The 144,179-nt window shown below is 44.3% G+C and overlaps 4 protein-coding genes across 4 annotated transcripts in view; 1 reads left to right on the top strand and 3 right to left on the bottom strand.

Annotated features, from left to right (window-relative positions):
* The window catches only part of LOC137630232 (BTB/POZ domain-containing protein 9), a 155,385-nt gene extending 132,499 nt beyond the window's left edge, over window positions 1-22,886 (bottom strand). Inside the window, exons 1-2 of the mRNA XM_068361690.1 lie at window positions 22,787-22,886; window positions 6,578-6,760 (exon numbers count right to left, since the gene is read on the bottom strand). Coding sequence (XP_068217791.1) covers window positions 6,578-6,753 — 176 coding nt within the window. The 5' untranslated portion in view covers window positions 6,754-6,760; window positions 22,787-22,886. The remainder of the gene's footprint in view (window positions 1-6,577; window positions 6,761-22,786) is intronic.
* Window positions 22,887-39,166: 16,280 nt separating this feature from the next.
* LOC137630706 (proclotting enzyme-like) lies at window positions 39,167-41,032 on the bottom strand. The gene has a single exon (XM_068362341.1). The coding sequence runs from the start codon at window positions 40,940-40,942 to the stop codon at window positions 39,362-39,364; it is 1,581 nt and encodes a 526-aa protein (XP_068218442.1). The 5' UTR covers window positions 40,943-41,032; the 3' UTR covers window positions 39,167-39,361.
* Window positions 41,033-82,271: 41,239 nt separating this feature from the next.
* On the top strand, window positions 82,272-83,423 carry LOC137630366 (uncharacterized). The gene has a single exon (XM_068361797.1). The coding sequence runs from the start codon at window positions 82,272-82,274 to the stop codon at window positions 83,421-83,423; it is 1,152 nt and encodes a 383-aa protein (XP_068217898.1).
* Window positions 83,424-92,005: 8,582 nt separating this feature from the next.
* On the bottom strand, window positions 92,006-141,524 carry SCCRO3 (defective in cullin neddylation 1 domain containing SCCRO3). The gene is made up of 3 exons (XM_068362340.1): window positions 141,327-141,524; window positions 126,740-126,881; window positions 92,006-94,004 (listed from the first exon to the last, which is right to left on the bottom strand). The coding sequence occupies exons 2-3, from the start codon at window positions 126,837-126,839 to the stop codon at window positions 93,184-93,186; spliced, it is 921 nt and encodes a 306-aa protein (XP_068218441.1). The 5' UTR covers window positions 126,840-126,881; window positions 141,327-141,524; the 3' UTR covers window positions 92,006-93,183.
* Between the last annotated feature and the right edge of the window lie 2,655 nt (window positions 141,525-144,179).

Here is a 144,179-nt window from a genome sequence, read left to right as displayed (position 1 = left end):
ATGAAACGTGCCGATAGCAGAATCGAGTGGACTTCGGTCCATCTCAGTATCTCTACTGTAAAATGGGATAGCTGCTTCGAAAAGGTACCTCCTTGCTTGTTGATGTAAGCCACTAATGTGGTGTTGTCGCTCATCACCACCACAGAGTGACCCGCCAGGTATTGTTGGAACTGTTGAAGGGCCAAGAAAACGGCCTTCATCTCCAGAAGATTTATATGGAGGTACTTTTCTGATTCTGACCACAGGCCTGAGGTCCTGTGGTGTAAAACGTGGGCCCCCCACCCTTTCTTTGAAGCGTCCAAAAATAGCATCAAATCCGGGGGGAGGACGAGAAGATCCACTCTTCTTCGTAAGTTCTCGTCTGTCACCCACCACTGGAGGTCCGTCCATTCCGCAGGTGCCATAGGGATCATGACGTCCGGGGAATCGTAACCTCGATTCCACCGGGAGTTGAGTCGCCACTGCAGGGATCTTACCCTGAGGCGACCGTTGGGAACTAGACGAGCCAAAGATGAGAGGTGACCGAGGAGACGTAACCACGATTGGGCTGGAAGCTCTTCTCGTCTGAGGAAAGGGCTTGCGACCTTCCTCAGCCTTGCTATCCTGTCGTCTGATGGGAAAGCTTTGTGGAGATTGGTGGTTATAATCATGCCTAGGTATACCAGTCTTTGAGTGGGAAGCAGAGAGGACTTCTCGAGATTTACCATGATCCCCAGAAGTTTGTCTCGGTGTTGAAGAAGGGATGACTCCGAGTCTACTAGGATCAGCCAATCATCCAGATAACGGAGGAGACGGATGCCGATCCTGTGTGCCCACGAAGATATTACGGTGAACACTGGTGAAAACCTGTGGTGCTGTGGAGAGACCGAAACACAGCACCTTGAACTGGTACTCCTTGTTGTCTAGGCTGAATCTTAAGTACTTCCTCGAAGACGGATGGACTGGGATCTGGAAGTACACGTCCTTCAGATCCAGTGTACACATGAAGTCTTGCGGTCTCACTGAGAGTCTGACCGTGTCTACGGTCTCCATGCTGAACGGAGTTTGTTTGACAAACTTGTTCAGGGCCGAGAGGTCGATGACTGGTCTTCAGCCTACAGACGCCTTCTTTACAAGAAAGAGTCGACTGAAGAAGCCTGGGAACCCGTCGAGGACCTCTTGGAGAGCGCCCTTCTTCAACATGGTCTGGACTTCTGCTCGAAGGGCCTGCCCCCTTGCTGATCCCATGGCAAGGGAGCTCAATGACACTGGATTAGTCGTCAGGGGAGGTAGAAATGTTGTGAATGGGATGCGATATCCCTGACTGATTACGAAAATCGTCCAGGAATCGGCCCCGAGTTGCTGCCACCTGTCTGCGCAACTTTGTAGGCATCCCCCTACTGGTGGACATGCAGGGGGACTGCTAGGGACCTTCTGATGGAACCTCTCAGCCACCGCATCCCGACGTTTCAGGATAGTGTTCGCCCACAAGTTCGAGACTTGGTGGGCCAGAAACTCGATTGTGCGAGTGCCTGAGAGTAGGAAGGTCTCCAAAGCTTTCCTGGTACGTTCTTTGGAGAAATCCTCCGAACGTATCAGGATACCTAAATTCCCTAACCAGATGTCAAGCCACGAAGTGGCCTGCATAGCACACTTCGCAACCTTCTCCTGATTAAGAATCACAGTCGCCGAGAATGAGACCTGCCGGTTGGAGTCTCTCTCAAGAGGGACTCCCCTGGTAAGCTCTTCCTAAGAATGGTGAAGGGGAAGAGCTAAACAAAGCTCCTCTAAGATCTCGAAGTATCTCCTCTGCTGAACGCGAAGAAGTGGGAGAAGCTTGTTGTCGGCACTGGATCGGCTGGAGGAGGCTAGCTCAGAGAGCTGGACCGCGATCTTGTCCCTGGTACTCTTAACCCCCTGAGACCAGGGCAGAGCTGCACTGGCCTTAGAGGGTCTTTGAGTCCCAAATACTCAGTCCAAGACCGTGTCTTTGCCCTCTCGAGGGGGAATCTCTGGGTCAGCAAACCCATTGAGAGTCCTCATAAGGGTCAGAACTTGCCAAAACGCATGTTCTGACTCCTGTAGCTCTCCTCCGGATGGACTCGCAGTGAAGTCTCCTGTCCCCAAAGGCTCTTATTGGGGAGAATCGCGGACATTCTCCGAGTGACTGGCTAAGTCTTGTCAAGGATTTCAGTACTGTTTTAGAGTCCTTTGACTCCCTCCTGGGAGGGATGCAGGACTCCAACAACGACGGAGGTAGGCTCTTCTCCGCCCCTACCCGAGAACTTTCCAGCGTGATGTGGGGGTTTCCCCCATTGGTGCGATGGGGGAACGTCTCACCTCACGTGACTCCCCCGAGGACGGGAAGTCCTCGTCCGACAGGGAGGGAGAAAAAGTCTGGGGGGGAGGGGGCCTGCCTCGAAGGCTTACTAGGAGACAGCTTAGTCCTCGGAGAAGTCACCGCATCCGAAACTCCTCTTTTTCTCTTCAGGGGGGTAGACGCAGCCAAGGATTTGTGGCCCAATTCAGAGAAAACCGGCTTGAAGGCCTGCGTAACCGCTCTGACTAGTGCCCCAAACTAAGGCTGCTGGCTGACAGCTGCACTGTCAGACACTCCCTCTGGAGGGATAGGGATCGACCGATCACTGGGAGGAATTTCCATAGGGGGGTTCGCCTGAAAAGAAAATGAAAAAGAAATGTCACTGGACCTTTCTGGAACCTTTCCCCCCACCGGCGGGCACGCTGTTCTGCGCTTGAGGGGGGGGGATGTGGCGATGGCAACCTTGCCGTGCGTTGTCCTGCAGCCTCACGCACAGGAGGGTATTCACGATCGCACGGGGGAGCAAGCTGGCGCTCGCGCGATGGGGAATACCAGGGGTCGCGTGCAGGGGACTGCTGATGCGCGCGCGGATGAGCGATGGCACGTAGAAGCGTGCGCAGGAGACACAGGAGTGCGCGCAAAAGGCTGATTGTGCGCTCGCGCGCGAGGGTGAATGTTCGCGCGCGCAGGATCAGGATTGCACGCCCCAGAAAATGTCGTAGAGCGCGCAGGATCAGGATGAAGGGCTCGAGGGCGTGCGGGCGAGAAGTCGCGCACCCCAGGAAATGTCGTAGGGCGCACGCGCGCAGGAGAGATATCCCTTGCGCGCGGGCGCGCAGTCGGAACCTGTGTTCGTTAGCACGTCTCTTGTGGGCGCACGTCAGGCTGGCGGTGTGTAGCTGCTGTAGGGGATGGGCGTGGGCGCGCATCCTCGTGGGCGCGCGCAGGTGAATGCGCGCTGGCGAGCGCTGACGAGTAGAAGTCTTAGACTTCCCTACCACACCCAATCCAAAAATCATGGGCGCACAGGAGATCGTTGGCGCGTTGGAGAGCGCTGGTGCGCAGGAGAGCGCTGGCAAGTTGGCGAGTGTTGACGCGTAGGAAAGCGTTGGCACGCAGTAGGTTGAAGGTGCGCAGTAGCGCACTGGTGAGCAGGTGAGCGTTGGCTCGCAGGTGAGCACTGGCGCGCTATCTCAGGAACAGCAGTCAGTGAGCACCTGTGCGCTATCTCAGGAACAGCAGTCAGTGAGCACCTGTGCGCTATCTCCGCAACCTCAGCAGGTGAGCGCCTGTGCGCTATCTCAGTGAGGTTAGGTGATCGTTGGCGCGCATGCTTAGCATGGTGCGTAAGGGACGTGTGCGTGTGATGGCACGTACGCCCTTGTTGCCCCGAAGGGACCGGTACCTGACAACGAAAGACAGGTTTAGTTGGCGCATAAAGCGCATCAGCTGCCAGGAACGGCGACAGCAGGTCAGCAGGTCTGTCGGGTGGAAGGTCGACGTGTCCTTTGAAAGGACGACCTTCCACCGAAGGGGATCGCGAACGATCCGCAGAGAGGTCCAGGGTCGTAGCCGGAACAGTCAGTGATCGATGACGAGGCTCCTCTGCGGCGGACTGCAACGACGATGATGAACCGAAGAGGCGCCTCCTCACCGTCTTATAAGGTTAAGGAAGGCCTCTCCGGTGAAGAGGAAGGCGTGCCTTGCGACGTATACGCCCTCTAGGGGCCGTTGGATCAGCAAGCTGACCTTCAGCAGTCCTCCGAAGAGGAGTCTCTGTGAGTGAACTCCCCCGAGGGGGAGAATCACCGTCAGGAGAGACTGTTGGACTTAGTTTCTCCCTCGTAGGTTGAGCAGGAACGGGAGAAACTAAGCCTTCAGCTACTGCGGGATGAGAAGAGGCAGAGGTAATAGGAGATACCGCATTGGATACCTCTGACACCACAACGTCGACAATAGACAGAGGATCAACCTCTGCCAAAGTCGGTGATTATTTGACAGCGGCACCCAATCGGATGATGTCAATAAGTGCTTCCCTGGAGGGCGAACCCTCGAGCCCCAAGGAAGACCAAAGCTGGAATAAATTTGTTACATTTAAACTTAAATTTAAATCCTCCCCCGGGGGAAGAGGTGGAGCTGCCTCGCAAGGGAAGGCAACTCCATCTCTCAAAGCCTGAGATCGGGAAACAGAACCACGGTCTACTCTACCACTCGACGGTCTCTCGAAAGAGACCGATCGAGTGGGAGATTCGGAGGAGGTTTGGGCAACGGAAGAAGAGTACTTGGGATTTTCTCCTTTCAAAGAAAACTTCGAAAGAGAAATATCCCGCCTGGACTTCTTCTTACGTCGCCGAGAAAACCTCTCCCACTGGGAGGTAGACCACTCCCTACGCTCACCGCACTTATTACCACTATCACACGGTTGGCCTCTACAGTAAGGGCAAAGGGTGTGAGGGTCCCTCTTGACCGCCGACATGAATGTTCCACAAGGGCGGTCGGGTAATCCAGAACAGGTGCGCATATTCGCAGAGACAAACTTCACACTCAAAACTGTAGGAGAAAGCAAAAAGACATTAATGGCTGTCAGAGAGGCAAGGGTGAGAGCAGACACGTCTGACTACCACCCGAGCCGAGAGCAAAGTGAGCTCAAGCACAGGTGTGTGAGGGGGGGTAGCAAGCTACCCTCCCCTACTCCCCGCTAACTAGCGGTGGGGTAGTAAACTCTTGTTAAAATTCCAATGGCTCGTCATTTCAGCTACGCCGAAAGTAATAACACCTATTAAATAGCGTGGTTTGTATGTCAGTTACAGAACAACTGCAACACTTGTTGGAGAAGCAGTATGCTATGGGTCCAAGGGCTCCAACAGGTTAAAATAGCCCAGTGAGGAAAGGAAATAAAGAGATAAATAAAAAATATGCAAAATAATGAACATAATAATTAAAATAAAATATTTCAAGAACCGTAACAACACTAAAACAGATATTTCATGTGTAAACTATAAAAAGACTTATGTCAGCCTGTTCAACATAAGAATATTTACCGCAAGTTTCAACTTTTGAAGTTCTACCAATTTAACCACCCTATAAGGAAGATCATTCCACAATTTTGTCACGGGTGGAATAAAACTTCTAGAATATTGTGTAGTATTGAGCCTTATGATGGAGAGGGCCTGACTATTAGAATTAACTGCATATCTAGTATTACGAAGAGGATGGAACTATCCAGGAAGATCTGTATGTAAAGGATAGTCAGAATTATGAAAAATATTATGCAACATACATGACTAACTAATTGAACGACGGTGCCAGAGATTAATATCTAGATCAGGAATAAGAAATTTAATAGACTGCAAGTTCCTGTCCAACAAATTAAGATGAGAATGAGCACCTGAAGACCACGTAGAGCTAGTAGCAAGGCTGTCCCTGAAAAGTCCTGAAGGATATTCAAAGCCTTCGAAATCAGACTCGTTGGAGGGAACACAAATCGATGACTAACTGTTCCAGTCCAGATTCAAGGCATCTCTTGCCATCGCCCGAGAATCCACATATGGAGTTACGTGTAGTAGAAGCTAGTGGTTGCCTTTCATTACAAACAGGTCTACATGGAGATCCAGAACCAACTCCAGGATCTTTTGGAAAGAGCTCTGATCTAAGGTCCATTCTGTGTCTAGAGCTGGCAGTCTGGATAAAACTTATGCTACTACACATATCTGCAAAGCCTGAAATCCCCTTAACATGGGTGGAAGAGTCGAGATACTCTGAGCAATGCGCCAACCTCCAATGAATCACCTTGCCTTAATATATCATGTTTTTCTAGGGTTTCAAAACAGTTCAGTGTTGTAAAGATGTTACAGGCTCCATAGCTGTTCAATGATTCTCAGAAATCAAATGTTCCTACACTGCCAGATATGTTAGGTATATTATTCTAAGTGTGAAATTAATATACTATACCAATTATTCAACGGTGAATGCGTACTTTGAAAAAGAATGTGAAATAAGCCAGATACTAAGGATGTAATGACACAAGTATGCACAGGAAATAAAGGACTGCAATTATGGAGCTACTGATAAGACATATGTTATTGTTAATTGCAAATCAAAGTAAAATCTGATCAGGATAAAAATTTTGTTCTTCCTATTGACCATTTATGCAAGCCTCTTATGATTATCAAAATACAGTAATACAGTCCTAGAGAGACAATGGCTTATAATTTCCTAAAGCCATCTCCTTGGATGCATCAACAATGAAATTGAAAAGACACACATGAAATCACTTACCTAGCCTTTAATATAAGTTTATGTGCAGCGATGTGAATTTCTTCACGACCAACAACAAATATAATGTCAGCAGAGTCTTTGTCTTCCAACAGATGTTGTAGGTCCTCTAACAGACGTGACACCCCAACCAACGATTTGTCAGAGAAGTGAATTCCTCCTCCAACCCTCGTACCCATACTGAGACTGAAAGATAAATTTTTTTTATCTTATATTGCTACCGAATTGAATAAAAGCAAACATTATAGAACAAGAATTACTCCCTGCCTATTGTAAACTAAAATATCATAAGTTAATGATCCTTAGTTTTATCAATGATACAAAACTCTTTATCATCAACAGAATATCCTGTCTTTTGTGAAGCAATAAATGAAACATCAGCCTGAAATAACATTGATGTACGGTACCTGCAAAGCCTACTACAAACTATTCAAAATCCTAAATGTAATTCTCTAAACTAGTCCTTCAAATATGTCAACATGTATACAAAATGTAACCCAGGGACTCTTCCTTTAGAGGATTTTTGTTCCTCAAGAAATACATTTCCTTCATCTAAATACATACAGTACTGTATTATTTTTTGAAGAATTTGCTACCTTCCCCTGTAAAAATTTATTTTTCTAATCTTTCTTAATATAAATAAAGTTATCAGAAATATAAAACTAACTCGCTTTATCTCTCCTGTCTAAAGGAAATCAAAGCTTCTCAAAAATAAATATAAGCCCCTTACTTTAGTTTTTGTTTCTCAGTAATTTAACATTCTAGTCCTAAAACTTTCTCAATACTTTCTGTTGTATGGAGCTCCTAAATTCTTGGCTACTTTTGACCAGCAATGCATTTGATCTGGATCATATTCTTTCAAAATTTCATGACTTCACTCAAGCACTAAGCCATTTTTTTTTTTACATATTTTTATTCCGACATTTGCTTTTTTCTGTAAAACATCTCAACTTTTAAAAGTGATTCATATTTTTCATAACTATACAAACATTTGTTCTTTAATATGGATATGATTTCAGCATATCTAGAAATAGCTGTTAAAACATTTAATAAGGAGAACTTTGTTAATTTAATGCAACCACAAACAGCAGTGTTGTCGCTTGCCAACACTACAGAATGTAAAATCAAACTCCGTTGGGAAGCTTGCAGAAGGTTTATATGCAGGTGTGTTTTTTCAGTGAACCATATCACCAAAATGGACTGGTTCCTCAGGAGCGAGTCCCATCCCTTCTTGGATATGTAAGTGAACAATATTTCTGGAGGAGATGATGCTTTCATTGGTCAGCTACCAGGCTAGATAATTCCATGGTACAAGATCAAGCAGTGAGAACATACTGTCCTCGCGCTCGAGTCTATTCACCAGGGTCCCAACCCTCACTATGGTCACTGTTGGATTTATGGGTAGAAGAGAAGGGTTAGTTATTCATTGGCTTGAGATCATGAGTAGCAGGACCTAGCTCAATCGACGTGTAGAGATTCTGTTGATCAGAGATCCGAGAAGACCTATCCAAAGCCCCTCCTCAGCAAGCTCCAACCATGGGGGGCTTGGGCACTAATCATATGTAAATATGATCATTCTCTAAGGCTTTGTCATTGTTCCTTGCATCTGCAATTCTTAAGAAACCTTTACACTCAAGGGCAGACTTCAAATCTTAAGGGGCAATGAAGTGCCAATCAATGACAGCATCCCTCCCTCAACAGAAGCCATGCTGGCCTCCTAGAGGTCAATGTTTTCACAAAAATAGAGCAAGGACCTTCAAAAACCTACACTCCGTCCAGAGATTCTCCATTTTTGATGGCCAGAATTAGGAACCTTTGGCTTATGATATCCCAGGACTTTTCCCTCCACAAGAGGATGGATTTCAAAATACTATACTGAATACCGTAGTTGAATCCTCCTCCTCCTTCGAGTATTCATGTGCCCGACCGAGCATGAAACCAGAGCGATACCCTGATGAAGAGGAGGATATGGCAGCTTGAAGTTTGGACTCGCCTTTGGAGGCCGAAGTGCTCCTAGATCTTGTGCCCTCAGAGGCTAAAGAAGCACTAGGTACTTAACCTCTATCCAATATATAATTGGAAAAATTTCCTTGTCAGTGCAGAGCTAATGTTCAAGAACACTTACTATCTGTCCACGAGATGAGGAAAGGAGCGGTCGAGAAAAAGTAGCAAGTACATGTGCCAATGGACACTTACTACCCAAGACTTGACCCTGTGCTCTGTTTTTCAAAAGCATGATAGGCATCTCCCTAATCGTGGAAGCAGGAGAGGGCGAATGCTGACATCATCATCATCTGCCTTCCATCTTTGGGCCTCCCCTTTTCCTGACCTGACCAGGTTGGGTGACTTGAAATAACTATACATGAACAGAATCCAGAGAAGACTAAGCAGGTTTAAAGGGTGCTCATGAATGGCAGAGACAAGGGAAAGTAACAATGCCCTAGAGACTGACCAGTTATACATATGATTAGTGCCCAAGCTCCTCCCTGCCCAAGTTAGGACCAGGGAGGGCCCGCAATGGCTACTGATGACCAAGCAGGTAGACCTATAGGCTCCCCCAAAACAACCCCCGAAGTTGCAAACACAACAAGAAACTGTCAAGCTTGAACAGGTCTCAAACCCGAGTCCAGCTGAATGCCAGCCAAGGACATTTCCAATAGGCCACCACAACTCTAATCCTGACCAGACTTGGAAAAGTTGTAGACAGACTTCTTAACCCTGATAGTGTCAGCGTAGTCGCAGACACCTTTGAAGAGCCAGAGCCCTTGAAAGACTGTGCGATGGATCAGGGAGTCCTGCAAAGCAGTAGGAGAGATGTGGCTACCCTAAACAACAGGATCATAGTGTCAGTGATACATCTGTACCGATTTGTTTCGAGAGTTGAGAAACCAAAACTAACTTCTTCAAAACCCAGTTAGTATGACAAAATTTTAAGATACTGTAATTTGTATTTTTCCTAACTATACAAACCCGAGTCCTTTCTTATAGGAAATGGATACCAGCAAAGATTGGAATAAGGCAGTTAAGTCTTTAAATGAGGTAACAATTGTACCCCCTGTGGCTTACTATAACCTAAATTGGATTGCAACTAGGACTTACATTGGAGGCTGGAAAGTTTAAGTAAAGGTCTCATGTTTGTATAGTTAGGAAAAATACAAATTATCTTAAAAATTTGTCATTTGTTCCAACAAATACAAACCATCCTCCTTTACTATAGGAGACTCATCCGTAGGTGGGAGGAAGTCCCCGTTCCAACTAGCTGGAAACATTACCTGGGAACTCAAGACTCGGGCATTTGTGATGCTACAAGAGTCAGGGTTCTTTACACCAAGTGAACCTGAAGAAAAAGCGTGGGAATCACGGCCTGTGCCTCGTAGGGTTGTTTTTGTGCTGAAAATCTTTGCTTTGTAGTTTGGCAAAGAAAATTATGCATCTGCTAAATTGCGTTGCATGCCTAGTAAATTACACTCCCCTCATAAGGAGTGTGAGGTAAAGACTCCTCCGTACTTGAGCACATAATAGCCGCAAGCTGAACGGGGAATACCTGCACGGAAATAAAGTTCAACTAGCACAGTTTCAAAGCTGTAACCCAAAAGAGGTTAAGATCGAAAGTAAGAGAAGGGGCCAATCAGACTATCCTTTTGTCTCAGACACATACATCACCCTTGCATTAATCCAATGCTAATGAACCTTTCAAAGGAGCCTGGGTAGCTATTCCATTTGCTGTGCAGCTACAACAGGACCCTAAGTAGAAAGCTATGGATTGCATTCCGCAAGAATAGGACAGTTAATGATGACTGACTTTTTTTCTGCCCGTAAAACCTGCCACACAGAGATTCTAGAAGTGTGGAAAGGGCCTATTCAGCTAAGTTAGAATGTTCTTGATCTGAATCCTTACGAGAAATCAATCGTAGCTCTGAACGCTAAGTAGTGAATCAGTCCAATTATTACTTCTTGCCAGTTCGAGGTCAGACCGCAGAGAACTAGGATATGTGTGGTGATAGATCCTGGTTTCTGACACTCGAGATCTGGTGTGCAGGAGGACGAGATTTGTCTTCATCTCCAAATTGGGTATTTAAGCAATGAAGCTGTTGGTAGGACTCTTCCGCTACTACCAGCGCCAAACAGGATGCAACTCCGAGGTTGAGGCTCTTGCATGTTGATAACCAAAAAAAGTTTCTTCTAACAGGAACGGCGAGTCCCAGAAGTATCCTTGGCAATAGTTTCTCTTCTCCAAGAAAAATGCTCTGACTTTGGTATGGCTAGGTTGGAAGCACAATTGCTGATGTCACCTTACGTATTGAAGTCTAGGTTCCCCGGGGCAGTGATAGCCTCCCCTCACCGGCCGTGGTCAGGAACTCCTCGCATGTGGTCCTTGTCTGATGAAAACCTTTACATGGCTGGCTCTGAACTTTGCCTCTCCTTGCCAAAAAGGACATAAGCTGAATAGACACCCGTGAGATGTCTCTCTACTAATGTCTGAGACTGCAGGAGCATCCCTGGTCTAAGCTTGGGGCAAAACTAAGAGGTGTCAGACCTCCACTTTGCAGCATGTGGGAATAGTCACATTTGCCACGAGAAGCCTAAGAATCTTCCTCTAAAATAAAGTGGATTTTACTGATCCATGTAACCTGACTGTAAGGCAATGTGATCATGAAAGGGTGCCAGCCACTCGGACTACATGTTAAGAGCCAAAGAGGGAGTGGGCATCTTGAGTGTCTTGCTGAGATCTAAGTGACTCTAGCCTTGTCGAGTCTTCACCTCAGAGGCACCATGGAGACAAAAGAAAAAGATGTGGGGATTTAAAAGCTGATGGATGGAGTTCCTGAACGTCGAACTGACTCCAACATAGGTGTAATTGAAAAGTAGCTGATGACCGTTGAGACAACACTTCTGGATTGAGGAATAATACAGAGCTTTACCAATCACTAGAAGACCTACAGTGTCAACACGAACCTCCAGATGGTCGGGGCGCCATAGTTGAGCGTGTGATAAGGAGGCAAGAGCAGCTTTGTGCTCAGACAATCGGCAACAAATTTTTGCTCCTAAGGTTACACCAGCAGAGTTGGCCATTGAGCCCTGTTCACTGTCTCTTATAGACACTGGTTTTATCTGGCCTTCTTCCCGACCTGCAGGGAATTTCATAGAACTTCTAGACCTGCAACGACTTAGAGGACCTACTGACTAGGCGGCGCCCTTCAGGAGGTCCTCCTCTGGAGTGTTACTCCTTGTAGCATGCTCTCAAGGATTCTCATCAACTTTGTCCTGATTCTTCCTCTTCCGAGGAGGATCCCTGACACCTCTGGCATCCTTCATCCTAAGCTTCAGGAAACTTCTAGATCTGCTCAGTGTGTGCTCACAAGGTTGTCTGTCATGTATACAGCACAAAAATGAAGTATGCCTCGATTGTAAAGGTAAAGAATACCAGGGGCTCGAGGGCGAGGACTGTCCAGAAGGCTGCCTGCGACAAATCAAAGAAGAATGTCAGGACTGCGCAGGAGACGAATATCTGGATCACGATGATGAGGAGCTCCTGAAGAGTGAAGAATGGCTAAATCCTGAAGGGGAGCGTCTACCCCAACTACTACAGGGGATTTTTGTAAGCAACCCTTCAGGCACAGCGAGGACATCTTTAGGGATGTTCGGAAGCACTTGCGCAAGGAGCGAAGCAAGGTAGCAGGGCGTTTGACTGACGATCCCCGAGATGGAGAAGACAAGGCAGGCTCATGAGAGGAAGGCGAGAAAAAGCATCAACAAGAAGGCACCCAGAGTCTGAAGAATCATCAGAGGGTGCAGGTTTGGCAGCAGTAGGTCTTTAAGTCCTGAAAACAAAGGTCTGGCTGAAGAGACAGCCGGAGAAGGCCTGCGAGAAGAAGTGATCTCCCTCCAGAGGGAGAGATCACGCCTGTGACAGTGACAAGGCCTTGCGCGAAGGGCAGGATCTGAAGAAGAACTGCAGGGTTCCCTTGATGATGACCTTAATGGAAGACGAGCGGCAACTGAAGGCAACCTGTTGCGGGGGAGAGACTTCGAAGGGGCAAGCCTTACAGAGAGATCTACAGAGGCGTTAGCTGCAGCAAGGGAAGCCCATGAGGAGGAGGAACCCCTGACATATCTGCTTATGGGTGACATTTCACTTCCAGGAACTGGTTTGGTCTATCCTCCAACGGGAGCCATCAGTACCCAGGGAAGGCCACAGCAAGTGAAGGGTGTCAGCTCTCTGAAAGGGATGCACCGCCGATTTGCTACAGGAAATACGGGTCTCCCAGCCCCTGGGCCTGACCAAGTGTTAAATGGCCATTAGGGAAGAGTCCCAGGAGAAGAACAAGCTGGTTGAGATTTCTTAGACTTCGAGGAAGACTCCAAAGGCAAAGATTTCTTTTTGGACTTCTTCTTCCTCCTGCCAAACACAACCTGTAAAGATTAATCTCAAAACTGCTCATATATGTGCCACAAGCCTTAGTCGGCACACCTGGACATGTCCGCATGATGATATACATGCTCACAAGCAAGCTGCAATAAAATAAAAATACTTAATGTTAATATCAAAAATTTTAAGTAATTTTTATTTTTCCTAACATACTTACCGAGAACTACTTTCTTAGAAGTTACCTGTAATCTCCTCTCTACCGACCAGAGTTTTGTGTAGTATACCCTATACCCGTTTTCTATGGAGGGCTAACCCGGGAGTGAGAGAACGTGCCCCGAGGGTAGCCTTTGAGCTAGGTCGAGGTCCGCTTGGGTCCCGTGAGTCGGTAAGTTCCTCGGATGTTGCAAAAAGTCCCTGCAAGGGCAGAAAGGCACTCGGGGAAGGTAGGGAGGGCCATTACCCGAAAGTAGTTCTCGGTAAGTATGTTAGGAAAAATAAAAATTACTTAAAATTTTTTATTTGTTCCAACACAAATACTTACCTCGAACTACTTTCTTAGGAGACTTACACTTTAGGAGGTGGGAGTGACTTCCTGACCTTCAGACCCAGCAAGCGGACGGCAAGAAGCCTAGATATGAACTAGGTTCTAAAAAAAAAAAAAAAAAAAAAAACTGGGAAAACGGACGGTAGGGTAAACTACACAAAGAGCTCACGTTAGTGTCTAAGTACTCACCCTTTGAAAAATTCTTCTGATGCTGAGTCCAGTAACAAAGTTGCAGAGACGTGTTCTTCAATGGTTACATAAGTGTGGTTATCTCCGATAAGGATAGGAAACGGGGATTAGGGTGAAAAGGAACGAACCTGTGTCTCCTGGTTTTGCTATCCACGATTGTGCCTGGGGCTTCACCGTTAAATCACTTGGAGCGCGGAGATGACTGTCCCAATGGAGAACCCGTCTAAGGACCTTCTTGAGTAATCCTTGAGGTAATGGGCAGTAAAGGTCGACTGGTTCGACCAGGTGCCCGCTCGAAGGATCTGGCCCACTGCCATGTTCTTCTCAAAGGCTAAGGAAGTGCTCAGACCTCTGATGTCATGGGGCTTGGGAGTACCTGGCAAGGCTAGTCCCTCCTCCTTGTAGGCCCTGGCAATAACTTGTCTCAACCAAAAGGATATGGTATTCATCGATACCTGCTTCTTTGTAACACCTGTGGAGACGAAAAGGCTCTTGATGCCTGGCCGGAGATGTGCAGTCCTCTCAAGGTATTTTCTAATGGCACGGACAGGGCATAACCTCAAATCCTCAGGATTCCCAGTCCTAGGAATAGCTGGCAAAGAGAACCCCTCGAATTTAGGATCCCAGACTGCTGGGTTCTGGGTTTTCGCCACGAACGAAGGGACGAACTTGAAAGAGATCTCTTTCCACCACTTCGAATGAGAGACGTCATAAGACAGCCCATGGATCTCACCTACCCTTTTCGCAGAGGCCAAGGCCAACAAAAAGACTGTCTTGTGAGTGAGATCCCTGTCTACAATATCCTTCATTGGTTCGAACGGGGGGCTACTTAACATCTTCACGACCCTAGCTAAGTCCCACTGAGGCACCCTAACAGTTTGAGGGGGGCAGGACTGTTCAAAACTCCTGACAAGCATAGAGATGTGTCTAGAGGAGCCCAGGTCGATGCCCTTCAGAAGGAAGACTTGACCCAAGGCTGCAAGGCTGCTCGTACTCCTTTTATAGCTGGGATTGACATCCCTATCTCGTCCCTGAGATATACTAGAAAGTCTGCGATATCTGGGACCGAGGCTTTGAGGGGTTTTATGGGCTTCGAAGCGCACCACTTCGTGAAAGAGGCCCACTTCGCTTGGTAGACCGCTGCCGACGACCTTCTCAGGTATCGCGACATCCTTTTAGCCATTCCTGACGAATATCCTTCCTTCTTCAGGAGGCGCTCGATAGTCTCCAGGCGTGAAGGCGTAGAGACTGTGGGTTGTCGTGGAACCTGAGAAAGTGTGGCTGTTGTAGAAGATCTGACCTGTCGGGGAGTGGCCACGGAGGATGGCTCGTCAGGTCTTTTAGGTCTGCGAACCACTCTCTCTCCGGCCACCAGGGCGCTACCAAAGTCATCCTTAAGTTCCAGGCAGCCCTTACTCTGTTGAGCACTTGCCTGATCAACATGAAGGGGGGAAAAGCGTACACGTCTAGGTTGTCCCACTTGTGCTGAAAGGCATCCTCCAAGGCTGCCTTTGGGTCTGGGACAGGAGAACAATACACGGGGAGTTGTGCGTTCAGCTTGGTTGCAAAGAGGTCCATCACCGGGGAACCCCACCGTTGAATGATGAGCCTGGCTACTTCTGGGAGGAGGGACCATTCTGTTCCTACTATCTGACCCATCCTGCTGAGACCGTCGGCTAGGACGTTCTTTTTCCCGGGGATGAACCTTGCCAATAACACTATCTGGTTCGCTTCCGCCCAATCTAGGATCTCTAGGGCGAGATCGCACAACTCCCTTGATTTTAAGCCTTCCTGCTTCTTTATGTACGCTACCACTGTGGCGTTGTCGCACATCAACGCCACAGTGTTTCCTCTTAGTAGATCGATGAAGTGCAGGCAAGCTTTCTGGACTGCCTTCAACTCTAGGACATTGATGTGTAGGCCTTTCTCCCCGTCCATCCAGGTTCCTCTCGCCGTCCCGTTGAGGAGATGAGCTCCCCATCCCTGGTTGGAGGCATCTGTGAATAGGAGCAACTCGGGAGGTTCGGTCGCGAAGGGCATCCCCTTGAGCGAGTTCGACCGGCAATGCCACCATTCCAGGGAGGGTATTGTGTTTGGCAGGACTGGAATTAATTTCTGGGGCGAGTCCAGTTGGTTCCAGAAGTTCTTCAGGTTCCATTGGACGGCCCTGAGTCCGAGTCTCCCCTGGGGAACCAGTTTCTCCAACGACACCAGATGACCTATTAGCCTTTGCCAGTCCTTCGCCCTCCTGGGTTGCCCCGACAGGAAAGGAAGAAGGATCTTCATAAGATTGCTTACCCGCTCCTCTGACGGAAAAGCTTTCACTAGTAGGGAATCCAGTGTCATCCCCAAATAGGTCATTCTGGTGGAGGGAGATAGGTTCGATTTTTCTGGGTTGATCATGATACCCAGACCCTTGCAAAACTGGAGAAGTTTTATACCCTGCTCCCTAAAGACGTCCTCCGAGGAGGAAAGAAGCAACCAATCGTCCAGGTACCGGATGAGGCGAATGCCCCGCTCGTGAGCCCACACCGAGACTGTCGTGAAGACTCTCGTGAATACCTGGGGAGCAGTCGACAACCCGAAGCAGAGGGTCTTGAATTGCAGGATCTGGGTACCCCATTTCACCCGGAGAAACTTCCGACTTGAGGGATGGACCGGGATTTGGAAGTATGCATCCTTGAGGTCTATGGTCATCATGTAGTCTTTCTCCCTCAAAGACAGCAAGACCGACTTCGGAGTGTCCATTTTGAAATCTGTCTTTCGCACAAACTTGTTGAGAGCTGACAGGTCTATCACCGGTCTCCACCCCCCCCCCCCCCCCCCCCGTCGCCTTTTATACCAGGAACAGGCGGCTGTAGAAACCTGGCCCTGGGTGAAGGATCTCCTCCATGGCGCCCTTTTCCAACATCGTGGACACCTCTTCTTGAAGAGCCGCCCTCTTCAACGGGTCCTTGGGTGCCAGCCACTCCGACAGGCTGGCCGGAATTAAAGGCGGGGGTTCCGTCAAGAACGGTAGCCTGTACCCCTCCTTCAGTACGGATAGTGTCCAGGGCTCTGCTCCGTGAGCCTTCCATGCTTGCCAATGTAGTCTGAGGCATCCCCTAACCTGAGGCTTGGGCAGGAGTAGGGGGCCTCCCACTCTACCTCCTCCTGGAGGAGCGGCCTGAACGTCCTCTCCTGGAGGCAGAATACCCTGTTCTAAACGAGGCCGACGCTGCTGGAGCTCCTCTACGGGGGGGGCTGAGGCGCTGAAGCCCACGAGGAAGAAGGGGCTTCTCTCCTTGTCAGGTTGGGCGGGGCCTGAGAAGTAGAGGGACCGTCTGAGGCTGACCTCTTGTAGGGGGGCCTCCTTACCGGTTGAGGCCTGGGAGCGTTCACTTCTTTTCTTTTAGCCACCTTTTCCATGATCTCCTCTAGCTCTTTCAAGGGGAACAAGGAGTCACCCCACACAGGAAGGCTTCTCATGGCCCTCGCCTCCCTGTCTGGGACCTTCCGGGAAAGCTTCGCCAGAATAGTGTCCCTTTTGCGAAGAACCCAATTCGCTGACAGGGCAAGGGACTGATACGTGAGGAACTTCAGGGTCTTGCCCCCGGAGATGATAAGCTCCCTCAGGAGGCTTTGCTGTTCCGGGTCCGTCAAGTCATATGTGGCTTGAACACCTACCAGTGTGGAAGCCCACCAGTCCAACCAAGAGGAGACGTGAACTAAGTCTTTCGACATCTCCTCCATCATCGCAGCCTCCGACTGCGAAAAACAAATCGGGGCTGAAGAGGCTCTGTCCTCCGTGGCACCCTGTCCCAGAATGTCGAGGGCAGGCTCCACCTTGCAGGCTCCCGGTCGTTGTCCCTCTGGCACATAAACCCTACTCTGTGTCTTGAGCCCTTGGAGCAACTTCGAAGAGCTCTGCGTTTTGGGAGCTTCGGCATTGCCTGCCACAACTCTATCGACATGAGCCCGTCCCAGGAAGAGATCTTGGGCCACAGGTAGGGCCAGGGAGGTTTTCTGTTGGACGGGTGCCTGCATCAAGCGGGTCAGGCTGGACTTCCAGTAGTCCTCATCGGTTGTAACCGGTTCTTCAATTCTATGATGCCTTCGAATCAGGCCTATAACCTTCCGATAGGCCGAGTCCTCGGTCGGGGAACCTTCTTTACCGTCAGCAGAACCTTCGGCCTGATCCCGAGGAGCCGGGTCACCGGGCACTCCCATCGGGCGCTTCGGTTCTGGAACAACAGGCACTCCCCTGCGGTGGTACCGGTCTTCCCCGGCGGAAACCTCTGCACCAGATTCGGGGGTCAGAACTGGCATCGCCGTGCCGGCGAGGACTACCGTTCGTGTATTCTCTCTGGGGGACGAGGACGCGGATCCCGTGGGCTGACCCGACGGAGGGAACCGTTCCTTAAAGTCCGAGGGCCGAACCAGCTGTGCTGATTCGGCCAGGCTGCCCGTAAGGAAGCACGGTTCCCCCCGCTGGGCGGGGTGAACCGGAAGCTTCGCGGCCTTACGCCTGCCTGAAGCGGCCTTCTCGCATTTCTCCCTGCGAGGGTCATATCTTCGTCTGGAGGATGGCCTTCGTGGCGAGAAATCCCTGGATTGCCGGTCCGGGGAACGCTGCAATTCAGACTTACGGGGAACGAAGACCCAATCACCATCGGGGGACCTACTCCTCCTGTATTTCCTCCGTGGAGAGCGGGACCGTCTCCTGCTGAACCTCGAACGGGATTTTGAGCGAGAATGCCTGCTCCTGGACCGCTCCCTCCGGCGCCGATGTCTCCTCCTGGTTTCTTCTTCTGAAGAGAAAGAAGCCCCACCATCCGAAGAGCCCGACGAAACTGTACCACCCGCACGACGGGCAGAAGCGGGGGCTACGGAGGGCTTCGCGACTTGCTGCGTACCAGAGGTAGAGGGTTGTAGGAAGGTTTCTGGAACCGCCGTCAGAGGAGCTGGAAAAGAGGGTTGACGCCCTACACTAAGGAACCAGGTATCCAGGCCCTCTTCCATCCGCATTGGGGACCTACCTGGCGTTTTAGGGAGCTTCCACCCGAAGGACTCACTTACCGTGGAGTCTAACTTACCCTGGGCGTCGCCAGCTGCCGAAGAACCTGAAACACAGGCCCACGAAGCAGGCGAAGAAACAGGAACAACATTACTACACCACAAGGGGTCGTCGGAGGAAATGTGCCCCCCAAGCACAAGGGCCGAGTCTCCAGAACCCCCCGACACAGCACTACCAGGCCCCCCACTAGCCTGAGAAGTCCCAGCAACCCCCACTTCACACACATTAGACTCCTGGGGAAGAACCCTCGGCTCTTTCCCCGCAACGGACTTACCTCGTCCCCTACTCTGGGTAGGGGAAGTCGAGACAGAAGCCCCGTCGGACCGTCCACTGGGCGACGGTAGCGGCGAAGAGATGCTAGATTTCCTGGGCGAACGTTTCGACGACTTCTTCTTAGTGCCGTAACGCACCCACTGTATCTCACTCCAACTAACACACTCAATGCACGTATCAGATGGCGAGCACATCCTGCCCCTACAGGAAGAGCAAAGGGAGTGAGGGTCTACTTCGGGCTTGGAGAGGAACGCTCCACACGACTTTCCGGCTCTAGTCCCAGGACAACGGCGGATCTGCTCCATAGCACACAACCACAAGGCACAGGAACGAAGGGAATCAAAGGGGTACACTTGGGAAGCACAAGGAAGGATAGTGAACACGCAAGAACACAAGGGATAAGCACAAAGATACCACGCGGTAACCACGCGGGACACACGAGGCGGACACAAAGGGTCGAGAGAGACGAGAGCGACGTGAGAGTATGGTATCACGTCGCGACCAGAGAACTTACTGACTCACGGGACCCAAGCGGACCTCGACCTAGCTCAAAGGCTACCCTCGGGGCACGTTCTCTCACTCCCGGGTTAGCCCTCCATAGAAAACGGGTATAGGGTATACTACACAAAACTCTGGTCGGTAGAGAAGAGATTACAGGTAACTCTTAAGAAAGTAGTTCGAGGTAAGTATTTGTGTTGGAACAAATCAAAGTTAAAACAAAGAACCAGCCAAATAATTGCAGACAGATAGAGAACAAGTTCATTCTCAAACGGCTGTAATCCAAATGAGGTTACAGTGAGCTACATGGGTGGGTCAATTGCTGGCTCCATACTGGCAGGTATATATGATCAGTCTCTAAGGCTCTGTCACTGTTCCTTGCATCTGCCATTCTTGAGAAACCTTTACACTCAAGGGCAGACTTCAAATCTTCTCGGTTGTTACACCTTGTTTAAAGTTTCAACTGCCCTATTCCAGCCTTTGCTGTTATCTATCTCCTATGAGTAGAGGATGATTTTTGTATTTATGTTGGAACAAGTGATGTTTTGATGCGTGAGGAAGAGGAAAGTCCTGGAGATGATGGTTAGAATGGTAGAGATGATGTACAAAGAAAAAAGAAGAGTAATAACAGCTGTTTGGGAAAGAGATACCCTTGAAGATAGTGGTGGATTACACCAGGGATCAGCCTTAAGCATATTTTTACTTGTGGTGGTCATGGAGGTGTTAAGTGAAGAGTTCAGAAAGGAAGACTTTTAGGAGTTGCTATATGTTATGCAGATGATTTGGTGATTACAGGCAGGGGGGGGGGGGTTTAAACTGAAAAACAGGTGGCTTTGTTCCAGGCCAGAAATGGCTAACACACAAGATACTAATTTGGAAAAATATATGAGCCATGTATTTAGCTATAAATCAAAGTAACATATATCTTTGACAATTGGTCCATTCCTCCACAATGGCTCCACCTATGTACTGTATGACCAACCACACCCAAAGACGTGGCATCTGAGTACGGTTAATACCTCCACTACCTGAAAACTTCACAGCCAAAATAACAAAAACTGAGAACAAAGGATGTTAAGGACTTTTTTAGTTTCTTGATATAAATAGTAATCTATGGTATCACTCCTTGAATCCTGATACTGTACTGTGCTTCAATGCAAAACACATTCAGCTAAAATTTACCGTTCTTTCATTAATCCTCAGTGCTATTTTGACGTCAACAAACATTTTCAAAATATAAAGTTGTTTGTTTCACATGTAAACTCATAAAACACGGCTCATATAAACTACTAGGCATCGTCTACTTTTTAAAATAGGAATAACTAGTTTGGCAAGGATATAAAACCATGATTTCTAAGAATCTTTAAAATTTTGCCAACCTAAAGCAAATTTGAAAATGCATTCAACCTAGGTAATAATTTTGGTCCTCGATTCTTGTTAAATATTGAAGATACTGGTCTACAATAGGCTTTGGATATATGAACTAAGTCCAAATCCAAGTTATCTGATACCAATATCTGTTCAACAGTAAAGTAACCTGTCTAGCATATTTCAAATTCTCAGTAAGTTATGCTTGGCTTTGCAATTGACACTTAGCTTAAATCCAGTCAGGAAGTCTACATTAGCCCAATCAATTTGAAGTAAATATCAGTGTAGCTTAGATTACTCTACTCAATACTGCCGCTAGAGAGTTATTGGGTCCTTTGACTGGCCCAACAGTACTACATTAGATCCTTCTCCCTGGTTATAGCTCATTTTCCTTCTGCCAACACATACACAGAATAGTCTGGCTTATTCTTTGCATATTGTCCTGCCCTCATACACCTGACAATACTGAGATTACCAAACAATTCTTCTTCACCCAAGGGGTTAACTACTACAATGAAATTGTTCAGTGGCTATTTTCCTCTTGGTAAGGGTAGAACAGACTCTTTAGCTATGGTAAGCAGCTCTTCTAGGAGAAGAACACTCCCAATTCAAACCATTGTTCCCCCCTCTTGGGTAGTGCCATAGCCTCTGTACCATGGTCTTTCACTATCTTGGGATAGAGTTCTCTTGCTTGAGGGTACACTCGGGCACACTATTCTATCTTATTTCTCTTCCTCTTGTTTTTTATAAAGTTTTTATAGTTTATATATTTAAGATTTATTTTAATGTTGTTACTGTTCTTAAGATATATTTTAATTGTTAATTACTTCTCTTGTTGTTTCCTCATTTCCTTTCCTCACTGGGCTATTTTCCCTGTTGGAGCTTTCAGGTTTATTGCATCCTGTTTTTCACACTAGGGTTGTGGCTTGGCAAATAATAATAATAATAATAATAAAAAATTACTAATAAAGAGACATAGGTCTTAGATTGCTTGTGTCTAATCTACCGAGGGCTAGAATAGGCTAATAGTAGAGGTTAACTAGCATTCCATATCATGTTATCAAATGAAACTAGTCTAGGGTAATTATTCATTTATTAAAAATCGAGGTGTTTTCGTCACACCAACTTTGAAACCAACCTGTAATGTTGGGGTAGTTGCTGCCAGAGCTAATACAATGTTGGGAAGAATCAAACAAACTTTCACATTTATGAATAAAACTACTTTCTTAAGGATATACCCTAGTTTGGTTGGGTCACACTTGGAATATACAGTCCAATCTTGGTCCCTACAATTTAGGAAGGATATCAAATTACTGGAAAGAGTACAAAGAAGAGCCTTCGGAATTGTGTCAGAGCAGAGAGGTTTAATGTAGGAGCAGCAACTTATTGAATTAGGTTTGACAACACTTAAAGAGAGAAGGAAATGAAGTGACCTAATTGAGGTATACAAAATTATGTATGGTCTGGACGATTTGGATCGTTCTAAATTCTTACGCTTAGAAAGTGAGAGGAGGGTTACAATTTTAGAGGTCATCACTTGATGATACATAAGCAATGTCCACTTCATACTATGAGGGAGAACTTTTGACATGCGTGTTGTAGATGACTGGAACGATTTACCCCCTTCAAGTGATAAGTAGCCAGTCTATAAGTACCTTTCAGAATTTACCGAATTCTCTTGATGTATATCTAAACCAGAGGCACCCATAAGCATAGGCTCCCTTGTTGATTATGATTTGTCTAGGTAACATTCTTTTCGTACGGCAGACGACGAACACCACCATCCCGTTGAAGTTACCAGGGAGGATGAGCTCTTCTACACTAGAAAATGAACTTGTCTTTTGCCTAACTTAACTTATACCTTCTACTTTTCTTAAAGTGCTAAGAATCATACAAAACAACTTGTTCACTTACGTTACCAAAGTCCAAAATGTGATTAGAAATAATTATGACAGTTTTCTCCAAAGACGATTACAATCTTCAACTACCTGTTGCACCTGACGGTCAAACTCGGATGTAAACAAACAACGACGGACTACGGAAGAGAGCTTTCCACCGATCATTAATATGCCTAGATTCGCCCACAAACTCAAAATTTCAAATGAATTATCAAGAGCTGTAGATGGAAATCACACTGTTTCGTGCTAAGTCAATTGTAAATCCTATCAAAATAATCTATGGTGGGTTTCTAAAAGGATATCTATAGTAAAATAAAAAAAAAATATCTCTTGTAATTTATTACGCTCTCCATAGAATTTCCGCATAGGGTTCCCTGTACCATTATTATTATGTTACGATTAATATCACTCGTGTATTATGTGGTTACAAAAATTCCCTAACTTTACATTTATACTTGAATACGAAGCTATGATCCTCTTACTACTTTGTTGTTGAACCACCTCCGGTAACTTTCCACTAGGAAGAGCTAATAACTACCGCTAGAAAGTTATGGGATCGTTTGACTGGCCAGACAGTACTACATTGGATCCTTTTCTCTGGTTACGGTTCTTTCCCTTTGCCTACACATACACCGAATAGTCTGGCATATTCTTTTCAGATTCTCCTCTCTCCTTATACACCTGACAACACTGAGATTACCAAACAATTCTTCTACGCCCAACGGGTTATCTACTGCACTGTAATTGTTCAGTGGCTATTTTCCTCTTGGTAAGGGTAGAAGAGACTCTTTAGCTATGGTAAGCAGTTCTTCTAGGAGAAGGACACTCCCAAATCAAACCATTGTTCTCTAGTCTTGGGTAGTGCCATAGCCTCTGTACCATGGTCTTCCACTGTCTTGGGTTAGAGTTCTCTTGCTTGTGGTTACACTCGGGCACAATATTCTATCTAATTTCTCTTCCTCTTTTTGTTTTGATAAAGTATTTATAGTTTATATCGGAAATATTTATTTTAATATTACTGTTCTTAAAATATTCTATTTTTCCTTGTTTCCTTTCCTCACTGGGCTATTTTCCCTGTTGGGGCCCTTGGGCTTATGCACCCTGCTTTTCCAACTAGGTTTGTAGCTTAATAATAATAATAATAATAATAATAATAATAATAATAATAATAATAATAATAATAATAATAATAATATACGCGTGAGGCATGGTCATTTACAATAGCAAATATTTGTTGATCACTATCACTCCATCGAATACGCTTATGAAGATTTACATTACTTCCTTTCATTTTTCCTATCTAAAGCATGACGTTTTGTTTTCTTTAAGGTTCTTTAGCTAATGCAAGTCACTTGCAGCTGTCATTTTAATCATTCCTGCTGTTTGTCATTAGCTTTAAATCTTGAGAACAAACCATATTTTGTCTTGCCTATTTTATCGCTTGGTATTTCCATGGATTTGCCTTACCTTATAGTTTGGTAAATGAGATTTAATATCAATAAGCTTTGATAAACAATCGGGGAAGGTCGTTGTATAAAGGCTATGAATTGTGTGGTTATATATAGCCTACATTCATATATATATATATATATATATATATATATATATATATATATATATATATATATATATATATATATATATATATATATATATATAGTGCAAACAAGTACAATGTCGTACTTCCTTGTTATCTTGATAAGGTTCCACAATGATGTAATACGTGTATATATATTCATGACTAGAAGGGAGAGAAGGCGATGGATTAACAAGCTTAGGAAATTTGCTGGTATAGACTGGTATAAGACCACAAACAGACATGGGCGGTACGAAAGACATGTCTGAGGCCTTTATCCTGCAGTGAACTAGTTGCGGCTGGTGATGACGATAGATATATATATATATATATATATATATATATATATATATATATATATATATATATATATATATATATATATATATATATATATGTATATATATATGTGTGTGTGTGTGTGTGTGTGTGTATGCAGACGTGTAGGCTAAAATATATTCTTTGTAAAGGTAAAATATTACCATTTGCAGGTTGCATATATAGGAGCGCGCAGTCTTTTTGCAATGCTTGAAGAGTAGCAAATAATAATAATAATAATAATAATAATAATAATAATATACGCAACTTTAGTATGAATCAATTAGTTTTGTCGGTATTCTGGTAAAAAATTAAATGTTCCCTCTCTCGTATTTGGTATGCAAAGCACCAAATACATTTCTTTGACTCGCTTACCTTTACTGTAAGGTTCCTAAAGAAAGTTATTTGACCTCATTATTAAATGTATACTGTATGTTTAATTTTTCTGGAGTCAAACCATCTGAAATGTAAATCTAAGTGGATTAGAAATGGTGAATACAAATGTATATACTGTAGATAAACACGTTAATGATATATATATATATATATATATATATATATATATATATATATATATATATATATATATATATATATATATATATATATATATATTAATTCCATAATATTATTGATATATGTATTTCTAATTTAATATGAAATAATCTACTTAGATCTTTTTCTGGCCAAATGAAACCCGGTTCGTTTGTCAGTTTCAAAGAGTGTTGTAGTTGTACATTATTAGCTACTTTTGTTGAACCAACTAGGGTTATTTTTGTGACCTAGAATACCATAGAGTTGTCTTCAATACCACATCTATCACATATGTTGAATAGACTAGCGCTGGGGCCGGAAGGCCATTCAGCGAAGGCTCTTGCAGTTGAGGTGCTGACGATATCCTTACTTTTTGAGATGCCAGCCATCGTATTTTGTAATATCGTACACGCGCAGCTGTATCATGTGGATGCAAGTGCCAGAGTTCATAAATCTGATGATATTTTGATAAGCGCTAATCTTCATGCACTTTAGGAAAACACATTTCAAATGAGTCAAAGACCATGATTACGAAAGGTTATATCTAGCCAAAGATAAATGTTCTAAATTACAGGATGTGACGTAGTTAGAAAATTAAGCAAAATTATTCCACGATAATGATTTTCCTATTTCTTTTAATGCATGTAATAACGTGACTTTGTACATGACCAAAAATTCAAATTAAGATTGGAATGAATGTTGAAGGTCGCAGATGACTGAACTTGAACTGATTTTCTTTCTAGGAATAGGTGATGTTTACGAAACTATATTGCTTGTGGTAATGCGTAATGCGATTCGTCTGAGTAATTTCTAACGAATAAAATATGTAAACCCATTTAAAAAGAAATCCAAATTACAAATCAAATTCTGTATCTGGAAAAGCATCTGCAACGATGTAATCTTCTTCTGTTATGTCGTTTCTTTAAAACCATAAGAAAATCCTCAAATACATCCATGATCACGAGGGAGAAGTGGAGCTACTCCTGATAGGACTGGATGCACTGGTATTTTAAGTCTATCGAAAGCATGAAGTCCCCCTTTCTAATGCTTTCATTATTATTATTATTATTATTATTATTATTATTATTATTATTATTATTATTATTATTATTATCATTATTATTTGCAAAGCTACTAAGCTAGTTGGAGAAGCAGGATGAGATAAGCCCAAGGGCTCCAACAGGGAAAACTAGCCCAGTGAGAAAAGAAATGAATGAAACTTATATGAGAAGTAAGGAATAAAAAAATAAAAGAAAAATAAATAACTTAAGAGTAGTCACAACGTTAAATCGATATGCCATAATAAACTACGAAGGCAGGATCATGTCAGCATGTCCAACAGAGAAGCATTCGCTGCAAGTTTGAACATCTGAGGTTTATGATTACTGCTTCATTGCAACATTCCTTTCCATACCCTATCATTGTAACTCTGAGTTCTGAATCATTCATAAAATTTATCTTTCTGTAGTTGCACAGTTCTACGGGCTGCTTTGAACTTGAAATTGAAAACCTTTAGTGTTCGAAAAAGCACATTCCCAGGACATTTTGCATACGATGAATGTAGACAGACTGAAGCATGTTGGCATTGAACGTCCTAGAATTCACCAGAAAGGTGAATAGCCTACTAGAATATAAGAATTCTAAATACCCGTGGTAAATATTTTCAGGGTCAATTAATATGTAAAGCCCATATTTTCTATGCAATTCTTCGCTCAAGGGTTAGCTACTGTACAGTAATTGTTCAGTGGCTACTCTCCTCTTGGTAAGGATAGAAGAGACTTCAGCAATGGTAAACAACTCTTCTAGGAGGACACTCCAAAATCAAACCATTGTTCTCTAGTCTTCGGTGGTGCCATAGCCTCTGTACCATGCCCACTGTCTTTGAGTTAGATTTCTCTTACTTGAGGGTACACTCGGGCACACTATTCCATCTTATTTATCTTCCACTTGTTTTTTCTTTTGAAGTTTTTATAGTTTAAATATGAAAGATTTAATTTAATGTTGTTACTGTTCTTAAAATATTTCATTCTAATTGTTCATTACTTTTCCTGTAGGTTATTCATTTCTTTGTTTCTTTTCCTCACTGTGGTATTTTTCTCAGTTGAAGCCCTTAGGCTCAGAGCATCCTGCTTTTCCAATTAGGGCTGTAGCTTAGCTTCTAATACCGGTATAATATATATATATATATATATATATATATATATATATATATATATATATATATATATATATATATATATATATAAATATATATATATATATATATATATATATATATATATATATATATATATATATATATATATATATATATATATATATATATATATATATACACACGAGACTGTTATCGCAAATGATATAGATTTATACATAGGTCTACATAAAACTACATATACCCATACAATAATATTTATGCACTTTGCTTGTATGTTTGTTAGTCGTTTACCAATTAATTCTTCAGAATTTACATGATTTACTTATCTCCTTTTATCTATGGTCATTCTTAATTTAGATATTGAAATGTTTTTAATTACCTACGTTCCTTTAATGCATTTCCCTTGTATTAAAATTTTATATAAATTGATTTAGACCATCTTTTTTCAAAGATTGATTTAATTTCAATTCTTATTTCATTAATCGATTTTTGTTCCGTCAGCCCTGATCACGCCTACAGTAGTTCTCCCATCTTAGTTGCGTTTTTTCGTGGTCTCATTATATCTACTTATTTTGAGTTGTATTATAGTCATTATATTATGAATTCTTTCTCGCTTACGAGTAATCTTTGGGTAAGACCCGTGTTGGCATAAGAACGGCTTAATCTTAATCGACTAACCAACTATAGCTGATATACTGTATATGCCAGCTAACCGATTTTCAATAATAGATCTATAACAACTACGTAGTTCCTAATGCAATGGTTAGGAGAGAGAGAGAGAGAGAGAGAGAGAGAGAGAGAGAGAGAGAGAGAGAGAGAGAGAGAGAGAGACTTTATCTAAACATTTCCGGGAACTTCTTCAAACTCGTGCAAATGGCCACATCTCTTAGAATATTTGAAATGTTTTGATTAGTTGATGAATAAAAATATGAAATATGACCCGGCGCTGTCATGGTCATAAAAATATAGATGGAATTATTGACATTAAAACATCTCTCTCTCTCTCTCTCTCTCTCTCTCTCTCTCTCTCTCTCTCTCTCTCTCTCTCTCTCTCTCTCTCTCACAAGCTCACACCACATGCGTATGTGTAGATAATTTATATACATATCATTAACATATAAATATCCGTTCATTTAATAGAAATATAATAAAAAAAAACAAATTTCCTTTGAAATGTCAATTGCATGAGACGTTTTTGTAAAACGCTCATGTTAAAATTATGGATGAGTATTAAGAAAACTGAATCTCTAGAGAATGACTATGCCCAAAGAGAAATACCAACATTTCGTGTTAGAAAAGTTCTGATTTTCAACGATTTCTTAAAAACACGTAAAATTAAATCAAAGCTGACCAAGAAATTTGATTCGTAGATTCAGTTCTGACAACCAAACTATAGGAGTAGAGTGAACTTCTTTACTCGTCACATGTAGGCCTATCTACAGGACAAACGGTTGACTGCATTGGAAACTTTTTCTAAACGTAACAATTAGAAGAGGCTGCACTCGTACTCCACGGAAATATCAAGAAGTCACAATTGGAATCGCAGCCTCTGCTATGACCCCCATCTGCGATAGCATTAATTAGACTTTGATGGTACATTTGCTCAATTTGGAATCTCAAGAGAAATTCTAGATTATGGCCTATCCGAGCTTGGCCCCTTTGCAAGTCTTCAGATATGAGAAATTCGTCCGGCTACTCAGTATTATTATTATTATTATTATTATTATTATTATTATTATTATTATTATTATTATTATTATTACTTGCTAAGCTACAGCCCCAGTTGGAAAAGTAGGATGTTATAAGTCCAAGGGCTCCAAGAGGGAAAGTACCCCAGAGAGAAAAAGAAAGGAAATAAATAAAATACTAGGGAAGTATTTAACAATCAAATAAAACAGTAATAAAACAAATTCACATATAAACTATAAAAACTTGAAAATATAAAACTGTAAGGACAGTGAGACAAGTGTCACCAAGATCAACTGATACTTTATTTGAATGCGCACGGAAATACATAACAAGGTGCGGACGGAAACGTAGGATTACATTGGCGCCAAGTCAGATTGAAGTGCCCGCCAAAATATATGTGTTTTCTTACACTTACAAATATATGAATTATGGGTTCACAAAAACATGTCATGAAACGATACATATATCAAAATGTAGCTCTGGTAGAGCGGAATATATATACATAGGACACCACAGTGTGGCGAAGAGAGAATTTAAATAAATAAGTAGTTTGTCGATTTTCTGGACGACGAAGGGATCGGTGTCCTTACAAGTACTCCCCCCCCCCCCAAGACATCGGGCGGCGTAGAGGGCTGATGATCAATCTTCGTATCTCTTCGGGCGTCGGAGGGTTCCTCTTGTTTTTGAACGGAGGGGCGCGCTGGCGGTCGGTGTAAGGATCTCTTCCTCTTGACGTCGTTTGATGATTTTTCCTTCGTTGGGCGGCTTGTTTTGTGGCGGAATTCTGGGTCTGCCAGGTCCAGCGGAGGCGGTGTCGCTTCCTTCGAGAAACGCTGGTTTCACGCGGTCTATAGAGACCCAGTCCTCTTGGCCATGGACGTCGAGAAGGAAGGCTTTCGTTGTCTTTTTAATAACCCGGTAGGGACCTCGATAAGGTCTAGTCAGTGGTTGTCGATGAGCGTCGACACGGACGAAAACGTACTTGCAGTCATCCAGGCTTTTTGGCTTGAAGTGCTTGGTTCTGTCCTGGTAAGTTTTGAGACACGGCCTGAACTTCCTGGCGATATCCCTTAGGTGATCCAGCTGCGTGTCGTCGGTTGATGAGGGAAAGAATTCGCCAGGAACTGCGAGCGCTTCCCCGTAAACTTTTTCGGAGGGCGAAGGTTCGCCGTCTGCGCGAGGGGCAGTGCGAAGGCCGAGGAGTACCCAAGGAAGTCGTGATTTCCAGTCCCCGTCGGTGCAGCTCGCCATCAGGTACGTCTTGAGGGCGCGGTGCGTTCGTTCGACCATGCCGTTTGCCGCGGGGTTGTATGCCGTGGTGCTGTGGAGCGTCGTCCCCATCAGGTTCGCCAAAGCCAGCCATATTTCTGAGAGGAAAGCGGGGCCTCTGTCAGTCGTGATGTCGTCAGGAACGCCAAACCTGCTCACCCAGCTTGACAGGAGGGCTTCGGCACATGCTTGAGTCGTAGCTTCGGTCATCAACGATGCCTCCAACCACCTCGTGGAGCGATCGATGATCGTAAGTAGGTAGCGAGCGGATCCAGAAGGGGGCAATGGTCCCACGACGTCGATGTGTATATGTCCGAAACGTCTTTTTGGCTGGGGAAAATCGCCCACCCCCGATTCGGTGTGACGGCTGACCTTGCTTGACTGGCAGTTGATGCATGACCTCGCCCATTCCCGGCGTCCTTTTTTATCCCTGGCCAGACAAACTTTTCAGACAGAAGGCGAGCGGTGGTGCGTCCTGAGGGGTGCGAAAGTCCGTGGATGATATAGAATATTTTCCTTCTGCAGGAGGCTGGTACCCAGGGACGAGGGCGGCCCGTGCTGGTGTCGCAAAGAATAGTTACTCCTGCTGGTCCGAGGGGAACCGCACTTATCTTGAGCGTGGATGGCTCCGTCAGGTGAACCTGTGCTTCTCGGTCGGTGCGTTGTTCGGTTGCGAGATTGGCGTAGTCGATTCCCAGGTGGATCGCGTCAATTTCAATCCTTGAAAGGGCGTCCGCGACTGGGTTTTTCTTTCCTGGGACGTAACGTATGGTGCACCCGAATTCGGCGATTGATGCGAGATGACGTTGTTGTCGGGATGACCATGCGTCCGTTGATTTCGTGAAGGCGTGGACGAGGGGTTGATGATCCGTTGCAATCGTGAAGGGGGTACTCTCCAAGATGTGCCTGAAGTGGCGGACGGCGAGGTAGACGACGAGGAGTTCCCTATCGAAGGTGCTGTATCTTGTTTCGGCGGGTTTCAATTTCATGCTGAAGAATGCCAGCGGTCGAGGAGAACCATCGACGAGTTGCTCAAGCACAGCCCCGCAGGTGACGTTGCTGGCTTCGGTCGTTAGTCGCAGGGGCGCATTGTCGTCGAAATGAGCCAGGGTGGTGGCATTCGCAAGGGCATCCTTCGTCCGAGCGAATGCCTGTTGCTGGGGCAAGCCCCACTCGAGTTTTTTTGCTTTTCCTTTCAGGACGTCGTCGAGGGGTGACAGGGTTTGTGCGATATTGGGGATGAAGCGCCTGTAGTAATTGACCATTCCCAAGAGCTCCTGAAGTTGGCGAATGGTCGTAGGTATTGGGAACTTCCTGATGGCGTCGACTTTGGTTGTCATGGGTTTTACCCCGCGCGAGGATACACGGTGACCAAGGAAATCCACTCCCTCCGCACCGAACGTACATTTGTCGAATCGTACGACTAGGCCGTTCTCCTGTAGGTGCTTTAGGACGGTGCGGACGTGTCCCCGGTGTTCCTCCTTGGTTTTCGAGAATATCAGGATGTCGTCGACGTAGCAGATGCAGAAAGGTAGGTCACCCAGAATGCTATCCATAAGTCGTTGGAAGGTTGCCCCGGCGTTGCGTAGACCGAAGGTTGAGTATGCGAAGGTGTAGGATCCGAACGGCGTTACAATGGCAGTTTTCGGGATATCTTCCGGGAATACGGGGACCTGGAAGTAAGACTTGAGAAGGTCCATCTTGGTAAAAAACCTTGCGCCGTGCAACGCGTTCGTTAGGTCCTGCATGTTGGGCAGTGGGTAGTGATCGGGCGTTGTGATGAGGTTGAGGCGCCTGTAGTCGCCGCAAGGTCTCCAGGACCCGTCCGGCTTTTTAACCATGTGCAGGGGTGATGCCCAGGGGCTCGATGCTTTCTTACAGATACCCATGCGTTCCATGTCCTCGAAGGCGCGTTTGGCATCCTTCAGTTTCTGAGGTGGGAGGCGGCGGAATTTGGCGTGAGTAGGAGGTCCTGTCGTTGTGATGTGGTGGTAGATGCCATGCTTGGACGGGGAACCTGGCGAGTGTCGGAGCTCGGGCTTGAAAACCTCGGGAAACTCTCGTAGGAGGTCGGCGTAGGGGTGCGTTGTTACGGCGGATACGGACATTGTTGCAGGGCCATGTTCTAGGGCGCGAGACTGGCAGGTCCCCGTGTCGATGAGATGTCTGTTAGCGACATCGACGAGGAGTCCATGGTGGGCGAGGAAATCCGCACCGAGGAGGGGGCGATTGACGTCGGCGATAGCGAAGGGCCAAGAATACGAACGGCCCATGATAGATATCTTGAGGGTCTTGATTCCATAGCACCGTATGAGAGATCCGTTGGCGGCGATGAGTGAGGGAGCGTTTTTGTCGGGACCACGGTCTAGGTCGGACTTCGAAGGAGGGAACGTTGACTGCATTGCGCCGGTGTCCACCATGAGTCTACGGTTGGAAATGGTATCGAGGATACAGAAACCAATCTTGTTATGGTTAACTGCGGCCGCGATGGTGGCAGGTGGATGCTTCTGGCGTCATCTTCTAGGGAAACTGCATGGTGCTCTACATTTCTTGGCGTCACTGCCGAACTGTTGGTGGTAGAGGCACCATGCTGGGTTAGGCCTAGGGTTTGGTCGCGTCGGTTGCGGTGGTTTCTTTCTTGATAGAATGTTGATCTCGTCGTCCTCGAGGGCCATTGCCGAGGAGTCTATGGAAGAGCAGCTGCTGAAGGAGGAGAACGGAGGCGGTGTTGACGATGATGCTCCGAGGCGAGATGCTTTGGAGGCCTCGTGGAGCTTCTGAGCCTTCGACAGGAGTTCGTTCATCGGGAGCGTGTCGGCGTCTGTCAATTGGGCCCGTACGTCCTGTGGTAGGCGTCGAAGAAAGATCTCGCGAGATAAGCTAATCTCACGTCGTCGGCCGTTGCTGTCTGTTTCGGGGAGCATGAGCAGGCCGGTTAGCTCGTCCCACGCCTCGACAGGAGAGGTGTCACCCATGGGCTTGCCGGCGAGGTCCAGTACTTTCTGTGCCCTTGCTGAGAAGGAGAGGGAGTAGATACCGATGAGTTTCGTTCTCAGGTCGTCGTATGAAACTTGGCTGGCCTGGGCGTCGAGCCATGGGGAAATCTTGTCGAATACTTCTTCGGGTATGGAGGTGAGAACGATGTCAGCCTTGGCGCAGGAGTCGCTGAGTCTAGCGACGCGGAAGAGTACGTCCGCTCTCAGGAACCAGGAAGCGGTGTTGTGTTGAGAAAAGGGCGGCAGTTTGACTTTGGGCGTGGAGGCGAGGCCGTTGGGTGCGATGGGCGTGTTGCTTCCTACATCGTGGCCAGACGACGAGTCGGCGAAGAGGTGAGAGGTTGATATGTCGGTTAAGCTCATCCTACTGCCTTACGTTCACCGAAGTGTGGGAGAACCAAAGGCAGGTTCTTGCCTAAGGTAACGGAGTATGTAGAAGGTAGCACGGCCGTAATAAGTCCGTTAATGGCAAAGCCAAAACCGCTGAAGCTACTTTCAACTCCGGGGTCACCAGTTGTAAGGACAGTGAGACAAGCGTCACCAAGATCAACTGATACTTTATTTGAATGCGCACGGAAATACATAACAAGGTGCGGACGGAAACGTAGGATTACATTGGCGCCAAGTCAGATTGAAGTGCCCGCCAAAATATATGTGTTTTCTTACACTTACAAATATATGAATTATGGGTTCACAAAAACATGTCATGAAACGATACATATATCAAAATGTAGCTCTGGTAGAGTGGAATATATATACATAGGACACCACAGTGTGGCGAAGAAAGAATTTAAATAAATAAGTAGTTTGTCGATTTTCTGGACGACGAAGGGATCGGTGTCCTTACAAAACCACTAGTCACAAGCTATGATGGAGCGAATATGACCCTCTTGCAAGAATTTATCTAAAATACCCATCAAATCATCTGACACTTATTTGGAACCAGGCAGGTACAGGTACAGGGAGGAATATTTCAGAAGGGAAGAAAGAACTCAAATGGTCATATGGTAAACTCATGCCATAAGAACTATAGTCCATTTCTTTTAGCGAGGCATATTTGCACCGACTCGCAGGGGTGCCCTTTTAGCTCGGAAAAGTCCCCTGATCGCTGATTGGTTAGAATTATCTTGTCCAACCAATCAGCGATCAGGAAACTTTTCCGAGCTAAAAGGGCACCGCTGCGAGTCGGTGCAAATATGCATCGCTAAAAGAAATGGACTATAGTAAATATGTTGCTGGAGGAGCCGAGCCCAAGAGGATGTGAGATAATGACGATGACCCTGAATTTGTTAATCTTGTAGATTACATTTTTTTTATATGGAATTCTGAAGATTGTGACCAACAGTGTTTATTCATAAAACTTGTAGGAAAAATGACTCTTCTTTATTCCGAATTTTCATGAGAAATTTAAGATAATGACACTCCGACACTTGCACGATTTTCGTTCCCGCAATGGCTCGCACATCGGCATATTATTATTATTATTATTATTATTATTATTATTATTATTATTATTTGCTAAGCTACAACCTTAATTGGAAAAGCAGGATGCTATAAGCCCAGGGGCCCCAACAGGGAAAATAGCCCAGTGAGGTAAGGAAACGAGGAAAATTAAAATATCTAAAGAACAGTAACAAGATTAAAATATATATTTCTTATATAAACTATAAACTTCAACAAAACAAGAGGAAGATAAATTAGATAGAATAGTGTGCCCGAGTGTACCCTCAAGCAAGAGAACTCTAACCCAAGACAGTGAAAGATCATGGTACAGAGGCTATGTCACTACCCAAGACTAGAGAACAATGGTTTGATTTTGGAGTGTCCTTCTCCTAGAAGAGCTGCTTACCATAGGTAAAGTATCTCTTCTACCTTTACCAAGAGGAAAGTCGCCACCGACCAATTACAGTGCAGTAGTTAACCCCTCGAGAGAAGAAATTTTTTTTGGTAATCTCAGTGTTGTCAGGTGTATGAGGACAGAGATGACTTTGTGAAGAAGAGGCCAGACTATTCGGTGTATGTTTAGGTAAAGGGAAAGTGAACCGTAACCAGAGAGAAGTATCCAATGTAGTACTGTAGTAAAATCTTCAAGAACAAGCGTTAAAGGTATTTGAAGGGGGCGAACGTTCGTCCCATGTCGTAGAGAGAATTTTGAAAATAGAAAAAAAAACAAGAAAAAAAAGAGAAAAGAAAAATTGTCATGCGTAAATGTTCGTGCTTGCTTGAAGCAAAATGGTCTTCCTAATCGGGCAGTTGAATCGATTGAACTTCAAAAGTTCAGACTTGTAGCAAATGATTTTTTTTAGTTTATATATGAAATATCTGTTTTGATGATAATGTTTTTAAGATACTTTATTTTAATTGTTCATTATTTCTCAGATCGTTTATTTATTTCCTTACCTCACTGGGCTATTTTTCCCTGTTAGAGCCCTTAGGCTTATAGCATCTTGTTTTTCCAACAAGGGTTGTAGCTTAGCTAATAATAATAATAATAATAATAATAATAGAAGTAATAATAATAAACGTGAGCACTGTGGGCACTCTGCCGCATGGGGTGTGTCAATGCGTGTTAATACTTGACCTATAGATAAACAAATGTCATGGCAGGTCGATATATAGCAATGCATCCTATTTTTGAACGCGTATTGCACAGCTAGTGGGTAACTTATGCATGTACAAGGCGAAAAATAAGATTTGCTCTGCATCTCACCGAACTAGCACACCTTGCTGGGACACGTGGGGAAAAAGAAAAAAAAAAGTGGGGGGGGGGGGAAACGGCAGGTGTCTCAGTGACATTAGGGCGAGTTTCATTGCGGAACTTGTAGTTCCACTGCTGCTTGTTACTATATTGAGTTATTGTCAAAGAAATAGTCTCCATTTTGATAATGGGAACTATTTCTTAAAGACCTCAAAATTGCGCAACAAACTTCTTTGTCTTAAACTTTGATACAAACGTTATATCGTCTTTATAAAATGGTAATTCTTAAATCTTAAATTTTGATATAAACGTTATATCAAAAACGGTAATTCGTAAAAATATGGTAGTTATAGAAGCACTTAAAAGTAATATTTACATTTATGTTGCTGAGTAATTCAATTAGAAAACAGTAAACAAGTCAAGCCAAATTTCCTGAATTGTTCAGCGCCTGTGTCGTAACTGAAAAAAAATAATTATGTCGTCATATGATATCTAATAAGAAAAAAATATGCTTATAATATCCAGAAGCTATTTAAGCTAGCCATGTAATTCATCTCCAAATTTCTCAAGTCCTGTTATATGTGACGGTTGACATTATGATAAAAATATCTTACATTTAATTGCATTGCAACATTATTTCAAAGGATTATTCACTGCCTCGATAATAAAAACTTACGTGAAAAGTTACCTAGTTCTTAAAGTTATTCATAGCAGAGGACAGACATTGCCCTTAAAACAGAAAAACACCCAAGAAATTGACCATATATAATATGATCAGTGCCCAAGGCCACCCCTCCCCTAGGACCAGGGGGGGGGGGAGGCGCTAGGCAATGGCCGTTGATGACTCAGGAGGTGCACCTATATGCTTCCCCCCCCCCTCACTACTAAAAAACTATCCAGCTTGAGCGGGTCTCGAACTCCCTTCCAGCAAAATGCCAGGCAGGGACGTTTCTCATAAGTTACCAAAATCCTGAACTTGGGCATATTTGAGATTTCCTACAATAAACATTCAGATTAAATGGTTTCACATAAGTTTTTATCACGCAAATGGTAAGCGATTCCTTATAGGCCCTATTGGTACACTGTAATTGCAAGGGGAATTATTTTTACCTTGAATATGATATTGAATTTATCCTATATCATCTCTCTTGGAATGAAATATCTGATCTAATACTATTTTTTCTTAAACCTTTTTAAATTTCTATTTAAACAAACTTGCCACCTTTCTTATAACCAACAATAAAATTTTAGTGTTTTTTATTTTTATTTATTTTTTTTTTTTGGTCGGTATCGCTAAAAAATCATGTGAGTAGTGGATTCTGTAATGTTAGAGATATTAGGCTAATGCTTAAACTTTACATGTAGGCCTGGTTTCCGTGAAAATTTTTCACTCTTGCAGACAAGAGCAGCAGACTTCAAGTGGCAGACAATCTGCACATTCTACAGATAAAAAAAAAATCTGTAGTCTATCAACAAAAATTCCTAGGAGGGAGAGGGATCTTATACACCTATACCTAGCCCATGGGCTATTCGTTATTAGGGCAACAGGGTAATGCAGCATTCAGCTTTTCCAACAAAGTTCATGTTTGGAACTTAACTTGCCGTAGCCTACTCTGTCTTGTAATAATAAATAATACACGTTAGTAGAAAAAACATTTTATCGTTATCATTATTATAATCGATATTTTGAAGTTGGGAGTTATTTCTTAATGATGAATTAAAGAACTAGTAGCATTGCGTTGCCTCATCCACGTACTAATAGGCCTATACTTTCTATAATCTGTTTCCTTGAACTTTTCTCAATACTTTATATGGAAACTTAATTTAGTTGATAGAAATTGGATCACATAGCCCTTGGGGTCGGCAGGACCATTCAGCCCCCAATAGGGAAAAACGTACTTGAAATCTATAGAATTTCTAGCCCATTTGATTGCTCCTCAAAATGTGCTCTTGGTATGAGTAGGCTACTGATTATAATAATAGTACAGATAAGTTTGTTAACAATATTGATAGAATTTCTTTACTATCAATTTACCCACTTAAAGTGATCCTCATTGAAATACTGGACATGGATAATATATATATATATATATATATACTAGTAATTTGTCTTATAACATCCTTCCTAAAAGTATATATATATATATATATATATGCTAGTAATTTGTCTTATAACATCCTTCCTAGTATATATATATATATATATATACTTTTAGGAAGGATGTTATAAGACAAATTACTAGCAGTGAACTTTCCCCTCCAAGTCTTATTTTTATGTTAAATGTTATTAATATGGGTGTAAATTGCAGGTTTAGATCCATCTGGAATAAACAGTGTTTATACCGGGTGTAACTGTCAGAAATAAAAGCATATGCATAAGGAGATTTGAAGCTGGTGTTCAAACAGAAGCTAAAATACCTTATATGTGTATATATATATATATATATATATATATATATATATATATATATATATATATATATATATATATATATACATACATACATATTACTTCTCATATCTAGTTTATTTATTTCCTTTCCTCACTGGGCTATTTTTTCATGCTGTAGCCCTGGGGCTTTTAGAATTTTTCTTTGTCAACTAGGGTCGTAGCTATTAATATATATATATATATATATATATATATATATATATATATATATATATATATATATATTCCTTTGAGGTAGCAAGGACTTAAGGTGTTACCTTTCCAGTTTTCAGCAAGTATTTATGTGGGAGTTTATAGTTCCAACTTGGTAATTTTTTTTCCAAGCACTGATCAGACTCAATGTTACTCCTCGGACAACCCGAGGGAATGTGAATGAATCATATGACCGGGAACTATTCAAAGTCGTCAAATTCAGTTTTTGGTAGTATAGAGGGATAGGATCATTCTTTAATGTTTAGTATACTTGTACTGAAAGAATATTTCAGACGCTTTTCACACAGACTTCCTATTTTCATTCTATATTCTGAAGGCAGGCAAATAGTTTTCTTATAGCGATAGAGCTGTTACAAGAACATATTTCCCACAGATACAAAAATATCTTTATAGAAAGGAAAAAACTAGACAATATATACATATATATTTGTGAATATTTTATTAATTCTTAAAAATGTGAAATTTTCAACTTACATTTTCGTCTCTTTTCCAAACAGGTGAAATATAACTTTTTTTTTTTTTTTGTATAATCAAGTACAATTTCAGAGACACATTTGAAACATGGAAAACAATTCAATTTGTAAAGAAAATACAGCAAAGGAGATCTAAAAAATTACTTTAACAATCTTTACTTGCTACATAGATCACTACCTTTACTAAACCACATCTTTATATTTTGCATCTCCTTTTAATAACAGAATGTTTCTCCAGTGTTATTCTCAATCCAGTCAATATAATTAGTAACCTTAGTATAGACGCCAGGGGAATTTAAGTCTCCACATCCATGTCCAAAGGAAACCAGCCCTGCCAGATGGTATTTCCCATCCAACTGCAGCTGGAGAGGTCCTCCTGAATCTCCCTGGCAGGAATCCTTTCCCTCCTCATAAGCACATATCATATTGTTTGTCACATCGTCTGCTATAATTTCAAAATTTTGACAGTCCACAATGGGTAGGTCGACTTCCATCAAAACACTGCTTTGCACTCCTTGAAACTGAAGAGTTCCCCAGCCAGTTACTGTGGCAATCTCTTGAATAAAGTCCTCAGAAATGTAATTGCCAGGCAAGCAAATAGGCATTATTCTTTCATCAGCGAAGGGTCCCACTGATGTTTGTAGATGAAGTAATGCTATATCGTTATCGACAGTATTTGAATCGTAACCGCTATGAATTATGATATTATCAACACTTAACGTCAGCTCAGTGGTTTCTACTACAGTTGTGTCATGATCACCCAAAATAACTTGCAATTGGCTGGCACTCATTCCATCTACACAATGGGCAGCTGTGACTACCCATTGATCACTAATTAAAGAGCCGCCACAGAAAGTAGACCCACCAATGGATCTAAGAAGTCCAGCTTGCCAAGGCCATTCAAGAGGTTCAGCTTCATTTCCGCCAACAATCCTGGAGGTGCCCTTGATACCGCATTCGCAACTCGAGTTATTTGGAATACCTGTGGGTGCGTTGGTTGCAGGGTCAGTAGTAGCGTTTGCTGCTGGGGTTGGTGGATCACTCACATCAGGAGTGGTTGTAGGATGACTTACACCAGACGATCTAGGAGGCATTGTCCCGGAGGATGTAGGAGGCATTGTCCCGGAGGATGTAGGAGGCATCATTGTCCCGGAGGCATCACTTGTCTTCAGTAAAGTTGTAGAACTTGTCAGACTTGAAAATATATGAGAATTTGTTACAAATGGAGTTATAGAAGAATTTTCCTCAGAATAAGTTTCAGGAGTACTAGTTGTCGAGGTTACAAACGGACTTGTCAAACTAGATGGCCCAGCTGGTGGATTAGGATCAGGCGTTAATAGTTCATTTATACCAATTGGATTAATGACAGATACAAGGCAGCTAAATCCTTGATGATTGATATTTGAAGCAAAGGAATAAAAGCGTACAGCAAGATAATTGTACTGTGTTGTGACATCTAAGTAACCAAAGCCACAGTAAACACGTCCATCGTTCATCCAGCAATCCCCAGATGGTGAGAAAAAGAAAGGATCCGAATTGCAGTCTGAAGAGGGTGTAGTGTCAAAGTAGCACTGAAGTCGGAGGGCCGTAGAATATGGAGAAACAATACTCCATAAACACTCTGTGCCTGTGGGGTAAGGGTTTGGATATCCTGGAGAAGAGAAATAATACTGGGTATTATACCCCATCGACACGTACGCATTTCCACATGCAAGAGGATTACAGTAATATCGGGCAGCAGATTTTGCTGTAATTTCCAGAATGCTAAAACCGAAGAGGAAGATTATGCTCTTCATTGCTATTCCTCGTAAATAGCGTCTGTCTTGATGAGGTCTCGCTTGTGCACAACTAACTGCCTCAAGTTATGACTGAACCAAAGGACACGGGAATTAATATAGTAAGCCTGATCACTCCCTCCGCCCATCCCACATAAAAACATATGTTATGTAAATAAACTCCCCCGATATAAGGAACCATCACAGTCAACACATGTGGATTGTTGCACGTAAGTTTCTTGGAAACATTACACACAAAATCGTATCTAATGCGTAACTAAAATATTCCAATTTCATGGCTGTCCAAATAATGAAGAGTAAAGGTGAAACGTAGTGGGGGAAAATACTAAAGTTATTTGAAAGGTAAATTCGCATACAGATAGTCACACAATCACATGCATACACATACACGTGGCCATGAATAAGGTCAGGAAATGATTTATATAATAACCAGTGTCTCGTTTACATAAACAATATATATCTTAATCCGTATTTGATAAGTCTCTTGTGCAATTCACATCATCTCTCATCCTGCCATCACCTAATGCATTTAATTCCAAGTACCTTTGAGAATCAGGTCCATCCCTTTTTTTTCCACCATTCATAGTCATACCGTGCTTCTCTTCACTAATTCATCTTCTTGATTTTTGTTTCCCTTGCCATCAAACCCTCATTTTGAGTAGCATTCATTTTCAACCTCCTACTCTTGCAAACACTTTAACCAGTCTCTACAGCTTCTCTTCCTTATCACATTTTTTTTATATATAAAACCAATCACTCCATGTCTAGTACACGACTATTATTTTATTTTAAATCCCAATTTTATACCCAAGTCTTTTAGCCTTATTATGACTTCTCTTGTCACTCCGGCCATCCATAAAAAAAAAAAAAAATTAAAGAGCCATAGAGTTTATCTCAGACTTCTTTCACATCAAACTGGTTACTGTCCTATCAATATTCTCTAACACATGTTTTGCGTCAATTATAAAAGCTTAATAATCCCCAAATGAGTTATCTTCGATACCATGCATCTGGTCTTGGGTAGTGCCATAACCTCTGCAACATGGTCTTCCATTGTCTTGGGGTAGAGTTCCCTTGCTTGAGGGTACACTCGGGCACACTATTCTATCTTATTTTTCTTCCTCTTGCTTTGTTAAAGTTTTTATAGTTTATAGAGGTAATGCTTAATTTAATGTTATTACTGTTCTTAAAATATTTTATTTTTCCTTGTTCCCTTTCCTCACTGGGCTATTTTCCCTGTTTGGGTCCTCGGGCTTATAGCATCCTGCTCTTCCAACTAGGGTTGTAGCTTAGCAAGTAATAATAATAATAATAATAATAGTAATACATTGTATCTCCCTTTACCCTAACCTACATTAGTGTTTTCTCATTACTGTACGTGTAAACAACAAAGCTTTTTGTTATACAGTACTCTCAAATTTCTCTGATAATATTTCTTAACAATTCACGGATTCGCAAAATCTTACTTGCTCAATCCACAGAGCTCAATGAATATCCTACCATATCCATTCACAAGTACTTTAGGAACTATTATGCCCAGAAAATTCTTATTTACATATGTGGCACCTTCCTGGTTAACAAATGAACACTTATTTATGTTAATAACTATTTTGCAACGTTCCCGTCATCCAGAAATATCTTGTAAACTTGGGAAAGCAATAATTAATACCATACTGAAACCTAACATTTGTAATACCACTGTATCCTGGATTGGAATGGTCGAACTTGTGCTTTTTCAGCGGAGAAGCAGTTGCCAAATGAAGCAATAGTGAAGAGAATCGACAGTTTGATGAAAATAAAGGGGGAAGTGGAAATGGAGATAAAGCAGAACGTTAGAATTAGACGAAGGGACGTACAAAGATAGGTTGCACTAGGTCTTTGAATCCTTCAGTGTCTTTGGATACTAAAAATTCAACTTCAATCATACTCTAATTCATGAGAACCCCTTTCAGTGTTGCAATACCCATTTATTGACAGGACTGCATTGCCTTAAAACAACGCATCTACCTCCATCTCCGTAATCTTTCTGTATTTACTCAAGTGCAGTAGAGTAGCTAAATTTATTTTCCTTAAATAAAGTATTTATATTTATCTGCAATTTTCGGTACCCGCCGGTTTTTCCTTGGCAATGCTGACTTATTTAATGCGGTATTTTTTCACGTAAGAATATTTCACCTCTTTCAAGATTTTTTTAGTTAACTAATGGGCTATTCATCCATTGTCCATTAATAATTCAAAGCACACACACACACACACACACACACACACACACACACACACACACACACACATATATATATATATATATATATATATATATATATATATATATATATATATATATATACACACGTGTGCGTATATTATTATTATTATTATTATTATTATTATTACTAGTCAAGCTACAACCCTAGTTGGAAAAGCAAGATGCTATAAGCTCAAGGGCTCCAACAGGGATAAGTAGCCCAGTGAGGAAAGGAAATAAGGAAGTAAATAACGATATAAGAAGTAACGAAAAATTAAATTAATATATTCTAAAAAACATTAACAACGTTGAAACATATCTTTGATATATAAACTATAAAAGGACTTACGTAAGCCTGTTCAACATAAAAACATTTGCTGCGAGTTTGAACTTTTGAAGTTCACTGATTCAATTGCCCGATTAGGAAGATCATTCCACAACTTGGTCATAGCTGGAATAAAACTTCTAGAGAGCTGTGTAGTATTGAGCCTCATGACTGAGAAGGCTTGACTATTAAAATTCCCATCATTATTCTTTCCATTTAAAGTATTTTTCTCATTACTCTGTGTTGGGTAACCTAATGCTTTTATTGCGTTCGGTTCGGTAAGCATTTCTTGGTTTTCGATAACATTTAAATTACTATATATGTAGGCTAGAGGTGGGTTGTAATACGATAGTAAGATATTTCCTTTAAAATGGACGTAGAAAGCATCTAAAATTATTTGAAGTAGAAATACCGATAACTGTTATCAATATTGTAAAAAAAATTAACTGGGACGCTTTAATCTTTTTTTCTAAAATAATGCTGTATGTATATAGACCTTGCTGTAATAATACTACAACAATTAAATACACAAACATTTAACTCACCTGATTTCAATTAATATATTCATCTGAATTATTTTCGTATCAAACACTTTTTCACAGCACTGAAAAAAAAAAAAAAACTAAAGATATCAAAACAGACTGGAAGTCTGACTCCCGGATAAAGACATATCAAAACAAACTGGCGACTCAGGGACGAGACGAGTCAGACGTTCGAGTTCGACAAATTTAAAGGATTCGATAATCCGCCGAAAGTATTAATCTTGATAGAAATACACAGAAAGTACCACATTAGACCGATAGACACTCGAAAAATATTTTGTGGTAGATATGACAACGTACGTAAACAAACATTATAATTTCACCAACATTCGATGGCTATAAACTTGCGACGGATATGAATAATGAATAGTGATGAAATAATCATTGAGGAAAAAATATATGTATAGCCTAAACATGGTATAATCATTTAACAAGAAACTGGTAAGATGATATAATGAATCATGGATGAGACCTTTGTGGTGAAAATTTTCACAATATTAGTAATTTCATACCAAAATGGATCTAATAGTGGAGTGCATATAGTACGCAATTCACCTGTATTACGCTCTGGACAGGGAAATCCATCGAACTTTCAAAGGAATGGGTAAACAGTAATTCGTGCATCTTGCCATATCCTAAGTAAGCGTATCACTGCATATCTTGTGCCCAGGTGATTAAGTAGCTTGTCCTCTATGTGTCAAATCATCACTTATCTGGGTTTACATGCCACAGACAGCTGATGAAACCAAACTCATAAGTCATCTTCTACAGATAACCAGTAACTCAAAATTCTTCTTGAGAACTTACTTGGGTTGAATTGGAGGTTACCAACACCAACTTCAGCTTCATAAAAGTTGTTATATAAGGCAATGTCATTGAAGGCTATTTGAAATATGTAATTTAGGCCATACGACCTGGTGCTGGGACCCTGAAGGCCATTCATTATGAAGTGAATGTTAAGAGGTTGGTCACAAAGATGGAAGAAATCAGGAACAGATGTAAAACATGACTGAAAACTGGTTGTCATTAGAGAGCTGAAGGCAGATGCAAAGTATCTTTATAAGGTCCACACAAAGCACCACATGAGGTGTCTTTCTTTCCTTTTGAATATCAGTTTATCAGCCTCAGAAGAACTATTGAAGGTGGAAAATGCATTTAAATTTGATTAGATGTATGCAATTCTGGCCATGAGACGACCCTTGGGCTAGGGAGGCCCTTCATGTTTTAAACGGAATCCCGAGTCAAATGCATATTTTTAGAATGGAGAATTCGTTTCCTTTCTTTGTTTTTCCTCATGCAATTTAAGCAAACCTTTTCTCTTCATTATTACAAATCACCTTTCTTTGTTTAGTAACATTCCAATGATGCATGTACACCGTGAGATTCTCTGAAACCATTAACATAATGCTCTAGACATACAGTCGTTAAAGTTGGTAAGTATACAGCTGTGATATGAATAATTCATAATTCAGCTTGATACAGAAAGTCAGTTTTCCTATTACATAACAATTTCGTAAAATTTAAACTTTTTAACCAAGGAATGATATCAAAAATAAATTTATGTAAAATTATATAACGATTAACAGCGAATATGTTTTTTTTACCTCCGCCAAGCGGCGGAGGTTATGTTTTCGGTTCGGTTTGTTTGTTTGTTTGTTTGTTTGTTTCTCTGTTTGTCTGTCTGTCTGTGGACAACGTAGAGGCCACATTTCTACACGGAATCACTTCAAACTTGGCCAAGTAGTTCCCCAATGTGTATGGAAGAACTGATTAAATTTTGGTCAAGGTCACCCCAAGGTCAAGGTCACAGGGGTCACTGGTGTCACTATGACATAAGTGGCCATATCAAGAGACAGAAATAAAGCACTGACTTTTGCATAAGCCAACAGGGAAGTCCTAGTCCAGGCGCAACCCATGGGTGATGTTCAAATTTATAAAGGTCAAAGGTCAAGGTCATATTGGTGCATTATATCAATGTCATATTAAGTATCAGTGGCAAATGAACAAAGATCACTTGAAGGTCAAAAGTCAAGCAGGTCACTTGAAGGTCAAGGTCACGTGAAGGTCAAGGTCACGTGAAGGTCAAGGTCACCTGAAGGTCAAAGTCACATCAATTCATGATTCTAGGACATATGGCGCTCTAGGTCACCTTGGCGGAGGTATGTCCTCTACGAGGACCATGTCCGCGTTCAGGACTTGCTCACTTGTTTTCTCATGTTTTTGACAGCCAATTCATCACCTCAGTTTCAATCTCTAGTTGTTGTCATTGACTTTAATTTTTCTGTGCTTATCCATTGTAAATAATCTCAACTGGATGACTTTTGCAGTTATCTTAAAAAAAGGCTATTCATGAATGGTAGAGGCATGGGACAGTGGCAATGTCCTAGAGGCTGACCATATGATCAGCACCCAAGTCAGGAAAAGGAGGTTACACCTATAGGCAACTCCCCATCCTTAGCTCACAAGTATGGTTAGGTAGCAGACGCTACACGAAATGTTGTGTTGGTCTGGAACACCAGTCGAACAGATTGCAGGACGGAGATTTCCACAACCCTTTGATTTCTTTACACAATATTTATTACACCATGGAACCAGCATCAAAGGGATAAAAAAAACAGTGTACTGAAATTTTTTACTATTTCATTTAGGTTAATCCCTGAGCTTGGATCGGATTTACGAATTTCATCCATAGTGCCCCATGTACGGGCCAGGGAAGCCATTCTGTGCCAATGTGGAACAAGGGTGGAAACCGCCCCACCCCATTACATCATTTAGTAAAAGTCGAGATGTTGGACTGTAATATGGAAAGCAGGCAGGAACAGAGGTATAGTAGGTTAACGAGCCTCAGTTAGTTAAAGCGATGTTATCTTTACCTTTCGAAATGCTAATTTTCCCTTGGTGTTATTGATCTAAAGTTTTCGTTGAACATTCCTGAATAACAAATATAATCTTTGCATTAAATTGACAATATTCTTTTTTCATATAAAAGATTAGTTACGCAGATCATTATACAGCATTATCATCTTGCACATTAAAGGCAATACTAATAGAAAACTTATTTCTTATATTTACCTTTAATCACGTTAAATAGATTCTGTCTTGACTTTTAACTAATGCAGATTTAGTGGAGAATGAGATGGATGTTTTGATCCAACAGACTGAGCAGCTGTTGGTTATCGGTAACCTTATCATCGATGATAGTATATATTTGACAGTTATGCAAATACTGTAGTTGAAATTCACAAGTGTGTCTGTTCCTAATGCATTCATTACACGTGTGTCAGATTGCCCTTTCCATAGTAGGCTATGTGTTAATTAATTCTTCCTTGGTGATTGGGATATTTTAAATTTTGTATTCAAATGACTGATTATATTCCACACAAATATGTTTACATGAAAAACTCCCATGATTCGATGGAATAAAAATCAAACGCAACAGATAAGATTGAGAACATTAATAAATAAACCTGTTTAACTTCCACCTTTAAAACAAATTAGGTTGGTCATCTATTCCTAAATGGATTGGATTATGATTATTGTCGGGTGATGGGGGCTGTGACTGTGAGACCATTCTACACCCAGAGTGCAGCTAGAGCAGGAAACACTGCAGTTACACTATGGAGTAAATGTTAAAAGATATTGGATACATGGACGCAAGCACAGGAGCAACCAGCCACACGTTGAGATACTACCGCTAGAGTTATGGGGTCCTTTGACTGGTCACAGTGCTACATTGGACCCTTCTCTCTGGTGACGTTCCTTTTCCCTTTGCCTACACATACACCGAATATGCTGGCCTATTCTTTACATATTCTCCTCTGTCCTCATACAGCTGACAACACCGAGGTTACAAAAAAATTCTTCTTTGCTCAAGGGGTTAACTACTGCACTTTAATTGTTCAGAAGTCACTTTCCTCTAGAAGGACACTCCAAAATCAAACCATTGTTCTCTAGTCTTGGGTAGTGCCATAGCCTCTGTACCATGGTCTTCCACTGTCTTGGGTTAGAGTTCTCTTGCTTGAGGGTACACTCAGGCACAATATTCTATCTTATTTCTCTTCCACTTGTTTTGTTAAGGTTTTTATAGTTTATATTGGAATATTTATTTTATTTTAATGTTACTGTTCTTAGAATATATTATTTTTCCTGTTTCCTTTCCTCACTGGGCTATTTTCCCTGTTGGAACCCCCGGGCTTATAGCATCCTGCTTCTCCAACTAGGGTTGTAGCTTAGCAAGTAATAATAATAATAATAAAACAATGTAGCTAGGGACTAATGTAATTCTCAAAAGACCCTAAAATAACACCTATAGCACATCCCTACATTTCATCATCATACAGAAAAAACATTCTCTGGGTGAGGGAGCATACTGTCCTACTTTACCCTCTTTATTCTAAGTATTTATGTAATAAAGTTATAAATTGCTCAATTTCAACACCAAACAATGTTTAGAACAACTGCTACACATAAAAGTTGGAGTTAACTGTCTGGAGAAAACCAATCATTTAAGGGGAAAGGTGGAATAACAAAAAGTTGAAGAAAATTTATTGGAGCTATTATTTGAATCGATGACATAAATCATACTTTTGTAGCTGCCTTAGAGGTATCCATCCTTTAACGCATCCATAATGAAAAGCATTTCTAGAGGAAAACACTCCATGGGAGTATTCTCGACAAGGTTCTGGTCACTTAGTTACACAACTTGATTATTCTGTAACCGTTGTTCTACTGGCACCAGATGGTGAGGAGGATCATTGGTGGCTGACCAGTGTCTCTTCAGACATCACTGGAGTGATCTCTGATGAAGATGGTTGTAAGGAACAAGCTTCTTCAATGACAAAAGATGTCCCATCAGCTACTGTCACTGTCGCCCCTAATAGTATTTGCTACCTTCTTGCGTCTGCTGATATGGTGGTCTGATAGAATGACCTTTATTGTTTTCCTATCTACTGTATCAGCATTCCCAGATACTTCATTCCCTACCTTGGCGAGAAATGTGACTTCTCAATTTACCACGATCCCTAAACCATGGCAAAAACCAAGGAGCCTGTCTTGGTACTGAAGCAGTTGATTCCAAGAGGTAGACATGGTCTGCTAGTTGCCCAAGTATCAAAGGAGATGGATTTCGTTGGCATTCACACGAGCCCAAACGGATATGTGAGTGAACACTTAGGGGTGTTGGCCAGACTAAAGCGTATGACCTTGTATTGGAAAACCTTCCCTTCGTGGTTGTTCCTTGCTGACTTGAAAGTCATGATCATCTGAAGAATGAGCGTCAGTTCCGATCAAATGGCTCCCAATTGAATAGTTTTCAATCGCATGGTTCCTGATCACATGGTTCCTGATCATGTGATTCTCAACCCTGGTGCATGGTAAATTGCGATTGAAATGATTATTGAGAACTAGTGTAAAAAATTCTGGTTTGAGGGGAATGCAATCAGACCGTTCCGTGTAGATAAAACATGGAAGCACTCAGGGAAGTTCTCATAGCCCATACCATCTTTCAGTAGTATCCTGGACTAGAAAAGCTGGAACAAAACAGATGCTAGAAGTTTTGTAACCCAAGAGTCACTGAGGAAAAGGTATGAGGTATTCTATTGTAAGGTGTCTGATCAGGTAGTGTATGACCAGCCCATAAAACATCCTATCCTTAGTTACTGGTTATTTACAGAACTTTCGTCCTTCTGAGTGAAGACATCTCATTGAAACTCTCTGAAGAAGGTAGAAGGCAAAGAAAAGCGGCCTTTATCCTAACTGATGATGTGCATATTCATTTTTGTACAAGACTGAGTACTGATGGCAGAAACATGAGCAACTGTACCTCATCCCTATGGATTATTGTATAGATTACTGCACATTGCTCTGACAGCAATCAGTGTATGTGCATCATCACTCTTGCTTCTGGGGCACAAGCTTTGAAGAGCAACCATGTTGTGTGGAATAAAAGCAATCTAGGACTCAGGATCTTTTCTCCATCCCTGCAATCATCTGTCTTCTACAAGACTTCATCTGATATCACCATGACATTAAATAAACTATCCAGCATTTTAGGAGAACACCGGAATCCAGGATTTGAATCGAGATGCCCTTACCCCTCAACCACATGTGGATCTTACATTGTTCATGCAGTGTGCTGTTAGAGCTTTGATTTCGGTGGGTAGTATTTCTCTTGCATCCCTCTCCAGCCACACAGGGGACCCCATTTAACACCACCCAGCTCCAGGTTTCAATGTGCATGCATTCTCTCTTATCAATAGAAACATACTGCCTGCTACCCGGTTCATCAAGTGACTGTCAGTTGTTGGACTGCTCATCCAACCTAGGGGCCATTCCATGCCTGGCAATGTTTGCCAGTCGATTAGAGTAATTGTAAAATAGAAACTAGGAATTCTCTCTCATCTTTTGAACTGTGTATAACATAGCTTGAAAAATTTTATAATGGCTTCTACCTCTCATCAAGACGTATCTCGCAATATGCAACATAACCAGGACACTGATTAATGCCAGATACTTTCACACTGATGCCAGTGCTAACAGAAAAACTGTTTTGAGGGTGAGTTCCTTGTCTAAGATGTCCTTTAGGGATTCGAAGGGAGATTCTGATAGCATCTTCAGGACCCTAGCCACGTCCCACTGGGGCACTCTAACCGCTTGAGGGGGCATGATTGCTCGAAGCTCTTGATGAGCATCGAGATGTGTCTGGAGGAACCTAGTTCGATGCCCTTCAGGAGGAAGACTTGTCCTAGGGCGGCTCGGACTCCTTTAATGGCTGGGATGGACATATTTACCTCATCCCTGAGATAGACTAAGAAGTCAGCTATCTCCGGGATGGAGGCTTTCAACGGCTTGATGTTCCGAGTGACGCACCGCTTCGTGAAGGTAGCCCATTTAGCCTGGTACACAGCGGCCGACGACTGTCTCAGGTAACCTGACATCCTCGCTGCGGTCTTCGCCGAATACCCTTCTTTCCTCAGGAGACGCTCGATAACCTCCACGCGTGAAAGCAGAGGGATCGAGGGTTTTCGTGGAACCTTTGAAAGTGTGGCTGCTGGAGAAGGTCTGACCTGTCCGGAAGGGGCCAAGGTGGAAGGCGTGCCAGTTCCTTTAGATCTGCGAACCACTCTCTCTCCGGCCACCAGGGCGCTACCAAAGTCATCCACAGGTTGTCCGCTCTCCTCACCCTGTTTAGGACTTGTCTGAGCATTCCGAAGGGAGGGAAGGCGTAGATGTCGAGGTTGTCCCAAGGATGCTGGAAGGCGTCCTCGAACGCCGCTCCTGGATCTGGCACAGGAGAACAAAACACGGGGAGCTGTGCGTTCAGCCTCGTGGTGAAGAGGTCAAATACTGGCGAGCCCCACTTCTGAATCAGAGTCTTGGCCACTTCTGGGTGCAAGGACCACTCGGACCCCACCACTTGACCCATTCTGCTGAGGCCGTCGGCCAGGACGTTCCTCTTCCCTGGAATGAACCTGGCCGGGATCTTGATCGGCTCCCTTTCAGCCCATTCCAGGAACTCCAACGTGAGGCCACACAACTCCCTCGATTTTAGTCCTCCTTGCTTCTTTATGTAGGCCACCACCGTGGCGTTGTCGCACATCAGTGCCACGGTGTTTCCCTGGAGCTTCCGAACGAACTCTAGGCAAGCCCTTTGCACTGCCATCATTTCCAGTACAGTGAACCCTCGCTACTTCGCGGTTCGACCATCGCGGATTTTTTCCATAACCCATATATATACAGTAATATATATATATATATGTATGCATGTATTTATGTATATATGTAGGTATGTATATGTGTATACATATAAATATATATATACAGTGGAACCTCTACACACGAACGTATTTACATCCGAATTTTCCAACATCCGAAGTAAAATTCGAGTAAATTTTTGACTCTACACCCGAATTTTATTTCGACACACGAAGTAAACATTTCGCCATTGAGCGTCGAGTGCTCAGTTCTCTATTCTTGTGTGTATCGTGTGGTTGTCCTCGGTTTGGTCTGTTATTAACAGTGCTTATTTTCTTCCTTTTCTCACATTTTCTTTTTGATTTTACCTATAATCATGGTGCCTAAGAAGCTAAGTTTCAGTACAGGAAGAGGGCAATTCTTTCATTAGAATTGAAGCAAGAAATTATAGAAAAACATGAGAGCAGTGTGCATGTGAGTGATACTGTATGGCTAAACAATATGGCCGGAATAGGCCTATGATCTCGAGGATCATCAAGCTGAAGGCAGCCATTAAAGCAAATAACCATCGAAGGGGATCACTATAATTACAAGACATCTTAGCAATACCCTGGAAGAGATAGAACGCCTTTTGTTGATAGGGATAAAGGACAAAGTGATTGTTGGCAATGATCATTTGTGAGAAGAGCCAGCGTGATGAACAGAAAGAAAGAAAAAAGTGAAGCAAAGAAAACCATGATAGCATTAACAAGCTCCTTTAAATAAGACTTCTCTCTTTTTCTGTTTCTCTCTAAACATAGCATTAACATGTTCTTTAAATAAGATCTCTCTCTCTCTCTCTCTCTCTCTCTCTCTCTCGTTCTTCTTCGCTGTTATAGTGTTAGATACGTCTATTATCTTTTTTTTTTTTTTTTTTTTTTTTTTTTTTTTTTTTTTTTTTTTCGAGAGAGAGAGAGAGAGAGAGAGAGAGAGAGATTAAAAAAAATGTGTTTAGAGTACATATGATTTTTAACAGCGTCAACGAGTTGAAAAACCATTAAATGTAACTAAGAAAGTAATAACAGCTAATCTGAATTCCTTTATTAACTAAAACAAATATTGATACAAACACACTCTTGTGCGTATGCACAAACACACACACAGGTGCAAAAATTGCTACGCAGTAAGAGAGACGGTCGGGGAGGAGGTAGAGATGGTGACTGCGATAACATACCGTAACTCGTCACTGAAAGTGATGAAAATAAAAAAAAAATCTAAAGAAAAAAAATGTAAAAAATATGAAATATAAAAATAAAAAAAAATAAATAAATAAGCTAAGTTGAATTAAAATTTCCGTAGTGTAAGTTACGATATGTTATCTCAGTCACCATCTCTACCTCCTCGCCGATCGTGTCTCCTCGTGCGTGTGTGTGTGTTTGCGCATACGCACACGAGTGTGTTTGTATCAATATTTGTTTTAGTTAATAAAGGAATTCAGATTCATTGATATTGTTTTTTAGTTACATTTAACTGTCTTTCAACTCGTTAACGCTGTTAAAAATCATATGTACACAACACATTTTTGTTTAATCTCTCATTTTTGTTTAATCTCTCTCTCTCTCTCTTGTTCTTCTCTTCACTGTTAGTGTTAGAGACGTCTATTATTTTTTTCTGAGAGAGAGAGAGAGAGAGAGAGAGAGAGAGAGAGAGAGAGAGAGAGAGAGAGAGAGAGAGAGTATTTATTTAAAGAACATGTTAACACCATGTGTACCTTCTCGCCGATCGTCCGTCTCCTCATGGCGTAGCAAATCCTACACCTGCGTTGGCCTGTCTCTAAGGTAGAGTGGTAATAAAACACATTTTTTATTTATTATTTCTTTATAATTATCTGTTTTACATGCTTCTTTCATATTATGAAGTTATGTTATTGTTATGTGTAATTATGTGTAGCCATTTCTTAAGGATTTATTATGGGTTTTTAGGCTGAGGAACGAATTAAATGAATTACCATGTATTCTTATGGGAAAATTCGTTTCTACATCCGATCATTTTCTACATCCGAAGTTGGTTGTGGAACGAATTAAATTCGTATGTAGAGGTACCACTGTATATATATACACACACACACACACATATATATATATATATATATATATATATATATATATATACATATATATATATATATATATATATATATATATATATATATATATATATATATATATATATATATATACATATATATATATATATATATATATATGTAATGATTAGAATAGTTAATATTACATGTTTAAAACAAATGACGTAATATGTCATGTTGGTTGGAAGAGCTAACCCTGGGATTTGCTGTAGTCATTCAAATTGTAAACCGGACGTATAATGCAAACCTATGCAAACCTCGGCAAATTGACATTCTTCTTAAACGTCAACACATTGTCTCATCGTGTGAAAGTTTGTGACGTCACCGGATGCAGGTGTCTTCCGATTCCGTCACGTGGCTAAAGTAAACCAAGCATACGATATCTGTGATATCGATAATTTATTCAGTTCATATCTAAACTTCACCAGAATTGGTCATCTGGACCAACACAGCTTCCTCCAGTGATGGAGATGTTTAACTCTGTTGTTTTATAGAATAAAACTTAAAAACTATTAAGATGTATTCAGTTAATCCATTTAAATACATCTGAAAACAACTCATACTCAAATGTGTGCTTAATACAGTAGCACGCCAATAAATGGTGGCAGCGATTAAACTCTAAGACAGCGGTTAAACTCTAAGAATTAGAGAAAAATCTTCAAGACTTCAAAATAATAGCTGTAAAACCAGAGAAATATCTTCAAGACTTCAACATAAAAGCTGTAAAACCAGAGAAAGATCTTCAAGACTTCAAAATAAAAGCTGTAAAACCTGAGAAAGATCTTCAAGAACTCAACATTATCTACAAGAATCTACAATTTTGACTAAGTCCAACGGAAAAGCTAACATCAACATATGTTAGTATACAACCTGAATCTTCAATCAACATCCTAGGAAACCCAAGGACTGACGTTCAACAATTGCAAGACATATCCAGGAAGAACTACATTCAACAAGAAACTAGAACGAGACATCGCTAACAAAACATCAAGAGAGAGAGAGAGAGAGAGGACGTGTCGACTTCATATATAAGCTAAGTACAGATATTTTGTATTCATTTCAGTTTGGGCAGTGAAGTGTAGTTATCACAAGTCGTTAGTCAATTATTACTGGGGTGAGTGAATTCCTAAACTTTGTTATAAGAAACTCCGAATTCTCATTTAGAATTTTTCTTTCTTTGTGCTAATTCCTTTTTCTTTCAGAAACTCTTGGGGGAAATGTTTTGGGATTAGTAACATTGTTGGGGGAATTTGATTATACATATGCGTTTACGCAGTGGGCGTCTGTACTCATATAGATATTTTGATAGAATTGAAAGGGGTCAAGGAGATAGAAAAAAAAAAATACAGCAGTCATGGCTCTTCCTGTCAGCCCTACCCCTGGACCTAGTGGTGTAGGCCAGGCTAATCCTCCTCCAATTGTGACGCTTGTAAATGCCAGGTCAGCAATCCTTCCTTTTCAAGGTCGGGTCAACGGGTTCTTGCCACAAAATGTGGAGTCATGGATTTCATCCGTTGATGCCCATTTAAATGCCAAACAAATCGTAGATCCTTTTGTACAATTACAAGAAGCTAAAAGTTTTATAGATTTTTCTAAGGGGGATGCGAGTGCGTATTTAAGAGGTGTTTCATTTCAAGAAGCAGTTACTTGGGATGATTTCAAAGTTAGGTTACGCGCGATTTATGGGGGTGAGGAAGCCTTGGATGTAGTGTTAACGTTACGAAATACACTTAATCAAGCCACTATGAATTGGCTTAATGTTATTGAGAGAGCAGCTCTCATAGCTGATAGGCTTAACGAATATCAGGACATTTTAGGTAATTCCACTTGGGTTACTAACGATAACATCTCCGTGAAAGATTTTTTACGATTAATGTATTTAACTTGCATGACACTTATGTTGCCTGAAGCTTTAGTGCGGTGCTTTGATAAGAAGTTAATGCCTGCAAGTACGGAATTGGATGTCTATAAACAGATAAAGAAACACATGTCCAAGTGTCCAGATCTCGATCCCGTGTTAACTCAAGTTTTTGCTAAGAATGAAACAAAACCACAAACAGTGAACGTAATTAACAGTCCAGTAGCGGGAGTGACGTGTTACAACTGCAAACGTCAAGGTCACATAAGCGCAGACTGTAGAACGAAATTTTGCTCAGTTCACAACACAGCATCACATTCTTATAGTCAATGTTACGCGCGTAAGACACAACAATATCCTAGAAATACACAGTCAATTCCACAGTCAGTTCCATATGGAAATAAAAAGAAAAATCCTCATTTTAACAATAAGAAGAAACAACAAAATGTCAATGCAGTTCAGAGTCCGAAACAAACAAACACTTCTTCAAATATCGCTGAGCCTGGGCCGTCAAACCAGACCTCGCAAGGTCAGTCTAATTTTCAGAATGTGCAGAGCAAAGCAAATACCACATAGTTAACTCTAGAGGGGAAGAGAGTGATGTTGGGTCAAGGTCATTTATGTCAACATCAATAGTATTGAATAATCAATTTAATGTTTTATCAGATAATTGTGAGACAATAGATTTTCCTATGAAACACACGGCCGAATTAAGTAAAACAGTGCATGCTCCCGTAGATTTGCAACGAATTCATACAATAATAAGCCAAAATGAGTTACGGCCAACCTTATATGCTGTAAATTTAGAACACAAATCCTTTACGTTATTTTTTGACTCTGGTAGTCCACGTAATATTATGGATTTGAAAACACATCATTTGTTGTTTTCGAACTTTCCGATTGAAAAATCAGGAATTAGACTTTCAGGTATAGGAAATAATGAATTAAACGTCATAGGCATAACTCATATTCAGTTCAGAGTCGGTAATCGCACGTTTGCCGATACATTTGTTGTTGTAAAAAACATTAATATGTATCCAGCTGTAATTATAGGATACCCATCTATGGGAAATCAAAACATTATCTTAGCTCCTGCCAAGCACGGCGTGTATATCAAAGGGAAATTCTATAAGTCTTCTAATACCTTAAAGTCAGTTTTGGATAAAAAGGAGACGACAAATGTAACCGTAACGTACGTTGAAGAACCAATAACTTGTCTCACTAATAAAGAAATAATATACGCGACCCAGCAGAATTCTCGTTCACCCGTAATATCATCTTGCACGCAATATATCGAACCAAACATACCTTCGAATTTAATAGTGCAAATAAAGAAAACACTACCTGGATCTGAAATATTAATCCTTTCCGATACTTTGAAAACTAACGGATTGTCTGTCACACAAGCTATTTATACAGTAGGCTCACATCAGCAATGTAATATCGAAGTCTGTAATCATTTAAATAACACTTTAGTAATTCACAAAAATCAACATATCTTGGATGTAGAAGTTTATAAACATCGTATTCTTACCGTTGCTGAAATCAATCACTCTCAATCAATTGCGGATGAATCCCTTTTGCGATCTATTAAAAATAAAATCAGTAAGGACATTCAAGACGAAGAAATTCAGCAGAAAATTTTTGAACTTTTAACTAAATATACAGATGTCTTTTCCACTACGGATGGATCTTTAGGAAAAACAGATGTGATCGAGCATCAAATAAGGTTAAAAGACAAGCAGAAAATTATATATGTACCCTCGTACAGACTCCCTATGAAATTCCAGAATGAAATAAATGATGAAGTAGGTAAAATGTTAGAGGAAGGAGTCATTAGAAAATCAAATAGCCCTTATAATTTTCCTTTAATAGTTGTACCGAAAAAAGATCGAACATGGCGTATCTGCGTCGACTTTCGTCGTCTAAACGAGGAAACGATCCCTGATCGATTCCCAGTGCCATGTACTGACGATATTTTGTCTTTGTTAGGTCAGAATAAATATTTTACCAGTTTGGACTTACTTAAAGGCTTTCACCAGATATCATTAGAAGAAGATAGTATCCCATACACAGCCTTCAGCACAGCCAGGGGACATTATGAATTTTTGCGGATGCCTTTTGGTTTACGTTGTACTCCTATAACATTTACAAGAATGATTAACATAGTGTTTGGAGACTTGTTAGGGGATATATTGCATGCCTATATGGATGATCTTGTAATCTTTTCCAACACCTTAGAAGAACATCTACGTAAGTTAGAACTAGTACTACAGAGATTAAGACAACATAACTTAAGGGTAAAGATTAGTAAGTGTGAATTTTTCAAAACAGAATTGATATATTTGGGTTTCATGGTGTCAAGCCAAGGTCTTAAAGTAGTCCATGATAAGGTGTCGGCTATACGTAATTTTCCCATACCTACTAATGTCAAGGGAATACAACAATTTCTGGGTTGTAGTGGATATTACAGGCGTTTTATACGCAACTATTCAATAATAGCCGCTCCTTTAACTGATCTTACGAAGAAGGGCGTAGATTTCATATGGTCTGAGCAACATCAACAGGCGTTTAATACTTTGAAAGATGAACTGTGTAGTTCTCCTATCTTAAAATTTCCTGACTTCGGTAAGGAATTCTTCATTGCAACAGACGCCTCAGACTTAGGAGTAGGAGGGGTATTGCTTCAGCAATATGATAAACAGTTTTTCCCGATAGCTTTCTATTCTCGAAAATTGAGAACTTCCGAAAGTAAGTATGCAGTAATAGACAAGGAAGGACTAGCTATTGTTAATTCGCTAGTGCATTTTAAGTTCATAATTTACGGTTATCCTGTTAAGGTTCTTACTGACCATAAACCACTAACAGAGTTCTTTAAAGGCTTCAACCACAGCCCTAAACGAACTCGGTGGCATTTGATCATTCAAGATTTTGGCGCAAGAATCGGGTATTTACCTGGGAAAGCAAATATCATTGCGGATGCATTATCACGCAACCCCGTGTCATCTTGTACGGAGCCTTTAGCTGAATTAATAGATATATCAACATCCATGCCTATTGTAAAAACAATATCTGAAAAAGAAGATTTAGGCTGGAGCGCTGAATTGTTACAGACTGAGCAAAGAAAAGATCAGAAAATAGAAACAATTATAAATGCTTTGAAAGGCAATCATAAAGAAAAGGAATATATAAAGTATAAGCAGCAGAATTATATAATCAAAGATAATATTCTGTGTAGGACTGTGACAAGGAAAACCCGCAATACACCACATGTAACTAACGACCAGGTAGTGTACCAATCTCACTTATTTCCACTGTCCTGAATTGGTTGCATTCAAATCCATTACATGGACACCCTGGGTTCTCATTAATGTCACAGAAAGCCAAATCATTGTTTTATTGGCATACAATGCTTACAGATATAAAAAGACACATAGCTAATTGTCGCACGTCAGGAAAACAAAGGGCATACGAAAACACCTGTCAGCCTAGGAGCTTATCCTGTGCCCAATCAACCCTTTGAAAGAATACATTTAGATTTGTTAACAGGATTTTACGAGTCAGACAGAGGAAATAAGCACCTCTTAGTAATTATAGATGCTTTAACACGATATACAGAACTAATAGCGCTTAAAACTAAAACTGCGATTGAATGCGCTAGGAAGTTTTACGAGTGTTATATTTGTAAACATGGAATTCCACACATGATAATCTCAGACTCGGGTGGTGAATTTAATAATCACTTTCTTACCTCATTGTGTGAATTCCTCAACATAAAGAAGATTAATACCATGATATATCACCCAGAGTCAAATGGGCTAGTGGAAAGAGCAAATAGGAAGATATTAAATATATTGAGGGTAACACTAGGGGGATCAGACCCCAACTGGGATATTGCAATACCGGCGGCACTGAGTACTCTGAATCATTCATATCATATATCAATTAAAATGTCACCGCATGAAGCATTGTATGGTACCCCAGTTAGAACACCTTTCCATGTATTAACGTCTACAACTAATCTATCAAATCCTTTAAAAGAATGTATAAATGCAAGTATAAGTCGATATGATATCCTTCGAAAGAATTTAGAAGAATCACAAATCATAATGAAAAGGAATCATGATAAAATAGCGAAACCAACTAAAACATATACCGTGGGTGATAACATCTATATTCAAATCAATGTCAGAAAAGGGCTCAACTATAAATAAACACCTAAGTTTGAAGGCCCATTTAACATTTTGGAAACATTAACGGCCAATAGGTTTAGAATTCAAAACGTAGCCCAACCCACGGATGAGAGAATAGTACCATTGGCTCACATAACGGATTTTGAGCGAAGCGAAAAATCTATTTTTGGGTGAGATAGCCATGGCGTCCTGATGGAAGGTTCCTTTTTGGTAGCTTCCTTGGGTAAATAACTACTAAGATATTCCCAGAGAATTTAACCACAGGTTATCACAGAATTCTAACTTCTGGAGCGAGTATCCTAAAGGTTTCCCTTTTAAGACATCGTATATCAACAGGGGACGCATGTATTAACGCGCCACATAGCTATCTACACCCCGAACAGAGTTAATGCTTCGGTGTGTAAGGGTTGAGAATAGCTGGGAGCCGTTCCATAGCTAATCTCATTCGTGGCTACTACTGATACTCGAGACGTAAACAAACGGGCGCCATTGCTTAAATGACGTCACGTCCGTCTTTATCCTGAAGCCAGTTGCTTGCCCATCACCATGATACAGCAGAGCAGGGTGGGACCTAAAACTGGACGAAGTAGCAGGGAGGGTCCATCAGGACGCCATGGCTATCTCACCCAAAAATAGATTTTTCGCTTCGCTCAAAATCCGTTTTTTGGGCTCAAGCCATGGCGTTCTGATGGAAGAATACCAGAGAATCAATGTATCGTGGTAGATTTTCCCCTAATAGTAAGTGCCAAGGCATTGACAAATTAGCATAGTAATCTTGGTAAAGAACCGTAGGGAAGAAGCATCCTGCCCCCCTTGGCAGTGAAGTTCCCACGGGCCATGCCGACGTCAAAGTGGTATTGAAGGACTATTCATCCTGATAGAAGAACTTGAAGAACTTGGAGATGAAGCTGAATGTTTGGTATTTGTATAGGAACATTCTGAAAAGCAGACCAGTGGTGGTTGGGCACTGTATGTTGAGAAAGATGATTCATCTCCAGGGTATGAAAAGTAAGTATTCGTATTGGAACATTACATAATCAGAGTGAATATAAATTAAGAGTTAGTATCTTAATTTCTCCATAACCATAAGGAAAAAGGGGATAATAAAACTATGACAGGCATGTATTTCATAGTAAGTAGGAGCTGATTGAGACGCACAGATAATAAAATAGAAATTTTATTTCACAAATGCAGAAATTAAATAAATTACAGCAATAAGTAAAGTTTATTTACAGTAATTAAAATGTACATAGTAATAAAGACTTGCTCTTAAATCTGAAAAGGAATTTCAAGTTTATTAGTAGGCACTCGTTCTCGAGGAACGCAAGTCTTTGAATAAAACACATCATGCTCAGGGCATGTGGCACTTGTGTCACAACTATGACATTTCACCTGGGATAAGAACAGTTATAAAAGCACTAAGTGTTTTCGACATCACTATGTATCGCTCGAGGGTCAACATAGGCACCCGAAGAGTTAGAGTCCCAAGTAACTCACTGTTCTACGCAGAGTTAGGTGCAGGTTTCATAACACTACCTGCGGCTACCACAAAATGTTTGACTTCGTGCACTTGTTTCGCATAATGTTTAAAGAAAACGCGCGAGGACTTCCAGCCTGTGAAGTTCTTAAGGCTTTCAAAGTCCATACTCTGAAAGAAATTCAGAGATGATGCAACTTTCCTAGGATCATGACCAGCGGGTGTACTGTCAGGATCTGCTCTGCGAATGAAGTAGGTGATTTTCGCTCTTAATTGTTTCAGTGACAGGTCGCTGCCCGATGTTTCTCCTTTGAAGAGTTGGCCTCCACCAAAGTTCGAAGTTCTGCGAAGATAGACCTTGAGGCTCTCTACTGGGCATAGAGAGGCATCTTCCTTCAGGGGGCATATTCTCCAGGGGCCCCATCTTTTGGTGGGTAATTCATTTTTGGCGAGAAACGTCGGATCAGGGGAGAGGGTAACGTCTCCTGTATCGGTAAACAGGATGTGTCCGTTTTCTCTTGATAATGCCACTATTTCGCTGACTCGAGCTCCCGAAGCAAGAGCAAAGAGAAATATAACTTTCTGAGTCAGATCCTTGAGAGGGCATGAATCATTATCCAAGTTGGAGGCGAAATGGAGCACCTTGTCTAGTGACCAGGAGATCGGTTTCGGTGGGGGTGCTGGGCGTAGGCGAGCACATGCTTTCGGTAGTTTGTTGAAGATGTCGCTGGACAGATCAATTTGGAAAGCATATAGAATTGGTCTGGTCAAGGCTGATTTGCAGGTTGAAATCGTATTGGCTGCTAATCCCTGTCCATGAAGGTGAATAAAGAAGGACATGCAGAAATCAATCGCGATTTCTTTAGGATTTTTTGTCTTGACGAAGGAGACCCATTTCCTCCAGGATGATTTGTATTGCCGTCTTGTGGATTCGGTCTTGTATTCCTCTAGGAAGTCCAGACTTTTCTTCGAGATCCCAAACCTCTTCTTTGCGGCTAGGGAGAGAAAATCATGAGATGAAGGTCCTTGATTTTCGATGATGAAGCGAAGACAGTCGACTTCTGTACTTGTTGGGAGAGAACTGGGCCCGGGAGAGGGATCAGCTTGGGCTGCAGCTCCAGGACCAGGGGGTACCAGTTGCTCCGGGGCCACTTGGGAGCCACTAGGGCCGCTGTCCCTTTGAAGGTTCTCAGTTTGGAGAGGACTTTCAACAGAAGGTTGGTGGGAGGGAACAGGTAGATCTTGGACCATCTGTTCCAGTCCAGTGACATGGCATCCACTGCTTCTGCCTTGGGGTCCTCGTACGGGGCCACATACCGAGGAAGTTGATTGTTGTCGCTCGTTGCAAAGAGATCTATCTGAAGTTCTGGGACTTGGTGAGAGATGAAGGAGAACGATCTTGCGTCTAGAGACCATTCCGACTCTATCGGGTTTGTCCGCGATAGAGCATCCGCTGTCACGTTGCGGAATCCTTGTAGGTGAACTGCAGACAGGTGCCACTTCTTCTTCTCCGCCAGACGGAAGATTGGGAGAAGCACCTGATTTATCTGGGGCGATCTTGAGCCTTGGCGATTGAGACAACGAACTACCACCGAGTTGTCTAGGGTTAGACGAATGTGGATCGAGGGCGGCGGGGATAATTTCTTCAGAGTTAGAAGGACCGCCATGGCCTCCAAGATGTTTATATGGAACGTCTTGAACAGGGGAGACCAGGTGCCTTGAGCCTGTTTTTGGTGGGAGTGACCTCCCCAACACTCCAGCGAAGCATCCGTGTGGATGTTGAGTGATGGAGGAGGGTGTTGGAGAGGCATGGACCTTTTCAGGGCCTTTGCTTCTGACCACGGCTTTAGGAGAAGTCGAAGTCTGTTTGGAAGCCGTCTCTTGAGGTCTCTTCGAGCGATGGATGCAGAACGTCTCCAGACTCCCGCGGCATCCTTTAGCTGTGCACGAAGCACTGGGTTTGTCACTGAGGCAAACTGTAGAGAGCCTAGAACTCGTTCCTGCTGGCGTCTTGAAATTCGTTTGGATTTCAGCAGTCGCTTGACAGACCCTGCTATTTCCTTCCTTTTCTTCTGGGGGATGGAAAGGCGGTGTGACTGAAGGTTCCATTGGATTCCCAACCACTGGAACTTCTGAGCTGGAGAGAGGCGAGATTTCTTCTCGTTGATCTTGAATCCCAGGTGTTCTAGGTACTGGGTGACTTTGTTGCAAGATTTTACACAATCTTCGGGCGATGGAGCCCAGACTAGCCAGTCGTCGAGGTAGGCCATCACCTGGACGTTTCGGAGGCGGAGCTGTTGTACTATGGCGTCCGCCAGCTTAGTGAAGATCCGAGGGGCCACGTTGAGGCCGAAGGGCATGGCCCGGAAGGCGTAGCTTTTCCTTTGGAGTCGAAATCCTAGGTAGGAGGAAGCGTGATGGTTCATTGGAACGTGCCAGTAGGCATCCGCCAGGTCTATGGAGACCGTGTAGGAACCTCGAGGCAGAAGGGTCCTTATCTGTTGAAGAGTCAGCATCTTGAACTTGTCGTTCGCTATGAACTTGTTGAGGGGGGATAAGTCCAGAATGACTCTGAGTTTGTCGGAGTCTTTCTTGGGGACACAAAACAGTCTCCCTTGGAACCTGGTGGACTTTACCTTCCTTATCACCTTCTTGTTCAAGAGATCTAGGACATATTCTTCCAGAAGGGGGGTTGATTGTTGGAAGAATTGCTGGAAGGTTGGGGGTGGTTGAGTCCAACTCCAGCCTAGACCCTTCTTGACGATGCTGTGTGCCCAGGGATCGAAGGTCCAACGATCCTGGAATTGGCGGAGTCTTCCTCCCACCGGAAGCACTTCATTGCTTCTGGTGTCCCGAGGGCTTGCTGCCTCGGCCGCTAGCTCCCTTTCCTCCTCTGCCTCTGGAGGGACGGCGAGATGCGTCTCTGCTTGCACCTCTGTTCGAGCCTCTACCTTTGGGACGAAAGGTAGTTGTCTGTTGCTCGAAAGCAGGGGTGAAGACCGGTGACTGTGACAACACCGGTTGGGTGACCAATTGAAAGGTCTGTTGTGGCTGAGCTGCCACTTGGGAGGTAGCGGGTCCCGGAAACTGACGTCTTGGTTGACGTTGCTGGGGTTTCTGTTTTTGGGATTTCCTCTTAGGTTGAGGTCCTTCGTCCAGAGAGGGTTTCTTTTTTCTTGACATGCCCCACTTGTGGAGAAGGTTCCTATTCTCCGTGGCGGCTTTGTCGGTGATTTCCTTCACAAGGTCAGAAGGAAAGAGGTGTTTGCCCCAGATGTTGGAGGAAATCAGCCTCCGGGGTTCGTGTTTCACAGTGGCACCTGCGAACACGAATTCACGACAGGCTCTCCGAGCCTTTATAAAGTGGTACAAGTCCTTCATCACGGTTGTCATGTGGGATTTGGAGAGTACCATGTAGTGGTCTGGTACTCTGGTGTCACAGGCCATAATTTCAAGTTGGACTTGGTGAGACATAGATGCTGCGAGCCTCTCCTTCGTATCTTGTTCCCGACGGAGGAGGTGATCGTTGAGCTTAGGGAGGTCTTCGTTAAACTGACGTCCGGCGACGTCAGGATCTAGCTTTCCCACGACGAAAGTGTGCTGGATATCCTTCCAGTGTCGAGCGTCAGGGGGAGTGACTATGGAGAAGGGTCTGCACTCCTCCAGTGCAGGGCAGGCTTTCCCCTCTTCCACAGCTTTAAGGCACGCAGTGAAGGCCTTTTCCAAGAATGGAAGAACCGCATTTTCAGGTGCGACATAAGTAGGGTGCTTCTTGCTCAGGGCCGGAAGCTTGGAGCAGGTAAAACCCCTACTCTTGAATGTGTTGGCTAGCATAGCCTGGGCCTTCGCGAGATCGAACACTATCTCTTCCTTGGGTTCGGTCTCTTCCTTAGAGGCAGGTTCGGAACGAAGTCGGACGTAACAGTCCGGGTAGGCCTCAAAGTTTGGGAAGAACTCCACGTCTTCCAAAGGTACCGTGCCGATCTTGTCGCTGACAAAGATCCTGTCGGTCGCGATAACCATATGCTCAGCATACCTCCACGGGTTGGCATGTGAGCAAGCGGGGAGATCCTTAACCGAAATCCTCTTCGGTTCTCTGGATCCCATCATGGACCTGATGAACTCCTGGTTCTCCTTTAACCTGTCGTCCATGACGGCTCTAATCAACCGGATCATTTCTTGAGTGGAAGAAGAGGGATCCGGGGTCGTGGAGGTAGACGGGATAGATACTTCCGTCGGTGTAGGAGTAGGAGCGGAGATGGAAGGAGGAGCGACCTCTTGCTCCGACTCGGCGTATTCCACCTGGTCTTCATCATCTTCAGCTCCTTGAGCCATAAGAGTCTTCTCTGTGTCTTCCGAGACGTCCGACATATGTTCGTCATCTTCAGAATCCAGGCGGCACTCGTGCATGGACTGAGCCATGACAACATCAGGTTCCACTGTAATTTGGACAGTGGGAATCACATCCTTGGGTACCACTGAATCAGGGGAGGCCTTAGGGAACAAGAGTGACCTCATTTCTTCAGTGGCCAAGTACGGTCCGGTGGCATTCTTTTGGAAGCCACGCACCCACTTGCGTAGCTTCTCCCGAGAAGTGTCCCTGACCTCCGCTGAGGGAGGGTTATGGAAGGCATCAACTAGTTGAGCCTGGCAGACCGTACAATCCAGTGGGTCCCAGAATTTCAGATCCCCTTTCTTGTTAGCACAAGGGGCGTGAGTCCTGCAAGCCGTATGCCCGTAGAAGTGCGGGCGTTTCACAGCGCAGAAGTCGAAGTCACACTTCATCTGCTCCTCCTGTGGAAGAAAGAGAAAATGAGTATGGGGGAGTCATAAGAATGGTTCTTAAGCTAAGTTAAGATTAATCATTAATATTAACTTAAAGAAAGGGTGTGATGCATAGAGATTGAAGTAGTAAAGAGAACATACTCCATGCATCTCGCCCGTCTGGCTACCGCAAGCATTATCCCTGGGTAATCCGAGATGGCCGAAGGCACAGGATAGTATTCCCTGAAATTCCACAGGGCAATGGAATTCCATGGAAAACCAAGGATAAGTTTGGGACTGAGATCACTCAGTCCCCAATTTGGGGAACTAACAGGTCCCTTAGGGTAACTGCTCCCGGCAACCAGCCGCGCTAAGATGCACGCAGCATGCTGGAATATTGAAGAATGCAAAGGGACAGCATGATTACTAATAGAACAGTACCAAGGCACTGATCTAAAGAGTGTAAACAGGCTATCTGTTTGCAGTGTAGGGCTATCAGTATACAAGTGATAGCTAGGAGAAGGGGGTGCAAGTATCCTTGACGCCTCCGGGAGGTTCCGGCAGACCTCCGGCACGCCGGAGGACGCTCCAGCAGAGTTTCTGGCATTAGGACAGACAAAATGTAAGTCAAGAGTAAAGCCAGGGTGGCGGCCGCCGGCACAATGGCGGCACGCCGGCAGAGGAGCGGCGACTCCGGTGGTCGGAGGATGCCGGATTGGTGACTGGGATAAGGATGGTTATAGCTGAACCAGGTTTCCGGCAGTAAATGCCGGCACTCCGGTGGCCGACCGGCAGGCGGACGGTGAAGCTAGGAGGAAGGAGGAAGGCCGTCGGCGGGAGCCGGCGGCGGTCGACAGTCCCCCGGCAAGCGGGGGGGCTGGCGGCATGAGGGTAGGGGAGAGTCACCAAGGTAGGAGGCAGGTATCGCCGACAGTGGAGGCGGCAAGGGACCGGCACCCGGATAGAGAGAGAGACAGGGGGAGGGATGTAAGAAGTCCAGTCATGGAATCCAAGCATCCCCCCCTGAGAGGGTGTACCCATGATAGAGGCAGGCTCTATCACCCAGGAGCTGGGGTCGCAGGGGACCGGGGGCAGGGTAGCCCAAGGGAGGGCTAGGGGACACCCAAGAGGGGAGAGACCTCCACATGCAGAACGCATCCAGTGGCTAACCCCATAGGACACTATGAAGGGTATATGTACCAGAGCGGACTGCACAAGGAAGCTCAAGGTAGCCCTATCACTCCACCCTAAGGAGGAGTTGTAGGACAGGGGACAGATGGGTATAGACTAACCTAAGTGTAGGCTAGGCTATACAAGAGATAGGTGGGGAGGGGAGAAGAGAAGAGTCTTCCAAGGAAGGGGTTCTGTACCAGAGCGGCCACTAGGGAAAGGGAGGACACTCCCTAACCTAAGATAAGGCCGCCAGGCTGAAACGGTGCATGGGTACAGTTTCAGCAGGGGACAGAGTAACCTTCCAAAACCTAACCTAGAACAGGGCTAGAAGCCCTGAACTAGGAAGGATAGAAGACATATCGCTATGGCAGGACGGTCATAGACTATTCCTAGCCATAGAGGAAGGGCTAGCCTAACCTCACTCTCGGACGCAACCCTAAGGGGGGGTCATTCCCTTAGGGAGGACTGAGAGGCGATGAATACTCCATTAGACACTTGATCCCCTTACTCAGAAAGGAAATCAAAGCTAAACAGAGGGAGTGCCAAGGCAGGGGATGAAGGAAGCATATAGGGGTCCTACGAGGAGGTTAGGTTAGTTAGGGACACTAACTAACCTATCCCCTATATGGTCCCTGAAGGCGAAAAAACACTTTCATCACGGTCGAAAGTATTGTAAAATAATGCCACTATCTTCATAACTTAGCCTAGGATCACTAATAAAATCATGCATGAACACTTATATACAGGCGCTCTGGCCTGGGGGCTATAGTAGCCGACTGGTATGAGGTCAATCGATGACCGATAAAAAGCGTCGAAACACGATATAAAAGTTCCTAGCTATGAAGACTAAATAAACTAATGTATTCGATTAGTAAATAAGGCCGAAAGCGTTGTTGTAGCTAACTAAATAAGGCATGCATAACAACAACGACGCCATAAAATGGCGGGTCCGGTAGAGGCACAGCTCTGCCACAAAACAGCAATTATCTCGGAAAGTAATATTTACTTTACGGTCAGAGCTTAACTAAACAATACTGGAACCTTGTACTCAACTTTCCAGAAGAAGGCGAGGCTGAAGGTACCGACATTACGTAGATGCAAAGCGATAAGTAAAGCACAGGGAAAATCCGTCTAAGTAGGGCGAGCTACTGAACAAAGGATAAAGACAGACGTGACGTCATTTAAGCAATGGCGCCCGTTTGTTTACGTCTCGAGTATCAGTAGTAGCCACGAATGAGATTAGCTATGGAACGGCTCCCAGCTATTCTCAACCCTTACACACCGAAACATTAACTCTGTTCGGGGTGTAGATAGCTATGTGGCGCGTTAATACATGCGTCCCCTGTTGATATACGATGTCTTAAAAGGGAAACCTTTAGGATACTCGCTCCAGAAGTTAGAATTCTGTGATAACCTGTGGTTAAATTCTCTGGGAATATCTTAGTAGTTATTTACCCAAGGAAGCTACCAAAAAGGAACCTTCCATCAGGACGCCATGGCTTGAGCCCAAAAAAGAAATTAAAAAGAAAAGAGAGGAAAAGAAGTGAGGAAAAATTTTATTTTGTGTGACTAAAAGTTTTCTTTTTAATACAGGAGTAATTACATATATTTTTTCTCGTTACAGGTTTCCAAGATGAATTTTTTGTTGTTGGGAGTGATATTGTTCGCTCAGACATTTTTCTCGTATGGGATGAGTTCTAAGACTAAAAATATATATTTTAAATATGGCAATATAGTTGAAAGACAAGAAGACATTTTTATTACATCAACCAACGTAATTGTCGAAGTGCATATGCAAGCAATTTTTCTTCAAGAGAATGATGTCACTAGCTTAAGAACCGCCATTTCAAGGTTTTCTGCATCATTGGATGAGTTGCATAGAAGACATTTTCATTTGACTACTAAGAGTTTGCTTGGATCAACATTAAAAGTTGCAGAGATGCTATCTGATGACTTGAAAAATAAGACTGGCGAGACAGGATCTTTGGCTTATGACCTTTTGATGTGGACTGTAGGACACGAACATAAAGAAAGACGGAATCCGTTCATTTATGCTGCATTAAGCATCTTTGGGTCTGTTGCAAGTTTAGGTTTAGGAATTTCCAATCGTCTTAAAATTAGTAATCAAAATAAGAAAATTGAGTTCTTGACTCATAAAGATGAATTGATTATGTCAGAACTAAGGGATCAGTTAGCTTCAATCAATAAAATTATGGATTTATTAAATGAACATTCAGATAATATCGTTCAAATTATGGAAGTACAGGATTTGTTGGCAACATTAACGTATTATGATTCAAAGATAGATCACATACATAACAGAATTGCACATTTCATTGAGAAATCCAAGGATTATGTAGAAGCTATCACGTTAGCAACTAAAGGTGTATTGTCGCCCCATTTGTTGCCTATACGTTACTTAAAATTAGTTCTGAAGAACGGAAGGGATAAACTAGGCTATGTTCCTTTGTTAGACGAACATAGGTTAGAATTTTATTACAGCCTAATTACAGTAAACGTAGATAATAACATGATTAGGATTACAATTCCCTTTGATTCTTCTGATGCCTGGCAATCTTACAGGATATCACCATTTCCGACTTTCATGACGAATCACTCAAATCCAGTAATATCCAGTTTGACAGGACACGTATTGATTTCCCCAGACAAGGAAACATATACGGTCATTAAAGACTTAAATCAATTAACTCACTGTTCAGACGCAATGGATAGAAAAATATGTACAGCTGACTCATTTGAATTCCGTAAAAACTTAATGGATTCATGCGAGTTAGGTATAGTGCTAGACGGTGCTCTCTCCCATACAAGTGAAAATTGTCTGGATAAGCTTTATCCCTTTGACAATAAAGAATTCAATTGCAGACTGAATAATGGCTCGTGGATACGATACGACAAGGACGGCTTCAATGTATCATGCCCTGACGGATCCACATCCTTTACACATATATTCGTCGCAGCAGATGGTTGTGTCGGGACTTCCCCGAATTCCATGGTGACTGGTCTACGGACAATCATCAGAGAACGAGCCTACTTCGCGAACTTCACGTGGACCTCTACAATGCCAGCACTTCCTCTCCCATACAACGGCCATGTGGCAAAGCGGTTGATGAAACTTACCGAAAAGGACCACCTGTCACCGACTTATAAAGAAATTCTTCACCCCATACTACTGGCTGGTTTGTGTTTCACGGTGGTGATATTTATCGCCGTGAACATCCTTGTTTGGCGTAGGTTACGGCACAGCAAGCAGCTAAAAAGGAATGAGTTGCATAGCCCCGACAATACCCCCTATTTAATCCAGTTCAAAGCTGTTTGAGTGGCCACCTCATTCGCTAAGGGAGTAATTTGTCGGGAAGATGTTTGTATGAAAAGCTGATTAGTACGCTAGTAATATGTAATTAAAGAAATTCTCTACATTTGCATTGTTAAAAATACATTTAAAACAACATTTAAAAAATAAATAAAATAAAAAAAAGGATATAAATCATTTTTTCTCTCGGCATCTAATAAAAATATATAAGCCGGAATGTTAAAAAAGAAAAAAGAATAAAAAAAAAATATAAAATATATAACAGAATCTATGGGCATCTAATAAAATATATCAGCCCTATATATAAATATATATATATATATATATGTACGAAACCGTGGTACGTGTACGTACCAGGAATTTGTGTTTGTGCACTAAAAATTGAGTATTTTGTTTCTGACAAAGGTAACAATTATTCTTTATCAAGTTACCGAATCATATGCAAGTCAGAATTTATTTGTTTTTTGGTACCATGTAATCATTTGCTAGCAATGTACCATATATGTGATCTTGGTTTTATCATGCATTTTTCTTTTTGCTTTGGTAATATCTTTTTTGTATGTATTATTGTTATTATTTTTTAATGTGCCTATTTGGACATTCGTCCTCAGTTGATTATGGCTAAAGTTAAACAAAGAATAATACGTATGTCCAGTCACACCTAATAACCATGTTTCGGCTTGTTGTTAAATTTTTGTAAAAAAATTGAGATAGCTGGCCGAGCTTATGTAATGATTAGAATAGTTAATATTACATGTTTAAAACAAATGACGTAATATGTCATGTTGGTTGGAAGAGCTAACCCTGGGATTTGCTGTAGTCATTCAAATTGTAAACCGGACGTATAATGCAAACCTATGCAAACCTCGGCAAATTGACATTCTTCTTAAACGTCAACACATTGTCTCATCGTGTGAAAGTTTGTGACGTCACCGGATGCAGGTGTCTTCCGATTCCGTCACGTGGCTAAAGTAAACCAAGCATACGATATCTGTGATATCGATAATTTATTCAGTTCATATCTAAACTTCACCAGAATTGGTCATCTGGACCAACACAGCTTCCTCCAGTGATGGAGATGTTTAACTCTGTTGTTTTATAGAATAAAACTTAAAAACTATTAAGATGTATTCAGTTAATCCATTTAAATACATCTGAAAACAACTCATACTCAAATGTGTGCTTAATACAGTAGCACGCCAATATATATATATATATATATATATCTAAAGTAGGAAGATGTGATGTAGTTCTAAGGGAAAAGTATGGGAAATATGTCTGGGTAATAAGCAAAGCTCTACCTCCAGTTTGTTTCTACATTATGATCAGAGATAAATGTAAACAAAACATTGGTTGCCATTTTTTATCGTGCTTTTTAGCATGTTTAGGAAATGCATGATATAAAATCACCTTTAATATTTGTGCCTGTTTTAGTTTAGGGTACTGTAGTATATGCATTAAGTGTTCTGTACATTAAAGGGTAGTTTGTTAACAGTACTACGTACAAGGGAAGGTTTTAAAAGTCTGAATATACATGTTGAATAAATAGGTAAATATGGTGTCACTACTTCGCGGATTTTCACCTATCGCGGCCGCGACTGGAACCTATCTACCGCGATAAACGAGGGTTCACTGTACGTTGATGTGCAGGTTCTTCTCTTCAGCTCCCCATCTTCCTCTCGCTGTGATGTCGTCTGTGAACAGGAGCATCTCCAGAGGGTCGGCCGCGAAGGGCATCCCCTTGAGGGTGTTCGATGTGTCGTGCCACCACTCGAGGACCTCCTTCGGTTCCTTGGACATCAGGACCACCTTGTGCAGGGAGTCTCTCTGGTTCCAGGCCTCCTTCAGGTTCCACTGTACTCTCCTGAGTTTGAGTCTCCCCTGTGGGACTAGCTTCTCCAATGACACAAATGACCTATCAGTCTCTGCCAGTCCCTGGCTCTCCTAGGCTGACCCGACAGGAAGGGCCGTAGGATTTGGGTCAGGTTGTCCAGTCTCTCCGCGGAAGGGAATGTCCTCGCCAACCGGGAGTCCAGGACCATCCCGAGGTAGGTCATCCTAGTGGAGGGTATCAATTGGGACTTCTCCAGGTTGATGGTGATACCCAGGACGCTGCAGAACTGCAGGAGCTTTGCGCCTTGCCCCCTCAGTACTTCCCTTGAGGCTGAAAGTAACAACCAGTCGTCCAGGTACCGTACCGAATCAGGTGGATGCCCTGTTCGTGCGGCCAGGCTGAGACTGTCGTGAAGATCCTCGTGAAGACCTGAGAGGCTGTGGACAGACCGAAGCAGAGGGTCTTGAACTGTAACATTTGGGTACCCCATTTTACCCTTAGGTACTTCCTGCTGGAGGGGTGGACAGGGATATGGAAGTATGCGTTCTTGAGGTCTATGGACATCATGAAGTCTCCTTCCCTCAAGGCCGCTAGGACCGACTTTGGAGTGTCCATCTTGAAGTCGGTCTTGCACACGAACCTGTTGAGGGCTGAGAGGTCTATGACCGGTCTCCAGCCCCCTGTCGCTTTCTCCACCAGGAAGAGTCTGCAGTAGAACCCTGGACCTGGGTTCTTGACTGGTTCCATTGCCCCTTTTGCCAGCATAGCAGAGACCTCTTCTTGCAGGGCCGTCCTTCTCAAGGGGTCCTTTGGTGCCAACCATTCAGCCTGTAGATCTGGTATCAGAGGTGGGGGGTCCACCAGGAAGGGCAACCTGTATCCTTCTTTCAGGACTGTCACGGTCCACGGGTCCGATCCGTAGTCCCGCCATGCTTGCCAAGAATGTTTGAGGTATCCCCACCTGAGGCTTCGGCAGGAGTAAGGGGCCTCTCTCCCTATCTCCTTCGAGAGGCGCGGCCCGAACGACCTCTTCTGGCGGCTGAATAGGAGGGTCTGAATTCTGACTGCGCAGCAGACGTTCCCCTACGGGAGGGCTGCGAAGGTTGCTGCCAGGATGTAGTAGGTGCTCTCTCCTGGGCTGGTTAGGTGAGGCGCGGGGAGGGAGAGGGACGTCAGAAGGTGGTCTTCTATGGGTGGGTCTTCTTGCTGGAGGGGTCCTGGGTTCTCCCACATCCTTTAGTTTCCCCACCCTCTCCCTCGCCTCTTCTACTTCCTTGAGGGGAAAAACTGCCTCGCCCCACAGTGGAAGGCTCCTCAGGGACCTCGTTTCCCTGTCAGGGAGCCGCCTTACAAGTCTACTGAGCATTGTGTCCCTTTTCCTCAGTATCCAGTTGGCGGTTTGTGTTATGGACTGATAGGAAAGGAACTTAAGGGCCTTACCTCCCGAGCTAATCAGCTCCTTCAGCAAGGCCTGATTTTCCGGGATTGCGAGGTCGTGCGAGGACTGGAACCCTACCAGCGTGGCGGCCCACCAATCCAGCCACGATGACACGTGAACAAAGTCCCTGGACAGCTCCTCCATCATGGCAGTCTCCGCCGGGGAGAAACAAACCGGGGCCGTGGTAGCCCTCTCCTCTGCTGCACCCTGTCCCAAGATGGCGACTGCTGGTTCCACTGCGCAGGGCCCCGCGCGGTGTCCTTCCGGGAGGTAGAACCGGGACTGCGTCTTCAGGCCCTGGAGAAGTCTAGAGGCGCTCTGGTTCTTGGGAGCTTCCGCATGGTTGGCCACGATCTTGCTAACGTGCGCCAATCCCAGCTTCACATTTCTAGCTAAAGGGAGGGCTAGTGAGGGCCTCTGTTGTACAGGTGCATCCACCAGCCTGTTGAGGCTCGAGAGCCAGAACTCGTCAGTAGAGGGCTCCGGTTCGTCCAGCTTATGGTGCCGTCGGATGAGGCCTATCACCCTCCTGTATGCGGAAACCTCCGCTGGCGAACTTTCTTCCCCGTACTCTACCTTGTCCGTTGGGCATCCCAGTTATCGTGATCAAGGACCTCCGACGGGGGGAGCCGTACGAGGAGAAGGCATCCTCCTGGAGTGGTCCAGTCCCCTCGCTTCAGGCAGTAGGACGGGCATCGCCGCTGGAACGGAGGCCTCCGTCCTGGATTTATCTCTTCTTCCGCCGGACCAGGGGTCTGCGGGCTTGCCCGTTGAGGAAAGGTGTTTCTCCCGTTCTGGACGACTCCTCAAAGATCTTGAAGCCGGGACGCGGCTGCCAGACCGAAGGGGCGACTCCCCCCGCTGGGCGGGAGGAGTCGGAACCTTCGCGGACCTATGCCTGTCCTTTGGTGCCTGATGAGACGAGTCCCTCCGTCGGTCATACCTACTTTCGTCGACAAAACCTACCGGTGAGCGGGGCCTAGTGCGCCATCCCAAGGAGCCCGCCATTGCTGCAGCCCCCAGGAGTTGGCTACGGGGGATGGAGACTCGCACCCATTCTTCCTCCGGCGAAATGTTTCTCCTGAACTTCCTCCTGGGGGATCTGGAACGTCCACTCACGTGGCGGGATCTTGAATGGGAGCGCGAGCGAGATCGCCTCCTGCGGGACCTATCTCGCCGTCTCCTATGGTCTCTCGGGGCTCCGTCTTCCGACGAGTAGGAGTAGGCCTCGACCGAGGAGCCCGAAGACCTGTAGGACCTCGTTGGAGGGCCTGAAACTTGCCGCGTTGCTGGTGGTTCTGCATGGGGTTCGTCCGGTGACGAAGGCTCCATGAAGACCGCCGGGAACGTAGCTGAAGGCGTTGGAGGGGAGCGGGGGAGCTCCTCGTTGGGGAACCAGGTCTCAAACTCCTCTTCCATCCTCAGGGGCGATCTGAAGGGCGTCTTCGGAGGCGCCCACACGAGGGTGTCTGATGGCAGCGAGTCGTCCTTCTCGGCGGCACCCTCGGCGGCTGACGCACCTGAAAGATCTGCCCAAGAGGCGGGAGAAGAGACTGCTGCTGTTTTACCCCACATCAGATCGTCCGACGAGAGGGGACCTGCTTTCACCAGGGCTCCGTCCCCCGGATACACACCCGCCCCTCCCTCAGGCCCCCTACTTGCCTGGACCGAAGACACAATCCCACTGTCTGGTAAATCAGACTCCTGGGGAAGGGCCACAGGCCGCTTCCCCGCAACAGACTTACCTCGACCCCTACACTGGGTAGGGGAAGACGGCAGAGAAACTCTGTCCGACGGGACGCCGGGCGAAGCGAGAGGCGAAAAGACGCTGGACTTCCTAGGGGACTGTCGAGAGGCCTTCTTCTTCTTAGTGCCGTACCGCACCCACTGCACTTCATTCCAGGACTCGCACTCCGGACACGTGGCTGTAGGGGAACACACAGTCCCTACACGACGAACACAAGGAGTGCGGGTCAACTTCGGGTTTAGAGAGGAAAGCGCCACACGATTTGCCAGCCACAGGCCCAGGGCAACGACGAGGATGCTCCATAACGCACTAGTAATACACCTCGGGACACAGGAACACAGAGGGAAAGGATAGGGAAGCACACAAAGGGACCACGTGGGGACCGCAAGAGACACAAAGGGTCGCACTGGGTTAAGAGAGAGCGTCGGGGTGTTAACGCCGACGCGACCAGAAACTTACTGGAGATCGAGACCTGAGCAAGCATGCTCTCTGACCCCGGGCCATCTCTGGGCGCGTATCACTCCGCCAGAGATTACCCCGCATATAAAACGTGAGTAGGGTAAACTACACAAAATTCTGGTCAGATGGGACGAGATCCCAGATACTCCTAAGAAAGTAGTTCGAGGTAAGTACTCCGTGTTGGAACAAACCCAGGATTGCTCCATCTGAGGTTGAAATGCGTGATGAGCATCCTGACACCTTGTTAACCAGTGGCTTAACAATGCCAACGGGTCAACAGCCCACACAAAGATGGGAATTACTGTAATTGTACAACTGTCACGTGACACCATCTAGGTAATTATAAGCAATAGGTTTGCAAATATAGCTGTGTAATTTACCCAGAGCCTCTCTCCCCCTCATAAGGAGAATGGGAACTAAAATCGTAACCTCAGTCCTCGACTAACTGCTAATAGTTCTGTGAGGGAGCAAAGGTAGCTATGCCACTTGCTGAGCAGCAATCAAAGGTCCTAAAACGAAGGTATTTAAGAACACGTATTACATCTTGCAGGTAGTGGCCTGTTTAGTGGGTTGGAATTTTTCATACACTCGCCTGTAACACCTGCCTCATGCAAGGGACGTGCTTAAACCCGACAGCGTGAGCTCTGGGACGTGTCTCACTTTGGGAGGAAGATGTAGGTTTGAAACACAGTCAGTGACCTCTATGGTTTATGCATAAATCATGTTCTTAATGATCTTTCCTCAACTTTCCTCTCACTGACTGAGATAAGTTCATTTGGGGATGAGCTCCATGTGTGTACTGTACCTAAAACGGTGCTTTACTGCAATCACCGAACCCAGCAACCAGTCAGGAAGATTGGTTCTCTTCTTAAAACTCCACATCTAACAAGATGTGACCTGGTACAAGGTATCGGTGTAACCGAGTCTAAGCCACAAAGTCAGTTATGAAAGAGAACCTTTGTCTCCATCCTCTGGACTAAGCAACATCACAGAACAAACCATAGCTCTCGTCAACTCTCTTGGTTGAGGTCAGAGTGAGAACAAGGACCGCTTTCAATGGAAGATAAGGACTTGCTAAGGACAGTGGTTCATTTGAAGCCTCCGCTACGGAACTCAAGACGTAGGTCACCTTCCAGGGCGAAGGTCTCCCTTTTGACGAAGAACAGATCTTTTTCCATCTTTGAGCGAGCATAGAGAACTCTACTCATTAATAAAAAGTCATTCACTTTCAGCTTCAAGACTTGTCTGCAGGCAGAGCTATAACCTTTCACTGCTAACACTGAGCAGAGTTTTACCTCTTGGAGAACTGTAAAATAGGTTTGCAGGGGTTTAGAGGCTCTGAGGGGAGAGAGATCAATTCCAATGATATCAACCACAGAAACAGGGGCCATATTCCTTGATAAACTGAGGATTCCCTCCTGAGATATCCAAACACCAGTTTTGCTTTTCAAAAACCCTCTCTGCAAGAGGAGATGCTGGGTAACCTCCAAGCTTGAAAACATAGGAACTCCACTGAATTGTGGAAGATCCAGGAATGTGGTAGTAGTAATCGGTTTGGATGAGGAAACACTCCCTTGGAAACCTTAACAGCAGCAGTGGAAGGACAGCGTATCACTCTACTTGTAGCCACAGTGGAGCAATGAAAGAGAAACTGAGGTTGTTATTCATTCTGATCATGTTGAGAGCCATCCTTAATAGGGAAAATAGGAAAAAGCCATAGACCTCAAGTATCCCAAGAATGTCAAGAAACATCCTCTAACGTCGCCTCTGGTAATGTTACCAGGGCACAGGATACCGTGAAATTCCGGTTGAGGAACGACTTGGATCCAGACTATCAGAGTTTACCTGCCCAAATTACCTAACAGAATGTTCTTGTTCAAGATGAAGCGGGCTGACTCGGAGATTGCGTTGCTCTCTGTTCAGTGCCAGATTTGTACCGCTAGAAAGCAAGGCTACACCTGGTAAACGCACACAGGGCTGGAGATTCAGCGAGTATCACGAGCCACCAGATGATTGCTAAAGAGATCCACTGTAAGCTCTGAAGAACTCAGCTCTGTGGCATGAAGTAGTATTTCCTTGTTTCAGGTACTACCCACTGGTGGTATTGTTAATTATCAACACCACTGAGTGTTAGACAGGAGCATTTGAGAATGCTGGAAGGTGGGACAGGTTATCTAACTCTCAACATGTTGATGTGGCCATTCCAATCTACCCCGAACCATTGACCTGACACTCCGTTGTAGGCAGTGAGGCTTCCCAAGTTCCGGAGGGGAAAACAGAAAGTCTGCACTCCTGTGGAGGTTGGTGTCAGAAAGCCACACCTCAAGAACTATCTTTGATATCCTCTAATGGAACATCGTTCCAGTAGTTACCTTGCTTTGTGACTTGCCAAGAGAGCTACATCATCATAAGGTGACCCTGTGAACTGGGACACTTTTCCTTGAACTGTATAACTCAAGCCTAGGTATACTAAAATCTGTTTGGGGCCTAGGCAGAAACCTGGGAGAAGATCCCAGTGACAAAAACACTCTGAACTGCCATAACCTGTTTGCTACCACTAACTGAAGGTACTATTGAAGGCAGGATAGAATGGGACCTGAAAGTACACTTCTTTGAAGTGTATTGTAACGATGAAGTCTAACAACTTGATTGCTTATCAGATCAAGGTGCGGTCACCATTTCGACTGGAGTCTTAAGACTGGTCCCAAGCTACCAGACGCCTTCTAGACTAGGAGTCGAGTACAGAAATCTAGGGATCCATTGCAGAGTGGTCATCTCTACCATGGTCAGCACCTCTGGCCTTCACCGATCACTCATACAACTAACGGGCCTTGTGAGAACATTGCTGATGGCTCACGAGCCTTGCGCTAGAGGATAGCGTGCGCTACACCCATTGGCAAGACAAGCTCAACTGATCATGGGCGAGAGCGAGCCAAGGGGTGTTGTGCTGGTTGCATGACCATGGGCCTGTGTTACATGGATGCTCTCAACTCAGCAAAGAAAGCATGATAGCAATCACGCCTGGAGTGCTTACACAGACACCTGTTAGCGCTGCAGACTTGCAGTCTCTTGTGATATCACAAAGGAACAGCCCTGCCAGTGAGCACGTAGAGGGATCTTAGTGGGACGTGTTCCCAGTCCCAAGCTCTGATGTGTGACCCTCCCACTCTTCTATCCAGGTTGTAGGTATCCTCCAACATGTTATCAGAACTGGGCACATTACTCGTTTGGGGGAATTGCGTCAATGTCTGTCAGTGTCAATCCATGTTTATTTTCCCCCAAAATGTTTTCATTTTTCTGGCACCATTGCGCCGCTGGCGGATACAGTAATTTTAAATACTTAATCTAATTCATGAGAAACATCATATATATATATATATATATATATATATATATATATATATATATATATATATATATGATAGAAGATACTATAAAAGAGATATTTCACAATTGATTTTTTTTTTGTATCTATTTCAATAATTTACTAATTTGTCTTTGATATTAGTTTGATTATTCAATTAAAAGTAAAACTAAGCCTCATCTATTTTTATCTTATACTTATTAGTTTCTTAGTTTAATTAGTAGATAAATTTTATTTTTGTTACTAAATCATAATCACAGTATCACAGTAGTACAAACAATATACTGTACAATCTATAAACTGTTAGCTTATTAAGGTATAAAACATATAAAATTTAATTTAAATAGAAATAGTTATTCTAAGTATTTACGGTAACACCTACCTCTCTCTCTCTCTCTCTTTGAGGCATCCAAAATCCTTGTAACACACAGACACACACACACACTCTCTCTTTTGGCTTTAAGGGGAAAATGATGCAAAATTTGATTCGCGACAATGTATATGCACCAACATCATTGCGATGCTTTTTTAATTTAGCACAATTGCATTAAGCGTCAATGAAATGGTAATTCTGCCGTCGACACAATGGCACATCTGGTGACGCAAGTGACCAGGACTGCATGTCATTACATTATAGGAGGAAACCCACCCTTAGCGGAGGAGGCAAAAATTGTGGAACACAATGGCCTTCCTCATGCCTCCCATACTCAGGGAATATGCTAAGCATGCATGTGTTGTTACAATTTCCTTTTTGAGTAAGTATCTGCCCTTATACCGAGTATGATCGGTATACTTGCGCAAATCCCAACTATCCATCCGTACACTATATAATATATGAGGTGTATTAAGGGGGAACAACAGAACTACATGCCAAAGGAAAGCAAGGTATCAGCAAATGACAGCTCTGATAAAGTGCCCGAGTATAACTGCTAAATCGGCAACCTGCCTGAGCCGTTGGGAAGTAAATGCATTTCCTTTAATTCTGCATTACTTGTATGTGTACGATCCATTCATCTTTTACCCACTTCTTTAATTGAGGTTGTTATTCAGTGGCTTGACAATGACAGCAAGAAGAAAGAGGGGGTTAGATGTGTTACTCTCCTAGGCAGATAGGTGAGAGGGTGTGTACCTGATTAAGAATACTGTAGTTACACGGTATACTGCGACATGCAATCATTTACTCAAGTCAAGCCGCTCTCTTAAAAGAATGTACGAACTCCAAGAGAAACATCTATTGCACTATACCCGTAGCTCTGATGGGAGAGCAAACTAGCAAAAAGGAGCTACTGAGCAGTGAGCAATCGCAAAACAAATCAGCAAAAACAGTCTGAAGTGGAAATAATCTAAAGCTGCTCATATCAGGGTGTCATTCCAACATTTGCTCAAGAAGAGCAAGGGCGGAAGAGTCAAGATGATAGCAGTTGTGGACAGTCCTCAAGGAGTGGCTAAGTCTGTCTCCCAATAGGAGATAAGAGACAGTAGCAGTATCTATTAAAAACCCTTCCCAACTGGTCTTTTAAAACTACTGTTTTAAACATTAAACTTACCCGGTGGTTATATAAAAATAGCTTTAGTCTCTGACGTCCGGCAGAAATTCAAAACTCGCGGCAATCGCAGATAGAGTAGCCAGGTGTACACCAGCGCCCTCTCACGCGAGATACACAGAACCATTCCATAATTCCTCAGATCATCTCTGCCGCCATCGTTGGAATTCACTCGTTAATTAACCTGGATTTTGGCAGTTATCTTTGGTGATGTACAACAATTTTGCTTGTTGGATTCTATTGAAACTTTAATGATTTGGATTATTTTGACCCTTGCTTGTTTTGATCTCTCTTATTAACTATTCATAATGGCCGACCCTTCTCCCACTTACAGAAAGTGTGTAAAAGGGTGTAAAGTATGTGAGTTGGGGGATCGGTGTGATGAATGTGTTTTATTATCTGAGAGCGAGTGGCTGGCTTTTGACCGCTACACTCGTAGACTTCAGAGAGACAGAGTTAGACGTAGTTCTTCTCGTTCTAGAGAATTATCCACTTCCCGTGTCATTGAACCTAATCCTTCCCCTGTAGTGGTAGTTTCAGATCCCACTACTGTTACCGCTGAGCCTACGCTTAAAGACATGATGGTCGCGATTCAGGCCCTGGGAGTGAGGGTGGAATCGCTCGCTGCGGACAGGAACCAACTTATGTCCGATGTGAATCAATTAAAAAGTGTTAGTGCGAAAAGTGCAGTTAATGTGTTTAGTGCAGTGGAGGGTGCGTCTGCTCAAACCTGTCGTTCACCTAGCCTTAGACCTCTTCCAAGCTCCCCAACCCCTGGGAGAAGGAATTTCGATCGGCAAAAGGGAATGAGAGGCTTTATCGCTCGAGCAGACGTCCCCTCGAGCGTGCCTGTTGTCGCTTTACGGGACGCTCACCCTCACCATGGGAAAGGTGAGGTTAAGATGTTTTCCTCATCTTCGGATGAGGCGGCGCACAGCAACGGCTGGCGTCAAGCCTCCAGACCTCTTAGGAGGAAAATGGATGCAGTAGCTCAGGTGCCACAGGTGCCTGGCTGTTGCCACTGGAGCAGTCCAGAGCATTTCCCTTCATCTGTAGAAGTTTCTACTGCTAAACGTCCTGATAGGATGTCAGAAGCTGACAAATGTCTAGTTCAGCTTGTCGCGGATCTAGTTCCTGAGTCTGGTATCACGGTTCATGCTCCGCCGCCACCGTCAGACTGGTTTTTGTCTTCCGGACGCTCGGCGCGTTACGTGAGCGATGAATAAGGCGAGTTTGCGGTTGAAGTTACTTCACCTGCGTTACCGCAAGCTGACCCGAATTGGGGTATGCTGCAAGACATGCAGCAGCAGCTCTCACCCTGCTTTCAACAAGAAAGGGGTTCGCCAAGATCCCGACCGCCGGGATACTTTGCAACTTGACGCTAAGCGTCGTAAGGCGACTAGTCTAGTAGCGCTTGACGACGGACAGCTTCCCAAGCGTCATGCGGTTAAACACGGCGCTGAACGACATGATAAGGTGTCTGTGAAACATCGAGATCCTGATCCTATTGACACCAAACGTCAAACTCCCAGGTGTGACGCCGAGCGTCAACCAACCAAGTGCGATGACGACCGCCATGCAGCTAAACGTGACGCCGAGCGTCAAGTTAGACGTGACGTCGAACGTCAAGTGAAACGTGACGCCCAACGTCAATCAGATGTTGAACGACATGCAGTCGGACGTGAAGCTGAGCGTAAGAGCAGCGAACGTCATGATGACGTCAGTCATGCCGAGCGTCAATATCGCAGACGCCGTAGTGCCGATCCTCATGATCGCGAGCAACTTCTCTCTGAGCGTCGAGCGTTGGATCATAGTGACACTGCACGTGATGACCCTACACCTGTGTTGGACAGTGGTCGGGCCCGTAAGGAGTCTCCTCTTGTTCTTCAAGATGCCTCTACGACAGTTAGAGTTTTATCGGAGGAAGAGTCTGATGATCACTTTTCCCCGGCTGAACTTTTGGATGATTTCTCTGAGGGAGAAGAGCCCAAGTCCCTTCATCATTCAGTCGATCTTAAAAAGATTATGAAACTCTTTACGGAACAATTTCCAGACCAGTTTGTTCCTGTTGCTCCGCGTTCACCGCCTTCGGAGTTTACCTTAGGGAAGGCAGCGAAGGAATCGCTGTTCACCAAGATGCTTCTCTCTCGGTCTTCGAAGAGCCTAGTAGACTCTCCTTGTCGGTTGGCCATGAGAAGGACTAAGATTCTAAGGTCGACTTCTGAGTTCGATCATCTCCTCAAAGGCGTCTTCAGAGCCTTTGAGGTTTTCAACTTTCTGGATTGGACTCTGGGAGCCTTGGGGAAGAAAGTTTCAACCCTAAAAGATCCTGACACACAGTTTTATACGTATTATGTCGTGTATGGATAAAGCCGTTAGAGACGGCTCTAATGAGTTGGCAGCCCTATTCACAGCTGGGGTTCTTAAGAAAAGAGCAACAATGTGTTCTTTTCTTTCTATGGGGGTCACTTCCTTCCAGAAGTCGGAATTGCTGTTTGCACCTCTTTCTCCCTCTCTGTTTCCTCAGGAGTTAGTGAGAGAGGTTGCTTCCGCTTTGACCCAGAAGGCCACTCAAGACTTAGTCTCAAAGACTGCAAGGAAGGTCCTACTGACTTCCTTTACCAGCCGTAAACCGAAAGAAGAAACTCCTTTTCCTCCATTTTCATAGCCTTTTCGAGGAAAGTCCATCAGTAGGGGTAGCTTCAGACCCGATGGGAGGAGAGCTAGGAGGAGAGGTTCCAGACCTGGGCGAAGCAGAGTCTGACTGCTTTCACCTTCAGACAGCAGTAGGAGGCAGACTGAACAACTTCTGGCGAGCCTGGGAGAGAAGGGAAGCAGACCCTTGGTCCGTTCGTGTTTTAAAGGAGGGATACAAGATTCCTTTCATTATGAAACCTCCGTTAGTTTTAGATCCGATAGATCTCTCTCCCAGATACAAGGAGTCGTCAAAGAGACAGGCTATGCACCTCCAAATGTCTCTCTTGCTGGAAAAGAAAGAAGTAGAGAGGGTGCGAGACTTGAAGTCACCAGGGTTCTACAACCGCCTATTCCTCGTTCCCAAGAATTTAGGGGATGGAGACCAGTCCTGGACGTAAGTATCCTCAATGACTACGTTCAGAAGACGAAGTTCTCTATGGAGACGCCAAAGACTGTGCTAGCAGCAGTAAGAAAGGGCGACTGGATGGTCTCGTTAGACCTCCAGGAAGCTTACTTTCATATCCCCATCCATCCAAGTTTCAAGCGTTACCCGAGGTTCGTTTACAGGAAGGAAGTCTTCCAGTTTCGGGCCTTGTGTTTCGGCCTCAGCACCACTCCTCTAATTTTCACGAAAATTATGTTAATTGTAGCGAATATGCTGCACTCAAGAGGCATCAGAGCCTCCTTGTATTTGGACGACTGGCTTCTCAGAGCTCATTCCTTCAATCGCTGTCTGGAGGATCTACGTCTGACATTGAGATTGTCAGAGGAACTGGGTCTTCTTGTAAACACAAAGAAGTCTCAATTGATTCCATCCCAGAAGATCCTCTATTTGGGGATGGAGATTCGGAGTCTAGCTTTTCAGGCTTTTCCGTCACCCTCAAGGATACAAGCAGCCCTCCTGAAACTTCGTACTTTTCAAGAGGAGAGTTTGTTCGGTAAGAGTGGATGAGTCTGCTGGAACCCTCTCCTCACTGGAACAATTTGTTTCCCTGAGAAAACTGAATCTCCGGCCTCTTCAATTCCACCTCAATTTTCATTGTAACAAAGAGGACAGCCTCGAGACGGAAAGCATTCCCCTTACGGAACCAGTAAGAAGGTGCCTCCAGTGGCGGAACGACCTAGGCAAGCTTCAGGAAGGTCTCTCATTGGAACAAAGGAGCCCAGACCTTGTGTTGTGTTCCGACGCCTCGGACTCGGGGTGGGGAGCAACACTGGGCAAGTTGGAGATCTCAGGTCTGTGGACAAGGGAACAGGAGAGCCTCCACATCAATCAGAAGGAGCTGTTGGCAGTCCTGTTGGCCCTCAAAGGTTTCGAAGGGTCGATGTTGAACAAAGTGGTGCAGGTCAATGCCGACAACACCACAGCATTGGCCTACATAGCCAAACAAGGCGGGACTCATTCGAGGTCACTTTAGGAGACTGCAAAGACTCTTCTTATTTGGGCAAAGGAAAGAAATGTAACCCTGCTTACAAGATTCATCCAAGGAGAGAAAAACGTGATGGCAGACAGCCTCAGCAGGAGGGATCAAGTTCTGTCCACAGAGTGGACATTGCATCTAGAGGTATGCGAGAAACTATGGCGGATTTGGGGTCGTCTGTCCATAGACCTGTTCGCGACCTCGAAAACGAAAAGGCTGGAGACATACTGCTCCCCAGTTCCGAATCTCGAAGCAACACACAGACGCTTTCCTGCTGGATTGGTCTCACCTGGACATATACGCGTTCCCATCATTCAAAGTTCTGTACAAGGTGTTACAGAAGTTTGTGTCACACGAGGGAACCAGGTTGACTCTAGTGGCTCCCTTTTGGCCATCAAGAGAATGGTCCACTGAGGTACTGCAATGGATGGTGGACATTCCGAGAAGCCTCCCCTTGAGAGTAGATCTTCTCAAACAACCTCACTTGGCAAGACACCATCAAAACCTCCAAGCTCTACGTTTAACTGCCTTCAGACTATCGAAAAACTCACAAGAGCTAGAAGTTTTTCGAAGGAGGCAGCTAAGGCTATCGCTAGAGCAAGGAGGGCTTCTACCATCAAGGTTTACCAGTCCAAGTGGGAGGTTTTAAGAGAATGGTGTAGAACTAACTCAGTTTCTTCATCCAGTACCTCTGTAACTCAAATTTCTGACTTCTTTTTAGACCTTAGAAGAAAATGGAACTTTTCTTCCTCTACCATCAAGGGGTACAGGAGTATGTTAGCGGCCATCTTCAGGCACAGGAATTTGGACCTCTCTGATAATAAAGACCTTCAGGACCTTCTCAGATCATTTGAGACTTCTAAGGAGCGACAACAGGAATCACCAGCCTGGAATCTAGATGTTGTTTTGAAGTTCCTCATGAGTGACAGGTTTGAGCCCTTACACTCAGCTTCTTTTAAAGATCTCACTTTAAAGACACTTTTCTTGGTTAGTCTGGCGACAGCTAAGAGAGTCAGTGAGGTTCTCGCCTTTAGCAAAAATATTGGCTTCAGAAACGGCAAAGCCATATGCTCCTTGCAACTTGGATTCCTGGCCAAGAACGAACATCGTCCTCATCCATGGCCCAAGTCTTTCGAGATTACAAACCTTTCTTGATGTGGTTGGTGAAGAGTTGGAGAAGGTCCTGTGTCCTGTAAGAGCACTGAAGTTCTATCTGGACAGAAATAAAGAATTAAGAGGCAAGTCAGAAGCTCTTTGGTGTGTAGTCAGGAAACCCTCGTTACCAATGTCAAAAAACGCCCTATCATTTTTTTATAAGACTTTTAATAAGAGAGGCTCACTCACACTGCGGTGAGGCAGACCTCAAGCTGCTGAAAGTGAAAACTCACAAAGTTAGAGCTGTGGCAACTTCTGTAGCTTTCAAGCAGAATCGTTCTCTGCAGAGCATGATGGACACAACCTTTTGGAGGAGTAAATCTGTTCGCCTCGCATTACTTGAAACGTGTCCAGACTCTTTATGAGGACTGCTACACTTTGGGACCATTCGTAGCAGCGAGTGCAGTAGTGGGGGAAGGATCTACCATTACGTTCCCCTAATCCCCTTTTTCTTCTCTTGAAACTTTTATATTTTTATGGTTGTTTGTGGAGATTGGTCGACAGTCTTCCGCAATCTTTGATTTAGTCAGGTGGTCATTTGTTCCTTGAGAGCGCCCAGAACAAGGGTATTGGTTGAGGTCCTGTCAACATAGATGTATTTACACTGGTTTGACAGCTCCTAGAGGTCTTCATCCCCCTGGGTGGATCACTGGATCTCATAAGGAAAGCAGACATAATGAGGCAGAGAATCATTGAAGTCAGCTTCCTTATCAGGTACGAACCCTTAAGCTTGTTTTTATTAACTCTTAAGTAATATTCCAACAATGTTGGCTGTCTCTAACCCTCCACCAAGGGTGTCAATCAGCTATTTTTATATAACCACCGGGTAAGTAATGTTTAAAAATTATATTTTCATAATAGAATAAATTTTTGAACATACTTACCCGGTGGTTATATAAACTTTATTCCACCCCTCCTCCTCTCTAGAGACCTATGGGCATGGAAGACCTGAGGAATTATGGAATAGTTCTGTATATCTCGCATGAGATGGCGCTGGTGCACACCTGGCTACTCTATCTGCAATTTGAGAGAGAGAGAGAGAGAGAGAGAGAGAGAGAGAGAGAGAGAGAGAGAGAGAGAGAGAGAGAGAGAGAGAGAGAGAGAGAGAGAGAGAGAGAGAGAGAGAGAGAGAGAGTTATATATATTAGTGTACCCTCTTACTTGAAGGTACACTTGGGCACACTATTCTATCTTATTTCTCTTCCTCTTATTTCATTGAAGTTGCTATAGTCTATATATGAAATATTTTCTTAATTGTTACTGTTCTTAAATATTCTATTTTAATTTTTAATTACAGTGAACCCTCGCTACTTCGCGGTTCGACCATCGCGGATTCACCACTTCGCGGATTTTTTTCATAACCCATGTCTATACATATATTGCGGATTTTCCGGAAATATCGAAAATACCGCGATGTGACCGATGGTGCGAGATTGGAGAAAGTAAGGAAAATTGAATCATGATTGATTTTCAATATAAATGAAACTTTGAGGAGCAACAAAGATATCATTTGTTAGAGAGATAGAGAGAGGTAAGGAATGGGAGGTAGTGAAAAGTAGCCCACACAGAGAGAGAGAGAGAGAGAGAGAGAGAGAGAGAGAGAGAGAGAGAGAGAGAGAGAGAGAGAGATAGAGGGGGGTTTAAATGTAATAAACAAAAAAATTTGATAGGTTATAACACATTGGTGCTTATGTAATATCAACTGTATACTGTAGATGGTTTGAATAAGTTAAGAAATGGTATAAATGATACTTTGTTAGTGTATTCGTACACACTCAAGAGCGGCAGCTAGATGACAGCTGATCTAATCACAGCCAAAAGTAAAAAAAAAAAAAAGTCAACAATACTCGATTTTTAAAACCCACCCGAAATTTAAAAACAAAAGTACACGCTTTCTTAATGTGCAATTAACTATTTAAAGAGTGGCAATTTTCTAGAATAAAATGATATTTCCCAAAAAATAGTGGTTTGCTGATGAAATCGGATGCCCTATTTTTGGCTATGATTGAAATGGATGTAGACTCGGCCTAATTATTTCATTTCGTATTTAATTGACACTAAGAAAACTAATTTTAGTTTCTTCATCTAAATGTAAGTATTGTATAACACGAAGAGAGAGAGAGAGAGAGAGAGAGAGAGAGAGAGAGAGAGAGAGAGAGATGAATCAGCTGTTGTAATCAAATGGCGTGTTTTTGTTTCGTGAGAATTTCATCGCCACGACTTTAACAACAACATACTGTACTGAACTTTACAGTATTATACAGACTACTGTAATATGATAAAGTAAAATATTTGTAATCTATTTTATATGAAATGGGGCTATTTTTGTTTTGTTTAAAATTTACATTTACGTATGTAAAACAACTCTCTCTCTCTCTCTCTCTCTCTCTCTCTCTCTCTCTCTCTCTCTCTCTCTCTCTCTCTCTCTGTAGATTGTTTTCCTGCTTTGCTACGTATGTATGATTTTATATAGATACGGTAAATAATATTTGTAATAACATATTTTATAAAAGCTTTTACTGTAATATCATTATTTATCCCTTTCATCATGCGGGTTAAATTCCTTAGTTTGTTTACTGAGCGTACTTTATGACGCCGTCATTTCAGGCGGCGTCATAAAGAAAAAAATTTCATTTGGAAGTCCTAAGAAAAATTAAGTAAAACATTAGTAATAACCAAATCAACATACTGTACTGAATAATCAATATAATTGATGCAAAAACTAACCTATAAACAGATGTGTAAATGCGTTTGTTTCTTCATTAGGATCAGAGATAAACGTAAACAAAACATTGGTTGCCATTTTTTATCGTGCTTTTTGGCGTGTTTAGGAAACGCATGATATAAAGTCGCCTTTAATATTTGTGCCTGTTTTAGTTTAGGGTACTGTATTACATGCATTAAGCGTTCTGTACATTAAAGGGTAGTTTGTTAACAGTACTACGTACAAGGGAAGGTTTTAAAAGTCTGAATATACATGTTAAATAAATAGGTAAATATGGTGTTACTACTTCGCGGATTTTCACCTATCGCGGCCGCGTCTGGAACCTATCTACCGCGATAAACGAGGGTTCACTGTAATTCTCTTATTTCCTTGTTTCCTTTCCTCAGTAGGGTATTTTCCCTGTTGAAGTCCCTGGGCTTATAGCATCTTACTTTTCCAACTAGGGTTGTAGCTAAGCAAGTTATAATAATAATAATAATAACCCTCTCTCCTGCCCTGAAGAGAGACCTGGGCTGTGGGAGGAATTTGTTTCCATAAACAAGGAGGACGTTTTCCTAATATGTGAAAGCCGGATAGCGTACATCTAAAAGTATATATATCTGTCGTAAGCACTAAGGTCTTTCAATAAAAAAACACCCATCTTGGTTTTAGAGTGATATCAAAGGTTAATGGTGGAATAAATTACCTATTCTAGACCGTTTCATGCACGTTCGAGGTTTAGAAAGGACATTCACCAGCTGAAAACAGTTGAGGTGCAAGGGAGCGTTCAAGTGAGCCAATCGATTGTCTAGAGCAAATGCTGTTGCACACTAGGTAAAAAGTCTGCAATTACCTTGTGTGAATGTTGAGGGAACAGTTGCTCTAAGCACATCTTTCAGGGCAATAGGGGTATGAGCCTTAGGGGACATTCGTGCTGCAGTGACCCCCTAGGTGAAATAGGCTGCCCCATTGCAGGAGCGCGCAAGACAGTGTGGTTTTGTGAATGCAGCCACAGGTGAACAAGCTTAATTCATAAGCTCTACCCCAACTAGTAGAGAAAGCTCACTTGTGCCATGCACAACCAAGCTTAGTTATGTGAGGTCAATCACAAGCCAAGAGATGTTGAGCTGAGAGAGTTAGCAGTCAAGTGTGTACTGATCAGTGGTCACACCTGTTGTGACTGCACATAATTTGAGCACTGAGTGCACATTGATGAGTGTGCTGAGGGAAAGCTCGGCCGAGCGCCACCCATCTTTCCTTTTGCAAACTCGCCCCAAGGGGTGAATGCACTTGGGAAACACTCACCTGAGTGCTATCTGTGGAAGGACAGACTTGAGAGTCAGCTTGTTAAGCAAGCCTCTCTAATCGCTACAATGATTTGGTCTGGCAATCGGATCGCAAAGCAACTGGCTTCAGATAGGTGAAGCTGAAAACGTTGAATCAACAGCACACACTAGGAAGATTGTTGTTCACCTGTGACCATTGGTAAACCTCAACGGGTTGGCGAAAAGACAGACAGAAACAGAATTCCTTGTAGAGGAGTCTCATCCTAAGAGTTTAAGGAAGGCCAATTCCAAGGAGGTGAGGATGAACTTTCACCCTTGGCCAACCAATGGAGGTAAAGGGAACATGATATCTGCAAAAATAAAGTTCCCGACTCAAGGACAATACTCCCAAGACACTGTAGTGTGAATAAAAAATAGAGACCGAGAGCAAAGGTGGAATTTTTTCCAGTGTCTAGGCACTGCGGACAGAGGTCTGTCTCCACCGACTGCTGAAATAAAAGAGCAGATGTAGTGAGTGAGCGGGGGAGTGATGTTTCCCGACTATTAACAACCTATATGGTTGTTGAAAACTCGTTTAAAGTTTCAACAGCTGCGTTTCCAGCTTCGCCAAGTCATACTCCTATGTGAAGAACGAAGGTTTATATTTGTGTCAGAACAAAATAGCTTTTGCTCAAATATAGTATTCTGTTCATCTTCAGTCAAGGAAGTTCAAACAGTTCTGACATATCACTTAAGTATTGTAAAATTCAATTGGGTACTATTCTGAAACAAAAATTCAACAGGGCAGATAATGCACTAGACAACAGCCACCACAGGCACCAAGAGTGCAAAATCACGACTGCAGCTAAAGACCACTTGAAATCTAATGTTGATGGGTTCATTTAAATGGCACCTTCCTGAGTATGTACAATTATCCTTTAACATTATGATACACTGTTGGAGAACAATATCAACAAAATATGGCAGTAAGACATTCTGGAGAAGAGGCATTACAAAACAAACCTACTGGTATATGCTTAGGTTACTCTGGTAATAAGAATTAGTGATGATTTTGTTATACAAACCATCTTAAAATTTACTGAGACATCATTCAAACTACTGCATTTTTGTAGTATCTTATTGTTCACTATGAGCTAACCTATACCAAACCTTGTCATCAACTAATCTAAATATTGCTAAATAAAAAAGTATCACATTAGAAATTGAATTTGTAATTTCACCCTTCTTACTGGGTTTCATTTCAGTGTGTGTTGCAATTACTTTGTGTATTGCATCACATTATGAAGCTCAGCAACAGAAAGTTCCTTGTCATGGCATCAGTGCAAAAGACAATGAATCAGGAAACTGCTGGCTCATCTATCATCAAAAGCTACAGTTAATACTCAATATTATCACATTATTCAATAAAATTGTTGAGAGGTCCCAACATTTTTATTAAATTTACAATGGCAACAGTAACACTATTCCTTTAAAAAAATGACTATATATTTATCAGAACACAATGGCAGGCAAGTTATCACTATAGAAAAAATTCATAGCTATAACATACAGTAATGTGTAAACCATTCATTCAAATCCAACAAAGGTTACAAGAAAAAAATATTTCTCAATAAACCAATGCGGTATTTGACATTTTTCATCAGAACCTTTTATGGACAAATAGCAACCATGCACATGTCAAACAACCCATTTCAAAGATTCACATTTATTTTTTAGTATCCTTCCTCCCATTACAATAATCTTTAACCTGTTTCCATAATGAAATTATAAAAAAAAATATGTGGTTTCTAAATCCGTAAGATAAAGTAACAATGATCCATTAAAAAAGATAAGAGAAAAATGTGGTTTCTAATTCCATAAGATTAAGTAACAATGATCCATTAAAAATGATAAGATACCATAAAGTAACAATTATCATTGGGATTTTTCTAAGTAAAAGCATGCGACAAATTTTTCCTTCTATATATTTATTATAAGGCAACATTAGATGTGAAGGTTCATAAACACATCTATAAGGCTAAACCCAAAGTTCATCTATAAACAAACACAAGACCCAAAAATTATCTTCAAGGTAATTATTAGGCAAAAGTTAATGTTAAGGCATTTTAAAAAAGAACTGATTCACTTCAAAGTTCTCTAGGAAAATATCATTTAACAACATTAAGGGGCCTGAAATAAAACATACGACCAAAAGCCCACATTAAATTAAACTTTGAGGGACTTCGCTGATGTATTAGCAATGTAAAATGTATGAATATGTGCCCATATTAATCTTAAAGGCAAAATTGTGTGACTAATGTTACATGACATACCCAAACTAGTCAGTCATTGGGAATCATTTTATAATAAGTTTATAAGGAATGAAATGAGAAAGATTACCATATCAGAAAAGAAGTTTGTTTTAAGGTTAAACTTCTACTATTGTATTTCATTCAACTCCCACAGTATCTTACAATGTTATTTCTTCTTGAATTGGAACCTAAACCACTGATTGGCTCAACATCAAAACTGACAATAAAGGTCTATATTGCACATCAACAGAATCTCATGGGATGTTCTTCAGATATGAAAAACACTGAAATTCAACGAATCCAGCTTTTATATTAGAATGCTTGACATTCCTTTTTACCTTCATATTACCGGATAAATCCTCAAAAAAAAAGTTAAATAAAATTCAACTAAAGAATTCAATTATATCTATTAATGAATCACAATTAATGTAAGCTCCCTATATACTTAAAGTTACCTTATAGTGAGAGAATTTGCCCATCTTATCAGGTAAAGTTATTTTTATTTCAATAAGATTCATAGTATTTTTACCTTAATTTCATAACACATTCAAAAACATTCTTAATAATAAAATAACATTAATCACTCTCCTCTCTCAGATCTTTCTTAACGTTTTGGTTTAACTGATCATTTTCATATTCGACAAAGTCATCAAAAAGGCTAGGCCACGCTTCTGTATCATCATAAGAACTTAAGTCCTCACCCACAGCTTCTGTGAAGTTCAGGAACATGTTCCAAGTGTCTCTTGGGATACCCCTTATATTAGGGTGTAACTCGAGAAATGTCAACCACTTTTTCAAAATTGCAGGTTCCTGCTGCGTGAACACAAGTTTCCAAAGTAACACTGCCATATCAGCTGGTAGTATTCGTTGGCCTGATTCGGCATCAAGGCCAAATTTAAAGGTAAATCTATACAAGTCTTTAAACTTTTCAGGATCTTGAACCTCAATCAGCATCTCTGTAAACTTAGACTGGATACCTTTAACGGAATCCACTCTTAGAGCCTTGCACCCATTAACAAACTCTCTACGACTGAATTTGCACATGGTTTCAGCTCCAAATTTCCAAGCTAAAACTAAAACTTTAAATTCTTCTGGTTTAACATCTAAATCCACACACAATCTTTCAATTCCCTCAGAGAGAATAACATCACCTTGCACATCTTTATATTGGTCGAAGAGAATGCCAATCTTATTTTCAGAATAATCCTTTGAGGAAAGTCTTCTTACTTCATTGCTGGCAGACTTGACAAGTGGTGGAATTCGTGAATAAAAAGACCGTTTTTCAGATGCATTTACAATCACAGAATTCTTGCCACTTCCATTACTCTGGGCATCGGGCGGTTGTACCGGTGTGTAACCCTCCACACCACTCAGACTGCTACCACTTTCACTTACCTCTGTAACGAAGACAAAATATGGTAATGACTATATTCTTATTTACTTGTTAATTTATGCTTTAGTAAACTACAAGACCTCTTGATTGTATTTCAAGTCTCTTGCAGGGACTACCTAAAGAATTATTTTGCTAATGCGAGTTGAACAAATTTGGAAAGAAGTGAAGAGAGTATGGAAGGCTGGCTCAAGAATTGAAGAGACAGTGAAAGATGGAAATGGAAGGTTGTTAAAAGGAGAGGAGGCAAGGAAAAGATGGGTGGAATATTTTGAAAGTTTACTGAATGTTGAGGATAATAGGGAGGCAGATATAATTGCTGTTGCAGGTGTTGAGGTGCCAGTGATGGGAGATGAGAATGAGAGAGAGATTACAATAGATGAAGTGAGGAGAGCATTAGATGAAACGAGAGTAGGAAAAGCGTCTTGTATGGATGGTGTAAGAGCTGAGATGTTGAAGGAAAGGGGTGTGACTGTACTTGAATGGTTGGTGAGATTGTTTAATATGTGTTTTGTGTTGTCAATGGTACCAGTAGATTGGGTTTGTGCATGTATTGTACCACTATATAAAGGTAAGGGAGATGTGCATGAGTGTTGTAATTCAAGAGGTATTAGTTTGTTAAGCGTAGTTGGAAAAGTGTATGGTAGAGTAATGATTAATAGGATCAAGGATAAAACAGAGAATGCAATCTTAGAAGTACAGGGTGGTTTTAGAAGAGGTAGGGGTTGTATGAATCAGATTTTTACAGTAAGGCAGATATGTGAGAAATATTTAGCAAAAGGTAAGGAGGTGTATGTTGCGTTTATGGACCTGGAGAAAGCGTATGATAGAGTTGATAGGGAAGCAATGTGGAATGTGATGAGGTTATATGGAGTTGGTGGAAAGTTGTTGCAAGTAGTGAAAAGTTTCTACAAAGGTAGTAAAGCATGTGTTAGGATAGGAAATGAAGTGAGTGATTGGTTTCCGGTGAGAGTGGGGCTGAGACAGGGATGTGTGATGTCGCCGTGGTTGTTTAACTTGTATGTTGATGGAGTGGTGAGAGAGGTGAATGCTCGAGTGCTTGGACGAGAATTAAAACTGGTAGACGAGAATGACCATGAATGGGAGGTAAATCAGTTGTTGTTTGCGGATGATACTGTACTGGTTGCAGACACAGAAGAGAAGCTTGGCCGATTAGTGACAAAATTTGGAAGTGTGTGTGAGAGAAGAAAGTTGAGAGTTAATGTGGGTAAGAGTAAGGTTATGAGATGTACGAGAAGGGAAGGTGGTGCAAGGTTGAATGTCATGTTGAGTGGAGAGTTACTTGGGGAGGTGAATCAGTTTAAGTACTTGGGGTCTGTTGTTGCAGCAAATGGTGGAGTGGAAGCAGATGTACGTCAGAGAGTGAATGAAGGTTGCAAAGTGTTGGGGGCAGTTAAGGGAGTAGTAAAAAATGACAAATTCGAAGATAATTTGTATTTTTCCTAACCATACAAAACTTAGCTATTTACAAAGGGTTTACTTTTAGCGCAGCTGAAATGACGAGCCAATAGTTTTTAACGAGGGTTAATTACCCCCGCGCTAGTTAGCGGGGGCTGGGGAAGGGTAGCTTGCTACCCCTCCCCCCTCCACACACCGGTGACTTGCTTCACTTCACTTAGAGGTAGGACTTGACTTGGGGGTCAGGGATGGCGGGCACATATGTGTAAATAGCTAAGGTTTGCATGGTTAGGAAAAATACAAATTATCTTCGAATTTGTCATTTGTTCCGTAACCGAAATACAAACCACGCTATTTACAAAGGGTGACTTACCCCTTAGGAAGGGTGGAAAGTCCCCAGCCTTACTGACTTCGGCTTGCCCGGGGGCTCGATCCCTCAGTGAGCAGCACTAGAGAGAGGGAGCCCCTGTACCTCACAGGTTCCTAGCATCGCTAGGAACGAGTGGCCTACATAAGCAGTGTGAGGAGGAGAGTGTGACTCGTCCTATGAAGTTGACCTTGAGACCTTCAGATAGGAATTCTAGGATAGGACGTTCCCCATACCACCTCGTCAGGGTATGGGAGACGCAACAGTATTAAGCTTAATACTAGGAGCACAAAGAAGCATGGGTTACCTGCAGAGGTCGAGGTCAGCTATGCGAGGACCAGGATGCTGCTTCCCCAAGAGAGGGGAGAATGAAGAAAGAAGTAAGGGTCAGACATACTCTTTCATTCACGCACACTAAGACCGGGTAACAACGCCCTCAACCTACTGCTACTTGTCCAAAAAGGAGCCTGAGGTTAGACCAGCTGTTGTGCAGCCACCACAGGGCCGATAGAAAACGTATCGAGGCTCCTGTGGGTCACGTCCTGCAGGTAGTGGGCTGTGAAGGTCGTTTGACGCTTCCAGACCCCAGCTTGAATTACCTGCGTCACAGAGAAGTTTCTCTTGAAAGCCAGGGATGTAGCAATACCCCTGACATCGTGGGCCCGAGGGGGACGTGACGGAGGAGGGTCAGGATTCAGGGCATGGTGGATAACCCTTCGAATCCAAGCTGAGATGGTGTTCCTGGTGACCCTCCTCTTTGTCCTGCCTGTGCTCACAAACAAAGCTCGCACATGAGGACGGACTGCAGCCGTTCTCTTCAAGTAGTACCTCAGACACCTCACTGGGCATAGTAGCAGCTGGTCTGGGTCGTTTGTTACAGAACGGAGACTCGCGATCCTGAAAGAGTCGAACCGAGGATCCGGCACTCCAGGATTCTGAGTCTTGGCCACAAACTCGGGGACGAACCTGAACATTACCTCCCCCCATCCCCTTGAATGGGCGATGTCGTACGAGAGACCATGAAGTTCACTAACTCGCTTGGCCGAGGCCAAGGCGAGTAGGAAAGCCGTCTTCCAAGACAGGTGGCGATCGGAGGCCTGGCGTAATGGCTCGAAGGGAGGTCTCTTGAGAGACCTGAGGACTCGAACCACGTTCCAAGGAGGGGGTCTCACTTCCGACTGGGGGCAGGTAAGCTCATAGCTACGTATGAGTAAAGAGAGTTCTAGCGATGAAGAAATATCCACGCCCTTCAATCTGAAGGCCAAGCTTAAGGCTGAGCGATAGCCTTTCACTGCCGAGACAGAAAGGCGCATTTCTTCTCGCAGATACACGAGGAAGTCCGCTATTGCTGGAATAGTGGCATCGAGTGGAGAGATACCCCTTCCACGACACCAACCACAAAAGACTCTCCACTTCGCTTGGTAGACTCCCTCAGAGGACCTTCGCAGGTGCCGAGACATTCTCTCCGCAACCTGTTGCGAAAAGCTTCTCTCCGCGAGGAGACGCTGGATAGTCTCCAGGCGTGAAGCCGAAGCGAGGCTACGGCCCTGTGAGGGACACCGGAGTGGGGTTGTCTGAGAAGCTCGTGTCGTGGAGGAAGCTCCCTTGGGAGTTCCGTCAGGAGTTGCAGAAGGTCCGGAAACCATTCCGCGTGATGCCATAGCGGAGCTACTAGAGTCATGGAACAGTTGACCGATAGTCTGGTCCTGTTGAGCACCCTTCTCATCAGACAGAATGGTGGGAAGGCGTACACGTCGATGTTGTCCCACCGTTGCTGGAAAGCATCTTGCCAGAGTGCCTTGGGGTCCGGGACTGGTGAGCAGTACAGGGGCAGCTTGAAGTTCAAGGCTGTCGTGAACAAGTCCACCGTCGGGGAACCCCACAAAGTCAGGACTTTGTTGGCTATCTGAGGATCCAAAGACCACTCGGTACTCACAATCTGCGAAGCCCTGCTCAGACTGTCGGCGAGCACATTCCCTTGCCGGGAATGAAGCGAGCTGATAGTGTTATCGAGTGGGTTTCGGTCCACCTCAGAGTCTCTACTGCAAGATGGGATAGCTGTTGCGAAAAAGTGCCTCCCTGCTTGTTGATATAAGCCACTACCGTGGTGTTGTCGCTCATCACCACCACGGAGTGACCCGCCAGGGACCGTTGGAACTGCTGAAGAGCCAGAAAGACGGCCTTCAATTCTAGCAGGTTGATGTGTAGGCACTTTTCTGATTCTGACCAAAGGCCTGAGGCCCTCTGGTTCAGAACGTGCGCACCCCACCCTTCTTTTGACGCGTCCGAAAACAGTCAATTCCGGGGGGGAGGACGAGAAGACTCACTCCCTTCCGCAGGTTCTCGTCGGCCAGCCACCACCGCAAGTCCGTCTGTTCCAGAGACCCCATTGGGATCAGAATGTCCGGGGAATCGGATCCTTGATTCCACCGGGACTTGAGCCGCCATTGAAGGGATCTCATCCTGAGGCGGCTGTTTGGAACTAGACGGGCCAGGGAGGATAGGTGGCCTAAGAGACGCAACCACGATTGGGCGGGGAGTTCTTTTCGCCTGAGGAAAGGTCCCGCCATCCTCCTCAGCCTTGCTATCCGGTCGTCTGATGGAAAGGCTTTGTGGAGATTGGTGTCTATTAGCATGCCTAGATAAACCAGTCGTTGGGACGGCTGCAGAGAGGACTTCTCGAGGTTTACCACAATCCCCAGATCCTGGCAAAGATCCAGAAGCCTGTCTCGGTGCCGAAGAAGGGTCGACTCCGAGTCTGCTAGGATCAGCCAATCGTCCAGGTAACGAAGGAGACGAATGCCGTTCCTGTGCGCCCAAGATGAGATCAGGGTGAACACTCTGGTGAACACCTGAGGAGCTGTGGAGAGACCAAAACACAGCACCTTGAACTGGTAGATCTTGTTGTCTAGGCAGAATCTCAGGTACTTCCTGGAAGACGGATGGATTGGGATCTGGAAGTACGCGTCCTTCAGATCCAGTGTACACATGAAGTCTTGTGGTCTCACCGCAAGTCTGACCGTGTCTGCTGTCTCCATGCTGAACCGGGTTTGTTTGACAAACCTGTTCAGAGCTGAGAGATCGATGACGGGTCTCCAGCCTCCAGTAGCCTTCTTTACAAGAAAGAGTCGACTGAAGAAGCCTGGGGAGCCGTCCACGACCTCCTGGAGAGCACCTTTCTCGAACATGGTCTCGACTTCGGCCTGAAGGGCCAGCCCCTTTGCCGATCCCATGGCATAGGAGCTCAACGACACTGGATTCGCTGTCAGGGGAGGTTGAGATGACGTGAACGGGACGCGATAACCTTGGCCGATCACTGAGACCGTCCAAGCATCGGCCCCGTGTTGCTGCCACCTGCGGACGCAAAGCTGAAGGCATCCCCCCACAGGTGGACACGCAGGGGGACTGCCACCCCTAGGGCTTGCGGCCGCGGCCGCCACCCCTAGGAGTCTTGCCTCCCCTGGAGGACTTACCGCCCCTCTTGACCTTGGCTGGAAAGGGCTGGGGCTTAGACACCACTTTCTTAGCTGCCGGTGCCTGTTTGGGAGCCTTACGAGGCTGTTGCTGCTGTTGTGGCGGGGCTGGAGGCTTATAGGGCCGAGTTGTAAGGGCCCTGTGGAGGAGGGAGTCCATGCTGGATTTCCTCCACCTCTCAGCCGTTCGCTCCAATCTTGAGGCTCAAACAGGCTCTCCCCCAGAAGGGAAGCATGTCGGAGCCTACACACATCTACGGCGGGGACCTTCGGATGGAATCTCTCGGACACAGCATCGCAACGCTTCAACACCGAGTTGGCCCACAGGGTGGTAACCTGGTGCGCCAAAAACTCGATGGAGCGGGTGCCCGAGAGCAAGAAGGTCTCTAGGGCCTTCCTATTGGTCTCCTTGGACAAGTCCTCCGATCGCAATAGGATGCCCAGAGATCCTAGCCAGAAGTCCAGCCACGAAGTGGCCTGCATGGCACACTTAGCGACCTTCTCGTGGTTAAGGATCTCTGCCGCCGAGAACGACACCTGCCGGGCAGAGTTTCTCAAGGGGAACTCCCTTCGCCAGCTCCTCCACAGAGTGATGGAGAGGAAGAGCGAGGTTGTGCTCACCCAGGATCTCGAAATACCTCCTCTGCTGAAGGCGAGGAGGAGGGATGAGCTTGTTCCCGGCAGTGAAACGACTGGAGGAGGCAAGAAGTGCGAGCTGAGCGTTGGCCCTAGCCCTGGCACTCTTCAGCCCCCGAGACCAGGGCAGAGCTGCACTGGTCTTAGGGGCCTTCCGAACGTCAAACACTTCATCCAGAATCGTGTCTTTGCCTTCACGGGGGGCGATGACTGGATCCGTAAGTCTGTTAAGTTGCCTTATCAGGCTTAGGACCTGCCAGAAGGCATGTTCGGACTCTTGCTGTTCTCCTCCTTGCGGGCTGGCAGCTAAGTCTCCTGCCCCAGGAATCTCTTCCTGGGGTGATACGTGGACATTCCCCTGGGTAGTCGTGGGTTCCTGACGAATCCTTGCAGAGGATTTAGGGACGGTCTTGGAATCCTTGGATTCCCTCCTGGGAGGGATACAGGATCCCAACAACGAGGTTCGAGGGGCCCCTTCCTCACGAGACGATTCTCCTGCCTGAAGCGAAGTCTCCCCCCCTGGTGCCGAGGGGAAGACTACCGCCCCACTGGACTCACCTGAGGACGGAAAGGCCTCGTCCACGGGAGAAGGAGAGAGTACTCGTGCAGGAGAAGGGACCTTCGAGACCGACCTCTTGGGAACCAACTTCGCCCTGGGGGAAGTCACCACGATGTCCACTCCTCTCTTTCTCTTCAGCGTAGGAGAGACAGCCGCTGGTTTGTTACCCTGGCCGGCGAGTGCTGGTTTCATAACCCTCACTAACGCCCGTGCCAGCGGACCAAACCAAGTCTGCTGCTCCAAGGACACAGAGTCCGAAATCCTCGCTAAAGGGAAAGGGATCGGGCGATCCTTTGGAGTGGACACGACGGTACCTGCCTGAAAAGAAGGTGGGGAAGAATGCTGTACTGACCTGTCTTCGTCCTGCACTACCAACCTGTGCTTGGATGGAGGTGATCCGGAGTGCTGTCTAGGAGCACGCGTCCCTGCTGCTACCACCGGCTGTGGAATTCGCCGCGAACGATGGTCGCGCGAGGGCGAATGGTCGCGCGGGCGCGCACGTGGATGATCGCGCGGGCGCACAGGCGAGCGGTCGCGCGGGCGAGCGATCGCGCGGGCGAGTGGGCGCGAGGGTGGGCAGGTAAATGAATACGTGTCCGAGGCGACGAACACAAGCGTTGGCACGACGGCAAGGGATCGTGCTGCCGCGTAGGTGAGGAAGATCGCTGGCGATGTAGATCCACAGGCGATCGATGACGAGCTGGTGAGTGCAGTCGCTCAAGTTGGCGATGGCGCGATGTGGTATGTCGACGCACTGGTGTGCGATGGTGAGCAGCATGCGCAGGTGAATGACCGCGTAATGGTAAGCGATGGTGAGCAGCATGCACAGGTGAATGATCGCGTGATGGGGTGTGATGGTGATCAGCATCCGCAGGAGGGCGATCGTTCAGGGTCGTGCGATGAGGAGCAGCATGCGTAAGCGGGCGATCGTGCAGGGGCGAGCGATGGCGAGCAGCATGCGCAGGTGGCCGATCGCGTGATGGGGTGCGATGGTGATCAGCATCCGCAGGAGGGCGATCGTGCAGGGTCGTGCGATGGCGAGCAGCATGCGCAGGAGGGCGATCGTGCAATGGCGAGCAGCATGTGCAGGCGGGCGATCGCGCGATGGCGAGCTAGAAGCTGGCGAACCATGTTCCTTCAGGAGCGTTGGCGAATGTCGGCGGGCTAGTTGTCGCTGTTGAATAGGCAATACTAAGATCGCCTGTGCGCGTTGGCAAGCAGGTGAACGCTGGCGAGGAAGTAATCGCTGGCGCGTAGGTGATCGCTGGCGAGCTGGTGATCGCTGGCGAGCAGAAGGTAGACGCGTGTCCTGTGAGAGGACAGGTGGCGCGGCGCGTTCACGAGCAGGAACGGGAAGATCGCTGGCGCGTTGGCGAACATGTGTTTCTGACACACACGCAGCACGATGTTGCGTAGCCACAGGACCAGGCAGATGGTTAGCAGGGAGTTCAGCAGGAACTAAAGGGTGGTCAGAGACCGCAGGGCGAGGGTCCTCAAATGAGCGCTGACGAGCAGAAGAGAGCTGACGAGCAGGAGAGCGCTGGCGAGGGGGGCGAACATCAGGAGAGAGCCGACGAGCAGGAGAGTCTTGGCGAGCAGGAGATCGTCGACGAGCAGGAGAGCGCTGGCGAGCAGGAGAGCGCTTGTGCGCTAGCACTGCTCGCGTAAGGGAAGAATCCCTTAGCCCCGAAGGGACCGTTGCCCGTCGGGTGACGAGTTCTCCAGAAGGCGAAGATCCGGCAGGAGATGGTGAGCGGTCTGCAGAGAGGTTCAAGGAGGGCGGAGCAGTAGGTTGAGGCTGACGAGGAGAGTCCCCCCCGGAGGACGAAGACCCAAAAAGGCGCCTCTTAGTCCCCCTGTAAGGGGAAGGGAGGCCCTTGTGGCGTAGAGGACGGTGAGCCTTACGGCGGAGGCGGCCTCTGGGGAGATCGTCGGGACCATCGGTCCTCCGAAGGGGAGTCTCCGTCAAAACACCTCCCTCAGAAGGAAGCTGAGCAGCAGTCGAGACCGAAGGACTCACTTCCCCCTTCGAAGGATGTACGGAAGGAGGAGGAGAGCCTTTAGCACCATCACCAGCAACAGCACCTGCGGCGGAAGGCCCAGCCACGTCGGAGGCCTCTGTCACCACGACGTCGACAATAGACAGAGGGTCTACCTCTGCTACCACCGGCGACTGCTTAACAGTGGCCCCCAACGAGACAAGGTCAATAAGAGCGACCCTGGAGGGCAAGCCCTTAAGCCCCAGGGACGACCAAATCTGTAAAAGATCATCACTGGATAAGGCATTATCAATAACCTCCCCCGGAGGAGGAGGGGGAACCGCCTCGCTATGGGAGGCGACGCCCTCTCCCCCCACCGAAGGTCGGGAAACAGAACAAGGGCCTACGCTCCCACTCGGCCGACTCTCCTTAGGAGGCGGACGAGGGGGAGCTTCGGAGGAGGTTTGGGCGGCGGAAGAAGAGTCCCGAGAACCTTCCTCCTTCAAGGCTAACCCCGGAGGAGAACGGTCTCTCTTGGACTTCTTCTTACGCCGACGGCCAAACCTCTCCCACTGGGAGGCAGACCACTCCCTGCACTCACGGCACATGTTCTCCTGGTCACACCGTCGGCCCCGACATTGAGGGCAGAGGGTGTGTGGATCCGTATTAACGTCCGACATGAAAGTCCCACAAGGACGGCCGGCAACTCCAGGGCATGTACGCATAGTAAAGAAAATAACTGAAGGTCAACTTTCAACCAACACACACGCTGAAAGAAAAAGCAGAAAATTAAAGGCTGTCACGAAGGCGATGAGCAGACACGTCTGATCACCGCCGAGCCAAAAGTGAAGTGAAGCAAGTCACCGGTGTGTGGAGGGGGGAGGGGTAGCAAGCTACCCTTCCCCACCCCCCGCTAACTAGCGCGGGGGTAATTAACCCTCGTTAAAAACTATTGGCTCGTCATTTCAGCTGCGCTAAAAGTAAACCCTATGTAAATAGCGTGGTTTGTATTTCGGTTACGGAACAAATAGAGAGTTGGGCATGAATGTAAAGAGAGTTCTATATCAGAAAGTGATTGTACCAACTGTGATGTATGGATCGGAGTTGTGGGGAATGAAAGTGATGGAGAGACAGAAATTGAATGTGTTTGAGATGAAGTGTCTAAGGAGTATGGCTGGTGTATCTCGAGTAGATAGGGTTAGGAACAAAGTGGTGAGAGTGAGAACGGGTGTAAGAAATGAGTTAGCAGCTAGAGTGGATATGAATGTGTTGAGGTGGTTTGGCCATGTTGAGAGAATGGAAAATGGCTGTCTGCTAAAGAAGGTGATGAATGCAAGAGTTGACGGGAGAAGTACAACAGGAAGGCCAAGGTTTGGGTGGATGGATGGAGTGAAGGAAGCTCCGAGTGATAGGAGGATAGATGTGAGAGAGGCAAGAGAGCGTGCTAGAAATAGGAATGAATGGCGAGCGATTGTGACGCAGTTCCGGTAGGCCCTGCTGCTTCCTCCAATGCCTTAGATGACTGCGGAGGTAGCAGCAGTAGGGGATTCAGCATTATGAAGCTTCATCTGTGGTGGATAATGTGGGAGAGTGGGCTGTGGCACCCTAGCAGTACCAGCTGAACTCAGTTGAGTCCCTTGTTAGGCTGGGAGGAACGTAGAGAGTAGAGGTCCCCTTTTTTGTTTTGTTTCATTTGTTGATGTCGGCTACCCCTCAAAATTGGGGGATGTGCCTTGGTATATGTATGTATGTATGAGTTGAAAAAAAACAGCAAGGTAAAACTGATATAGCTTGACAACATGTTTTAAGATTAAACTCAACAAATAAATATTAATAAACAGATATTAATACAATTGGGGCTATAAGGTCACTGTGTCAACTGTGTGTGGCAAAGACACACTGTAAGCAATGCACCTTCACATGGACTAAAATCTATTATATTAACCTTATATTTAACTTACATGCAACCCTACGCTTCTGTACAATTTCGAGGATGTTCCAAAAATTTGTTTTACTTGCATTATACTGTGAATTATGAGGTATCAGCTGAGAACCAATTCACCACCTGAAGACTGAAGGTTCTTAACACCTGCAATGGTACAGGTGTTACTAGCAATCTCAGAGAAAGTCTCAGAGAGAGAGTAAGCATCTATGGAAGAGAAACCAATCAAGAGTAAAGCAATAGGCTTGTATACCTTTCCAGCACGCTACCAATACAAAAACATCATCAAGTATTTTGCTTATGTTGGGTTACTATTCAGGTGATAGACCAAATACAGCTCGCTCATTAGTATTCTTGTCTGATAGACAAAGTCGATAGTTAAAAATCACAAATTTTAAGTAATTTGTATTTTTCCTAACAGTATTTACCTCGAACTACTTTCTTAGAAGTATCTGGGATCTCCTCCCTATCTGACCAAGAATTTTGCGTAGTTCCCCCTATCTCCGTTTCCCTTGTTGGGTCGCCCCGTGGTGGAGGGATACTTGCCCTGAGGTGACCCTGGGTCAGCTCACGAGAGTGTGCTGTTAGGTCAGACTCGTCAGTAAGCATATGTGAAAATACCATTCGAACTCCTGTAAGGCACCCGGGGCAGGATGGGCGGGCAATAACCCGAAAGTAGTTCGAGGTAAGTACTGTTAAGAAAAATACAAATTACTTAAAATTTGTGATTTGCTCCAACACGGAGTACTTACCTCGAACTACTTTTTTGGGAGACTTACACTTTGGGAGGGTGGACTTACAGGCCGGACGACCCGCCATACCGGTACGTGATACGGGACCTAGATAGGAGGCTAGGTCCAGGGTAAGAGAGTCGGGGGAAGCATGCAAAAGCCTACTTGATTGAAGTCACCTTTAAGCATAATCCGGACATGGTCTTCTACAACATCCATCTCTCACATGGGAGGAGGGAAAAGAAGGGGACAACAAGGGTAGCAAGGAAAAGAGGGGAGTAAGGCGGAAACTTGTGTCGCTTGCAATTACTCCCCTCGGTCTACCCCAGGGCTTTAGCCTTAAACTTGTTGAAGGGCAGAAAGACTGGTCCGATGGAGAAGGAGTCCAGGGACTTCCTCGTAGTCTTTCAGGTAGTGGACCGTAAAGGTGGAGTGCCTGGAACATGTGCCCGCCCTCATGATTTGACCTACTGCCATGTTCTTTTCAAATTCCCAGGAGGTGCTAGGCCCCCTAATGTCATGGGGTCGTGTCTTGCCAGGGACTGTCGACCCCTCACTGTCATAAACCCTTTTATGATTTGTCGAAGCCAAAAGGAGACCGTGTACTTAGACACTGCTTTCTACACTGGGCCTGAGGAAACAAACAGACTTCTGATGCCCGGCCAAAGTCTGGCTGTCCTGTTAAGGTACTTCCTGATAGTACTCATTGGGCACAGGAACAAGTCTTCCAGGTAGTCTGAGTGAGGGATCGCCGGGATCGAGAAACCTTCAAACCTTGGGTCTACGATGACCGGGTTCTGTGTTTTGGCCACAAAACCAGGCAGAAACTTAAAGGCCAGGTCCTTCCACCCTTACGAGTGCGAGACCTCGAACGACAAGTCGTGGAGCTCATTCACCCTCTTGGCTGAGGCCAGAGCTAGCAAGAACACTGCCTTGAGGGTGAGGTCTTTATCCAGGATAATTTTGAGAGGTTCGAAGGGTGGCCTAGACAAAACCTTGAGAACCTTAGCCACGTCCCACTGCAGAACCCGAGAGGTGCGGGGGAACAAGATTGCCTCCAAGTAGAAATACTTGTCCCAGTGCTGCTCGGACCCCTAGATAGTCCCTTAGGTCGACCAGGAAGTCTGCAATCCTGTGGACCGATGCATCCAGGGGTCTCAGGTTCTGAGCCGCATACCACTTAGCAAATGTGGCTTTCTTGGCCTAGTAAACCATGAACGAGGATTTCCTAAGATAACCGGTCATCCTCGAGTCTGTCCTCTTTGAGTATCCTTCCTTCCTTAGTAGACGCCCGATAACCTCCACCGTTGTAGCTGAAGGCACTGGGGGTTCTCGAGAAACCTTTGGAAGTGGGGCTGGTGTAGCAGATCTTCTCTTATCGGCAGAGGCCACGGAGGAAGGATAGCCAGGGCTTGTAGGTCCGCGAACCACTCCCTCTCCGGCCACCAGGGCACTACCAAAGTCAACCTTGTATATCTTGACTGCCTGAGAATCCTGAAGGGAGGAAAGGCATATACGTCGAATCCGTCCCCCGAGTGTTGGAAGACGTCTTTGAATACTGCTGCTGGGTCTGGCATCGGGGAACAGAACACGAGGAGCTGTGCATTGAGCCCCGTGGCCCACTATTTGCCCTGTCCTGCCAAAGCTGTCGGCTAGAATGTTCTTTTTTCCCGGAATGAACCTGGCTGTGAGGCTGATGTGCTCCTTTTCGCCCCATTCCAGTATTTGAGACGTGAGGTTGCACAATTCCCTTGATCTTAATCCTCCTTGCTTCTTTATGTATGCCACCACGGTGGCGTTGTCGCACCTGAGTGCTATCGTGTTTCCCCGGAGACGATGGGCGAACCTTGCGAGGGCCTTTTGGCCTGCTAGTAGCTCGAGCATGTTTATGTGAAGGATCTTCTCCTCCGGAGACCACTTCCTCTCTGCTGTTTTCCCAAGCAGATGGGCTCCCCACCCCTCCTTTGATGTGTCTGTGAAGAGCAACACCTCTGGAGGAACGGACGCGAATGGTACCCCCTTAAGGGTGTTCGCCCTGTCGGATCACCAGGGGAGCATGTTCCTGGAGTCCGGAGACATCCTGACTACTTCTTGAGGTGGGGCTCCCGGTGCCCAACAGTCCTTCAGGTTCTATTGGACTGGTCTCAGCTTGAGCCTCCCCTGAGGAACCAACTTCTCCAACGAGACCAGGTGGCCCACGAGCCTCTGCCAGTCCTTAGCTCTCATTAGCGCACCTGTCAGGAATGGTCGAATAACTTGATCCAGGTTGCTCAGCCTCTTGAGAGGGGAATGCCCTTCCTAATTGGGAGTCTAGGACCATCCCTAGGAATGTTATCCTGGTAGTGGGGACTAACTGGGACTTTTCCTAGTTGATGGTGATCCCCGGTTCCCTGCAGAACTGCAATAGCTTCGCTCCTTGTTCCTTTAAGACTGTCTCTGAGGCTGAAAGCAGCAACCAGTCATCTAGGTACCGGATCAGCCTGATGCCCTGCTTGTGGGCCCAGGATGATACTATGGTGACCACCCTCGTGAACACCTGAGGAGCCGTTGACAGTCCGAAGCAGCGAGTCTTGACCTGCAGAGACTGGGATCCCCACTTCACTCTGAGGAACATCCTGCTGGAGGGATGCACGGGGATCTGAAAAAGTCGTCCTTGATGATCCATTGACATCATGGAATCCCCTTCCCTCAAGGCTGCCAGCACTCCTTGAGCCGGCATATTTTGGCTAAAGGAGGACTGGGCTGGGGCACCTCTCCTGCGGGAGAGCCGCAGGGATTGCTGCCCGGAAGTGGAGGGGGCCTCCTATCTAGCTGGTGCCGTAGATGGGTTGGCCACGTCCGCTGATGGTCTTCTATGGGGAAGATGTCTTGCCACTGACTGCCTGGGCTCTACTGAGTCCTTAATTTTGCCCACTCTCTCCATAGTTTCCGCTACTGCCTGCAGGGGGAACACGGTCTCACCCCACACCGGCGCATTCCTCCGAAACTTTGTTTCCCGTTCGGGAATTCTACGGGAGAGCCTCTTAAGGACCTTGTCCCTCCTCTTTAACACCCAGTTTGCCGTCTGGGTCAGGGACTTCGTCGCCTTCCCTCCCGAGCGAATGAGTTCTTGTAGAACGGACTGATTCTCTGGTACTGACAGGTCGTGAGATAGCTCAAAACCCTGTCAGGGTGCACGCCCACTAGTCCAGCCAGGAGGTCACATTGACTATATCTCGCGAGGTGTCCTCCACCATGGAGGCCACTGCTTGAGAGAAAAACCACTGGTGCAGTGAGGGTTCTATCATCTGTACTGCCCTGGTTTAACGTTGCAAAGGCTTCTTCCAACGACCGGGGACCTGCATGACGCCTGTCTGGAACATAGAATTTCTTCTGGGTCCTCAGTCCTCAGTCCCAGCAAGAAGTTCTTATGTCCTCTCAACGTATTTATCGACGTGCTCCATGCCTAGTGCCACATCCCGCACTAGCGGTAGGGCCAAGGATGATTTCTGCTGGCCGGGGTTATCCACCATCCTCCCCAAACCTGAAAGCCAAGCCTACTCTGATGATGGTATAGGCTCGTCTAATCTGTGGTGGTGGAGGATCAGAGCCTGGACTTTTCTATAGGAGGACACTTCGCTCAGGGAACACTCGCCCGTGTCTAACAAGCCCCCTACCACTTGCTCCTTCGTGTCGGCTGCAACCTCGAGCACGGATGGATCCGTGGGGGTGGCTGTATCCCTCACTTCTGACTGGTCCGATGGAGCGGCTTCCTCCAACACGGATGGAGCCGCTGGGACGGAGGTAGCCGTCACGGGTCTACCCCCTCCCGGGGAAATCCGTGGGGTGTAAGTACCCTGATATGCCAGCGGCTGCCTCCGATGCTTGGCTGGGGCTGGCGTGGCAACGGGAATGGATGCCATGCTGCAGGGCCGAGCCAGCAGCTGCCTCCGCCGGACGGATGGAGCCGGTGACTTGCCAGGCAAAGGCAAGGTAAAGATTACGTGTGCCATCGTCTGCATCCGACGGGTGGACGGAGCCAAAGAGACACTGGGCAAAGGTGCGGGGGCGGCTCCAGCGGCCACTGAGGCAGGCACTGGAGCGGCAAGAGCCCTGTTCGACCCACTAAGAGGGAAAGCCACTTTGTCTCCGTCACGGATGGAACCGCCGGGACAGAGGTAGCCATCATAGGTCTATCCCCTCCCGGGGAAATCCGTGGGGTGTAAGTACCCTGATATGTCAGCGACTGCTTCCGATGCTTGGATGGGGCTAGCCAGGACAATGGAGCAGCTGGCTCCATCACGGATGGAGCCACCGGGACGGAGGTAGCCGTCATGGGTCTACCCCCTCTCAGGGAAATCCGTGGGGTGTGAGTACCCTGGCATACCAGCAGTTGACCACGAATCTTGAATGGGGCTGTCGTGGTACCGGGTATGGATGCCATGCTGCCGGGTCAAGCCAGTGGCTACCTCCCCTGGACGGATGGAGCAGGTGACTTGCCGGGCAACGGCAAGGTAAAGTTCATGTGTGTCAACGGCTGGATCTGACGAGCGGACGGAGCCGAAGAGACACTGGGCAAGGGCGCGGGGGCGGCTCCAGCAACCACCGAGGCAGGCACTGGAGCGGTAAGAGCCCTGTTCAACCCGCTAGGGGGAAAAGCCACTTTAGCCCATTTCCTCTTAGAGGAATTCCTCTTCTTGCAACGTAAAAGCTGGACTGCCTCCTTTTAGACCTCTTCCACTTCCTTCTCGTCTCTCGGTCGTCTGAGTCTTCCGACGAAGACGAGTCATAGGACGAAGATGAATCTGAGGAGGGAGAAGAGGAAGAGGAGCTCGCTGAATCTTCTTTCAACAACGTAGGGTCTTGTAGTTGTGCAACCAGCGTGACGGGCTGCATGAAGTCCGACGGGAGCGTAGATGAGGGTGCCGGGGGTGCGCGTAGAGCCTTCCGAGAAGCAAACCAGCCCGAGAATTCCTCCTCCTGACGCATGGGTGATCTGAAGGTCGTCCTCGGTGCCGTCCATACAATGGAGTCGGGGTCTGAAGATCCTGTGGGCTGCCTCTCCTAGTCAATAACACACAGGGGCACCGCTGAACCTGTAAGACACTGCCAAGATGGAGGGGAAGGAGCCGTTCCTGACTTCCCCCCACACCGGGTCTTCATTCGAGACAGGTCCTGCGGGAACCGGAACCTCGTCTACAGCACACACTCCCGCCCCACTAGCAGACCCCCCACACGCCTGCGTACGCAAAATACACCCTAAATCATCAACATCAGACTCATGGGGAACGGCAATGGGCCGTTTCCCCCTCAACAGACTTACCTCGTCCCCTACTCTGGGTAGGGGAAGGGGAAGGAGAACCTCTCTCCGACGGGGCTGCAGGAGACGTCAAAGGCTTACCAATCTTAGGCCCGGGACAGCGACGCTGGGATTCCATAAGGAAAGCACTGAAACACCAAACAATACCAGTAACAAAGTGAAAGAATGTGAATGGTAAGGCACAAAGGGATGGAGAACCACAAAGGAAACACATGGTAACACAAAGGCGGGTTGGACGGGATGTGAGAGAGCGGCGAGATGTTATCTACGCCACAACCAGATGCTTACTGACGAGTCAGACCTAGCAGCACACTCTCGTGAGCTGACCCAGGGTCGCCCCAGGGTGAGTATCCATCCACCACGGGGCCACCCAACAAGGGAAACGGAGATAGGGGGAACTACGCAAAATTCTTGGTCGGATAGGGAGGAGATCCCAGATACTTCTAAGAAAGTAGTTCGAGGTAGTTCCTTACTATGACAGTAAATAACAAACGTTAATTTAGGAATGTCTACTTCCCTTCCCTTAATATGATGTGGAAATGGAATAAAGTGGGAAATGCTTCATACTATGCATGGGCGACCTGCCATGCATGTTGCTGTGTGGCCCAGGAGACTTTCTAGGTTAATTAATAATTTCAACTATATTTATTTATATCAGTAATCATCATTATCCTTGAATGTCCTCAACTTAAAAACTTAATTGGTTCCAAAAAGCAGTTTGTAAGTCGCATTGTTTGTAAGTTAAATTTTGTTTGATTTTGGCCTAAGGTAGCCCTAACCTGAATCCCATTCCTATGATTTCCAGCTGCAAAAGTCAACAAATCGTTGGGTTTCATATAAAATAGTTATCAGGTTATTACAAATGTCATCTTGCATGATACAATATTGTTTATTAAAGTATTTTTTTATTTTATCCTTGTAATTTCTAGTTGGATTTGTGTTTGTGTTTGTATTTGTATCTCTGGATATGTGTAAGTTGAAGACCCTCTGCATATGTATCATCATGCAGACCTCATATAGTAAAATAGGGCCCCCAGTTGACGAACAGTTACCCATGACTGCTTCCTACCCTCAAATACCATGTTTGGATAGGATCATTCATGAAGGGAAATAGAAGTTTCATAAATAAACATTAAAAATGGCCTTCTTTTACATATATTATGTAAGGGTATAACAGAACCTGGAGTTACAACCTTAGGGAATACATCTGTTGGTTTGACCTGGTCTCAAAACATTGCTTTCCTCTAGAGAGGGGAGGATGAAGAAAAGAATAAGGGCCAGTCAAACCTTTTCATTCACACAGATTAAAACTGGGTAACAGTGCCCTCAACCTACTGCTAATTGTCCAACAAGGACTTTGAGGTATTATACCAGCAGTTGTGCAGCCACCACAGGACCGATAGAAAACGTATCGAGCCTCCTGTGGGTAATGTCTTGCAGGAAGTGGGATGGGAAAGTAGTTTGTCGTTTCCACATCCCAGCCTGAAGAACCTGCATCACCGAGAAGTTCCTCTTGAATGACAGGGATGTAGCTACGCGCCTGACATCATGAGCTCTGAGGCGACGTCAAGGAGGAGTGTCTGGATTCAGTGCATGATCTATGACCCTGCAAATCCATGCTAAGATTGTGTTCTTGATGACCCTCCTCTTGGTCCTTCCTCTGATGACGAAGAGTGCGGGCACACAAGGACGGGCTGCAGCTGTTCTCTTAAGGTACAGTCTCAAACTCCTCACTGGGCAAAGTAAGAGATGATCAGGGTCATCTGTTACAGAACGATGACTCCCAGGTTCTGAGTATTACCAATAAACTCAGGGACGAAGTTGAACGTTACCTCTCCCCATCCCCTTGAATAGGCAATGTCGTATGAGAGACCATGAAGTTCACTGACTTGCTTGGCCGAAGCCAAAGCTAGCAGGAACACTGTCTTCCAAGTTAGGTGGCGATATGTTGCCTAGCATAATAGTTCATATAGAGAACTCGAACCACATTCCATGGGGAAGGTCGCACTTCAGACTGAGGACAGGCAAGTTCATAACTCTGTATGAGTAGGGAGAGTTCTAGCGATGAAGAAACGTCCATACCATTTAGTCTAAAGGCTGAGCGATAGCCTTTTCCCGCCGAGACTGACAGGCGCATTTCCTCCCGCAAATACACGAGGAACTCGGTTATTGCTGGAATAGTGGTATCGAGAGGAGAGCTACCCCTTCCACGACACCAACCACAGAAGACCTTCCACTTTGCCTGATACACTGCTGCTGATGACTATCGCAGGTATCCAGATACCCTGATTGCAACTTGTGAAAATCCTTTCTGAGAGAGGAGATGCTGGATAGTCTCCAAGCGTGAAGTCGTAGCGAGGCTAAGGCTTTGTGGAATATGTTGGCATGTGGCTGTTAGAGTAGATTGTGTCGTGGAGGGAGTTCTCTTGGAGACTACATCAGGAGTTGCAGAAGGTCTGGAAACCATTCCGGGTGGTACCATAGCAGAGCTAAGAGGGTCATTGAGGGGTTAACCAATGTTCTGACTTTGTTGAGTACCCTCTTCATCATAGCCTACAGAACGGGGGAAAGGCAGAAACGTCGATGTTGTCCCACTGTTGTTAGTATGCCTCTTGCCAGAGAGCCTTGAGGTCTGGGACTGGGGAACAAAACAACAGGAGCCTGAAGTTCAGGGCCGTTGCGAATATGTTCACTGTCAGAGAACCCCAAAAAGTCAAGACTTTGTTGGCTACTAGATGATCCAAAGACCACTCGGTACTCACTATCTGAGATGCTCTGCTCAGGTTGTCAGCGAGCACATTCCTCTTATCCGGAATGAAGCATGCTGATAGTACTATCGAGTGAATCTCTGCCCATCTCAGTATCTCAACTGCTAGATGGCATAGGGGCTGCAAAAAAGGACCTACTTGCTCGTTGATGTAAGCCACTACTGAAGTATTGTCGCTCATCACCACCACTGAGTGGCCCGCCAGCAACTGTTGGAACTGTTGAAGGGCCAGAAAGATGGCCTTCATCTCTAGATTTATGTGGAGGTACTCTTCCGACTCTGACCAGAGGCCTGAGGTTGTGTGGTGCAGCACGTGGGGCCCCCTACCATTTTTTTTTTTTTTTTTTTTGAAGCATCTGAGAGCAGCATCAAATCTGGGGGGAGGACGAGAAGATCCACTCCCTTTTGTAGATTCTTGTCTGACACCCACCATTCGAGGTCCGTATGTTCCGCTGATCCCATGGGGATTAGGATGTCCGGGGAATCGATAGTCTGATTCCACCGGAACTTGAGTCGCCACTGGAGAGATCTCATCCTGAGGCAACAGTTGGGAACTAGTCGGGCCAGTGATGAAAGGTGACCGAGGAGACGTAACCACGTCTGGGCTGGAAGTTTTTCTTGTCTGAGAAAGGGTCTTGCGACCTTTCTCAGCCTTGCTATTCTGTTGTCTGATGGGAAGGCTCTGTGGAGATTGGTGTCTATTATCGTGCATAGGTATATCAGTCTCTGCGTAGGAAGCAGGGAGAACTTCTCGGGGTTTACCATGATCCCCAGATCTTGGCAAAGCCTCAGAAGTTTGTCTCGATGTTGAAGAAGAGTTGACACAGAGTCTGTTAGGATTAGCCAGTCATCCAGATAACGAAGGAGACGCATGCCAATCCTGTGTGCCCAAGATGATACGACGGCAAACACTCTGGTGAAGACTTGAGGTGCTGTAGAAAGACCGGAGCACAGCACCTCGAACTGTGCTGTAGAAAGACCGGAGCACAGCACCTCGAACTGGTATTTCCAGTTGTCTAGGTTGAATCTTAAGTACTTCATTGAAGAGAGATGGACTCGGATCTGGAAGTACGCGTCCTTTAGGTCCATTGTGCACATGGAGTCCTGTGGTCTTACAGCTAGACTGACTGTGTCTGCAGTCTCCATGCTGAATGGAGTTTGCTTGACAAACTTGTTCAGAGCTGAGAGGTCGATGACTGGTGTCCAGCCTCCAGCCACTTTTTCACAAGAAAGTGTCGATTAAAGAAGTCTGGGGACCCATCGAAGAACTCCTGGAGAGCGCTCTTCTTCACCAGGGTATGGACTTCTGCCCAAAGGGCCAGTTCTTTTGCTGATCCCATGGCAAAGGAGTCTATAGACTGGATTCCTGGTCAGGGGAGGGAGAGATGTTATGAACGGGAAGCAATACTCCAGACGAATCACAGAGATTGTCAGGGTTCGGCCCCGAGTTGCTTCCACCTGTCCGAGCAACTTTGTAGGCATTCCCCTACTGGTGGACAAGCAAAGGGAGGGCCTATCCTAGCGATTGCGGACTCGGTTGTTCCCTCTAGGATATTTTCCTCTCCAAGAGGACTTAGTGGCTTTCCTGTCTTTGGCAAGAAAGGGCTTCTTAGACACCAAGGTCTTCGCTGCTGTCTTGTTCGCTGTGGTCTTCGCTGGACGGGACTGCTGATGTGGAGGATTGATTTTATTTTATTTATTTTTTTGTTTGCCAAATCGCGCGTGCGAGAGAGAGAGAGAGAGAGAGAGAGAGAGAGAGAGAGAGAGAGAGAGAGAGAGATTTTATTTGCTTTAGTATCGTGAGAGAGAGAGAGGGGGTGCGGGTATGATTGGTGTTTCAAAGTAATTTATTTCAGTCTTAAGTGTGCTTTTGGTACTGTGCGTGGACTGACGGTGTTGGGTATATTTAAAGGATATTGTTTTTCCGATTATTGGCGAGTTCTCGGTACCCTCACGCACCGATATATATACAGCCAATTTTGTGTATTGTTATTTTTGTCTGTTGAATTTATGATGTGTGATTTTTTTGTTTAGTAAGTAAGTACAGTGAACCCTCGTTTATCGCGGTAGATAGGTTCCAGACGCGACCGCGATAAGTGAAAATCCGCGAAGTATTGACACCATATTTACCTATTTATTTAACATGTATACAGTATTCAGACTTTTAAAACCTTCCCTTGTACGTACAGTAGTACTGTTAACAAACTACCCTTTAATGTACAGAACACTTAATGCATGTACTACAGTAACCTAAACTAAAACAGGCACAAATATTAAAGGCGATTTTATATCATGCGTTTGCTAAACACGCTAAAAAGCACGATAAAAAATGGCAACCAATGTTTTGTTTATGTTTATCTCTGATCATAATGAAGAAACAAACTCATTTAGTGTACACATATATGTATAAGTTAGTTTTTGCTTCGATTATATTGATTATACAGTATGTTGATTTTGTTATTACCAATGTTTTACTTAATTTTTCTTAGGACTTCCAAATGAAATGTTTTTCTTTATGACGCCGCCTGAAACGACGGCGTCATAAAGTACGCTCAGTAAACAACCACGCTCAGAACAAAGAAGGCATTTAACGCGCATGATGAAAGTGATAAATAATGATATTTACAGTAAAAGCATTTACAAAATATGTTATTACAAATACTATTTACCGTATCTATATAAAATCATACAGTACATGCTGTACGTAGCAAAGCAGGAAAACAATTTACGCAATTTGAGAGAGAGAGAGAGAGAGAGAGAGAGAGAGAGAGAGAGAGAGAGAGAGAGAGAGAGGAGAGAGAGAGAGAGAGAGAGAGAGAGAGAGAGAGAGAGAGAGAGAGCCTTACCTTATTGCCTTATTTTTTGTTTGGGTTCCCCCAGGTCCCTCAGTGTGAGGCACCTCGTATATCCACCAGAGAGTTGCTAATACATCTTCCGGTGTATTTTGCATCTTCCAGTCTTGGATGGTCTGGGATGCATCTTAGGTATTTATCGAGCTGATTTTTAAACGCATCTACGCTCACTCCTGATATGTTTCTTAGATGAGCTGGCAGCACATTAAATAGTCGCTGCATTATCGATGCTGGTGCGTAGTGGATTAATGTCCTGTGCGCCTTTCTCAGTTTACCTGGAATGCTTTTTGGCACTATTAATCTACCTCGGCTTGCTCTTTCTGATACTTTAAGCTCCATGATGTTTTCAGCAATTCCTTCTATTTGCTTCCATGCTTGTATTATCATGTAGCGTTCTCTTCTCCTTTCTAGACTGTATAGTTTTAAAAATTGCAGTCTTTCCCAGTAATCAAGGTCCTTAACTTCTTCTATTCTAGCAGTATAGGACCTTTGTACACTCTCTATTTGCGCAATATCCTTTTGGTAGTGTGGGTACCATATCACATTGCAGTACTCGAGTGTACTACGCACATAAGTTTTGTAAAGCATAATCATGTGTTCAGCTTTTCTTGTTTTAAAGTGTCTGAATAACATTCCCATTTTTGCTTTACATTTAGCCAACAGTGTTGCTATTTGGTCGTTGCATAACATATTCCTATTTAAAATTACACCAAGGTCTTTAATTGCTTCCTTGTTTGTGATTGTCTCATTATTAGGTCCCTTGTATGCATACACCATTCCTTCTCTGTTTCCATAATTTATTGATTCAAATTTATCGGAGTTAAATACCATCCTATTTATCTCCGCCCATTCATATATTTTGTTTAGATCTCTTTGTAGTGAGTTCCTATCTTCATCACAAGTAATTTCTCTACTTATTCTTGTGTCATCGGCGAAACTTCTCACTACGGAGTTTTCAACATCACAGTCTATGTCTGAGATCATAATAACAAATAGCAGTGCAGCTAATACCGTACCTTGGGGCACACCAGATATTACCTGGGCTTCATCTGATTTCTCGTCATTTGCAACCACTATCTGTTTTCTGTTTTGCAGGAATTCTTTTACCCATTTTCCTATCTTTCCCACAATATTATGCTTTCTCATTTTTTTCTCCAATATGTTATGGTCTACCTTGTCAAAGGCTTTTGCAAAATCTAGATAGATCACATCTGTGTCTTTTTCATTTATCATATTATTGTATATGTTTTCATAGTGAGCTATCAGTTGGGTCTGTGTACTTTTTCCAGGTACGAAACCGTGTTGACCCATATTAAACAAATTATTTTTGACCAAATGGTTCATTATTTTCTTTTTTATTACCCTCTCATACACTTTCATAATATGTGATGTTAGACTAACAGGTCTATAATTGCTTGCCTCTAGTCTTGATCCACTTTTGAAGATAGGGGTTATATAAGCTAATTTATGTTTAACATATATCTCGCTCATATCTATACTCTGTCTTAGCAGTATTGCAAGTGGCTTCGCGATAGTGTTTGCAGTTTTTTTTAACAAAATCGCTGGAACTCCATCTGGTCCGGCTGCCGATCCATTTTTAATTTCGTTTATAGCCGTGACAATATCTGCTTCATTAATATCTATATCCGTTAGATATTCAACATTTTCTTCTCTCATTTCTGTTTCATTATTCTCATTCGCAATTCTTGGCGTGAACTCACTCTTATATTTTTCTGCTAATATGTTGCATATTTCCTTTTTTTCATTCGTTAGCCGTCCTTCAATTCTTAGAGGGCCTATTTCTATTCTCCTTTTATTCATCTTTTTTGCATAGGAGTAAAGTACTTTGGGGTTTCTTTTTATATTTTGAAGTGTCCTTTCTTCTAAGTCCCTTTTTTCATTTTCTTTCGACTGTATAATCTTTTGTTCTGCATTTTCTATCTTACATTTTATTTCCCTCATTTTCCACACATTTTTTTCTTTTGCAAGATTTTTCTTCCACTTTTTAATTTTCTGAAATAAGATTCTTCTGTCTCTTGGTATGCACGTCTTTTGTTTATTGTTTTTTTTTCGGTACATATTTTTCAACAATTTTCTCCAGTATTTTGTACAGTATATCCGTATTTACCTGTATATTATCACTTATAAATACATTTTTCCATTCTTTATTCAGTTCTTCATTTATTTCTGACCATTTTATATTCTTACTGTAAAAGTTATATTTTCCATATCCTTCCCAAAGTTTTGTGCTTTTATTAATTCTGTGATGACTTGCTTTGGAATGAACTATCAATTCTATGACATTGTGGTCTGAAATTCCCGTGTTATACACTATTATTTCTTTAACATAATTCACCTCATTCACAAATACTAGATCTAGGACATTTTCCTTTCTTGTTGGAATGTGGTTTATTTGTTGCATATTATGTTCTAATAGCATATCTTGAAGCTTTTCAAATTGCCTCTTATCTTCTGCGCTACTATTACTATCTTTTTTATATGTATACATACAACCACTTTCTTCTATCCGTTCTTTCCAATCCACGAAAGGAAAGTTAAAATCTCCGGATAGGAGTATATTCCAGTCTTTATGGTTTCTACATATATCATCTATTTTTTCTATTATTATGTCAAACTCCTTAGTGTTTGGGGGTCTGTAAACTACAATATTCATTAGTTTTTCAAATTCAAATTCTACCGCAATCAATTCACATTCTGTGTTGCTGTATTTTTCACAGACTTTTCCTTGATTTATGTCTCTTCCATATATTGCGGTTCCCCCTTGATTCCTATTTTTTCTGTCTGATCTATAAGTTTGGAAACCCTTTATCTGGTCATCACTGCCAGTCTCTTGGGAATACCATGTTTCACTTATATTTAATATATCTATTTTTTCAATTTGGGTTAGTTCTTCTAAGAACTCTATTTTCCTTTTAGAGTTACTCGTGACTAAACCCTGTGCATTCATTACTATTATGGTTTGTGTTTCATCCCCATTATTTAATATTGGTAATAATATGGATTCTCCCATGCTTCCTTCCTGTTCTGATATGATGTTCTTTTCTTCATTTCCCGGAATTCTGCCATTAAAAAATCCAACTTTTCTATTATATTTGCTCTTTCGCCTTCATATTTATTTGTGTGTGTATACCTGCAACTGTCCCCATATCTGCACCAACCCCTGGCATTATAGATGCATTCTTTGTAGTTGGGCTCTAAATGTGCAGGTTTGGGTTGAAAGGCCTCATATCTTGGGGCTCTTGGTTCAAAGCGTGGTATATACACGGCCTGCTTTTTTGTTTCTTTTTTTGTTTCTTTTTTGCTTTCATTTTTCTTTTCAGTTTGCTGAGTTTTCTTACTTTCATTCATGGTTGCAGGATGCATATATCGACATTTTTTGTTGTAAATGCATCCTTTTCCTTCTTTTAGGTTTTTGCATATTTTTGGATGGAGATCTCTGCATTCGTCTCCATATCCGTCTAAATACGCACATTTACCATATATTTCATAATTATGGCATATCTTTGGATGCTTGTAGTAGCATCTTTCGCCAAATCTGCAATTCCCTCTTTTCAGCATATTGCAGACTATATCCTTCTTTTCTATTTTTTCTTGTTCTTGCTCTTCCCTAAAATTATGTAGGTCCGGGTAGAGTCTCTTGGGTCTATTATTTGTTTCCATCTGGTAATTTATTTCTTCATAAGTATGTTGTTGGATGGCATCATAGGTTATATCAATGATTTCTTCTGCATCCTTACACATATCCTGTTCATTGTTCTCTTCTTCTTCTTTTTCTTCTTCTTCTTCTTCTGTTTCTTCTTCTTCCTCTTCTTTATCTTCAACTATTTGCAGATTTAGTCTCGACTTAATTATATTTTCTATCCAGACTAAGCATGTTGAGCAGAATACCTTTGTGTCTTTATTTTTTATTTTTTGCTGTATTTCAGCACATGTGGGATGTGTTGGGACATGACAGGCATCACATTTTCTAATCAATTGTTGAGGATTATTAATGGAATACCATATCTTACATGTATTACACCATTTTGGCATTCTTTTTCCCATTGCATCAATTAGCATATTCACCATATTGGACTTCTTATTGTTCTTTGATGGAATGTGTTGATTGATGTAGACTTTCTTTATAAGTCTCTTTAACACTTGGATTTTCTTTGGAATTTCTTCTATTATTTTGCTGATGTTTTCCGCAGATTTGCTCCAGTTTATTGGATCATATTGTTTCAATATGTCTGCGAATATTTTTCCGTCACATTGGTTGACGTTACTAGTGACCTCTGTTATCAGACGGTCGAGCTCCTGTTTCGCCAACTCATGGAATTTATTTTTGCTGAGTCCAGCGATGTCTCTCCAAGCCTTGCCCGTGTTGTACATAGCCATCTTGATTAGATTTTTAGTAATTCACAAGATAACTATTGATTAGATTTTTAGTAATTCACAAGATAACTATTCTATGCCGACGTTTTATCCCACTTCTCCGACCTCAAACTAATCACTGACTATTCACGAAAACTTGTAGCTATATTGCACTCGATAGCCTTTTGTTATCCGCGTTAAATCATATTTATAGGGTCGCAAAAGTGTAATCACTAACCGGCACACAGATACAAAACTGAGAGAGAGAGAGAGAGAGAGAGAGAGAGAGAGAGAGAGAGAGAGAGAGAGAGAGAGAGAGAGAGAGAGAGAATTGTTTTACGTACGTAAATGTAAATTTTAAACAAAAAAAATATGATAGGTTACAACATGTATACTCTTCAGACTTTTAAAACCTTCCCTTTAACTTAATGCATACAGTACTAAACTATAAAACAGGCACAAATATTAAAATGTTAGAATATCAAAGTAAAAAATAAAGATTGTTACTGTACTCACCACGAAAGAAGTTCAAGAAAAACTTGAATGATGATGGCGATGAATTTGCTGCACAGTAGAAATGATGATGATGAAGCTGATGATGTCTTCTACTGTGCAGCCAATAACAGTATTTTACATCTCTTCAGACGGAGGTGTCTATTCCTGGGACACCTCTTCAACTTCTTCCTGAGACACTTCTTCAATTTCTTCCGAGGGCATTGTGATCGGAAGTTGCTGCCGCTGCTTCTTTTTTCGCAAGAGTTTCCTGTAGGGAGCCATGTGTTCATCGATCTTGGTGCAGAATTGTACAGAACGAACCATATCCTCGTCCCACTCTTGCGACATTTCTTTCACCTCATTCGCAAGCTTGCAGAGCTTGGCAAGCCGTTCTAATGTTAAGCCCGTTTCTTCGACATTTTCTTGGATCTCTTCCTGTGTTTCACTGTCTTCACTGCCTGATTTCGTCAGGTCTTCGAGGTCTGCGGCCGCGTAACTTCTACTGTCTTTTAACATATCGAGAAGCGTCACCTTCTCAGCAATCGTCATCATCTTTCGGTGCTGTTTAGGCTCACTACCAGCCTTAGTAGAAGCAGAAGGCTTGGGAGGCATTGTACAGTAGGTTTAACAGAAAGTTCAACAAAAAGTTAAACTTAAAACAGTCACGCACAGCACAGATTAAAGTTCACAATAACTTAACAACGTCAACACAGCGATACAGCGGGAGACAAAGTGACCGCGGAAAGAGATGCTGCGGGTTGGAGAAGCGGTCAAAACACCAATCACAACCCGTCTTATATGCTACGTAGGTTACCAATTCAAAGTACAAGATACCCTGCGTACAGTATACTGTACAGTAATAATAATACTGTAATAATAATAATAAATAATGATACTGTAATAATAACAATAATAATCTTAATAACAACAACAATAATAATAATAATAACAACAATAATAATAGCTTTACGTACGCTATTTTATGCTTTTGTTGTAGGATGTGTGTGTCTCTCTCTCTAATAATATTAACAGTTAAGAGTTTGAATAATAGTAATGCTTACGGAACGGATGGTATTCCTACTAGTTTTCTAAAAGATTCCCTTACAGTTATTGCATATTATATCACGGTTATCATAAATACATCGATTGTAACTGGGAAATATCCTTCTATTTGGAAACAACCCCTCGTAGACCCTCTTCACAAGAAAGGAGACAAGGACGACCCTGGTAATTATAGACCTGTTTCTATCCTTCCCGTAATATCGAAAGTAATAGAAAAGATTGTATATAATCAGTTAATGGAACATCTAGAAAAAAAATAATTTGATTTCTAACACTCAGCATGGCTTCCGTAAAGGTTTATCAACAGAAACAGCTTTGATGAAATTAACAGATGAAATTTATAAAAATATTGATAGAAAAAGTGTTTCCATATTAATTTTATGTGACCTATCAAAGGCATTTGATAGTGTCAACCATGATGAATTGTGTAAATCTCTTAAGGAACATTACATTGATAAGTTCTGGTTTCAGGATTACTTGAAGGATAGAAGTCAGGTAGTTAGATTAGGAGATGTAAATTCTTGCATTGAAAAGGTTGAATTTGGAGTCCCACAGGGATCTGTCCTAGGTCCAATTCTGTTTTTAGTCTACATTAATGACATGATTAAATACATAGAAAACTGCTTGCTAATTCAATACGCTGATGACACCCAAGTTCTTTTGGCTGATCAAATAGAAAATTTAGATGGCTTGATAAAAAGGGCTGAACTAATATTGCTCAAAATTAAGAAATATTTTCTAAGAAAAGGGCTATTATTAAATGCCACTAAAACACAGTGCATGTTTGTGGGTAGCTCACAGTATATTAGCAAAATTCCAAATGACATTATAATAAAATGTGATGGTGATGAAGTAAAGATAAGTCAACACATGAAAAATCTAGGTCTACACATGGACAGGTACATGACATTCAGTACTCACATTGACGAGCTGAGTAGAAAAGTTAGTGGCATTCTAATGTATTTAAGTAGAGTGAAAGATTACTTTGATGATACTACTCAAGCTTTTATTGTGGAAAGTCTGGTCTTGAGTGTAATAAACTACTGTATTAAGATATGGGGGTCAACTAATGATATGCACATGGAAAAAGCTCAAAAAATCCAAAACTTTGCAGGTAGAGTAGCCGTTATTGGGGTGAAAAAACACGATCACATCACCCCAACCCTCCAGCAATTAAAGTGGATAAAATTAAAAGAAAAGTGCATGTACGATGTTTGTATTTTTGTTTTTAAAAGTTTGAGAAAAGAATATCCCAACTGGCTATACACATTTCCTACAGTTGGTAATTGTAGGAATGCATTAACCAGACAGAATGAAAATCTATATGTAGACAGCTATCGAACTGATTTGGGTTCACGCTCAATGGCAATAAGGGGCCCAGCTTGCTGGAATAAACTACCTCTGGAAATAAGAAAATGTATAAATGTTAGTTCTGATTTATTCAAAAAGAAACTTAAGCAATATTTTTTAAATTTTACTTGAATGTATATATATCCTAAATTTTTACAATCCAATTATTGTGAATTTTATGTAAATAATTTATATTGTTATGTAACAGAATAACCATTTTATAATGGAATAAAGGTTTTTGACTTTGACTTTGACTTTCTCTCTCTCGTACGCTTATTCGAAATGTGATTTTTGCAACAAAGAATATTATTGGATGCAGTACTACGTACGTATACATACAAAAGATTCATGGAAAAGAAGCACATCCATTACATTTGTAGTACAGTACAGTAGTAGCCAACAGCAGCCTTACACCATTTTAATATGGTATGACTGCATCTGATTTGCGTTTCATGTTCGATTTAATTTTACTACGTACTGTATACAGTACTGAATTATCGTATGATCACCTTATCTTTTCGTGTTTTATTTCTTTCTGTGCTTAATTATATGTCATATGTAATGCAATGAACAATCAGTAAGAGCAGATATTACTAATTACAGTATTAATGGAATTACAGGTAACGAAATATCGTATTTGGGGTCTTCAGATATTGCGGTATTTTCGAAATTTCCGGAAAATCCGCGATATGTATATATATATGGGTTATGGAAAAAACCCGCGAAGTGGTGAATCCGCGATGGTCGAACCGCGAAGTAGCAAGGGTTCACTGTAATATAGTTTTAAGGATATGTTTTGTTTCATTTTTCCCTTCGTGCAATAGTCCAGTTAACGTAAAGTAAGGGGAAAGTTTGTGTTGTGGGATATTTTGAAAGTTAGAGTGATCAAAGGTGTGGGGGTTTGTTTTTGTTTGTATCCCGCCACACTGAGATAGTGGTTTATAGAGCATGGAAATCAAAGCACTATGGAGGAGGGAGTCCTGATGAGACTTCCTCCATCTCTCAGCAGCATGTTCAACATCCTTAGGCTCAAATAGATGGGCTGCCTCTAGAGAGGAATATCTGAGCATAGCAATCTCGGCAATAGGGACTTGTTTTATGGAATCTTTCAGATATTGCGTCCAGATGTTTCAGGATGGTATTCGCCTACAAGTTCGAAACTTGGTGGGCGAGAAACTCGATCGTGCGAGTGCCTGAGAGCAGGAAAGTCTCCATTGCTTTCCTGGTACGTTCCTTGGAGAAATCCTTAGTCCGTACCAGGATTCCCAAGGTCCATAACCAGACATCAAGCTACAAAGTACCCTGCATGGCGTACTTCGTGACTTTCTCCTGGTTAATGATCTCGATTGCCGAGAAAGAGACCTGTAGGTTGGAGAGTCTCTCTAGAGAGACTCCCTTGGTGAGCTCTTCCAAGGAGTGATGGAGAGGAAGAGCTGGAGAGGCTCATCCAGATTCTCAAAATACCTCCTCTGTTGGACACGAGGAGGTGAGAGAAGCTTATTGATAGAGCCGGAACATTGGGAGGAGGCATGTTCGGAGAGCTGTAGGGCGATCTTGGCCCTGGCACCCTTCAGCGCTGAGACCAGGGTAAGGCTGCACTGGTCTTTGAGTGTTTCTGGGTGCCAAAGAGACTCTCCAACCTACAGGTCTCTTTCTCGGCAACCAAGATACTTAACCAGGAGAAGGTCACGAAGTACGCCATGCAGGCTACTTTGTGGCTTGATGTCTGGTAAGGGACCTTGGGAATCCTGGTACGGACTGAAGATTTCTCCAAGGAACGTACCAGGAAAGCAATGGAGACTTTCCTTCTCTCAGGCACTCGCACGATCGAGTTTCTCGCCCACCAAGTTTTGAACTTGGGGGCGAATTATTCTGGGTGCCAAAAACGTGGTCTAAGACCTTGTCTTTGCCCTCTCGTGGGGATATCTCTGGGTCGGTAAACCCATTGTGAACTCGAGAGTAAGAACCTACCAGAATGCATGTTCTGACTCTTTTTACTCTCCTTCCGATATTGGAATTGCAGCGAAGTCTCCTTCTTCCATCCCTGAGAGCTCTTCTCGAGTGGGTCACAGACATCCCTAGAGTGACCAGCTGTCTCTGTAGACTTAGAAGTCCTAGAAGAGGACATTGGAAGAGTCTTGAAGTCCTAGAAGAGGACATTGGAAGAGTCTTGGAGTCCTAGGACTCCTTCAAAGGAAGGAGGTAGGACTCTAGCATTGAAGGCTGAGGTGTCGTGTCCCTCCTGATTTCCCATGGTGGAGGGGAACTCTCCGCATGAGAGGCTTCCTCCGAAGGTGGAAGGGAGGAGTAGGTCTTGATGATCTAACCGGAGTCAGCTTTACCCTCGAGGAAGTGACTACGTATGAGACTCCTCTTTTCCTTTTCAGGGGAGAAGAAGCCATGGTTCCTTGCAGAGGGTCGGCTGGAGCTGTAAGATGCTCCAAAGAACGGCCAGACAGAGCAGGATTGAAGGCCTGCACCAGTGACCTGAACCATGGCTGCTGACTGACGCACACAGTCAAACAAATCCCCTGAAAGGAAAGGGACCGAAGGTTCCCTATGAGGAGTCTCTGCTGAGGGTGGGTTTGCCTTAGAGGAAGGCAGTTTCGGAATCCTGAACCCTTCTGGAGAGGCCCCTTCTCCTTTCCCCGGTGGACAAGCTGAAGGGCGTTTGCGGGGAGGGGAACGGGGCGATGGTGACCTGTCAATGTGATGCTCCTGTTGCTGGTCTCGCGCAGGTGAGCGTTGGCGAGTGCTGTAGTGTTGGCGAACGCTGGTGCATTGGCGAGTGCTGAAACTGTGAGCGCAAGTGCGCAGGGAGGTGCGCAGTAAGCTGCTGGGAGGAGTGTTGCGCAATTTCCCTAGTGTGCAGTAGGGCACGGGAGCTGGGTTTTTCAAGAGAAAAAAAAAAAAAAAAAAAAAAGTCCCAGGCGTGCAAGCGGGTAGGTACCTGGGTACCCGCGTATCTACCCAGGCCAACCCTGTCTCCTACCCCACGCTAACTAGCAGTAGGGTAATTACACCTTACTAAAATTCTTATGGTTAGTCTTCCAGCTTCACCAAAAGTATAATCCCCATATATAGCGAAAGGGTTTGTATTTAGTGCCGGAACAAGGATCTTTTTTAATGTTGTTGCTCTTCTTAAAATATTTTATTATAATTGTTCATTAATTCCCCATTAGTTAATTTATTTCATTTCCTCATAGGGCTATTTTTCCTTGTTGGAGCCCTTGCTTTTCCAACCCGCGTTGTAGCTAAGCTAGTAATAATAATAACAGCTGTATTCCAGCTTCACTGTTATTATTCTTCTATGTAAAGGATGTGGGTTTGTATAGAGTACGGACAAACAACATTACTAACGGTTAACTTGAATGTCCTTGAAATTTATTCTGGTGGTGTAACTAACGAGAAATAAACAAATAAAAAAGGCCACCAACCTCTGGTTCTTTCATATTCAGTTCGGGGCGTAACATGCTGTGGTATAGTAGGATGGTGGGCGGGTGGAGAGACCTTCAGACAAGACAAGCACTTCCCCATTGGTCCCCTTTGCCCGCCACACCTGACCTCCCTCGCTGACACCTGCAAAATAATAAAATCAAGTCAAAAGGAAATACTGTACAGTGAAAAACCTATAGGGTACCTTTAAACAAGGTAAAAATTTAATTATTAAAAATTTGGAAGTAATTTGTAATTTTCCTAAACATACAAACCTGGGCTATTTATAATGGATATATTGTTCTGACATATCCGTAAAAATAGTCATAAACTTTTTACGCAAGGTAAATCACCCCCAGCTAGCTAGTGTGGGGTAGACCAACCAAGCCACTCATACACTCAGCTAGTCTATTCATCCACTTTTGATAGCAGGCAGGACTTCTAGGGTGATAAGTGATGACAGGTCAAGTATGAGTAAAGAGCTCAAGCTTATATGGTTAGGAAAAATAAAATTACTTCCAAATATGACAAATTTTGAATAATTTGTATTTTTCCTAAACATATAAACCTGGAGCTCTTTACATAAGAGCATTATTTTGGCAATAGCTGAAACCAGCCGTTAAAGCTTTTGAGAGGTGTAGCTACTCTCCCTAGTTAGTGCAAGGGGTTAGTGTGGGTAAACCAACCACCCTGCTCACACCAGCACTAGCAAACCACCATCACTTTGCCATTGTGACAGGACTTCCTAGGGGAAAGTGAAGGCAGGACCAGTATGTGTAAAGAGCTCCAGGTTTGTATAGTTGGGAAAAATACAAATTATTTATGAGTGTCATTTGTTCCAGCACTATATACACACCTTACGCTCTTTACGTAGGAGACTCACCCCATGGTAGGTGGAAGTCCTAAAACCAATTGACTCGTGACTGTCGCAGGGCGACACTGTGCTTTACACGAGCTATTTAGAGGGCACCCTAAACCTCGTGATCCTTATAGGATTACGGCCTGGACAATCAGTGCTAGGTATAAAATTTAGCAATGTGACTTGAGCAGGTAAGCGTAATTTTGGAGCTGAGCTCCTTACTTAACCTAGACATTGCCCAACTCTATCTCGCTTGAAGAACAGGGACAAATATATGTATAAATATATAGTTCCTCAGATGCTGAACACCAATAGAAGGAAGGGTGAAATAGGAAGTGGCCAGTCACTCGCACATTCATCCTAGACTTACTCGCAGGTAACATCTGCCCTCAACCGACTGCTACTTTTCTACAAGGGAGCTCAGGTGTTATAGACCCCGTTTTGTGCAGCCACCACAGGACCTAAGTTAAATGTATTCAGGTTCTGTGGCTTGAATCTTGCAGACAATGGGCAGTAATCATTGTTTGCTGTTTCCCCCAGCCCGTTTGTAAAACCTGCATCAGAGAGAAATTCTTTGGAACATCAAGGATGTGAAGATACCTCTACCGTCGTGAGCACGGGGACAGAGACTGGGAGGCGAGGAGCCTGTCTGATTCAGAAAGCGTTCTTTGTAATCTTCCCACTGATCTGAGAGAGGGCTCTGGAAGTTCTTTTTATACATTTCCTCAGTGCCCTCACAGGGCAGAGTAACAGGTGGTCTGGGTCATCTGTTACAAAAGGGACTGAAACTAGGATCTGCTACAGCCGGATTTTGAGTCTTGGCTACAAACTCAGGGACAAAATTGAGTGTCACTTGCCCCATCCCCTTGAATGGGCGATACCATAGGATAGACCATGTAGTTTGCTGACTCTCTTGAAAGAGGCCAGGCCTAAGAGAAAGACCATCTTCAGGGTTAAGTCACAATCTGATGCTTGACAAAGAGGTTTGTATGGTGCTCCTTTCATTGAGCATAGTACCCTGAAGGGTTGGCAAGTTCAATCGAGAGAAACGAGGAACCTTGACTCTCAAGTGAAAGGTTAATTCTCATCGGTTACTCCCTAGGGGTCGAGAGATGGCCTAGCCAGTAAACATCTCAAGTCGGTTCATGTTGAGATATGCAACCAGTTACAAGCAACTGCTCTGTGGGGGGAGGGGAGGTTTGAATGCAGTTCTCCAACTGCCTTCAATCCAAAGGGAGTTTGCCGTGTAAGTATGCTTACAGATCAGTAATACCAGAGTAGTTAGTAATTAGTGATTTTTGTCGAGCAAGACACCAGTCGCTAACGACCAATCGCACATAACTACACTACTTCCGAAAGGCAAGAATGAGACGTATCTTTAATCCATTGTCAGACAGGTAATTGCATCCCTAATTCTAGATAAGAACCACTAACAGAGACCACCGAGGCGGGACAAACATACGGGAGCAGCCCGAATGATTCGTTGATCAACGTTCACAATTGAGCCCTACTTCCTATGATCAACATCCTTAGAAATGACAAAATCACCTGTATTTCTTTGTTTCCAATTGGCAAAACTGAACAGGGAACAGATTCATTTATGTGCAGACTTTTGGAGTTTAAGTATTTTAATATCAAGACAGCCAATCTGAATGTAAAGAAGGAACCGCCAGGAATTAAGGAGGAGTACTTGAGGGTAGACTACCTACTGTATGTCAGGTTATGGGAAGGCAGGAGGGTAATACATAAACTGATTTTCCATTAGGTGTGCAACCATCTAATCTAATGATTAGAACAGGGGTTTAATTCTAAGATGGTACGAAGTCCTTGTCGGGCAATAAAAGATTGCTTGCCTGCATGCGGTTGTACAAACGTAACTTCTTTGCCTCCGGGTAAATGTTCGAAAACAAGCCTGAGCTCGCTCATGGAATTACTGTACTGTAATGCATGTGTAACGAATAAGCAACATTATTGCCCAAAGAAACTGATTGTCGACTAGCTGTAACATTGTTAACGTGTTCGTGAGCATGTGTGCCCCCACGAAAAGTTCTTACAGCTAGTGTAGGGAGTGTTTGGTATTAAATGTTTGCCTATGTCCGTATTAAGTGTTTGTTTACCTATGTCAGTATCAAGTGTGCGCCTACATCGGTATTAAGTGTTTGCCCTTCCCACCGATAAGCATCCCTGTAAGCGAATACTGTACTTGCTTTCTATAGTTCGTATATGTAAGCAAAAGCTGATATTATCCCCTCGGGAGTGGAGGCTTGCAAAAGGTAACCTTGAAAGTGTCTCACTAGCCTGTTGTGTGAGTGTTCCGAAGAGCTCTCCCTTCCGTAGGAGAAAAATGCCCGAGAAAATAACTCTCAAGGATGACGTTTCATGAAACTCGGCGTCTAACGAGACTTGTGCTACTGGCAGTAAAACGTATTTGCAGCAATAACACTAGAGATCGGTGGATGGGTGCGAAACGCTGCGCACAACTTTTCTGCAAAACTAAGATCTTTGCCAAGTACTTATGCTCACCCTACTCCCCAACAAGGGATTGGCGAGTAGTCTTATGTCTTCCCTTCCAAGGGAACGAAAAAGGCTGTGCTAGACTTAAAGATCAACAGATTCTCTCTTGCAAGAGATTTAAACCATGAGGGGTAGGTCCTGAAAGGGATGCTCTCACAAAGCTCCATGAGCTTTGTTGTACCTAACAGGCACGATGTAGGCAATAATCCTGAAGTTATAACCTTCGAGCAGTTTCTTCCTCGTAAGAGGTTAAAACCATAAGGTGCAGGTCCCGAAGAGTCTGGCCTCACAAAGCCTCATGAGCTTTGTTGTGCCTTAATGTAGGTAATAACCCAGAAGAGTTATATCCCATGAAACTCATCGATGGGAGAGGCAGCGACCGCAAAGACAGGTATCAACATCTGCGATAGACCCGTAAGGAAAATTGCTCGACTCGTTTTGTACCTTGAGAGTACGACAGCAATGAGCAAGAACTGCAAGCAGTCACCCAACTCCTTCATCACCAAGTTCCGAGGAGCAAGAGCGGGGCATGTATACAAATCCAAGCCCATCCAGAGAAATCCCTTTGGTGGGGAAACCTCTCCCGCGGGCAGGAAAGGCAATTCTCCCCGCAAGAGAGAAGATTGTTGAACAGTGGCTGATGGAGGGTAATTCTCCCTTCCAAGGGAAAGTTGCCCAACACCTAGTGGAGGTTAACTCTCCCTTGGAGGAGGAAGTTGTCCAACACTTGAAGGCAGAACTTCGGGCAGCGTTCTCTGCCTCCCATCAACAACGTGCCTGTGAAACGTAGCCAAAGCCAGTTTCTGCCACTGCTCTCGTTCCTACGCCAAAGCTGCAAGAACAAAGGTGAGCAGAAGCAGAGAGTGCTGCAGTAAACTATAACACCCTCGAAAACCACTCCTCACCGAGGAGACCCAAAAGTCCCAAGGGAGGCATGGTACCTAAGAGACTTGTCCCAGTGGTGACCGCCTTTGCTTAGCTAGCACAATATCTATAATGTTGTTTCCCCTGGTTGGTTTATCGGGCCCCTTATGGAGGAATTCATTGTTGACAAATTCTAGTAGCCTATGTCCTTCAGTGTTTAATGTAGAATTCATAGTGTTCCAGTTCACTGTTCTATTGAAGTCTCCCATTAGGACAGCTAACTTATTGCTAACTTCTTGTACAAGTTGTATATACAGGTCTTTATCCTCTTCTTGTGTTTGGTGTGGTGATCTGTATGTTACTACAGTAGTATGGGCATGTTTTTTCTATGGTGTTAAGATTTGTACCTGTCATTTCACAATCAGTTTCTAATCTAATTTCTATGGGGTTTAAGCGATTTTTAACATAAGAGCCTTATCCCTCCACCATTTTTGGTATGGAGATCCTTCTTGAAAAGCTTGAAACCTGTGATTTCGTATTTTCCGATAAAATCCTTTGTTTTTTTTCCTGAATCCAGGTCTCGGTAATGCCTATGACATCTAGTTCCTCACTAGCTATCACTGCCCTGAAGTTTTCCATTTTGTTTCCAACTGACTGAGCGTTGAATTGTGCCACTCTGAGGATATTTTCTATCGTTTTTTCTATTCCTTGTGGCTTTATTGTTTTCCTGATTTACTAGTGATTTAGTTTTACTTTTATCTGTATTATACAAATTTTCAGCCAAATTTCCTCTATTTTGTTTTGGAAGATTTTCTAAGGTTCTAATTTATTCTTGGTCTACTGTGCTGAAGTAATTGTACAGGCTGAGATCAAGCTGGTTTCCGCATACTCTCTTGCCTTCTTGCGTTTCTTTTGTAGAATTTTTTCGTCATAGAAAGTGTCCCAGAGATCTATGAATTTAATTTTCTTTCTCTGGCACGTGGAATTAAAAGCCTTTTGTTTATCCCTATGGCCTTACTGAGGGTGGAGTGACAGACATTGAGTCTGTATTTTTCTTGTAATAGACACTAAGAACCTACTTTTAAAGTTGTATCCTTGCCGCACCTATTGAGGTTATGGAAGTTACCAACATGTACAGTTTGAGGTCAGCTTGTGCAGTGAACCCCAGATGCTGCTTTCCCCAAGAGAGGGGAGAATGAAGAAAAAAATAAAAGCGAGCCATTACAATTTTAACAAGGGTTTACTACCCCACCGCTAGTTAGCGGGGGGTAGGGAGGGTAGCTTGCTATACCACCCCCCCCCCCTCACACCACACTCCTGTGCTGAGCTCACTTTGCTTAGAGGTAGGACTTCACGGGGGATAGGGCTGGCGGGCAAGTTTGATTAAATAGCTAAGGTTTGTATAGTTAGGAAAAATACAAATTACCTACGAATTTGTCATTTGTTCCGTAACTGAAATACAAACCACGCTATTTAATATGGGTGACTCAACCCTTAGGAAGGGTGGTAAGTCCCGGCCAGTACTGGCTTTTGGCTTTGCCCGGGGACTCAGTATCTGAGTGTGTCAGCACTCAACAATAAGGAGTCCCTGCACCTCACTAGCACCTTGCTGTGCAAGGGCTGCGGCCTACGTAAGCTGTGTGTGAAGGTTTGAAGAGTGACTCATCCTAGGAAGTTAACCTGAAGTCCTTTAGATGGAAACTTTAGGCTAGGACTCTCCCAATACCACCTCGTCAGAGTATGAGGACGTGACAGTATTAGCTTAATACTGTACTAGGAACACAAGGAGACATGGTTTACCTGTAGTGGTTTGAGGTCAGCTGTGCAGAGAACCCAGGATGCTGCTTTCCCCAAGAGAGGGGAGGATGAAGAAAAGAATAAGGGCCAGACAAACCTTTTCATTCATGCACACTAAAACTGGGTAACAATGCCCTCAACCTTCTGCTACTCGTCAATTAAGGAGCCTGAGGTTTAAACCAGCTGTTGTGCAGCCACCACAGGGCCGATAGAGAACGTATCGAGCCTCCTGTGAGTCACGTCTTGCAGGTAGTGGGTTGTGAAGGTCGTCTGACACTTCCACACCCCTGCTTGTAGAACCTGCATCACTGAGAACAAAAAGAAGGCCAGGGACGTAGCTACGCCCCTGACATCATGTGCTCTAGGGCGACGTGACGGAGGAGGGTCTGGATTCTGGGATAGATGGATTACCTTACGAATCCATGCTGACATAGTATTCTCGGTAACCCTCCTCTTTGTCTTTCCAGTGCTCACAAACAATGCCTGCACTTGGGGACGAACTGCAGCCGTTCTTTTGAGATATAGCCTCAGACTCCTTACTGTGCACAGTAGGAGATGGTCTGGGTCATCTGTTACAGAACGAAGACTCAAAATCCGGAAAGAGTCGAACCGAGGGTCCGGCACTCCCGGATTCTGAGTCTTAGCAACAAACTCAGGGATGAATCTGAACGTTACCTCCCCCCATCCCCTTGAATGGGCGATGCCATACGAGAGACCATGAAGTTCACCGACTCGCTTGGCTGCCGCCAAAGCTAGTAGGAACACCGTCTTCCAAGTCAGGTGGCGATCTGAAGCCTGGCGTAATGGTTCGTAGGGAGGTCTCTTAAGAGACCTGAGAACTCGAACCACGTTCCATGGAGGAGGTCTCACTTCCGATTGAGGGCAGGTAAGTTCATAACTTCGTATGAGTAGGGAAAGTTCCAGCGAAGAAGAAATGTCCACTCCTTTGAGCCTGAAGGTTAGATTTAAGGCTGAGCGATAGCCTTTCACTGCCGAGACTGAAAGGCACATTTCTTCTCGCAAATACACGAAGAACTCCACTACTGCTGGAATAGTGGCGTCGAGTGGAGAGATACCCCTTCCACGACACCAACCACAGAAAACTCTGCACTTTGCCTGGTAGACCCCTGCGGATGACCTTCCCAGGTGTCCAGACATCCTGTTCGCAACCTGTTGCGAAAATCCTCTCTCTGCGAGGAGATGCTGGATAGTCTACAGGCGTGAAGTCGAAACGAAGCTACGGCTTTGTGAAAGATGTTGGTGTGTGGTTGTTTGAGTAGCTCGTGTCGTGGAGGGAGTTCTCTCGGAAGTACCGTTAGGAGTTGCAGAAGGTCTGGAAACAATTCTGCGTGATGCCATAGCGGAGCTATGAGGGTCATCGAGAGATTGACCGATATTCTGGTCTTGTTGAGTACCCCCCTCATCAGACAGAACGGGGGAAAGGCGTATACGTCGATGTTGTCCCACCGTTGTTGGAAGGCATCTTACCAGAGTGCACTGGGATCCGGGACTGGGGAGCAGTATAGCGGGAGCTTGAAGTTCAGCGCTGTAGCGAACAGATCCACAGTCGGGGAACCCCACAAAGTCAGGACTTTGTTGGCTACTAGATGATCCATTGACCACTCGGTACTCACCATCTGAGACGCTCTGCTCAGACTGTCAGCGAGCACATTTCTCTTGCCTGGAATGAAGCGAGCCGATAGTGGAATCGAGTGGACTTCGGTCCATCTCAGTATCTCTACTGCGAGATGGGATAGCTGCTCTGAAAAGGTACCTCCCTGCTTGTTGATGTAAGCCACTACTGTGGTGTTGTCGCTCATCACCACCACAGAGTGACCCGCCAGGTATTGTTAGAACTGTTGAAGGGCCAGGAATACAGCCTTCATTTCTAGCAGATTTATATGGAGGCACTTTTCTGATTCTGACCACAGGCCTGAGGTCCTGTGGTGCAGAATGTGGGCCCCCACCCTTTCTTTGAGGCGTCCGAAAACAGCATCAAATCCGGGGGGAGGACGAGAAGATCCACTCCCCTTCGTAGGTTCTCGTCTGTCACCCACCACTGAAGATCCATCCGTTCCGCAGGACCCATAGGGATCATGATGTCCGGGGAATCGTGTCCTTGATTCCACCGGGACTTGAGTCGCCATTGCAGAGATCTCATTCTGAGGCGACCATTGGGAACTAGGCGGGCCAAGGATGAGAAGTGACCGAGGAGACGTAACCACAATTGGGCTGGGATTTCTTCTCGTCTGAGGAAAGGACTCCGACCCTCCTCAGCCTTGCTATCCTGTCGTCTGATGGGAAGGCTTTGTGGAGATTGGTGTCTATAATCATGCCTAGATATACCATTCTTTGAGTAGGAAGCAGAGAAGACTTCTCGAGATTTACCATAATCCCCAGATCTTGGCAAAGTCTCAGAAGTTTGTCTCGGTGTCGAAGAAGGGCTGACTCCGAGTCTGCTAGGATCAGCCAGTCGTCCAGATAAAGGAGGAGACGGATGCCGATCCTGTGTGCCCACGATGATATCAGGGTGAACACTCTGGTGAAAACCTGAGGTGCTGTGGAGAGACCGAAACACAGAACCTTGAACTGGTAGACCTTGTTGTCTAGGCTGAATCTTAAGTACTTCCTTGAAGACGGATGGACTGGGATCTGGAAGTACGCGTCCTTCAGATCCAGTGTACACACGAAGTCTTGCGGTCTCACTGCAAGTCTGACCGTGTCTGCCGTCTCCACGCTGAATGGGGTCTGCTTGACAAACCTGTTCAGAGCTGAGAGGTCGATGACTGGTCTCCAGCCTCCAGACGCCTTCTTTACAAGAAAGAGTCGACTGAAGAAGCCTGGGGACCCGTCGACGACCTCTTGGAGAGCGTCCTCCTTCAACGTAGTCTCGACTTCTGCCCGTAGGGCTTGCCCTCTTGCCGATCCCATAGCAAGGGAGCTCAACGACACTGGATTCGCTGTCAGGGGAGGTAGAGATGTTATGAACGGGACGCGATATTCTTGACTGATTACGGAAATCGTCCAGGAATCGGCCCCGAGTTGCTGCCACCTGCTTGCGCAACTTTGTAGGCATCCCCCCACTGGTGGACATGCAGGGGGACTGCCAATCCTAGCGTTTGCGACCTCGGCCACTCCCTCTAGGATTTTTCCCTCCCCTGGAGGACTTGTTGCCTTTCTTGTCCTTGACAGGAAAGGGCTTTGACACCGTTGTCTTCGCTGCTGCTGCTGGTTTTGTGGCCTTGGTAGGGCGTAGTTGTTGGGTTGCTGGAGGTTTATAGGGCCTTGATGTTAAAGCCCTATGTAGGAGAGAGTCCTGGTTTGACTTCCTCCACCTCTCAGCCGCCTGCTCCACGTCCTTAGGATCAAACAGATTCCTCCCCAAGATGGAAGAATGTCTGAGCCTACTGATCTCGGTGCTGGGGACCTTCTGGTGGAATCTCTCAGACACCGCATCTCGACGCTTCAAGATGGTATTAGCCCACAAGTTCGAGACTTGGTGGGCTAGAAACTCGATGGTACGAGTGCCTGAAAGTAGAAAGGTCTCCAAGGCCCTCCTGGTACTCTCCTTGGACAAGTCCTCAGATTGTAACAGGATGCCCAGAGACCCTAGCCAGATGTCCAGCCACGAAGTTGCCTGCATGGCACACTTCCCCACCTTCTCCTGGCTAAGGATCTCCGTAGCCGAGAAAGACACTTGCCGGGTGGAGTCTCTCTCTAGAGGGACTACCCTGGTAAGCTCTTCCAAAGAGTGGTGTAAGGGAAGAGCTAAACAAGTCTCCTCCATGATGTCGAAGTACCTCCTCTGATGGACACGAGGAGGCGGGAGGAGTTTGTTACCGACACTAGAACGGCTGGAGGAGGCAAGCTCGGAGAGCTGGCCCTCGACCTTATCTCTGGCACTCTTAACCCCTTGAGACCAGGGCAAAGCCGCGCTGGCCCAAGAGGGTTTTTGAGTACCAAAGACTCGGTCCAAGACCGTGTCCTTGCCCTTACGAGGAGGAATTTTTGGGTCCGCGAACCCATTGAGATTCCTCATAAGGGTCAGAACCTGCCAGAACGCATGCTCTGACTCCTGTAGCTCTCCTCCTGAAGGGCTGGCAGCGAAGTCTCTTGTCCCCAAAGGCTCTTCTTGGGGGGACTCGTGGACGTTCTCCGAGGGCTTGGCTGGCTCTGGTCTAATCCTTGAGGACGACTTCGGAATAGACTTGGAGTCCTTCGACTCCCTCCTGGGAGGGATACAGGACGCCAACAGTGATGGTGGGAGGCTCTTCTCCACCCTTACCCGAGAAGACTTCTCTGCGCGAGGTGGGGTTTCCCTCAATGGTGCGATGGGGGAACGCCTCACCTCACGTGACTCCCCTGAGGAAGGGAAATCTTCGTCCGAAGGGGAGGGAGAGAAAGTCTGGGGGGGAGGAGGCCTTCCTCAAAGACTTCCGAGAAGTCAGCTTCGCCCTTGAAGAAGTCACCACGTCAGCTACTCCTCTCTTCCTCTTCAGGGAAGTTGAAACTGCCACTGATTTGTGGCCCAACTCAGAGAGAACAGGCTTAAAAGCCTGTACGACCGCTCTGACAAGGGACCCAAACCAGGGCTGCCGACTGACAGCTGTGCTGTCAGATATTCCCTCTGGAGGGAAGGGGATTGTTCGATCCCTAGGAGGAGTTACCAAAGTAGGGTCTGCCTCAAAAGAAGAAGGAAAGTTCCTGGACCTATCCAGAGTCCTCCCTCCCTCCGGCGAGTGCGCTGTTCTGCGCTTGCGGGGGGGACACGCGATGACGATGGCCTGGCGTCGTCCTGCAGCCTCGCGCTGGCGCTCGCACGATATAATTTTGCCAGGAGCGCGCGCGGGCGAGCGCTGGCGCACGTTCCGGTGAAAGCAGAGGGCGCGCAGCAAGGTGAATAAGCGCTCGTGCGCGCGAAGGCAATTGTTCGCGCAAAGAGCCCGTGAGGACGATATCGTTGGGCGCGCGCAGGAGATATATCCCTTGCGCCCGCGCGCATGAGGGCGCACATCAGGAACAACAACAGGAGGGCGTGCAGGGCGCGCGTTGGAGACTTCGCGCGATGGCGCGTAGGTGAAGGATGGCGGGCTAGAGAGCGCTGGCGAGCAGGGGAAGAAATTATCCTCCCCTTTGCGCCCAGATCAGAAGATCGTGGGCGCGCAGGAAATCGTTGGCGGGCAGGAGAACATGGGCGCTTAGTGGCGAGCTGGCGAGCAGGAGAGCGTTGGCGCACAGGTGAGCACTGGCATGCTATAACAGGAACAGCAGCTGGAGAGCGCTTGCGCGCAGGAGATACCTGGCGCGTAAGGGACTTTCACACAATGTTACTGTGTGAAAGTCCCTTGTGCCCCGAAGGGACCAATGCCCGTTTAAAAACAGGGTTCGTGGGCGCCCACAGCACATCAGCGGCCAGGTACGGCGACAGCAGGTCAGCAGGTCTGGTGGGTGGAGGGTCGGTGTGTCCTTATCAAAAGGACGACCTTCCACTGAAGGAGATCGCGAACAATCTGCGGAGAGGTCCAGGGATGTAGCTGGAAGGGTTGGCGAACGACGGCGATGTTCCTCTGCGGCGTACTGCGGTGATGACGAACCGAAGAGGCGCCTCCTAACACCCCTGTGAGGTGAAGGAAGTCCTCTACGGCGAAGAGGAAGGCGGGCTTTACGCCTTATATGCCCTCTTTGAGCCGTGGGGTCAGCAGGAGTCTCTGTTAGTGAACTCCCCCGAGGGGGAGAATCACTGGCAGGAGAGACCGTTGGACTTAGTCCCTCCCTCGAAGGATGTTCGGAGGGGGGAACTAAGCCTTCAGCTACATCAGCAATATCAGGAGCAGAGGTTTGATACAACTCATCAGAAGCCTCTGCCACAACAACGTCGACAATAGACAGAGGATCAACCTCTGCTAAAGTCGGCGACTGTTTGACAGCTGCTCCCAATTTGATCATGTCAAACAAGGCTTCCTTGGAGGGCAAACCCTCAAGCCCCAAAGAAGCCCAAAGCTGCAACAAATCATTATTAGTTACATTGACATTTAAATTTAAATCCTCCCCCGGGGGAGGAGGAGGAGCTGCCTCACTATGGGAGGCAACTCCCTCTCCCAAACCCCGAGATCGGTCAACAGAACTGCGGCCTACGCTACCACTCGACAACTTCTCAGAAGAAACCGATCGAGTGGGAACTTCAGAGGAGGTTTGGGGCACGGAAGAAGAGCCCTTGGTATTTTCTCCTTTCAAAGAAATCTTCGAAGGAGAAATATCAAGCCTGGACTTCTTCTTCCGGCGCCGGGAAAACCTCTCCCACTGGGAAGTAGACCACTCCCTACACTCACCACATATGTTACTCTTATCACACCGTTGGCCCCTACAATAAGGACACAAGGTGTGTGGGTCCATTTCGACTGCTGACATATAGGTATCACAAGGGCGGTCCGGTAAACCGGGACACTTACGCATCACAGAGGCCAACTTCACAAACACTCTGTCAAAGCAAAAGCAAACAAAAGATTAGTAATGGCTGTCAGAGAAGGCGAGGGTGACAGCGGACACGTCCATCTAGCACCTGAGCCGAGAGCAAAGTGAGCTCAGCACAGGTGTGTGAGGGGAGGGGGGTAGCAAGCTACCCTCCCTAACCCCCGCTAACTGGCGGTGGGGTAGTAAACCCTCGTTAAAATTCTAATGGCTCGTCATTTCAGCTACGACGAAAGTAATTACCCCTATTAAATAGCGTGGTTTGTATTTCAGTTACGGAACAAACCAAAGAATGGTAAACATATGATACTTTAATTACTAGTGAATCTGGAATTCGCTATAAGAAATGGACGAGTGCTGGCTAGTTTGGTATTTTTCTCTATATGTTTAATAGGGTCTGGGGCATAATAACTTGGGTCTCGGTTGATTAAAATGTGAAGTATGTTTTTCTACTCTAATTCCATTGTTTACATCTGAGAGACAGAAGGGGACTTATTGCACATGTTTCTGTGCATTTACAATGACGTATCTGTCAGGTAGTTTTTAGCAAAACCAATTAACAGCTTACAAGTACTTCTTCATAAGTTTCCGGATGTTGTTCTACAACAGCCATTTTTTCCCCCCTTCCCCTTCAGTTTCAACTTCATCACCATCACTAAGATGTCTCCAAGAGGGAACTTGAGTGAAGTACATCAATCAATTTCGAAATTTAGTGATTTCATTTATATCGGCAATTGATTGAGATGGAAATGCTCTCCGTTCAGTGCATAGGTACTGTTACTCATGTGAAATTAAAAATAACTGAGAAATAATGCCTCAAATGTCGATTCAAACTTCACTTTTAGGGAAGACCAATACATTTTCTACTGCAAAGCTTCTGTAAAGATTACCAAGACAATAAAAAAAAAATGGTGTCAATCATAAGGTAAGGAATTGTGATTTACTTCATCATAATGTAAGGATTTATTTGTGATTAACTTTTAGTTTGTGAACAAGGAAGGGGGGTCCAGGGGGCTTGTGCCCTGGGAAGGGGGTCCAGGGGGCTTGTCCCCTGGCTAGGGGTTGTGACCTGGGAACTACTAGGTTAGGTTAGGTGGGTTTGATAGGTTCTGTACCCTTACAAATCTTCACATTTTGACCTGTTTTCAGCCACTTACATGAACCATATATTTTTCCAAATGGTTATATAGTCCTTATTTTGCATTTCTGACCATTATTTCTGTAAATCCCTCTTTTATGATAGTTCCCCACCCAAGTTTCTTACTGGTGTCCCCCATCATTGTCTTTACAGAAGGGAGTCTAAAACTCCTGAACGGGTGGTGGGGTGTATGCAAGATAGCGACCACCTGTAAGGGAGGTTGCCAGGGGGGGGGGGATTAGCCCCCCAGTTAGATAAGTAGGTAAGGACAAGGCTTGTAGGTTAGGTTAGTTGATTGTCATTTTTAATGAACGCATAAGGAACTGGACGCCGATATACAAAGGCTACCGGGTGGTTTGCCCCAATAATCAAGGTCAGAAATGCATAAAACACAAGATAGTGAGTAAGAAAAATATATAGTTCATGCACTTGGCTAGAAATTAATGTATCACATACTTACCCAAAGAATATATAATACAAACAGATTTTATAGGTCCTTAAGGTAAGTAATAAGGTAGCCTACCTAACCATTGATCCTAAATTTTACGTTGGCGAGAAATGAATTCATCTCATTGCCTGTTAATATACGTTCTGCCTAACCTTAATTACTTCCATATAACATGTCTGGCGTTCCCTAACCTAAACTTAGGAAGACTAGATTATACTTTGCCTGAGATTTCTAGCATAATATATTTAAAAATCTGATGGTAACCTTGGGTAACTGGGCCTGTAGAAGAAACTAGTTTTGGAAATTCCATAGCCTATTTTTCTTCCAGAGGAAGGTTAATGCTAGAATTAAAAAGGCTACCTGGTATAAGCCTTGGCCTTATAAAGAACAAAAAATTCGAGGAGAGAAGGTCCGTATGCTTTAATTGACCTCAAAATATGGACATGAAATTTTCCCCCCTTACGGTTGTTATTTATTCAGGCCTGCAGTATATAGCCTTACCTTCCTCAGCGGGGACTACCTGCTTCTCTTGCAACCATTAGTGCATCTTTTCCTTCGCCTGCACATGCTATTATCTTGGAATCATCCTTCGACCTTTTCCTTCTACTTTTCTCCTAGAGAAAAACAACCAAATCTCTGTTGTTTGTTGGAGAAGAGCCAGCGAACACTATCAAGGAAAATGTCCCCCAGCGTACACTGTGAAAGGTGCAGTAAGACTGTTCGCGATGAAATGTTTGCTGGAAGTTAAAAATGATGATGATTATTATTATTATTATTATTATTATTATTATTATCCTAGTTGGAAAAGTAGAATACTACAAGCCTTGGGGCTCCAACAAGAAAAAAATAGCCCCGTGAGGAAAGGAAAAAAACAAACTATATGAACAGTGAATTAAAGAGTATAAAAAATATCTTAAGGTCGGTACAACGTTAGAATAGATGCCATGTATAAACTATGAAGAGAGACTAATGCCAGCCTGTTCCTACATAAAACATTCGCTGTAAGTTTGAACTTGTGAAGTTCCACCAATTCAACTGCCTGATCAATCTGATGATCACAGCTGGAACTAGAGGGGCACTCAGTAGAGCGCAGACCTCCGCCTCGCCAGTTTATTGAGACCTTTTGGGTTGATTTCGGACGTTTTGCACGTCCGTGACCTTGACCTTTGACCTTAAAAATTAATAATTTCCAGCTCTGTACATACTAGCTTTAAATCTCTGCAAGTTTCATTACTTTACCATTAAAATTGTGGTCGCATGGTTGATAACCAAAATTTGACCTTCTGCTTGACCTTGACCTTGGACTCGACATTGATCGTCGACCATGACATATTAATTGGCGTGGATTTTCATACACTCAAATGAGAACCAAGTTTGAAGTCTCTGTGACAATGATGTCAAAACTTGTGGCTGATTACGTGAATTGGACATTTTGCTTAACTGCGACGTTGACTTTTAACCTTGACCTTCCAAAATTTAATAATTTCTAGACTTTTACTTCCTGCAAGTTTCATTACTCTACGATTAAAACTGTGGCCATGAAATTGTTCACAAATAAACAACCACACACAAACAAACACAATCATTTCATTTTGTTTGATCGTGACGTTGACTTTTAGTCTATCTTACTTACTTTAAGGGCTGCTTTTCTGGTCCTATACATCAGGGGAACCCTAATCTCTACAGGACCTCCAAAGTTGTTTTATTATGTTCGTTCGAGATCATTCAACATTTCACATTGAGTATTGCTCAAGTACTGTTAAACCGTCAAACTCGAAGCACTCACAGAATAAGAAAATCTTCAGTTTCCTCTTGAAAGCCTTAATATCTTCAGTTATTCGGACTTTGACCTTTCAAAATTTAATCATTTCCAGCTTTTAACATAACAGTTAATCCTTGAAAGTTCCATTACAATTAAAATAGTTGCCAAGCAGGTGTTCACAAAAAAACACACACACAAACAAACAAACACAAAATAGTGGTGTTTCACTAATAAGGACAACGTCATCTGCATACTCTAGGTCAGCTAATTTCCTATTGCCAATCCAATCCAATCCTTCTCCTCCATCCACAACTGTTCTACGCATTACAAAATCCATGACAAGGATTAACAAACAACATGGGTGACAACACATTCCCTTGGAGTACTCCACTTTTCACTGGAAATTCATTTGATAGGATTCCACTAACATTAACTTTGCAATTGCTATGCTCATGCACAGACTTAATCAAATTTACACGTTTGAGAGGATTCCATAATAAGACAGGACTCTACAAAATTGGCCGGTGCGCACTATCAAAGGCCCTTTCATAGCCCACAAGTGCCAACAAAAGTGGATTTCTATATTCTACACATTGCTGTACATCATGTCTCAAAATTAAAATTTGGAAAGTTTCTAAATCCTGCTTGTTTATCTCTCAGCGTTTCACAAATCTTTCTCTATGGTCTCTTTAGAATAAGCATACTATATATTTTCATGACAACTGACATAAGTGTGACGCCTCTGTAATTATTGCAATCAGCCAGGTTTCCTTTATCTATTTATTTTTTGCCATTTTCACCAACGCTCCTAATTCCCATTCATCAGGTTTGCCTCTTCATGCCACATTCTACAAAATCATTTGTAAGTGTTCTGCGGATCACCTCGTTTTCGGCCAATCTTATCTCAACAGTTATTCCGTCGTATCCAGGGCCTTTTTCATCTCTTGAGTTTTTCAATGATTGCTTCGATTTCAAACACACTGAATTCATTCATTATTATTATCATTATTGTTATTATTAATTATTATTACTAGCTAAGCTACAACTCTAGTTGGAAAAGCAGGATGCTATAAGCCCAAGGGCTCCAACAGAGAAAAGATAGCACATCAAGGTCTTCCTCAGCTTCAGGTATGTCAGTCAAATTATTCCCTCCATATCTCCTATCCATGACCTCATTGAAGTGTTTCAATCAATGTTGTCTTTTTAATTTGTGGTTATAACAGATCCCTCTCTCTTTTCATGGGTATAATTATGTTTCTTCATCTTTGCCCCGTAGAGATTTCATTAATAGTTCTGAGTGATTCCTACACAATAGCCAGTTCCCGAATGCATAGCTTTGTCAGCCTCATCTGCTTTCCTGTCTAAATACTGTATTCTCTCCAGTCATTCCTAGATTTTCTTTTGATCTCATTATCAATACTGGAATACTTATCATTATCTACCTTGTAATTTTCATTACTTCGAAAACTTTCAACAATCAATTTCTGTCTTTGCCTTCTTTTTATAGTATCCCAAGTATTGTTTGATATCCTTAGTTTTCTCTTTGTAACTGCATGTCCCAAGACTTCACTACTAACTGACTGATATGTGTT

Source organism: Palaemon carinicauda, chromosome 38 (assembly GCF_036898095.1).
Source record: "Palaemon carinicauda isolate YSFRI2023 chromosome 38, ASM3689809v2, whole genome shotgun sequence".
In the NCBI taxonomy this organism is placed as follows: domain Eukaryota; kingdom Metazoa; phylum Arthropoda; class Malacostraca; order Decapoda; family Palaemonidae; genus Palaemon; species Palaemon carinicauda.
Note: the sequence above shows the minus strand (reverse complement) of the source record. Positions and strands in the feature narration are given on the sequence as shown.

Coding starts and splice junctions, on each gene's coding strand:
- LOC137630706 (XM_068362341.1), bottom strand. CDS start 40,942: ATGAAGAGCATAATCTTCCTCTTCGGTTTTAGCATTCTGGAAATTACA.
- LOC137630366 (XM_068361797.1), top strand. CDS start 82,272: ATGAATAAGGCGAGTTTGCGGTTGAAGTTACTTCACCTGCGTTACCGC.
- SCCRO3 (XM_068362340.1), bottom strand. CDS start 126,839: ATGGGGAAGTGCTTGTCTTGTCTGAAGGTCTCTCCACCCGCCCACCAT. Junction 94,005..126,739: donor TGAATATGAAAGAACCAGAG/GTTGGTGGCCTT, acceptor TCTTCGTTACAG/AGGTAAGTGAAAGTGGTAGC.